At 37.4% G+C, this 143,680-nt stretch overlaps 10 protein-coding genes and 6 long non-coding RNA genes across 19 annotated transcripts; 11 read left to right on the top strand and 5 right to left on the bottom strand.

The window, feature by feature from the left end:
* Nucleotides 1–880: 880 nt before the first annotated feature.
* On the top strand, nt 881–1,756 carry LOC148690351 (uncharacterized). The gene is made up of 3 exons (XR_015956379.1): nt 881–1,258; nt 1,353–1,496; nt 1,597–1,756. It is a non-coding gene; the product is annotated as an uncharacterized LOC148690351 (long non-coding RNA).
* Nucleotides 1,757–11,117: 9,361 nt separating this feature from the next.
* Nucleotides 11,118–17,914, top strand: LOC137739336 (uncharacterized). The gene is made up of 10 exons (XM_068478896.2): nt 11,118–11,332; nt 11,420–11,527; nt 11,693–11,758; nt 12,048–12,209; nt 12,297–12,410; nt 14,679–14,750; nt 15,813–15,896; nt 16,016–16,116; nt 16,518–16,602; nt 17,293–17,914. Exons 1-10 carry the CDS (start codon nt 11,255–11,257, stop codon nt 17,677–17,679), a joined length of 1,257 nt encoding a protein of 418 aa, XP_068334997.2. The 5' UTR covers nt 11,118–11,254; the 3' UTR covers nt 17,680–17,914.
* Nucleotides 17,915–23,356: 5,442 nt separating this feature from the next.
* On the top strand, nt 23,357–27,087 carry LOC137713289 (uncharacterized). The gene is made up of 2 exons (XM_068452580.2): nt 23,357–24,248; nt 26,461–27,087. Exons 1-2 carry the CDS (start codon nt 23,535–23,537, stop codon nt 26,545–26,547), a joined length of 801 nt encoding a protein of 266 aa, XP_068308681.1. The 5' UTR covers nt 23,357–23,534; the 3' UTR covers nt 26,548–27,087.
* A 3,051-nt stretch (nt 27,088–30,138) lies between these two features.
* LOC137737015 (COP9 signalosome complex subunit 8) lies at nt 30,139–33,693 on the top strand. The gene is made up of 5 exons (XM_068476360.2): nt 30,139–30,312; nt 30,429–30,508; nt 30,816–30,997; nt 32,537–32,644; nt 33,311–33,693. Exons 1-5 carry the CDS (start codon nt 30,229–30,231, stop codon nt 33,448–33,450), a joined length of 594 nt encoding a protein of 197 aa, XP_068332461.1. The 5' UTR covers nt 30,139–30,228; the 3' UTR covers nt 33,451–33,693.
* A 994-nt stretch (nt 33,694–34,687) lies between these two features.
* On the bottom strand, nt 34,688–35,457 carry LOC148690350 (uncharacterized). Its single transcript, XM_088685523.1, has one exon. The coding sequence runs from the start codon at nt 35,349–35,351 to the stop codon at nt 34,848–34,850; it is 504 nt and encodes a 167-aa protein (XP_088541649.1). The 5' UTR covers nt 35,352–35,457; the 3' UTR covers nt 34,688–34,847.
* Nucleotides 35,458–37,136: 1,679 nt separating this feature from the next.
* On the bottom strand, nt 37,137–38,577 carry LOC137732851 (Fasciclin-like arabinogalactan family protein). Its single transcript, XM_068472114.2, has one exon. It carries the CDS (start codon nt 38,491–38,493, stop codon nt 37,426–37,428), a length of 1,068 nt encoding a protein of 355 aa, XP_068328215.2. The 5' UTR covers nt 38,494–38,577; the 3' UTR covers nt 37,137–37,425.
* A 1,168-nt stretch (nt 38,578–39,745) lies between these two features.
* On the top strand, nt 39,746–50,585 carry MAA3 (P-loop containing nucleoside triphosphate hydrolases superfamily protein). The gene is made up of 20 exons (XM_068480671.2): nt 39,746–40,051; nt 40,156–40,330; nt 40,462–40,604; nt 40,838–41,071; nt 41,455–41,646; nt 41,889–41,924; nt 42,152–42,237; nt 42,432–42,479; nt 43,356–43,467; nt 43,541–43,646; nt 44,736–44,833; nt 45,736–45,828; nt 45,905–45,997; nt 46,871–46,924; nt 47,059–47,117; nt 47,211–47,295; nt 48,058–48,429; nt 48,968–49,090; nt 49,183–49,272; nt 49,797–50,585. The coding sequence occupies exons 1-20, from the start codon at nt 39,950–39,952 to the stop codon at nt 50,004–50,006; spliced, it is 2,511 nt and encodes an 836-aa protein (XP_068336772.2). The 5' UTR covers nt 39,746–39,949; the 3' UTR covers nt 50,007–50,585.
* An 8,640-nt stretch (nt 50,586–59,225) lies between these two features.
* Nucleotides 59,226–62,449, top strand: LOC137718660 (uncharacterized). The gene is made up of 5 exons (XR_015956438.1): nt 59,226–59,703; nt 59,890–59,994; nt 60,164–60,246; nt 60,900–61,017; nt 61,953–62,449. It is a non-coding gene; the product is annotated as an uncharacterized LOC137718660 (long non-coding RNA).
* A 2,025-nt stretch (nt 62,450–64,474) lies between these two features.
* On the top strand, nt 64,475–78,648 carry LOC148690348 (uncharacterized). The gene is made up of 4 exons (XR_015956441.1): nt 64,475–64,502; nt 76,071–76,168; nt 78,293–78,385; nt 78,462–78,648. It is a non-coding gene; the product is annotated as an uncharacterized LOC148690348 (long non-coding RNA).
* Nucleotides 67,361–68,234, top strand: LOC148690349 (uncharacterized). The gene is made up of 3 exons (XR_015956383.1): nt 67,361–67,514; nt 67,606–67,695; nt 68,217–68,234. It is a non-coding gene; the product is annotated as an uncharacterized LOC148690349 (long non-coding RNA).
* A 769-nt stretch (nt 78,649–79,417) lies between the features above and the next one.
* LOC148690347 (uncharacterized) lies at nt 79,418–80,098 on the top strand. The gene has a single exon (XM_088686365.1). The coding sequence runs from the start codon at nt 79,418–79,420 to the stop codon at nt 80,096–80,098; it is 681 nt and encodes a 226-aa protein (XP_088542491.1).
* A 5,312-nt stretch (nt 80,099–85,410) lies between these two features.
* On the top strand, nt 85,411–87,137 carry LOC148690346 (uncharacterized). Its single transcript, XR_015956086.1, has 3 exons — nt 85,411–85,991; nt 86,517–86,639; nt 86,731–87,137. It is a non-coding gene; the product is annotated as an uncharacterized LOC148690346 (long non-coding RNA).
* A 14,404-nt stretch (nt 87,138–101,541) lies between these two features.
* LOC148690345 (uncharacterized) lies at nt 101,542–104,499 on the bottom strand. Of its 2 annotated transcripts, none has more exons than XM_088685410.1 (7): nt 104,277–104,499; nt 104,107–104,195; nt 103,179–103,867; nt 102,955–103,086; nt 102,718–102,813; nt 102,443–102,592; nt 101,542–102,328 (listed from the first exon to the last, which is right to left on the bottom strand). In XM_088685410.1, the coding sequence occupies exons 3-7, from the start codon at nt 103,857–103,859 to the stop codon at nt 101,690–101,692; spliced, it is 1,698 nt and encodes a 565-aa protein (XP_088541536.1). In that variant the 5' UTR covers nt 103,860–103,867; nt 104,107–104,195; nt 104,277–104,499; the 3' UTR covers nt 101,542–101,689. The 2 variants fall into 2 exon arrangements, with proteins under 2 accessions (XP_088541536.1, XP_088541537.1); XM_088685411.1 differs by having other exon boundaries at nt 103,179–103,338; nt 104,277–104,489.
* A 416-nt stretch (nt 104,500–104,915) lies between these two features.
* On the top strand, nt 104,916–108,188 carry LOC137728085 (putative helicase MAGATAMA 3). The gene is made up of 4 exons (XM_088686351.1): nt 104,916–105,269; nt 105,808–105,930; nt 106,022–106,111; nt 108,003–108,188. Exons 2-4 carry the CDS (start codon nt 105,892–105,894, stop codon nt 108,186–108,188), a joined length of 315 nt encoding a protein of 104 aa, XP_088542477.1. The 5' UTR covers nt 104,916–105,269; nt 105,808–105,891.
* A 16,141-nt stretch (nt 108,189–124,329) lies between these two features.
* Nucleotides 124,330–126,800, bottom strand: LOC137711660 (uncharacterized). Of its 3 annotated transcripts, XM_088685825.1 has the most exons (3): nt 126,497–126,800; nt 126,391–126,457; nt 124,330–126,270 (listed from the first exon to the last, which is right to left on the bottom strand). In XM_088685825.1, the coding sequence occupies exons 1-3, from the start codon at nt 126,798–126,800 to the stop codon at nt 124,614–124,616; spliced, it is 2,028 nt and encodes a 675-aa protein (XP_088541951.1). In that variant the 3' UTR covers nt 124,330–124,613. The 3 variants fall into 3 exon arrangements, with proteins under 3 accessions (XP_088541951.1, XP_088541950.1, XP_068307020.2); XM_088685824.1 differs by having other exon boundaries at nt 126,391–126,800; XM_068450919.2 differs by having other exon boundaries at nt 124,330–126,800.
* Nucleotides 126,801–131,813: 5,013 nt separating this feature from the next.
* LOC148690344 (uncharacterized) lies at nt 131,814–133,183 on the bottom strand. The gene is made up of 5 exons (XR_015956575.1): nt 132,989–133,183; nt 132,794–132,889; nt 132,539–132,623; nt 132,301–132,427; nt 131,814–132,117 (listed from the first exon to the last, which is right to left on the bottom strand). It is a non-coding gene; the product is annotated as an uncharacterized LOC148690344 (long non-coding RNA).
* Nucleotides 133,184–143,680: the final 10,497 nt, after the last annotated feature.

Below are 143,680 nucleotides of genomic sequence, written 5' to 3'. Positions count from 1 at the left end.
ATGTTTTATGGAGAAGAGATTTGGGTTACGGAACTGCTGAGTTTCTTAAGTATGTTAGTTGCGCAGTTTCCGATGTAACGCCATAAGGACCATGAAATGTGTCGATTTTTGGTTGATTTGTGGAAGAAATGCTTCTGGATAGAGAATATTCGATCACGAAAAGAGTTTTGGTAGGCCCTGAAACTATGGATAAGTCTTCTCAAAGTATTCAGGTGATTAAGTTTAACCTGAAAGTAGCCAGGAATGGCAAATGAGATTAATAGTTGAACATGTCACTAATCGAGTGTTTAACGTAGATGATCTTATAATTTTGAAGTTTTTACTTTAGAAAAGTATGATTCGGCTGGGGAAAGGAAAGCAAATTAAGTCCTAAGTACATCGGACTTTATGTGATCATCGAAGAGTAAGTGAAGTTGCTTGAATTACTTCCAGAGTTATTGTAAGAGCATGATGTGTTTCATGATTCAACATTTTTAGAAATTTCATCACGAAAAGAAATAGTGAGATTTGGAAAGGAGACAAAATAAGTCTTAAACACATCAGACCGTTTTTAACCACTGAAGGAATCGATGAAGTTGCATACAAGTAGTGATGTCTTCAGAATTGGCTAAGGTGCATAATGTATTATATTTCAATGCGTTGTCACTAGGTGGCAGATTCATCACATGGAGTTCCGGTGCAACTATTGAGAATTAATCCGGATTAGACTGGTTGAGGAACCGTTAACGATCTTAGATTGGAAAGAGAAGGTTCTGAGGAACAAGATGGTGAACTTAGTGAAAGTTTTGTGGAGGAATCATTCAGTCGAGGAAGTTACATGGGAGACAGAAGATCAGATGAGGAATTTGTATCCTAGATTGTTCTTTGACCACTAGGGGTCGTTGATTGGTTATTTTGAATTTCGGGACGAAATTCTATTAAGGTGGGTAGGTTGTGACATCTCGTCCCGAGATTATAAAAACGTATGTGTGAATTTACCTTTTTACCCCTAGTTCGTTACATTTACGTGTAGTGTTGTGTTGTGTGGTGTTGTAGGACCACACACACACTCACACACTCTCTTTCTCTCCCGTGATTCCCTCTCCCTCTGTCTCTTTTCTGTCTCTTCTCTCTCTCTCTCCCAAGCTCCGTTTTTCCTTCTTCTTTCTTCAAAAACGTACGGACAACACACAAATCACCCAAACCTTGATGGATCGAAGGAACCAAGGGCATTTTTGGACTCGTGAAGCTCGTACGAGTGCAACCATACCATTTTCAGGTGAGAAATCATTCGTTTTCATGTCGATTCGAGGTAATCCGATTTAGGTACTGTTCATGCAAATTTAAACTAGCGTGTTTTTAGACTTTTGAAGCTTGTAGATGTCTTAGTGAGGTCCCAAGGAGCTTCGGAGTACTTCGTTGGAGAAGTTTGGACGTCGGCAAAGCTTGGTTCAAAGTTGGCCGGAACTTTCGAGGGGTTTTCCGGCGAATCCACGGCGAGTTAGGGGTCAAGGCAGGTATGGATGTGTTCGTCTCGTCAATACCTTCATTTTGATATATAGTACGTCGAAAATGGTTAAGAAATGAAGAAGTTATGACACTTTGAAGTTTACCCAGAAATTCCGGCAAAACACCCACCGCCGGCGAAACCAGTCCGGCGACGCGAGGAAGAAGACGCGCGCGTGGGCAGCGCGTGAACAGGGCGCGTGGGGGCGCGTGAGAGCTCCAAATTGAGTTCTGAAAATTGTCACGCGTTCGTGACGTCGTGTAGATCACCGTGGTATATTCACACACCCAATTTGAGTAATGTATGAAAAAGTTATGGACGAATGTTTGTGTGTGCGTTTAATTGATGATTTTTATAATTATTCTTTTATAGGTGAAACTTGTACGGACGACGAATGTAACCAAACTAGGCATGAGGGTTACGAGCCGGCTACTTATCAGTGAGTGGGCAGTTATTTTTCAGTATATATATATATATATACGTATGTTTAACGTATTTCCCAGAAAACGTATTTTAAAAGAAATACGAATTAAATATCCTGTCATATATGCATCATATTTTAATATGTGCATTACCATAATTATGCATACTGTTGCATGGTGCTGAGGAGGCCCAGGTAAGCTACATTTGAAATACATTTGATATACGTATGAAATACGTTTGGAATACGATTGAAATACTATCATCACATGCATTAGTAGCGGCATACATTTATATATGTGTATTTGGTGCTGTGGACGCACAGGTAAGTGCCAAGTAAGTGGTATTCATGTTGTTATGCAGTAGTAGTTTGAGATGTTTAGAGAGCTCATAATCTGCACCCCCGGTGTTAGTGCTCCCGCCCGAGGCCAGGGCACAGCCTTCACGTGTATGTTCACCAGCACCGTATGCTCGCCTTGGATCCAAGTTAGGTGCAAGCCTGTCGTACAGACCACATTAGGTGGTTCCGACTTGTAGGTGACCCGCGATTTATCGCACAGCTTCACGTGATCGTAGCACTAGAGCATACATATATATATTACACCCAGCCTGTCGTACAGACCATGTTAGGTGGTTCCGACTCGTGTGCAGATTCAGTTATTGAGTTTGAGATTTGAGCTCTATATGCAGCCGTACAGGTCACGTTAGGTGACTCCCGGCTGCCAGATTATATGTTATTGATGTGAATTATGCTTGAGCACTTACATTCCATTATGAGTTTCCGACATGGCATATTCTTGAGCATGAATGATATACCCTTGAGCATGACTGGCATATCTATACATACGTATATATGTTTATTTTCTGAGAAAGTATACAAGTTTTACGGAGAGGGGTTACAAAGTTTTGAGAAGTGTTTGGAATTGGAAAAGAATTGTTTTACTGACCCACTCAATTTTGGTTTTACGCCCCTCCAGGTTCAAGAATTGCAAAGGTGTGGTGACTACGAGGAAATTCAACGGTGTTCTGACAGAATAGACCAAATAAGGACTCACCTTCGGGTGTTTCATTTTAGAAGTTGTATATTTTAAAGCTTCCGAATTGTGCAAATGGTTACGTCACTCTCACGTGACGGCCAGCATACCCTCCTTCGGGATGGGGTGTGTCATTTACTGTGTAATACTGCTATTTTTCTTCCTAAATCAGAGATAAAATTTCTTGTATAATTTAACAATCCTAAAAATTAGGGGTGGGTTCAAAAAACCGAAAACCGAAAAAAACCGAAAACCGAACCGGACCGAAAAAAACCGAACCGAAAAAAAACCGAACCGAAATTGTCAAACCGAACCGAACCGAATCTGACCGGTTCGGTTTCGGTTTTTGAGGCTCGGAAACCGAACCGAACCGAACCGAACCGATATATATATATATATATATAATTTTTTTGAATATTTATAAATAGTTTAGTCATACAATCATAACAAAACAGAACCTGTTGCCAAGTTGGTTTCAGTGAAACTTTACAAGCATGGAGGCATGGGTTCGAACCCTCATGCCTCCAGGATTTGTGAGATTTTTTTTAATTTTTTAATCTTTTTAACAAAACAACCCTAACCCTCCTCCTCCTTATTTTTCATTCCGCCTAGCCTATTAATATGAATGTGAACTTTTATATTTCCTTTTTTTTTTTTAATAATTTTGGAGGGAGAAAGAAAAAAAAAAAAAAAAAAAAAAAAAAAAAAAAAACCGAAAAAAACCGAAACCGAACCGAAAAAAAACCGAACCGAAAAAAACCGAAAAAAATTTGAACCGAACCGAACCGAACCGAAATTTCGGTTCGGTTTCGGTTTTGAGAAAAAACCGAACCGAAAAAAACCGAACCCAGCCCTACTAAAAATGATTGTAATTGTTTTTTGTCTTTTAACTTATTTAGAAATTCTAAGACCTTTTTGGCTATATGATCTTGTAATTGTATTGTACCTGACTTGATATACATTCCTAAAAATTATATATCTTACTTTTCTAATGGTATTTTATTTTTGCTAATTAAAATTCCATTTTCGATAAATTCTTGTAAAACTATCTCTAAGTGTTTCCTATGTTCATTTCTATTTTTACTATGTACTAAAATATCATCTACATAAACACTACAAAATTTATCATATTTCTTGAAAATTTGGTGCTTCTTTCTTTGAAAGATTGATGATGCATTTTTAAATCCAAATGGTCATAACAAGCCATTCAAAATGTCCTTCTGGACAAGTAAAAGTTGTCTTCTCAATTGATTCTCAATTGATTTTTTTGCTAATCTTATTTGCCAAAATCCTGATTTACAATCAAATTTGCTAAAATATTTACTCTCTTGAATTTTATTTATAAGCTCATCATTATTTGGTAACTTATAACTATCTTCATATGTATTATCATTTAATCTCTTATAATTATAAACTATTCTAGTCTTACCTCTCTTTAATTCTGAATGTTTTCTCACAATAAATGTTGTTGATCTATGTCTAGACATGGAAGGTCTAAGTACTTTTAAATTTAACAACTCTTTTATTTGCTGCTCAAACTCTTGTTTATCTAATAAACTACAAAGCATATCGGCTGTCTTAATGGTTAAATCTGGATTAATTATACCTAATTTTACTAATATTTTATTTTTATTCCAATGCAACTGAGGGTCTTCTCCTATGATTCTAGTTTATTCTGCTAATTGTAATAATTCTTCTAAACTCTTTAATTTATCTAACTGTAATATTTCTATACGGGTTTTTTTTTTCTTCTAAAATCGGATATTCTTGTTCATATATTTCTTCATCAAACTCTTCTATATTATTATGCTCATCATCTTCTTTTGAGTTTTCTAAATAATAACCATCTCGATTACTAGATTTTTCTATACTTATGCTTTTATATGCTTCTACAATATTACTTTGGTCAGTTATTGTAATACCTCTTTTGAAAAATGTTATGCTAGGATTCATAAATAAAAAATCTTGTAAACTTTTCAAAAAATTTAAACCTAAAATGAATGGGTATGATCTTAATGGTGAAACAAATGTTAATGTTAAATTAAATTGTTGTATTTCTACTTTAATAGACTCATTATTAATGCAATGTGTTAAGTAAACTGGTCTCTCATCAAATTGTGTTATTCTCACTGGTTTTGCTAATTTTTGTCTTTATTTTTCTGGTACTAATTCTTCTCTTATAACACTATTTGTACTACCTGTATCTATCGTAGTTGTTGTTTGTATTTTATGTTCTTTTACTAATTCTATTTCACAATTTATGGTAGTTAATGAACTATTTTTTGGCTTTTCTATACTATAAACAATATTACCTAATATTTCAGTATTTTCTTGTGATTCTGCTGAATTAACTTCTAATAATCTATTACTATAACACTTTTCACATAATATTGAATATGTATTATAATATTTCTTTGCAACAAATTTACTACGCTTATGACATTTTTCTGGTCAACCTAAATTAATGTATTTATATTCTTCTTCATGTTGTTCTTCTATGAATGCACACATATACTCTTCTAAATCGCTATTTGTGCTACTTGAATCTTCCGAGTCTGAATCTATCATATTTATACTTTTTATATTATAAATACTCTCATTATCACTCAAATCATCTAAATTATATATTGACTGTACGTCTTCATCTTCTTCTAACTTAAACAACTCCATTAAATATACTTTTTCTCTCGACTGTTTACCAAATTTTGAACATTTAGGTCTAATGTGTCCAGCTTCTCCACATGAATAACATTTACAGCTACTCTTATCCTTTGGTGTTTTATATTTTCTAATCCAAGGTCTACTACTTATTTTCCTAAATTGTTTTGGAATATATTTTCTCTTCCTATATGTTCTTGAAGGTCTTATGCTATTTGTATGATTTGTATGATTTATATTTCTTTTTGTATGTTTTCTTATGCTTATTCTTCTTATGACAACCATACTATTGTGATACATCTATATTTTTACAACTCATGTAAATTTTTTTCCTAATTTGTCTCTTAGCTTTTATTTGACTACACTCTTGTCTAAGTATATCATATACATGTTGAATTCTAGGTCCTATTGCAATATTATCTTTCTTTGGATGCTTTTGTCATTCATTCCAAATCTTTTCACCTATTAGTCCTTTTATTTTTGTCATATAAGTATCTAATAAATTAATATCGCTAATTCTATCTGTTCTTCCTAAATATTTAAAGAAATATGTGGTATATTCAGCTATATACTGTAAATCACAAATTTGTAATTGTTCTAAATTTCTAATTGCTCTTTTTTGTTCTTGTTTACTTCTGCCATCTAACTTATTATGATCTAAAAATTATTGTTTAATCAAAGTAAAAAAGCCATCAATATTAAAATGTGTTTTAGCTGCCTAATGCTGTTCTGGATTTTGGACTTTCCATGACTGGAAATAGTAAAAAACTAAACCATCTAAAGTATGCTCAAAATAATCTAACATATTTTGTGAATTACCAAAATCTAACATTAATGTTGCATGTACGCAACCTTTTCCTCATCTCTCAATCGTTCTTTCCCAATCTTGTGGATCTACACTATCTAAGTTTAATATATTACCTGCTATATTAATTTGTTCTGAACCTCTCAAATATGGAATCCTATTTTTTTTAGGTTTTATCATGCTTTCTTCTATGCGGTCTACTCGTGCTCCTTCATTATAGTATTCATTTGTTGGTCTCAAAAATTGTTGATCAGTTCTACTTGCGTGTCCTAGATTTGGATTTTCTACTCCTGATGTACTACTTTCTTCTACTGAATTACATTCTACTTTGCATTATGCTCTCAATTCTAATAAATTATTATATTCTTTTGATCCTAAAATATGTTCTATTCCTATTTCTAAAATTAAAATTTTCATCTCTTCATATGAAATTCTATGTAGTCCTAAATCATATGTATTATATTTTTCTAAGTATTGTTCTTCATCTAAATGATCAATATCTTCTATGAGCTTATCTACAATATGATCAAAAAAAATTTCAACTAAATTAATATTTAAATTATCAAAAGCCATATAAATACTCTCATTTTCGATCTTACTTTCATCATCTTCTATTTTTTCTAGTTGCTTGTAATTACTAAACCTAATTGTTGCTTGATCTGTACTAGTTTCATATATTTGTACTTTATCTGGTTGTCTATTTTTTGCTACTTGTAAATTAGGTAATGCTCACTGAGTTCCTTCTAAAAAGTTATTATCTATGAGTTTTGCTTCTATCATATTTACATGTTTACTACCAAATGTTTGAACTAAATTTTGAAATTCTAAATTAAACTTATGATTATATCTATCATACACTTTACCAATATACATTAAGATAATACACAAATTTTTAGTCTCCTTTCATATTATAATTTTTTGTTCTTATGCTTACTTTAACATATTTACTAAATTCATTAATTGTCATACCATAATTTGGAATACAACTTATGACTGCTAACTTTGAACTTAAGTCTACTTCAACTGTTACTATTGATGCTTGTTGGTGATTATCCCATCTATCATCATCTATGTATACTAAAGTTTTGTACCTACTTGTGCTCTAGTTAATCCTGATATTCCAATTAATATTGTTCCTATATGAATTTGACTAAATTGTGATTTTCTCAAATGAGTAACTGCTTCCTTACTAATTAAATTAAGTGTAACTTCTTTATCAATACAGCTAACTTCATGTTGACTGATGTTACTTACAATTGGTTTATTTCTGCTATTTGTTCTTCAACTTGATCTAATTTTTTAGCCAAACTTAAAACTAATTGAATAATTAAATTATTTTGCCTAATGAGAATATTACTACTGGCTACTTGTGTTGAAAAATCTGTTAAACCTACTGATTCTTTATCTAGCTTGCTAATTTCTTTCAAAGCTTGGATATATTTTCTGTTAGTTCTAGAATCAGTCATTAAACTAATAATCTATCTATTTTATTATGCAATTTATCTACTTGTTCACTCAACTCTTTTTGCACTAATTGAATTTTTTAAACTTCTAATTTCAACTGCTCAACTATTTCTAGTGATCTAAGATTTACTTGTTTAGGCTTACTATCTATGAGGCCAACAAGCTCTTTTATCTTTCTTTTGCTAGGAAACTTTTGAATATTATCTTCTAACTGAGATGTAATATAGTCTAAATTTTGTTTAATTGTTTTTATGGAATTTTTCTGAAAATACTCTAACAACTGATTTAATAAATGATTATGATTATGATTTTCTAATTTTATACTTTCTTCTTGACTAATAATAAGATCTACTATACTATTGGCTAGTGGATTTTCTTCACTATGCAAAATATGATTATTTTCGATGGAAAATAACAAACTAAACTATTTTGGTCTAAGGTTATTTTTCTGTTTTGAGATTCATTAATTTCTAAATTAAGGTAATCTATCATAAACTACAGTCTACCTTTCTCTAAGGTTACGGCTAACTGGTTTCTTAGAAACTTTCTTTCTTCTCTCAAGGTCTCTAAAACTTAATTTGTTGCTATTTTTGCTTCTAAAACTTTATGTTGCACTTCTGTGTTATTATATTTATGAATAAATGAAGGATGTTCAACATAACCAAGATAAAACTTTTGCTTCTTCGAAGTTCGGCTAATTCTTTTGGATATGGATGCTAATCTTCTCTTTATGTTAGTTATAGTTGGATGTCTGGGACAATAAATACCTGGTAGTTGTGGTTGACAAGGTCTACAAGGACAATAATATCTTTTGTTCATACAAAATAAACAAGTGTGATATCAATTGTATCAATGACTTTCGTCCTCAAGGTACTTTACTATTATTATTATACTATTAAAATGCTAAACTTGGCTCTTATCCCAGATTTCGACAATATGCCCGGTTAAATAGTCGGATGACCATTATAACAACTAAACATAAAACCTTGCACATGGAACTCGACATGTTTCAGCATGACGGCCACTCACAGTACAAGTATAAGGCCTTAACGGCTGAACTCAGAGGTACCCTGGTTAATGTTCAGTTATTTGTATGACAAGCATTCAACTATAACAGAGTGCTCGAACAAAGTATGATCGTCGGTTTAGCAGGTTAATAATATAACTACAATAGTGTTTCCCTGTTTTTGACTAGAAGTCTAATTAAACAAACACATTAAAGAAAAAAAAACTTATTTAAGGCTTGGAGATTGCTTGAATATGTACACTTGAACTTTTATTGATATATAGAATGTTTACAAAGAGAAATGTTTACAAAGAAATGTTTACAAGGGATGCTAGGAAGGTTTTTGGATGCTTGAGTGTATGAGGATTGAAGGATGTTGTGAGTATGGTGTGTCTCTGCTGTGTTGTTTCGTGTGTTCTACATGGGAGGAAAAACTCCCTTATATATAAAAGCTAGTTCCTAAACAACAAAATAATTTTTCAATATTTACAACTTTTTGGACAACACACTGTTTCTGAATGCTGACTGACTTGTCTTTGTTTTGATGAAGGTCACGTGAATCCATATTGTCTTGGCTACTGCAATGTTTTCCACCTTGATTTTAGCATTCCAATGTAATCTGAAAGTGTTAGTCTTCTTTTCTCTTCTTTTGGATGTATTCATGTGAACTTTGTTGTGAACATTACTGAATATTGAGCAATTTTGTGCACATGTGTGAAGGGTAGGATTGGCATTTTTGGAAATTTTTGTCCTGATGATTAAAAAGAAAGTTTTTTGGGGTTTTTCGTTAGTTTTCCATTTATTTAATTAATTATTTTAATATTTTAAGTTTGGACGAGAAATATTTTTTTTGAATTTTTAATTTTCACGTGAACCCCTTAATGACACATGACGCCCAATCATAGTCCACATGTGCGCTACGTCATCAGTTAAGGAGAGTCTTAACAGCTAGACTAACAAATGTATGAGATTGTCCCAAAATTAACATTTTAGGTATGACTCTGGGACAAAAAAAACTTTATGTACTAAATGTTGAAAACCACGAAACTTGAGGGTAGTAAATTGAGATTTACCCAAAAATAAAATTAAAACGAAAAGAGTAATAACTTGCCAAATGCTAATTACCAAAAGATAGGGGCAAAAAAATACAAATATAAAATTTAGAGGGTACAAATTGTAATTAACCCACAAATTTATAGTGGGTAGGTGCAAGACGAGAAATTTTATTTGGACCCATATAGCCTCTTTTTACACTCAACTTACTTTCTACACCCATATTACTTTTAACTAATATATCAATATCTCTTTAAACCTAAATTTACGACCTAAACGACCCTCATAAACTTAATTCCATATGTAAATTTATCTTTACGCCCATTTAAAAAATACAAATCCAAAGTCAAGAACTGTATAATACTTGAAATGAAGCATGTAGAACTGTACCAAAGCATGTTGCAAAGAAGGTCGATACCACAACATCAAGGTACAACAAAGAGGTGAACAATTGCAGGCCTTGATTGTTAAATCATGGACTGATGCCAAGGAAATTAAAATTTCATAGTATAGTCTCCATCTCGAAGGAAGACATGATACAGAAACAAGTGTAATGTCGTTCTATGATTCATATAGCCGATCTCACTTAATGGGAAAAAACTTTATTGTTGTTGTTGTAGTCTCCATCTCCATGTTCTTTATTTCTTCTTATGTTTTAAAATACAAAAAAAAAAAACTATTGTAAGTGTTGGTTGTCATGATCATATTATGAAGAGAAAAATGGAGTATTGACTTAAGAATTTAATTTAAGGGGTGTGCTATCCACACATTCTATTTTACTTCTCACACACCTTTTAATAATTTCTGTCCGTTGATCTTCTTTAATTCATTCGATCCGGACGTCGAAAATTAAAAATGTGTGTGAGAAATAAAATAGGGTGTGTGGATATCACACTCCTAATTTAATTGGAGTTTTGGTTTTTAATTTAAAAATTGGTGAGTCATAGTTCCGAACTTGTTACAATGTAGATCAATGATCTTTTTTAATAACTCGGTTAAAACTTTTCTGTCTTATTTTTTTCTTTTCTCTTATAACTCTTTATTTTAGCTAGAATAAACATAAGATAAACATTGCATGGTGATAGGATTTGATTATTAGATGTGGGTTTATTAATAAATTTTTCATTGTTAATTTCATTTTGTAATCGATGATAATTATGCAATACGGTAAAAGTGACTATTTACGGTTAAGTTGGATGTAAAGAGATGTTATATGGGTTGAAACAAATTTCTCAGGACATGTTCTCAGTAGAATGAGAAAGAATTTGGGGAAAGCAAAACAAGACTCGTGTCGAGGGCTTTGGTGAATTCTTCTTCTTCTTCGACTCATGGGAACCGCCACAGTTGAGAAAACTCAGGAGGAGCTCCGTAAGGAGATCGATGAACTCCAACGCCAACAGCGCGAGGTCTGCTTCTCTCTCTCTCTCTCTCTCTCTATATATATATATATATATAAATATATAATTACCGTGTGCTTGTTTCTTAATCTTCAGATTACAGAACGGCTTCGAGACCCTAGGGGACTCCGGAAGGGAGGCTTGGTCGCTGGTCCTCGCAATTTTGCCGGCAATGGTGCTCGTCCGCGGGGATTTACACGGCCGGTAATTTACGCACTTGCTTGTTTCAGTTTCATCTTTTGTTTCCAATAAACTAATTGCAATTTTGGGTATTTTTGCGTCTGTGCTAATAAAATTAGGTCTCTTTAAAGGTTACAATCATTATTTCAATTTTAATTTAGAGTTCTAATTGGGCATTGTAATTTTCAGGCAGATAGAGCTGATGCAGAGGATCAACGTCCAGCAAAACGCCGGCTTTCGTCAGCGGTTGTCAAGGTAAGTGCCCTTGCGTTTCGCATAAACTAACACTATTCTTTTTTAATCTTGTCTACTGGCTGTTGTGATTTATATTAACTTGCGCTAATTGTAATGGGTCTTAATCTTAACCTCTGTTTGAAGTCTGAGAAATTAGAGAGGAAGAGAAAGTAATGATTGTGTAAAAGCAGATAGAATTTCACCTCAGATAAGTAGGGGGGGCTTACGTTTTGGTAATATTGAAGACGGCCTTGTTTCCCTTGTCTTCTTAACATAATTCAAAAATCGTATTTCTTGATTTTGGAAAAAGGTGGAGGATGGAGAAATCACTGAAACTGCTGAAGAGGCCAAGGATGTGAAGACGAATGATTCAGCTGTGGAAGGTACGGATGATCAGAGTGATAGGAAGTTGGCGAATTCCCAACAAAGTGGCTGGTCAAGGAGGGAAGGAAATCATGGAGCAGCAAAGAAGGTAACTTTAAGTCTTTCTTGTCTTTCCGAGGAGTGTTGCTCTGAAACCATAAATCTTTATTGACTGTGATTGGTGTTTTGTGGTTAGGATTTTGAAATTCCAACAGCGGATCATGTTCCAAGAGTATTGCCAAAAGAACAAGACCCCAGATTGGTTAATAGGAACAAAAGAATGCTAGGGCAACTTTTGGGGACTCTAGAGGTATGTGCAGATTAGTTTATTGGTTGTCATCAGCAACCAGTAGTTGAACTGATTTATTTACTTACAACTACAACACAAATATTTAATATCGATTAATGATCAGAACATTTTCATTTAGTTATTTTCGTGTCTATGATGATCATCATTCTAACTCCATAGAACATTGGAAATGGAGTCAATATGATGGTTCAAGTAAAGATGGGGGAAACAGAAATGTGCGGAGGAGACTCCACCCCTTTCCAAAATTCCTAGCACCCATTGCATAATGACAAATAGAGGGGAACCCCAAGGGTTAGTGATTTGTCCAGTGATAGGATGAGCCGATATTAGCACCTCAAGAAGTGTAGGTCTCATGTTCAATTCCCCATGGATGCAATGATGTGTATGTGGGGATGTCTCCCATTTTTTTCCCGACTGTTAGAATTGGAGGGTACAACTGCCCTCGTGGATTTGTCAGCTATAAGACTTGGATACCAAAAGTTTTACACTTCTTTTAACTGTGTCCACTGCTCCACCCTTCCAAAATCTACCTTGCTTCTAAGAGTGACTCCCCATCTAATCAAATGCTCCTTTATCCTGTCTCACATTCCCACGAATAATCCCACACTATATTCTCCAGTCTATTTGCTTGGGATTCCAAAAAGTGAAAATAGTAGGCTGTAACAATGCCTAATACTGATTGAGTCAAATTGATGCCCCTCGTAGGTAAGAATGTTTTTCCAACTTTCCTCTCTTCTCCACTTTCTTCACTAACAGGTCCTTACAATCAACCACACATGGGAGTACCCCATAGATACCAAAATAATGCATAGGCTAGCTACCCAAACTGGACACAAGCTCCTCGAGTTTGCTTTCTAGTGAGTTGATTCCTGCCCTACGTGGCTATGCATCCTTTTCTCAATCCACTTAATGGCTTTATGATTCAACTACCAATGTGAATAAGAAAAGTGCAAGCGGATAACCTTGTAGAAATACCCTTGATGTGCCAAGCTTATAACATGGCTTCCATTTTATCATTGTAAAAAAAAAATATGCTTGTAAACATCAAGATTATCAGAAAAATTTTATTTTAACTTATTCACTTCTGAAATTAGGTTACAGTAACAGATAACCTTGCCAAATCTCATCTTTTGAGTGGCCACCATTTTTATGTTTGTTTCCAATTTCAGGTTAAGCTACTAGCAGCAGTACTTGTTAGTATTTATTCAACCCATACTCTGATATAGGAATACATAACTTGTGAACAAATTTTTAGGAGTGTAGACTTTTCCATGTCTCTGTAGTCTAGAGAATATTATTTTAAGCGCTGAAGGGTTATAAGGCTTCACAATATGCATAGGGATGTTTCTTAACACTTCACATGTACCAAATATTGAAGATGAAGTCTCTAGTTGGCCTTGTTAGGGCCTGCTTGCGATATGAGGAAAGCATATGGTGGAAAGGAGGGATGACGAAGGGTGATGGGAGAGTAGCGAAGAAATGAAGAAGAATGAATGAAAACAAAATCTTAAAAGTGAAAACAACTTTAAAAAGTGTTTGGTTTTTAGTTTTCATTTTGTGTGCCCCATGTATCACTAACACAAAAAGGGAAAACAAAATACGAGAAACGAAATGGGTATCAAAAGGGCCCTTAAGTTTCCATCTTTCCATGACCTGCCTATATATTATTAGTACTACAGGGGAAGCCACAGCTTGATCTTCTTAGGCATCCATTGGAATCATATGGACATCCAATGGAATAATGGACATCAATTTTGCATTTTAGACATTACTTTACACTTACAATATGAATTAAGCACCATATAGTGAACAGAGGGAGCCACCGTGTGGTCTGCTTGAGGTGTAAAACTATCATTTTTCATAGACTAATTTTTTTTTTCCTGTAACCTGTTTTCAAATGACAATTATATAATATATATATATATATATATATATGTGCATGCGTGTGTGTGTATTGTAATTCCATATGAAAGCTAAAGCTTTGTGGGGCAGTTGGCAGTTTTTTGGAACATTTGGTTGGAGCATTATAGAATTTTTTTTTTAGGATTAGAAGGGAGTGGGAGTAGATGAACCATGGGCATGAGTTTCGAATGAGTTCAGGGATAAAGTAGCCCTACTTGAGAGGTTTTAGCTAGGTTTTTTTAGATGGTGGACTTCTTATCCACTTGTTTCTAAATCTTTTTGCTGTTTTAATAAAAGCTCTATGGTTTCTTGTCAAAAAAAAAAAAAAATGCTTATTAATTCTCCCTGGTTGTCAAACTGTTGCAGAAATTCAGGAAAGAAGACATGCAACTTTCAGCGACAGAGGGATTCATGCGGAGATCAAATTCTTTACAGAGAGTGAGTATATGAATGATTTCTATGGTAATTAATCTATTTGAGTGTATACCATGATTTTATATGCTTCAAATTGAGTATATATCCATGATGCAAAATAATATTCTAGATGAATGTTGGCATGCTGGAAATTTTAGGATGACGATCTATTCATCCACCAGTACCTGGCACTCACTTAAACACTAACAAGCTAATCATCCTCCCTTTACACAAGGCCTTCCTCCTACTGGAGAGGAAGGTACTTAACTACGGCAATAGGAGCTAGGCAGGAAATATGAAAAAGAACTAAAGATGTGCATTTTTGTTCTTCTGCTCTGGGTTGCTCTTGTTTTGAAAAATATTGTGCTCTATGAAAGTTTAAATGTGTACAGTTGGAGCATCAATTTATGAAGACCATATGTAGCTTGATTCTTGTCTCCTGGATTTTTGGGTAGTTACCAAATAGATAAAATTGCATGCATATAGTTAATGAAAGGTACTAGTAAATTTGGGAAATTCTATATGAAACTGATATTGCGAAATACTGAAATTGTTTGTACTCTTGTGTCCATGGAATGGTTGTAGTCTTGTAGAGTTACCATATTTTCTTTTGTTTTGTACTTTTTCTTAGTACTACTTTGTTTCTATGATGTATAATGAATACAAATAAAATCAATGGTCACCATTGTGGTACTTAGGCATTTTTTACCTTGTTCTTTTGGATCTCACAGGGTAATTTCTTTTTTTCGTTATTGGAGTTTCGGGACTGTTATTAAATTGTACAGGGCACAATGATGTTCTGATATCTTTGGAACTTAACAAAAAAGTTTCTGTATGTCTTTTTTTTTTATCTCAATCTGTTGTAAATACAGGTGAATTTAAAGGAATGTTTGTACTTTCTATTGTTTGTATGGAGTTTAGCTGTTTAGGATAGATGTTGTCCATTTGCATATGTGCTTGCATACCTAGATGCTCGTTAATGCTCATTTCAAGCATTTTTTGCATGACTTTTTGTTCTTCTCTTTCATTTATAACGAATTTTGAGTTTAATGATGAAACTTGTAACACTTGTCGTATTATATATAGGCTGAGCAAAGAGCACGAGAAGAAAGTGAAAGACTTAGGCAACAAGAGCGTGAACAAATTGCGGAAAAGCGGAGGAGAGATCTGGTTCGTTGTTAAGTTCCTGATAAGAATACTTTGACCTCTATTAGTGTAGCCTGGAAATAACTTTTGTTTGAGGAACACAGTGATCCTTATTGGCTAATCCCTGCACTTATTTTTTGTAGACTCTTCGGGCACGTGTTAATGCCAAGACGGAAGAAAAGAAATTGGAACTTCTTTTTCTTCAGTGGAGTGAGCATAATAAAAGACTTGGGAATTTTATAAGGTATAAGGTTTCGAACTGTCAATTTACTTAAACGGTGTTATCCCTGATTTTCAAATTATTTTGCTTACCATCTTCTATACTTGAGAGCTCTCATGTTCTTGTCACACACAAAAAAAAAAAAAAAAAAAAAAAAAAAAAAAATGAAAATGGTTCTAAGAAGTGATTCTCTGGTGCTTTTTCTTTTGCAGGTTATTTTTAATTTTGGTCCAAAAAAAGTGTCCATATTCACCTTTTAATGGGGCAAAGATAAGTTTCTATTCATGCGAATAGTAGTGTTGAAGCAACCTGATGACTGGATGTTTCCTGCATTATTGTGGGGTTTTAGGTAGAATTAATTAGTGTTTTCTTCTATATTAATTTCTCACCCATGTTTGATTGGTTGGGAATTTGTTCTATTTCAGGACTAAAACAGAGCCTCCAATATATTATCTGCCCAAGAAACCATTAGAAGAGGATGCTGTGCTAGCTGAGCAGCAAAAAGAAAAGGTGAGTTCCTTGTGACTTGTCAGGTTCTTTCTGAATATTTGGAGAAACTGGTTTATGGTTTCAATCGAAGACAATTTTTTTTAACTTCTCACAAAAAATGAAGCTTTGTGAAGCTGCTAATTAAGTAAACCAGAAATTTGATTAGGCACTAAATTTAAATATCCGCATTTAAGTGTAAGAATTCAGCAGCAAGGATAACGAGATTACAGTTTTGGGGGTGGCCCTCTTGCGATACATCAGGACCAGTTATATATTACGTTTACACTTTAGAATCATCAGTGCTAAGCAAGTATCGGCCATTTGATTATCATCGTAATTGTGTCATTATTTATTGGGAAATTTGTGTTGGTCTATCTGTTTGAACCAGTCGAGGAATTCAATGAATTCTGATTTTGCTCATTCTCTGTATGAAATTTTTTGAACGTGGATATGAAAAATGAACTATTCAGATCATCAGACCACATTTCAGGGTCGGCCATCATGTATTCAGAATATGATTACCTTTAATGGAAGAGTAATTTTCTAGTGCCATGGAATTTGTGTAGCTATTTTGCCGGTTTATGAGTTAGGATCATTCATATTTGCCTGAAGGTCCAATGATATAACATTACAAATATTTGTCCTGAGAACATTACTTCGTATATTTATATATATAATTTGTTTGATTCTTCCCGTACAAAACTGTATCAGGAGTTTCTAGCGTGGAAAGCTGCACGAAGGGAAGAACTGACCGAATATCAGAAGCAAATTGGGGAGCAGTATATTGCCAATGTTGAAAAGGAGTTAGAGAGGTGGCAAAATGCAAGGACACCAAGGAAAGCGAACAATGATGTGATGAACTTACAGGAAACAATGGACAAAGAATTAGACACGCACAGGCTTGAGCATGGTCCCAAGAAAAGAAAGATCGCTGATGGAAGCAACAATGAAGATGAGGATGATGTGGAAGATATTAATGTAGCAGAGGACTACATGATTGATGATGTGCTCGACGTTGATGATAACAGTCGAAGGGGTGATGAAATAGCTAAACCGGACGCAGGTAATACTACTCCAAACGCAGATACAGTTGAGTAGTGGTGAGATTAAAGCCACCCGTCACACCTGTTCTTTAACCCGAGTCTCCTAGGAATACTTTGTTTCTACAGTTGATTTACTTGGCCTTCGGTCGGACAGTTTTCTAGGTGTCTATTTATGTTTTGTGTTTTTCGAGTGAACTTATTTTTCATCCTTTTCGCTTCGTATCTGTAGTTTATATATTGCTGTTTTTGCTACAATGACATTTACAATACGAGGTAACTGATTTGTGTAATTTACGCAAATGGTCTTGTTACAATAATGCGGTATCAATTCCATCGCATACTGTAGTCAAACTTGAGAAGTACTTACAAGCCAAGAGGTTTATTGCTAGACCGTAAACTGGTAACAGCTGTTGTTGCTAGCTTTTGTAGGCGATAACTTTGTTAAAATTCGGCTCATATAGACTATTGGATTTGGGTGTTTAATATTGCAACATTTTTTTCTTGCATTTTCTGTCTTTCACCTCTTTTTATAACATGAAAACAATTATCGATTAAAAAACAGTAGAGACTAAAACTAAAACCAAAGCTCAATTAATTCTTCACGTGTAAGATATTTTTACAACTCATAAGATAATCTACACTAATGTGTAATGATGTTAATGGAAGACACAGGCACAAAACCGAATACAGTGACGTTTTAGGATTCATACAAACGACCTTACTTAGTGGGATAAGACTTGGTTATTGTTGTCGTTGTTGTAATCTATTCTAAATTTATCTAAATTAGAGAAATGCAATTAAACACGAGATCTTGGATGCATGAGCGAATGCTCTTATCCAACTGAGCTACAAACTACTTACTCTTTCTCATATAGGATAAAGTTCACTACATTGCTACCAGACAAGTAATAACATAACCCCATAGCCCATAGCCAGGTCCTCATACTTGACCGTCTAGCCCGATTTGGATTTAACTGATTGAGCTACAAACTACTTACTCTTTATCATATAGGATAAAATTCACTACAATGCTACCATACAAATAAGAACATAACCCCATAGCCCATAGCTTGGTCCTCGTATTTGACCGTCTAGCCAGATTTGGATTTAACTGACTGAGCTACAAACTACTTACTCTTTATCATATAGGTTAAAGTTCACTACATTGCTACCATACAAATAAGAACATAAACCCATAGCCTGGTCCTCGTATTTGACCATCTAGCCAGATTTGGATTTAATCGATTGAGCTACAAACTACTTACTCTTTATCGTATAGGATAAAATTCACTACAATGCTACCATACAAATAAGAACATAAACCCATAGCCCATAGCCTAGTCCTCGTATTTGACCGTCTAGCCAGATTTGAATTCAACCGATTGAGCTACAAACTACTTATTCTTTATCATATAGGCTAAAGTTCACTACATTGCTACCATACAAATAAGAACATAACCCCATAGCATGGTCCTCGTATTTGACCATCTAGCCAGATTTGGATTTAACCGATTGAGTTACAAACTACTTACTCTTTATCATATAGGATAAAGTTCACTACATTGCTACCATACAAATAAACTCTTTATCATATAGGATAAAGTTCACTACATTGCTACCATACAAATAAGAGCATAACCCCATAGCCTGGTCCTCATATTTGACCGTTTATCCAGATTTGGTTTTAACCGACTGAGCTACAAACTACTTACTCTTTATCATATAGGATAAAGTTCACTACATGGCTACCATACAACTAAGAACATAACCCCATAGCCTGTTCCTCGTATTTGACCGTCTAGCCAGATTTAGATTTAACTGATTGAGCTACAAACTACTTACTCTTTATCATATAGGATAAAGTTCACCACATTGCTACCATACAAATAAGAACATAACCCCATAGCCCATAGCCTGGTTCTCATATTTGATCGTCTAGCCAGATTTGGATTGAGGTGGAGCTCCCTTAGCCTCATTGAGGTCCAAGAGCAATGCGAGAGCCGGTCTTACAGGATACAACTCATCGCAAATGCTCTGAGATTGGCTGGTTGTTACAGTCAAGCCCTAACAGATAACCTGCAAAATTGGACAAGAAATGAAACTAAGGAATAGTGATCGCGAATGTTAGTTATCAATATGAAAAGTTGGATATACGGAATGTTGTGAATATATTCCTCTGGTAAATCATCGATTCGATATTTTGTAACATGTTTAGCTTTACGAAAATATCATCCGCCTTGTCATCTTGGTCTTCAGATGTCCCGCAGATCTTCTCCATCATTTTCAAAAGCGAAAATTTGAATACCCAATGAGAATTAGAAAAGGATGTATGACTAGATTGCAATTGTGCGGAAACCAACTTTGTCTTGATTTAATTTAGGGATGTGTTATCCACACACCTTTTATTGATTTCTGTACTTGATTTTCTTCAATTCATTTGATCTGACAGCCGAAAATTAAAAGAATGTGAGAAATAAAAAAGAATGTGTGAATATCACACCTCTTAATTTATAGGTGAAGATGGCGGTTTTAATGACCACAGTTTTGAAAAACAATGTGTGTGGGGACAGGGTTATGTTTTGATAAATTGTATCTAGTTCGGATTTTTTTCTATATTCGTTTGATATGTGATTATCATCATCATTATTATTATCATTTTAATGTGAGAAGACACGTGGTTATTATAAGCTCGTTTGGATGTGCTTTTAAAATGATTGAAAGCGTTTTTGGTGAAAATGTTTTTGGAACCAATCCTTAGTAAAAATGTAAGTAAATCCTAGAAAAGCACTTAAAGTGCTTCCCAGAAGAAGCACATAACTGGTGTTTCTTGCAGAAAACACTTAAAGTGCTTTTGGAACCCAAAAACATTTTTTTTCTAAAAGCACTTTCAACCATTTTAAAAGCACATCCAAACAAGCCTTATTTCAATCGATGTAGATGCATGTTTTAGGTTTTGAGCTCCATTATTATTAGAGTAATGCAGGTAGCCCAATTTTTAAGGAGGTAGGATTTTCTCCCCTTCCTTTTTCTCTCACTTTCCTCTTTGTCTTTCACTCTCTATAAAGAAGTTAACACAAGATATGGTGTGGTTTAATCGTGATCGTTTAAATAGGAAGGGGACGAGAAGGGACGAGAATTTGGAGGGAGATAGTCTTACTACATTTTTAGATCACATTTGCAAAACATGCGATATATCACTAATAAAAAATAAACATGTTAATCAATATTTAATAATAATCTAATCATCAATAGCCACGTCATATAAACGAAACATGATTTAAATAAATAGTAATTTAGGATAAGCATACAAATTCATGTAACAATCCATCCCACTTCAATGTCTTGAACATTTCTGCATGAAAAGGAAAATTTTTAGATCTTTTTAGGTGCATCTGATGAGGAAGCTTATGGCTACCTTACAAAAGAATGGAAACCTCCTATCAAAAGCAGTAGCAGATCCAGAACTCTAACCATATAGAATTTCAGTGTAAAAGATTCACACGTGTGCAACGCTCAAATATTTGTTATCTTCGTAGTTCCATCAACAACTTACAAGACATGATGCCAAGCTTTATATCACTTAGTAAGAAACAACCCAAATCACTTAATAAAACACAATTCCATTAATATAAGCAATTTAAATCCTTGTTGCTAGGGACCCCTCATTTGAAAACTGGTGATGCTATTCACATACCTATTTTTACCTTTTACTAATATTAATTAGAATTAGATTCATTGAAATTGTGGATAGTACCACCCTTTGAAAATATTAATTAGATTTAGATTCATACTAATCTATCTTTTTCATCACGCTACTCACTAAACAAGGAACATAAACACTGAGTTGTATAATGCTATTGGCATCGAAAAATCTTTCATGGCAAGGTAATATGAACAACATGTATTTTTATACACAAACAAATACAAAATACAGGCTAATTTTATTTTTTGTAGTGGTGTATGTGGTGATAAGACATTTTTAATGTTTAACCCTTATGATGAAAAATTGTTAAATAAATTCCGTGACGAGTTCTATTACCAATTGAAGCTCAAATCCAACTTTTATTGATCTTCCGTTAAACAAACTCTCTTGATTATCACGTTAACATGTCAAATTCGTTATTTCAATTTAAATTACATCTTACGTTTGATTTGATCATGGACAACGTAGAAACTTAGTGGACTTCCCATTTCTTCTCCACCATTAGTTGGCGGTGGACCCCATGGCAATTGTATCTCCTTAATCCAAATGTAATTGAATTTTTTCCTTTTTTGATATCAAAGTAAATTTCCTTGCTGGAACAATTTTTTTATTTTTAAGAAACACACCTTCCTTTTACTAAAGTACAAAACGACACCTTCATTTCCTAATACAAACACGTTCACCATTTGAATATTCAATATTTCAAGAACAGAAGGAAGCAACCACCGGCAGGTGACGGAGGAGAAAAAAGAGGTCGTCCACTAAATTTTCACGGGATAAATCACCAAATCAAACATTAGATATACTCTGAATTGAAATGTCGAATTTAACCTTTTCACGTGATAGTCAGGTGAGTTTGTTTAACGGAAGACTAATAGGAGTTTTGATTTGAACTTCAATTGCTAATAGGACTCATACAAGGGTTTAATTAACTTGTAAGTAAAATATGTTAGATTCGATTATTAGCCTAATATATTAACTTTTTCACCACAAATATTACATTGAAAGTGTCGTGTTAGCAAGGAACTACAAAAAAAAAAATTTATTCTAAATTTTTATTTATAAAGTAAATGCTTTTATATGGACAATAAATAATCTTCAAGTGTACAACTTTCATTAAAAAGAAGCAAAGATTATCTATTGAGCGAAGAAATAAGCTTCTATTTTTTTTCAATTAAATGTGATTTTATGGAAATGAAATAAAGTAAAATAAAATAAAAACAATACTTGGCTATCTACGGGTGAATAAGAGTTCATACTCAAACATTTTGTGTTCGAGTCACATAATTTTATGCTTACAATCAGAACCGTTCATATTATGAATCACTTTGTAAAGATCATCTATGCAAAAATAAATTAAAAATAAAGTCATTGTATTATAGCTAATACATATACGGTTGATAACGTTAGCCCTATAAGGTTATACAATTAAAATACAAACGAATGAGTGACTGACCTGATTCCATCGGCACCCATGGAAGTCGAACACGAAAAGAAGCAGGGCACGGCAACACCAAGATCTTCTATAAACACCTAGTCGAATACAACTACTCTATGAGAAGTATTATGTTGTATGTTTTAGGGCTTATATGAACCGGTGTTTATATAAGCTAAAAGCTAGGGTTTCTATCCATAAAGGAAACATAAACTTACTTTCTTAGCCTCCAAGTCGAGTATCATAATCATATTTAATTGGGGATTTCATCAATTCTATTTCCAATATAAGACAACTTATATAGGATTGGTATCTTTAAGATATCAAATCTCAATCATCTGTTTATATACTATTTGATAACTAAACAATTTTAGTTTTAATTAATTTTTTTCTCTCAATATTTATGAAATAATTTATAATGTAATTTATTTTAAATATAAAACTCGAAGTTTTACAAATTATAAAAACAAAATTATATAAAGGCTAAGTATTTTTCATGAAATAGTACCCAAACAAAATACAAAAAAGCAGAGTACGTCCTGCAACAGTAATCCCCACCATCAAAGCAATTACGTGCCCCTTTGATTTCTCTCTCAAGCAAAGTCTCCAAAAGGGGCTCTCTCTCTCCTCCCTCCCTCCCTCTCTCTCTCTCTCTCTCTCCTCTCTCTTCAATATCAAGCAACAAACACTGTAGAAGAAAGAAGAAACAGAGGCCACACACACTCTCACAGAAGAGAGAGAGTTGAGAGAGTGTGAGTAAGCAGCCGGAAGAATGGCATCAAGAGCCAACCCAAACCCGAACCGCAACCCAATCCCAAACGGAAACGCAACCGCAAACGGCGACCACAGACCCGGTGCCCCACCGCCACGACAACCGCCGTCGCCCTCCTCCTCTTCAAACCCCCACAACAGAAGCAACCACCGCCACTACTACCCCACGACGTCGTCATCCTCCTCCTCTGCTTCCTTCAAGGGCTGCTGCTGCTGCCTCTTCTTACTCTTCTCCTTCCTAGCCCTCCTCGTCCTCGCCGTCGTCCTCGTCATCGTCCTCGCCCTCAAGCCGAAGAAGCCGCAGTTCGATCTCCAGCAAGTGGGCGTCCAGTACATGGGCATCAACTCACCCAATCCCACCGCAACCGCCGACCCCAACCAAAACCCTACCTCCGCCTCCCTCTCCCTCAACATTCGCATGCTCTTCTCCGCCGCTAACCCCAACAAGGTAGGGATCAAGTACGGCGAGTCCAGGTTCACTGTCATGTACCGCGGGATCCCATTGGGCAAGGCCTCCATCCCCGGCTTCTACCAGGACGCCCACACTGTCCGCCAAGTCGTCGCCACCATCGCCGTCGATCGGGTCAATTTGCTCCAAGCCGACGCCGCCGATTTAGTCCGAGACGCTTCACTCAACGACCGAGTCGAGCTCAGGGTCCTGGGTGACGTTGGCGCCAAGATCCGCGTCTTGAACTTCGATTCCCCAGGCGTTCAGGTCAGTAATTTCTCACTCAACTCGAAATTTTCTCGTTACCCGAATGCAATTTTGCTTCCTAGATTAAAACCCAGTTCCCAATCTTCCCTTAAATCTTGTTTGGCTACTAAGAAAATCACAAAACTCACAGAAAAACCCACTCTCTTTTGTCTGTCACACTCACTCTGCTTTTTCAATCCGGTCCTATTAAATTTTTATTTTACAAAGGCATCCAATTTTTTAATTTGTCACTGATAAATTGATGATATTATGATTGGCAGACCCAAATAGGTTTTTTTGTGTGTTGGGAAGCGGATATTCTTTTCGTTTTTTGCATTCATGCCCTTCCATTTCTCTGAATTTTAAACTTTCGCCTCTGATGTTCTTTGGTTGGGTCCAAAATTCCAAATCACATTTTACTTTGTTTGCAATTTTTTAAAGAAAGAGCTTGTTTTGGTAATTTGGTCGGATATGGATGTTTCCAGAATTCGTCTCCTCTTTGTTAGATTGGTAAATTGGTAAAGTAATTGTGTGGTCGGGATTTGTTAGAAAAAGCATATGTGAAAAGGTAAGTTTAGAGAGAAATGGCGATAAAGCTCGACTTTCTATATTGTAAGAAGGCTACATGCGAACAAGCCTTCCACTTTTGATTAACCGTAAATTGTGCGCATATCCGTCAGTTAGGTTAGTTGGTCATGTTAACGTCTTTGTTTTCCTGCACCTAGGATCGATTCTCTTCTATAACCATACGTTGTGCAAAAATGTAAGTTAAGGTCGTTGGCATGTCACGTGTTTGTTTTCTTGCACTCAAGTTTAATTTTTGTTTAGTCTTTTATATCAATCTCTAATTATCACATGCACTTTTGTGTTTCAATCTTTAATGTCATTGTCTATTAGTTAGTGTTAGTATCAATAAGTGAAAGTTGCCAATGTGTCCATGTGGTTGGAACTTAGAGTTAGGCGTGCCATTTGGTTTTTGGTTTGAGTGAGCATGTTCCTGGATATTTGGGTCGGTGTCCCATTTTATATTTGTGCCATTTGGTCATTGAGAAATGCTAAGTGGCATCTCTAAAGCGAGAGTTTTTATGAAATTATCTGTCGTCTCACAATTTAACGTTAATTTTTATGTAAAAAATATTTACAGAGAGTCTATGAAGAGTTTCATTTTAAGAGAGTCCATTTAGCATTTCTTTTGGGTAATTCAGTTACGTATACTATGAGTAAAAACGAGTGTACGAAAATCATTTTCGTAATGTTATGGTTGTTTATATGTGTGTGAGTGGATTATTGACTAGGACAAAACTAATTTGCCTTTTCCCGGGGGAGTAAAAACCAAAAAGCTATCGGGGCCCGCCATGTGAGAAGGGCTTTCTGTGGGCCATACGGGTGGGTCCAAATGTATGTGCTGCATTTGGACGACTAGGGGAGGTGATGTGGAATATAAAATCTAGAATTATCTGAATTAAAAAATGAAAAACTTTATGGAGGAATTTCGGTGGTTGGTTCGCTATTTTATTGCTTTTTAGTTTGATTTTTGTGGGTTTTAAATTAGATGCCAGGTTGGATACCTTCCTCATAGATTCTTCCCTTCTCTTTTGTTTTTTGGTCGTGGTCTTAGGTATACAAAGAGAGAATCAAATGCCTTTACATATCACTAGTACTACTTAGGCACGAAGAAATCTTAACTTAACGTGCCCTTATGCTCCGACCAACCCGGGAGTCCATACGACGTTTTTTTTTTTTTTTTATATTTAGTCTAAAGTCCTGTATCACATGATGTCGCAAAGTATCGTTGTTGTTTACTGATCACGGTGTTCGTATGGTGAATTTTTTAACGCATCTAAGTGTTGATTGAGTTGTTAACGTATGTGATCGAGCATCCATTGTCCGATGAACTCAATGCGATCTACAATATTGATTGCATTGAGGGACTTTGGACTTAGTCTAAAGTCCTATATCACATGATGTCGCAGAGTATCGTTGTTTACTGATTGCGGTATTCATATGGTGAAATTAACGCATCTAAGTGTTGATTGAGTTGTGAATGTAATGGGATCGAGCGTTCATGGTCCGATGAAATCAGTGCGATCTAATATATTGATTGCATCGAGGGACTTGGGACTTATTTGTTATGATTGTCTTTTTGAATTTGCTTTCTTGTCCTTTTTGTGTTTACTGTTATTTTGGTTGGAGCTAAAGGCTAAAAGTGTGAGGTGATGGTGGGGAAATGCAGGTGTCGGTGGACTGTGCGATTGTCATAAGTCCAAGGAAGCAATCTCTTTCATACAAGCAGTGTGGATTTGATGGATTGAGTGTGTGACACTCCCCTGCTGCACTTAACTACTTTCTAGTCGGTAACTTTCGAGTCGGTTATTTTTTGTTTCACTTGTAATTTTTCCTCTTCAAATTGGGAGAGAAATGAAGTTAAAAAAAAAAAAAAAAAAAAGGTAAAAAGTAAAAAGGAGGGGTGAAAAAAAAAAAAAAGAAAGAAAACCTCATCAACAACGAGAGATTTTTCAATGTATTGAGAACACGATTTGGTATATCTAATGTTGCAATACAATTGGTTGGGATTTTTTTTAAGCTTCCAATCAATTGTATTATGGCATTTGATATATCGGGTTATGCTTCCGGCACAATGAAAATTTCTCGTCCACAAGAGCCAAGTGAATGGAGAAGTAGTAAAGAGTTTAATAGCAAAAGAGGAAGGAAAAGGGTTCTCTAATCAAAGATTTTGGCCAATTTTTAGGCGTTGGGTTTTTCATGAGTTGGAGTTTTTGGAGGGTAATTAAAGCTGCTAACCGCTGTAGAGGTGCAAAAAGTAGCGCCTTTTGTAATGCAATTTACGTCCTGTTCCCTAGATTTCTCTCGCATTATATATATATATGATTTCTCTCGCATTATATATATATATATATATATATATATATATATATATAAATATAAAATACATATATCTACTTTGTGTTTTGAGTTTTTGGGTTCACACATTGTAGCCGTATTACACACGTCATCAAAATAACACACAAACATTTGAAAATGTTCACGCCTACTAAATTGAACTATAAGCTTAAATAAGGTTTTTTAGCCAAAATGATTGTTGTGATAACTCTCTATTTTGGTTTTTGAGATTTAAAATCGATAGAAGTGGTCTTTAAGATTGTCCATCGTCAAATTATTTTGCTTTTCCTATGAAATTTTTTTGTTAAATTGAAGAAACCACCAATGTAAGATGAGTTGATTGGACAAAAATACTTTCAATTTAACGGGGATTTCTACTAGAATTATCAAAATAATTGACGGTAAACAATCTCAAATATCATTTTGAATAAAAGGTTAATACTTTCAATTTAATGGAGTTTTCCTTTAATATTGTTTGCTGAAGGGCCTTTGATGCCCAAGTAAGATAGTGTTTGAGAGAAACTAGAGAGTTCTAAATTAAATTTATGATTACCAGTTTTCTCTGGACCTTGATTACCAGTTTTCTCTGGACCTTGATTATTTATAGGGAAAGGAGTCCATAAGTCTTTTGGAGGTCGTTGACCTAGTCCAGGGCTTAGGCATGCAAGAGCTAAACTTAATAAACATGGAGTCGGGCATACTTGACCTTATTTGAGACGGACAAGGATTGTCTGCTCTCCCACTTTTCGTGCCCTTTTGTTTATTTGGTCACGGTTAAGCCACGTCAACATTTTATATTACTATTCATTTTTGTCTTATTATCTCTATAAAAAAAACAATATAAAATGTTGACGTGACTTAACCATGACCACACAAAACAGGAGGGCACGGGAAGTGGGAGGGCAGACAATCCTTGTCCATTTGAGACTCAATAGAGCCTCTGCTTTTGGAGGTTGTTTGCTCTCTGGGAAGAGTTGTGAAGAGTTTTTGCCATTCTTCAACAGGTTGGTCTGCTTAACTTTAGAATGGAGATTATGATCGGCTCACGCTGTCAAGGGTAATTTCGTTTGAGCTCATAATTACGTGGCACTCTCAGATTAGATGTGATTAATCTATTTTTCAACAAAGGTGTAACGACCCAAAATTTTCTTTTGGAAGCCAAACACAAAGGTAGGTCAAAATAAATATAATGGTTAATTACAATTCTAATTAACCAAACTAAAAATTATTTGGTTTAATCTGTGGCTACATCTAACGTCCTTATTAGACTGCCTACGTACTCTCGAACGGGATCAAGCTATTCGTAGTTCACCATCCATTTTTAATCCATTTTCTAAATCATTCATGTGACTAACATTCACAAAATAGGTTCTAACAATTGAACCATACCAAATGCATATAAAAAATGGATTCAAAATATCTAAATTAGCTTTAAAATATAGTATCGACCTTCTAGCCACGTGCCACAGCATGTGGCAGTTTCCGGCGAACGGAAACCCCATTTTCCGACCAACTCTAAAAATTACAAATTTTATAGACAAGTAGGTATCAATGAGAGAAACAACTTGGGCCGAAGTCCAATTCAGCCGGGAAGACGTCTGAAATCACCTCGATCCGCTAGAAATTTAATTTCTAACTCTAAAAATTACCAAATTTTACAGACAAATAGAGCTCAATAAGAGGAACAACTTTCATACCTGGGCTGAAGTCCAATTTGGGCGGGAAATACCTGAAAACTACCTCGATCCATTGGAAACCCTAGAAATAGGTGCTCTTGATTCAACGCCAAAACGAACGCCGACGCCTCAACCAATGCTTAGGCCTTACTCATGGGGTTGAGGGGAGTCTATTGGTGGTGCTGATTGACAGTAATCATTGTTTGAATCACCAGCAAAGGGGGAAACTCACCGGATAAACTGGAACTTTGTGGCTTCGAATTGTAAAATTGGGTTAGAAATTTAGAAATCTAACACCACAGGAATGTTGGGCTCGCCGAGAGCTTTCCATAGGCACCGAAACCACCTCGAACGGACATAAGATAAAGGAGATAGAATCGGATCAAGGAACCAGGTCGAGTGGAGAAACCGGGTTGGCCAGTTATCCCTTCTCCCCTCCTTCCTTTCCCCTACTTTTCTTTTCCCTCCCTTGGCCAGACTTTCTCTCCACTGCCACACACGTGGCTTCTCTTCACTAAATCTCAGCAAATCTAAAGCGTTCCGGATTTATGGTCAAATGACCATTTTGCCCTTGATTTCGTTCATTTAATCTCTTTCGTTATAACTCCATTTCACAGATGGTTGTCTCCTATGTGCTCGTAGGATTGAGCTCTATCCAAATACGTCAAGAATTACAACGAAGCATATAAGGATAAAATACATCTTCGCATAATTTCGTTTAACTAACTAGGGGCATTTTCATAATTTTCCACTTAACGAAAAATTATACGACATAAATAATAATAAAATCCGGAAGCGGGATTTCACATTTCCCCCATTCGAATTTCATAACCATAAATCGATTTATTTTCGATTTTCCTCCACATAAACAATAAAATGAATATCCATATTAGTTTTCTAAATATATTCAGGGTATTACAAAAGGCCACCGCATCTACTTGTGTTTGAGTGAAAAATAAAAGGCGTAGATTCTTTCTTCTCCAAATTGGGATATCATCCAAAGTCTTGTTGAAAAAAAATAATTTCATCCAATGTCATACATGCATTCATTGTCTGATACGGTCCAAATTGGCATTTGGGATACCATTACAGCACACAAGATCAAAAAAGTAGAAAGTGAATGCCAGTCTCCCTCCTCTCTTCTAACATGCATTCATTATTTGATACAATTACGAAAATAAGTAGTGTGATACATTCCTCCATTCCACTTTGGCCTCTAACAAAGGTTTTCGCTCTCACTTTTGCCTACTCATAACACTATCCCTGGTTTTTCTCTTATTTCCGCTTTATTCTCCATGTCATTTTCCCAAAAACTTGTATTGGGTTATAGCCCGGCCCAACCTGGCCCTCTGGGTTTAATATTGATACATACAGATACAGTGACGAAAAATACAGAGAGGTCCTTCTTCCGAGTACAGGCAACCATGGATTTCTCTCCCCTTTCAGACGCCTTAGCCTCCAAATCGTATGGAAAGATCGCCGATATCTGCGACCAACTAATGCTTCAGGTTCGATTTGGCTTCCGAACCATCCAAATTTTTATATTCCGCAATATTTTTGGTTTGTATTCTCACTCGTAGTGCGCTCTCTCTCTCTCTCTCTCTCTCTCTCTCTGATTGCACAGGTCGCAGCGGAGGGCGTTGCTTTTCAGGACGAATGGCCCTACGCCATTCATCTTCTCGGTCTCATATACGCGGGCGATATGTATGTTTTTTTTTTTTTTTTTTTTTTAAATTTGTTTTTTTTATATTTTATTCTGCCTTTTAAATATGTTTATAAGTTATAACTCTATGAATTTAGGTAGAACAAAAACGATAATTCGTGGAAGCTATTAAATTGTTTTTGAAGATTTTTAATTTTTTTGTAATTTGTTGTATTTGAGTTCAATCTACCACATATTTTTGCTGATGATGGTTTCAAGAGTAACAGTGCTGGGTTTTCTGAGCTTGTTGTTCTACAATGCTGGGTTTTCTGTTATTTAGAATTTAATCTGTGGGGTGGTGATGTGCAGTAATGGTGCGCGGTTTCTTTGGAAATCAATGCCTGTTGCAGTCAAAGAGAGCAACCCGGAAGTTATCGCTGCTTGGAAAATTGGTCAAAAGTTGTGGGTGAGGGATTACGGGGGTGTGTATGAAGCAATTCGGGGATATGACTGGAGTCAGGAAGCTCAAGGTCTTGTTGCAGCCTTTTCAGGCAAGTTTTATTGGATCGCAAAACAGTATTTTATATGTTTTGTGTGTGTGTGATAATATAATGTTTAGAATTTAAAATACATATGCGTTCAAAAGAGGAGTGATATTGTTCAATAGTCAAAGAATGCTGAAGAATTGGTTGTTGTAGATAGTGTCTCATTGATGATTGGTAAACCACGCTTAACCTTGCGCATTATCGTTGATGATTGATTACTAAATAAGCTCGGGCATAGCTGCTAAAGTGGGTTTAAGAGGCCTGGGTGATGCATGGCTAGCATCTTATTGCAAATACAGATCATTAGTTTTGATTGGATGGCCATTAAGCCCTAATGATTTATTCCCAAGCGCCCATTCAAGATTGGATGGATCTCATTCAATAGCAAGCCCTATTTGTGTCCAAACGGAAATGGGGAGGACAAGAGGGTGATAACTTATTCCCCTTTCTAAGGTGGTAACTTAGCAAATTGAGATCTATGGACTTTACACAAGTGATCAGCAATTGCAGTTTAACTTTATATACAAGTTAATTAAATTACAGATTTCTAATTTACGAGGCTAAATTTTGTATAATGAGCATAAATAGGACAATAGTCAGTGTTTGATTGTGCAACTTAACAAGAGATAGAAAGGTCTACTGAATTTCTGCCAGTTTTGTGAAGTCTTTTGCTGCTTCAATCTTAATTTTTGGTATCCTGTATTCCTGTCTTGCTTTGCTTTGCTCATAATCTGACTTCAAGTATCATTGGTTGTCTTACTTTTAACGTTTATGCATATTGATGCCGTTGTAATCAAGATTCTTTTGTGGTAACCTTGCGCTAGTAGGAGGATGTCCTCTTCATTGCATTAGTGATTGTCTTCTAAAAGTGGGAATTTACAAACTTCTCTCTACATTTTCAAAGCACTAACATTATTTAACACCTGTTACCCAATATTTCATGTCAAAGTCTTTCATGCCATTTGTATAACTGGAATTATAAATTGATGTTGTTGCTGCCTATTCTATTTCCTTGTGTAGGGTTCTCTCTAAAATGCAACATTTTTAATGCATAAAGTGCTGTCTTCGAAGAATAAAACCTTCCTTCTGTCCTTAGTGTGTTTGATTATGTCTTTTGGATGATGCTTTAGCTAAGCTAGCCATCTGACAATCAGAATGAAGTTTTTTGTGTCTTCATAGAGTTCCTGTAATGATCTAGGAATTGGAAGTGAAAAATGTACTCTCTTCGGTGGAGAAATGTCTATAAATACTTTTGCAATCTGAACACTATTTCCCAGTTCAATATATCATGTCATGTCCAGTTCAATCCATAGGAAAAATGTCTATGCCGATGACTTGCATAACTAAATACGTAGTCGGTTTCTTTGTGGTTACTAAACAGGCTCTAACTTCTATGGTTTTCTGATAATTGCTGATGGATGGGATCAACACTCAAATGACCATTTCATTAATTATTTTCTGGTGTTTGAGGGAGCTTATAGAGTACTAATTGTTACGTTTTATGCACTTAAGGTCATCATTAATTGTCATCTGACCTTCCTGCAGATCTTTACACAAAGAAAATGTTTCAGCTTCTGCAGTCTGCTTATTCTACAATAAGCATCCAAGACACAGCTGTCTTCTTGGGGATGAGCAAGGATGATGCCACAACTTGTAAGCTTCTGTTGTCACAAACTTATCTGTTACCAAATTGTCGGGGTTAAGTTTCCTTTTCGAAGAAATGAAAATAAAATCTTAATGCTTGCCTATCAGAAAAGGTAGTAGATTTATCTCTGCTCTTCAATGATCTCTGGGAAAGTAACCGTTTAACAGTTTTGGAGGTATGAGCCTTTTCGAAGTCTATCAATCCTGAATAAGTAGGGTCTCTGTAAAAAAAGGTTCCGCTGCTTTAAAGCAAGTGGGAGCGTTAATTGTTGAGATTTATAAATATAAAAAGGATATCAAGAATCAAAAACCCAGTTGAGAGTCGCTGAACAAAAGGTGTGTACAAATGGCAAATTAAAATAGAAAAGAAAAGGTGTCCTGCTTATGTATTTGAGAATTTTGATGTAAAAGTCTTGTAGAAGAAACTTAGGAACCTTTATTAACTACATTTTTCCGTTCATTTACTTATTTTTGCTTCGAAAACAGTTGTTTTGCTTGAAAGAGTTGCCAAGTCTTCGAGGACTGGACTTGATGACAACTCGTTGTATTGTAAATAACAACTTAAAAGTTTAAAAATAAGTGCTATGACTTGGTTCTTTAATTGCGTACTTATACTTTAGGCCCGTCCATCATCATTTATGTTACAAACTCCTGAGATATGGTTGTCGTATGCAGATGTACTACAGCAAGGTTGGGTCGTCGACCCTGCTTCACGAATGCTTACCGTGAAGAAGCAGCCTATTGTTACAGAGCAGAAACTGGATGCGAGTAAATTGCAGAACTTGACAGAATATGTATTCCATCTCGAGCATTGAAGGAGTTTACTAAGTTTCCGAAGCTGTGAACTGTCTTCTCGGTCAGCTGTCAACTTAGATCATGACTTAGTGAGTAAATAATTTCAGGATTTCAGGTTTTATATATGTGCAAGCCACTTTTTCGCACGTCTTCTCCGTCGGTATATTTTTTGCTAAGGCTACAAGTCATGTGGAGTTGGTTCCCAAGGTTATGCACAAACAAGTTCGTACCATCATACTAAGTTATTTTTCGTCGGCCCCCAATTTTACTGTGTTTTATTCTCGTCGTTATATTTGTTCAGTGCAATCGAGAGTGAGTTCATCAGTTAGCCGGGTATCCGGCGACTGTTATGGCCAGCTCGCGTAATGTCCTACCGTAAATGGACTCGGAACTCTTTGAAGAAGACTTTGTCAAGTAGTGAGCGTTACCATTGTCAAGTATGTCGAGGTTCAGTAGGACTAGACATAGATTTGACCTAGCTTGGTAGTTACAAGGTTGAACCCTGGACTAGCAGGCCGCTTTGCAGCTTATCCATGAACCCTAGTTTTTGTCAAATTATCAGAGACAGGCTAAAGGTTTACTTCCAACAACATTGATATTGTCTCCAAGTTGGTAATTACCACTGCACAATCTGTCAGGTGCGGGGTTTTATCACAAAAGGTCTCGATATTAATTGAAGTGGGATTAGGATATTTAAACTCTTCTTTTCTTAGAGATGCTGTCGCTGTGGGATAACTCAACAGTTTCTAACCGGGAGAACCCTCGCCGAAGTTTTTCTGTTTCTTTTTGTGGCAAAACCCCAAGTTTCTGTGTTTAATTCTGGCTTGGAGCAACTCAAATATCACCACTGCGGTTGTTGTTGCTTACACAGCCGTATAGCAACCTTTTGGGTTTATCTTTTAGTACAGTCCAGCTGGATTTACGAACTGCTTGCTATATGACACGCTCCAACCCGGATATCCAGATAGAACCGTAGATTAGGTCATGTTGGCCGACACCTATAACTTCAAGGTAGGCCTACCAAAAGTTTTGGCATAATTAGCCTTAAAAAGTGATTAAAACCAACCCGCATAAAGAGTAATTCGCAATTGTTTAACAAGAGAACATCCCCAAAGCCCCGCAACCTTAAAAAGTGAGTCTCAGACCCTCCGCTACAAACATGTTCATAATTCACTGATCTCGGTCGGGTGCAAAGATAAATGTTACTAATCAACTTGTTATATAACATAATTTACCGATATAGAGTACACAGATGAATATTCTTAATCAACTTTTTATATAACATAATTTACGAACTTAATCAACTGAGTTACAAGCCCCCGTACTATAAAACCACCACAAGAACCACCACCACCATTCCCACCTCAAAGTTGCAAGCAAGCTCCAAATTAAATTAGACATAAATTAATAATGTTGTTCAACTTGAACGTGACGATGCATGTCCGCTCATCCTCATCCTCTTCCTCTTCCTGTTAAGATTATTAAGAGGCTCCGTCAGCTCGTACAGCTCCGAAATGGATCCAAATCTTTTCTTCCTGACCTGCCCCAACCCCAAACTTACTCCATCTTCAGTCAATAAAATTTTCTGGGATTTGGACGACGAAGACGACGACAACGACACCTGATCGCGATGACCATCACGAACAGCAGCTGCTTTGCTTTTAGCATCAGTACTAGTGATTTCTTCGTTGCCGGTATGGTGGTAATTAGACATCACGGATGCTGCTGATCCTCCGCCGCTGATGGTGGTGGTGCTGAGCTGTACGAGAAGCTCAATCGCCTTCATTTCCAACTCGGAGAAACCATCCGGAAGCATCAGATCCATCATCGTCGTCCCAATTGGACTACTCTTTCTGCTCTTGGAGCTGCTTCTTCCTGCTCCTGCTGCTGCCGCTTCCGGTGTTGTTTTTGATTTCGCCATTTCTTTCGAGTGCTGCCAATAACTCTAACGAAAATTTGAATTGAACAAAACCAAGCTGCCGTTTCCTTTATTTATATACGCAAAGAAAGTCGGTCTTTTTATTTTAATATTATTTCGATTTTTTTTATTTTTTATTTGTTTTGTTTTCTTACCTGGATTAGGATTTAGGAGGGGACAAATCAATGTCTTGTTCATTACTTCTTCTACTTCCACAAGGAGTTGTGAAATTACCATTTTAACCCTGGGCCATTTCTTTCGGCCTATATGCTCTCCTCCTCCTCCACCTCCTCCTCCTCCTTGCTTGGGCCTATGTTTGCATGTATGTAGTGTATTGTTTGGGTTAATTTGATCTTTCCTCATCTCACTCTTAACTAGTTAATTAATTTTTCCTTAAAAAAGAACCAGCTTGTGACTTTGTTACAACAGTCCACCATTCTGAGAGTTGAGAAAACTCATAGAGGTATTTCAACATCTCCCGACCACCATCATGCGATTCACCAGCGCCAGGAATCGAACCCAGGACGTGTCATATGAAATACGGGCCTGAAATTCATCAACAGTCATTGGATCACCTTGTGGTGGTTAATTAATTAGGAACTTTAACGAAAATCTCCCGGTACCGTTCATTTTAACGAAAAACCACATTTTAACACTAAAAAGTCAATCCTGGTACTGTTCACTTTATCCTTTATTTTGTCTTTATCATTAAAACTCAAAGTTTTCAAGTACCTTTCATTAGTTTTCCTTAATTAATTCCCCTCTCTATTTCTTTGTCATTTGTTCACTACTTGGTTAAATAAAGGCTAATTTAATTTACAATGCCTGAAAGTTCCTTAATTGTTTCAGGTAATAGGTTAACATCTCATATCATTGTCATATTACGAGGATTTGATAACCAACTTTTTTGTTAGTTTTTTGAAAACTAAAAACTGAAATATTATTTGATAACTATATTCAGTTTTCAAAAAAATAAAAAATGAAGACTATTTTCTTTAGTTTTTAAATTTTGGCCTTGAATTTGTACTTTTTAGTTTTCATTTAAAACTTCAGCTTTCGGAAATGGGTTTCAAGACTTAGGGTAAAATTCAGTAGCCAACATTGGTCACCAGATTATCGTACTCCATTTTCTTGTGTCGTTTATCCATTTTCTTGTGATTGAGGAAGGCTGCATAAGGGTTTATAAGAGGGTATTTTTAGTCTTTTCACACTCTAAAAATTTACATGCTAGCAAAGCCATTCAAGTCTTTCTATTTCCGCAAAGCCTATTCAAAATCCTTCTATATTGGACAAGCACATTTTAGCAAGTTAGCAACAATTCTAACACCATTTACTTAAGCCTCGGTTGGAAGTGCTTTTACAATGATTGAAAACGCTTTTGAAACCAATCATTAGTAAAAATGCAATTGAATTCTGGAAAAGTATTTGAAGTGTTTTTAGACTCTAAAACTTTCACAAAAAACGCCTTCAGTAATTTTAAAAGTATTTTCAAATGAGCTCTTATTCCTAACAAATAATGACAATTGACTTGACCGTAATTTCAAATATGTGTTGATTTAAAACACCTCCAACCCCAAAAGAAAAAGAAAGCAGCTACTACATAAATCACATTTACTATGCTCCTCCGGTATTACGCCAACATATTGTTAGATTTTCAATCAAAGACCAATTATTAGAATCTAATGACTAAATATATCGATATACGTACACTAAAGCATAGTAAAACTTAAGCACAAATATATACGAGACTAATTTCATGACTAGTTATAAGCTGAAAAACAAAATGAATACCCAAATTACGAATCAAACATATCCAATACTTTCTTTGTTTTTTTGCACAATATTCGAAAATCTCAATGTATCAATTGATCCACTTTCTGAAAATCGCCGCAACAAAACATAAAATTCGACAGAAATATTAGAATTCCGTACATGCGTAACGTCTGTCTGACATGTGAATTTTATTCAGAAATCATCACAGCTGTACGTCAAGTAAACTTTGTACAAGATCATCAGAGACCGTCGAGATTTTACCACGTGTCGATCGGATGTGGTGGGCCCGAGCGAGGAGCCTCCGTCAGGTCAGAACACGAACGACGCGGTGAACGCTGCTGTGATCGAACCCCGTCGCGCCGTCTGGCACGAAGCAGTCGATGGCCATCTCATCCAACGCTCCGCATTTCTCCAGCTTATTGATAACCTCCGGTTGCTCTTTCATCATCGACGGTTGAGACTCGCCGCCCATGATCTGGTCGGCGTCGGAGATCGCTTTCGATTTCTCCCGATCTGGAATTGCATTGATCTCCATCAACAAAACCCTAGCCCTCTCCGCCACGGAATCGGCCTTTAAAGGCGATTGTGCCGGTGCCGTCGCAGCCGCCGGAGAAATTTCGTCCTCTGGTACGGAAGCCGGCGAGATCTCGTGCCCTACATTGGGAGACGAAGACGGAGATCCAGTAGTCACCGGAGACGGTGCGATTTCCGGAGAGAAATTGAAATCCGTACGGTTTGAATCATCAGTAGTGGGCATGGGCTCGACCTTGGGAACCGGAGAGAGATTGAGATCCGTACGGTTGGAATCATCAGTAGTGGCCATGGGCTTGACCTTGGGAACCGGAGAGGGGGAACTGTAGGGAACGAGAGAGGCGAGGCTGACGATGCCTCCAAGGCCGTGAACCGCAACGTGGCGGGAGTAGAAGAGGCCGGGCAAAACAACATCGACTCCGCCGACTGAGAGAGGGCGGGTGGAGACGAGGCGGAGAGCGCTGGAGGGGAGGAGAGTGGGGAGGACCGAGCCGGCAGCGAGGGAGCGGAGGTTGAAGAGGGAGAGGCGGAGAGGGACGACGTGGAAGCGGAGGGTGTCGGTGTATGAGGAAGCGGGGAGCGTCATGTCGAGGGCGAAGAGGGAGGCGTCGGTGGGGGCGAAGATGGTGAAGGAGGCGTTGGCGGGGAGGGTGAGGAGGAGCCACTGGAGGTCGGAGGTGGCCATTGCGTTGCAGACGAGGTTGTAGCCGTGGCCGCTGAGCACTCGCTGCATCGACTCGTACTCACGGGTAGTGAGTGAAACGACGCCGCTCGGGGAGGCGACGAGAGCAAGAAGGAGGAGGACGGCGGTGAGGGAGATTGCACGGACGCTGGAAGCCATTGATTGGTAGTGGTGAGTCTAGCGAGCAAGAATCAAGCAATCAGGAAACGAAGGAATCGGTTTGGGGAGGACGAAATGGTTTTGGCGGGCTTTTTATTCTTGTTGTAACAACTTTTTCGTGCCTGCTGGTTGGTGGTTTTATTACGGATTTGCCATATGTCTCGATGACGATAATAGCCCTCCATCGTTACCCTGTTCAGCTTTTACTTAAAGAGTAGTTATGTCATTACACTTTCCTAATTAAACTGACACTCACACAGTCCCACTACCGGAAGAACGACGCCGTTGGGTCCGTTACAGTTTTCCATATTATTACGAAATTGCCACGCTGAACTCTCAGCAACGATTTCATCTTTGTTACACACAAAGGCTTGAAAACCGATAATTAATCATGCCACGCTAGACTATCAAACCCTTTTTTTACATCGACTAATGAAGTGTAAATCGAATCAAACGTGATTAGTTTGTTTTTAATTTTAATCATATGAAAACTCTTGTATTAATTTATTGTTTTTGTGTAATACTTGACATATTTTTATAATTAACGACGAGTGTTTTTGGTCCTTATGATGAATGAGAGATGATCGGTGGCAATGAGAAGTCTGATTCACCCAGTGTTCGGTCGTAAATAGTTCGTGAGACTGGCATACCAAAACTTTAAAGTGCTTAATAAGGGAAAAAACATAAATCGTGACTCTCCTGTCGATAAATAAGGACAGGCGATTAAAAATTTATACATAATTTTATTTTTGTACTGAAAGCTACTGCAACAATGTCTATTCATGTCATGTAAGTGTTTTTTGTTAACAGGTTGAGAAGGGTAGTGTGATCTACAAATATATTTTTACTTCTCACACACTTTTTCGATTTTCCATCATTAAATCGAATGAATTGAAGAAGATCAAAGATAAAAAATTAATAAGAGTGTACGAGAGGTAAAAATAGGAATGTGAATAACACTATTCATCAAGAAAAAACAAAATTTTTATGAAGTTGAAGTCTTTTCCCTCATAGTCACAAGACTGCTTTTTTGATTACCACTCTCGAATGGTGGAAATATTCAACATGCTATTTATCACTTTTGTATGAATTTAAATTTCAAAATTTATATCTATCCACTACACACTGTGTTAAAATTTAAATTTAACAATGATAAGTAAGATGTTAATATCGCCATCACGGTGAGCAAAAATATTCCAAGTGACGATACAGAATACATACTACTTGCCGTTTTTGACCCCATAATTCGGTTAATTAAATCGGACACAGAAAAGCATTATAAAAGTTAAAAACCCTCGTAGGAGTGGCAGACACAGAAAAACCCATCAGAATCTCCCTCCCTCCATTTTCTCTCCGACTCTTCTGTCTGCTCTCCGTCACTCTCAGCAATCAGCAGCCGTCTCTCCGCCGCCTCCACTCACTCTACCACTCTCTGTCTCTCTCTCCCTCCTTCTCTATGGCGGTGGACAAGGACAAGCTTCAGGAAGACGGTGCTATTGCCCGCTTCTACAGGATTATTCTCAGTTGGGACTATTTCCGTCTCAGAAAAGAGGCAAACGTAACTCTCTCTCTCTCTCTCTCTCTCTCTATATCTATACAAATGTATAAATATATGTGTTTGTTGTGTATTAAATTGATGAATTTGCATTGTTTGGGAAGCAGAAGCTGAAGGACAAGCAGCAGAAGAGTAAGGGGGAAGAAATAGTTTATGAGGGTTTAGGAATTGCAAAAGTGAAAGGCACCTACAAAGATGTGGATGACTATATCTCTACATATGAACCGCTTCTTTTCGAAGAAGTCAAAGCTCAGATTCTTCAGGAAAAAGACTTGGATGAATGTATTGCATTCACTTTCCTTTACCCTTTTCTGTTTGGTTTCCGAGAAAATTTGTTTACTACTCAATTTCATGTTGGTTTTGTGAATTAAGTCTCGCTCTTTTAATTTATTTGTATGTATGGAACAATGCAGTGGAAGACCCCAGGGAAAACTTGGTTGTCGAGTACACTGACGTGGACGGGTTTCACTTAGCAACCCTTACCCGCGACCAGGGTGACTTGGAAGAGAGCGGATCAATAACGCAGAATGATCTTTTGCTTCTTTCCGGACAAAAGGTAATTAGTTCAAGTTCAAATCTTGCTTGTCTCTGTTGCATTTATCCTATAGCTAAGCATTAGTGTTACATTTTCGGTAGTTCATTCTCCAACTTTTGAGAAATACCCGTGAAAAATAAAAATTTTGCCTTTAGCACGCCGCTACACTGACAGGACTTTAATCTTACCTTTTTGATTGTATGAGTTTATATAATGTAGGTTTCTTAATCTTTTGATGGGGTTTGTTATTGCAGCTTCAATGGGTAACGGATGGTAAAGAGAAGTATATCCAACCTCCATCTACCAAACATCCACGGGACTATGCTTTTGCATTGGTGGAAAGCCGCCAGGCAAGTTCTTTTAGGATTAGAATGTATTTGGGTGGAGAAGTCACTAATTTGGAGACAGATGCAGTTGAATGTCCTAGGCTGTTAAATGTGAAGTCTTTGGTGACTTCTACAGAACGACGGTTCTTTTACACTCTAAAGGTAAAGCGTTTCTTAAGAACTTACATATATTTTGCTGCATCATGATTTTTTTTCTTCGGGAGGAGATATTTTTTCTGTTGGGTATACTGATTGGAAAATATTGGAATTAACCTCTAGTATTGTGATAACATGGTTTTTAATTGATGTATATAGGTAATTTTATGTCTGAATGTTCAGTTAGAAAATCCTTGATCATTTTAAGTGGTTAAGCTATTCTTTTATATAAATAGCTTACAAGTGTAGAAAATTAATGCTTTTTAGTTTCTTCATGATAGGGAGTTTTTGGCTCAGTTGCCAACATGACCAGTTATTATAAATACCAGACCATAGTTGTTCAATATAAAGACAAAAATTCTTTTTCACTTATTCAATATATGTTTCAGATTTGCAGTTTATCAACTATTGCTCGTGAATATGTAGCTCTACGGTCAATTGGTTCTCTCCCTTTTAAGGATATAATTCTTGGAGCTGCTGAAAAAAATATCAATTCGGAAGGCCAGGCCTGGAAAATTTCTGGACCTCTGCAGGAATATATAAAAGAAAATCTTAATGAATCTCAACAAAACGCCATACAGGTAAGTTAATACTAAAAGTGTACATTTATGTATTAACTTCTTATGTATGATGCTCGCATGTTTGGGAGTTGTATATGCAATTTGGTTCTTTTGACGTTTTATAGACGTTGCTCATGCATTGTGGTCTTGTAGAAGTCCGTCGTCGGAGGTCCAAGTGTCCATATTTGTGCTTGGAGCTTTTTATCTGTTATTATTTGAATTTCGTATGAGGATTAGTGAAAGAAAATTATTATTTGCTGCAGGCCGGTCTATCGCGTAAACCATTTATCCTGATACAGGTATTCTTTTTAATCTTACTTCTAATTTCTTTTTTTGCCTTTTGTCAAATTATTATGGATGCATATAGAAGCTCGCTACTTCTTTTCATCTCATTGTGGTCTTATAAATGCATAAACAAGCTTGCTACTTCTTTTCATCTCATTATCTAGGTCATCTTTCTTAATAATTGTAAAAATGCATCTTAATGGATATATTTGGTGGATATTGATTTCAAGCTTCCATTTAGGGTCCTCCAGGAACAGGAAAGACACAAACTATCCTTGGGCTTCTTAGTGCCATTTTGCATGCTACTCCAGCAAGAATGAACTCCAGGTTAAAATATCAATCTGTCCAATTCTTGTAATGATTTTGTCAACTACATAAGAAAATCCAAGAAACTTGGAAAAAAAAATTGCCCTAGAAATTTAGACTCGTTTGTGATTGTAAGAAGTAAGAATTGAATATAACACATCTGCATTTTTCATATCAATTTTCTTTTGCTCATATGCAGCTTCCTTCTCTTGCAGGGGTGAGTCAACCATAAAGCGCCGGCCAAAGTTATCTAGAGAGGAGAAGTATGTGGTTACTTGCTCGGTTCTTTTTGTCTGGCTTATATACGGAATGTAGATATTGTCTCGAATGTCAATGTTTCTTTATGTGTTGCTTCTTTTCTTAGTTTATTAAGATTTTAAAGATGCCCAATGATGTAGTTCAGCAAGGGAAGGATTAAGTGGGATCATTCTCGTTGGAACTAGGAATAGCTCTGGTTGAAAAAACATAGGGCCTCAAACCTTAGAATTGTGAACCCCTCACAAGAAATAGGTAATCTTGAAATACTGTTCATTGCCTAGTTATGACCAACTTGCATGCTTCATACAGAGGCGCTACCGTGATATTTACCCTTCCACACGTTAGTACCCCATTGACTTTTTCCAAGGACGACCCTTTGACCGTTAGTTAATTTTTCCTAGGTACATTAAAGCTCTAGAACCTCTGAATCCAGTGAGACCTTGATATTTTCCAGATGTATTAATTCGCTTATTTGGCCTGCTATTATACTAAATCTCTGCTTGGGCTTGCTGAGCTTTTGGCCTACAAGATTAAAGTATTCACCAATTTAGTCTTTTCAATTCCTATCCCTCTGCCATGCGTAGGAAGACAAACAGTACCTCATTTAACCAAATGTGCTTAAATTTGCCAGCTATGAGCTACCCCACGCCAAACAAATTTCCTCTGAATCTCCTGGACACTACGCATTTAATTATTCATCACTGTTTAAAGTGGAATAATTGTGTACAATAATAATTTATCCAAATCAATGGTTTTAGCTATCTTGTAAATAGAGATTTTGAGTTTAACTCCAACATCACAACAGGTAGACAGTTCTTTTATGCTTATGTTATGTTCCATCCTGGTATTCAATGTCTAGTAATCTTTTGTACATTAATCAGATTCAAACATTGGATAAAAGCGTCTCCATGGCTTAGTGGTAGAAATCCTAGGGAGCAAATAATGCCTGTGGATGGTGATGATGGTGTTTTTCCGACCACTGGAAATGAGTTGGTAAGAGTAAATCTTTGCATTTGATTACTGTGATTTGAGATATTCCTGTTTTCTAAAACTATGCAATTTGCAGAAACCGGAAGTGGTCAATTCGAGTCGTAAATATCGTGTACGTGTCCTTGTGTGTGCTCCTTCAAACTCTGCACTCGATGAGATTGTTTTGCGTGTTCTAAACAATGGTACAATTTTTTTTTTCCCAGCATCCACATAATCTAGCATGATCCTTATCTTTGGCAACCGGAGTACATGTACACTACATTTGCATTTCTTTCCAGAACGTTTATATGTTTTTAAAAAAATTCTCTTGTTAGCTTGATTATTGAGTAGGAAACACATACATGTATAGAAATTATCCTGAGGTTAATAATAAGTAAACACTATGAATATTGCTTGCTGTGTAAATTTGATTCATGTTCCGATAGTATAATGCAGTAGTAGTAAATCATTGACTGTTTCTTATAAAAATTGTAAGTTGCGGGGGTGTTAGTGGAAACCCAGTCAAAACCGGTAGAAGAGCGAAAGGGAGCATTGGTTTGACAATAATGCCGCTTGAAAAGAGTACATGCTATGCACACAATGAACTTTTACAGCAATAATAACAGATTGGACAAGAAGGACCACATTGATGTGTGGAGGACCAACACGATGACTCTTAAAATGTCAGAGACTATTTGTAATAAAAACCAAAAATTAAATAGTTCATTTTAAGACATTGTACTTCTGCATGCTTATAATTACGAAATTTAAATGTTATTTTTTTAAGAAACACCGTCTATGGAAGTAATAAAGAAAAAGGTCGATAGCCTTTTAAAAAAATCCAATACTTCCGTTATCATCAAGAAAATAAACTTGAAGCATGACTTTGATTTATTATTCTAAGAAAAGAGTTTATGATGCTGATCGCACACCAACAAAATGCGTTAAGAACCTTAAGATAGCAGGTCATCAACACGTTAACCCATTTGTATGACCAAATGAATGAAACTCGAGGACATGTCATGTAGAGTTTTTTAGGTCCAATAAAATTATAAAAACACAACACTAAGGGCATAGTGGATAGATCATATAAGGGCATAGTCCACATATATATGGGTTAGGATCAGGGGACACCCAGCATGGCCTCAATATTGAGAAGTTGAATTTCTGATTATTGGTACTTGGTGTTTGGTTCCTCCTGCATTTGTTATGGTCTTTTCACATGAACATAGTTCTATTGATTTTCCATCCAGATGCAATAGTTCGTTCAAATGTATTCTGGTTTATTTCAGGAGTGCGTGATGAAAGTGACCATTCGTATAGCCCCAAAATTGTGCGGATTGGTCTTAAGGAACATCATTCTGTCCGTGCAGTCTCCATGAATGAACTGGTGTGTATTTGGCGGTAAATGAGGCAACATTGAGTTTCACTCTATAATTATTATCATCCTTGAACTAAGAGTACATGTAAATATTACTCATAATGTGTACAAGGTAAACCAAACCAAAAGGTGATTAATTTTAGTATACATCATTAACAGGCCTTTTAAAGGTTTATTTACTAAAATGGTTAAAATCGAAGGGTAATTAAATCGCAGATACTAGGGGCAGTTCCCCAGTTTTCTAGAAGAACCTAAGATTATGGTGAATAGTCTGTTAAGGAACACTGGGCTTTATGAGTCCCAAAACTTGCCCGATTGTGAAGCTCATTCAAAAAAATAACAGACGGAGCCTTAAGTAGAGGCTTTATCAATCCCAAAACCTGCCCAGTGGATGATTATTTGTCAAAGCACGGAGTTACACACTCCAAGCTCTTTTATAGTACGTAGAGTTAGTTTTTTCCTTACTCTTAACAGATTAACAAGTAAACTACCTTCCCATCAAATTTATTCTGGAAACCACCCCTTGCTTATCCTTGAAAGCCTAAGCCCTCTCTGTGCACTATACGGGAAGTCAGCATTTGTCCTGCTATTTAGATCCTTGATTCCAGACGATACCGCTTTCCATCCACTAGATGGGTTCCCCTGATGGTCTTTTCAATTACTCTGGAAAGAAGTTTACTCAAAGCCCATAGGCCAATTGATAAAAAGATATATAATACACACACACACACACATACATATATATATATATATATTTGTATATTTGTCAATTTACTTACGACTTCTGATAACAAAACATAGTAGAAGCTTCCCTACATTATAGTTGGTTGTGTTGTGTTGCTTGAACTTGATAAGAAAAGGTCTAAGGTAATATGTGTTTCTTGAAGTTGACCGAAAGATTCTTGTTGCAGGTAGAACGGAAGAAAGGAAGTATAGGAGGTGGTAAAGGCAGAGATGGAGGTGCTGAAAGGTTTCGAGCAGAAATTTTGGAGGAGTCTGTAATTGTATGCTACTTTGCATTTTGTTATAACTCAAGATTTAGACGTTTAGTTTCGCTTGTAATGTATGTATACATGGCAGGTGTTTTCTACCCTTAGCTTTAGTGGTTCAAGTCTTTTCAGCAAATGGAATCGAGATTTTGATGTTGTTATAATAGATGAAGCTGCACAAGCTGTAAGTTCATGTAATCCGTTATTTTATCTTTTTATAGTTCCTAGTTTGTACCTTTACTCCTTTCCCTCTTTCCTTTCTTGAAGACATTCTAAATGCGGAAGTGTAACTGTATATATTAATTAATGAATTCATCATCCATTAGGATTATTAATTTCATAAATCTTATTTGTTTTTCATTACTTATGTTTAGGCAGTCTATGTCCATGACCAATCTAGAGTATATAAATTGAGGGGCTCGCCCCTTGAGTAGTGCCCTTATGGGCAGGCTGCTCCATGGTGGACATGACTGCAGCCTCCACTCTTTATTTCTGAAAGTCTTTGTTTTTTAGTTGATTTGAAGTTTGAGTTTTCAACTCTTAAAACTTGGAGACGCCATGTTTTCAAAGTGTTGGCCATTGAGCACTGTTTATATGGTGTATATTTATTTTTGGGATGAATGAGGTTCTTTTTCTGTAATTGAAAAACTGTGATGGCTGTGCTTGATGGCATTATCTGTAAGGAGGAGATAAACAAATGTTTCGACAATCGAGACTATAATCAGAAGTGTTCAAGAGTAAACCGTTAGTATGGCTCATGAAAGCTTTATGTGTAACCTTTTTGTATGTCTTTCAAATTTATTGTCTTACGCAACTGTTCTGGTATCGTAGCAAAAGAAAAAAAAAATTAACTACCCTGATTGAATGGCTGGTCAAATAAGGTTACCACTACTTGTCTTATTTATTTGTTTTCAGCTGAAGACAATGCAATACTAAATATAAACTAGGAATTTATGGCTCTTGATAATTCTTGGGAGTGTTTATTCTTGTGTATGATTCTGTAAAGTTTCATCAACTGGAATAAAGTCTAATCGACTTCATGTTATGTATGATATAGGTGGAACCAGCGACTCTTGTTCCATTGACAAATGGATGCAAACAAGTATTTCTGGTAAATTATAATGCTATTACAGGGCTTTCTCATAATTTACCTTGTGTTATCAATTTACTTTATACTGTGCACCAATACTTGTGCTTAATATTTAGGCTTCAAGCCATTCTTAATTCTGAATTTTTAACGTTTAGATCGGTGACCCGGTTCAACTGCCAGCTACTGTAATTTCAACCGTTGCTAATAAACTCGGGTAAACTACGATATTGTGATGTATTTTCTCTGTCATTTTATTGAGTTATTGGTTAAATATCTGATTCTCTCACACTTGTTTTCCTGATTGAAGGTATGGAACGAGTTTGTTTGAGAGATTTCAGAGAGCTGGCTATCCAGTGACCATGCTGAAGATGCAGTATCGAATGCATCCAGAGGTTAGATCAGAAACATCCAACAAAGTTTATTGAAAAATATTTTATGTTGATGACCCATATTCTAATAACTTAGCTTCTGATAAACGTGGTGCACTCTTTCCTTCTATCTCGATGTTGCATTAGCTCAATGTCGCCTTTGATCTCTCCTCTGCAATATACTCCACGTCTCTTCTCTTCATGAGTGATTCTCATCGTTGAGATCTGTAACTTTTCTCGGGGGACAAATCTCCCATCACTTCTGCCGGGCAACCCTCTATTCCATCTAGCAGTATTTTCTTGTTGTAGATACCAATTGAACTTCGGTGACAACTTCCCATGGTCGGTGCCCGGGATTATGCTTGCCGAGGTTGTTGGTGCGGTTGTCAGTTCTGGCAACAAACCAGGCAGAACCGTGCCTGACAACCGGCAGCATAATGGGCTGGAACCGTGCCCAGCTCTAAGTTAGAGTACATGGTCCATTAAAAATGAATGTGAAAGTAATAACTATTATTGAATGAATAAGACATAACAATGTGAACTTCGTCTGGGCCTCAAATAAGAAGCATAGTAAATAATTTTATATCTATGATCCTGTATTCAGTTTTATTTGATATTAGACTCTCTGTGTGTCTCTCTCCCTATTTCATATTTCATAATTGGTAGGTTTACATTTCTATGTCTTTTATTTAGGTACTTGATTTTTGTCCATTTTTAAAATTGGAATTATGGCTCTTCTGTGGATATTTCAAAACCTTATATATTAAATAAAAAATTCCTGTGCAGATTAGGAGCTTTCCTTCTGCAGAGTTTTACTCGGAGTCATTGGAGGATGGTCCTAATATTATAGAGCAGACACAACGTTCTTGGCATGATTATCGATGCTTTGGACCCTTCTGCTTTTTTGACATGCATCAAGGGAAGGAATCCAAGCCCGAAGGAAGTGGTAGATCTGTTGTGAATGTTGCTGAGGTTGATTTTATCATGCTCTTGTATCATAATTTAGTGGATAAATATCCAGAGCTTAAATCAAGTCAGCGGTTCACGATTATATCCCCGTATCGTGGACAAGTAACTCTCTTGAAAGAACGTTTCAGAAGTACTTTCGGAGTGGAGTCTGACACATTCGTGGATATTACTACTATTGATGGTTGCCAGGTATCGTGACTCATTCTTTTATGGATTCCTTTGGAATTCTTCTCATTGCTAATAGACTTTGTTTTCTATTCAAAAGGTGATCAGACGTTTTTATTTTTAATACTTTGGAAGTTTTCAAGATCAGTTTTTTTGGTTGATGTAATACCGTGTTATGTAGAGCTGTCTAGATGTCAGAGTATCTAATTTTATGTTGCATAGATTTGTCAAGGTGCACGATATCTCATAATTTTCATCGAATTATACCACAAAATATGATATAAACGATGACGAGGAGGAAAAAGGGGTGGGAGGAGCTAATGTGACTGTTGGGGTATTTGTTAAACAGAAACATCAAATATTTTAACATTGGGGGTTATTACTGACACTGCACTCCTCAAGGTGCAATTTCTCTCTTATGGTTTAATAAGATACGGGTGCACAATGACCTTTTTGAAGTGCGAATAACTTCTCCCTGAACTTTTAGAGACAATTTTTTCCTATTATTCAACTTGCGAAAATTGAAATGTTTGAATAAATGATCTTTTAATGTTTTTCTCAGGGACGTGAAAAGGATGTTGCAATATTTTCATGTGTCAGGACAAACGAACATGGAAAAATTGGGTTTCTGTCTGATTTTCGGCGAATGAATGTTGCGATCACTAGAGCAAAATCTTCTGTCTTGGTCTGTTATCGTTCGAAGTTAAGAATGAAGTGTCAAGTACTGTCTTACTTCATGTAATATGCATTTACATATTGACCTCTTCTGTTAATCAGGTAGTGGGATCTGCATCAACATTAAGGAAGCGCGATGAGCATTGGAATAACCTTATCGAAAGCGCTGAAAAGAGGGATCGTTTGCTTAAGGTGAATATTCTTCCTGAGAACATGAAATCACACATTATTCATCACACCTCGTGCTCAATTTGGCCACACATCTGCTGTGATTGATTCATGTGTTTGGTTTTGTCCAACTGCATATGACGGTTCATGTTGCTAATATAGAATCGTAGGTTGAGCATCACACCAAGTTCTTAAATTTCTAGGTCCCACAACTTTTATGTTTTAGGCCGATTTTCCGTAACTTGTGGTGAGTAAGCTAGAGGAATAAATTGGTCCATGCATCATTTAGTATCAACTGCAACAAGCGCTACGTCAAGAACTTTACCACATCTCTCTTCATTTTATTGTTCTTTTGTTTCTCTCAGACATTGAATTTACTACATCTCTCTCCATTTTATTGTTCTTTTGTTTCTCTCAGACATCAAATCTGTCATCTCGTTCCAGCCCAATGATCTCTTTCCAGCCCAATACTGATCATTTATATGTATTCACAAACTTCTGATTCAATCGTATGACGTGTTCTGGCCATTTCTGTATTTGTAATGCAGGTCTCACAGCCATACGCTTCATTTTTCAGTGATGAGAATCTGGAAACCATGGCTATCAAGAAAGAATTCTCATTGGAGGAGGTTGAGAATGATGAGGTGGATAACTATGCAGGTTCATACAATTTTGGGGGTGCCGACCCGGCGGAGGGAGAGAACGATGATGGAGACGGGGGTATGGACATGGATGATGGAGGCAACGGCGATGACTGAGTATCGATATCACAATGTTGCTTAGGTCATATGGACCTGTGCGAGATGAAAGTCTCATGCACCGTTTTGAATGAGAAAGAAGTGAGGAATTCTCTTTTCGACTCTGACCCCCACTCCGGTTGTTTTTCTTTCTATTACTTCAAAAGGAGCTGCTTCAGCTTCAGCCACCCTAATTCTTTATATTCGTTTGGGAGGGAGACTTCTTGTGTAAGTTAAACTACCGTCAGCTATTTAGATGCGTCAAGCCCCCCCCTACATATACCGATTACTATTACAATGGAAAACATAGTTTTGTCTTAACTTCTATGCCGGTTATACCGACTACTATTACTGTCTCGTCTTCACTTGTAAGTGATACGTATCAAGTTTGACTTCTATGGATGTGTGGCCGCTCAAGCCTTCATTCCTTTAGATATAAAATAAATAGTATCAAAAAAATTTGTACTGGTTTTCACTAACATTGCTATTTAGGAGTTGTATTTTGTCTTATACGTAGAATTAACGTTTCTGATCAGAAACGTTAAGTTTTCTACTAAAGTTTAAGTGACAACCGTTACTGTTTCTTATAAGAACAGAAAATTAAGGGTGTGTTTGTTTGCCTTCACTAATTCTTCTTGGACTGGACTGGACTAGATATTAGTCTAATACCGTATTTGTTACACGTAGGAATAGATTTAATGAGATTAGAGCCAACTCGTCCCAACTAAGTCCTTCGTTAGAAAGTCTTAGTGAGACCCCCCAATAAGCACGGGATTGCTAAAACCGTTCGCGTCCTCGTCCAGTTGTTCTCCTACATCACTGAAAACGAGATGTATTCGTTTTCGGCTTTGCACTTCTTCAACTTCATAAAGGACGAGAGCGAACCCGAGTCTATCGTAGAAAGCTCTTCACTGCTGGCAGCATGGCCATTCACGTCGATTGGAGGAGAGGATGAGGGTGGGTCATCGGAGAAGAGAGGTTGGATGAAGAGACGATGGTGGGCTTGCGATTGGAGGTTTGATTCGGAGATGGAGGATTGCAATTACGCAGAGGTCTCATAGATTGATTCACTTCTTTGCAAGTGGTAAAAATCCTACCACTCTCAACATCAGCATGTTTGAATCTAAATTAGTTTGCCAGCTAGAATCAATTGGCCAACTAGTCAAATCCAGTTCGCTGGTCTAGTCTAATCCATTCCTGTCTAGTCTAGTCTAGTTCGCTATAATTGCTATTTTGCTTGAAAGCTCGCTTGAATTGTCTTGCCTTATCGGCCTAATAGAGCTTGCATTCGCATCTACTTGTTGGCAACTCATGTCGTGTACCGCCATGAATTTGACATATGGTGTTGGAATATTAGTTATTATTTGATTGTCTAGGTTTGGGTCACACCTATCTGATTAGGATTCTTTAGATTCTGCATTCTATAAACATAGCTTGTAGTTTAGTATGAGAATTAAGTCAGTTAAGATGTAGGCCTTAGTTTGTAGCCGTCTCTGCATTCTTATTGTTTTCCTGTTAATAATATTCATAATTTATAAATTGTTTGTTCTTACGTTAGATGCTCTGATTTTTAACTGCATGCACATTCTCTAACTACATGCACATAAGGCCCTTTATGGCCTAAAGCAGGCCTCTCGTGCCTAGTTTCAGAGGTTTAGTTCTTTTATTATCAATTTTGGTTTCCTTCAAAGCCCGGCTGATAATTCTGTGTTCGTTGTTATGGGTAGTGATCCCTCTGCTTTTCTTTCCAATTAAAAAAAAATTAGGTGTTGAATTTGATTTAAAAGACTTGGGCAAGCTGCTATTTTCTTCGGATATTCATCTCACCCAGACAAGAAGGGAGACATGCTTGATTGTTTTGACACGTACATGTGGTACTGAGTTGGCTGGTCCATGTTTCTATCGCTATTGTGGTGGAGGTCTTCAATATCTCACCATGACATGCCCCGACGTCTCCTTTGCCGTTCATAACGTTGCTCAAATCATGGGTCGTCCTACTTCTTTGCATTTGGAGGCAGTTAAACATATTTTGTGTTACTTAAAACGTACTTATGGTCATGGTTTGCCAACATGATGTTGTGATGCTTCTTCTTCTCTTTCAGTTTACTCTAACGCAGATTGGGCAGCTTGTTCGGACACCCGTCATTTTGTCACAGGTTTTGGTATCGTCCTGGGTTCTAACTTGATCACATGGTGTTATAAGAAACAACGAACAGCCTCTTGGTTAAGTACTGAAGCAAAGTATCGTGCCCTTGTTTATGGATGTGCAGATTCGATTTGGATATTTGGTCTTTTAAGTGAGCTGTGGGTTCCTATTCCTCGTCCAATTTTTTTCTAATGTGATAACTGGCAGCGATATATATAGTTGTTTGAATTGTACTCCATTCATGATTTGAATTGTACTAGCGTGATATGTTCTTGTTGATGTTGGACTATCAGAAACTTCACATGATGCACTTTTTTGGAAGAGATTTTGTAACAACAATTGTGGTAGTTTTCACGTATTCTTCATCTTTTAATTATAAGGAATGTATGTCATCTATTCTCATGACAAAGTGGGCAAATTATATAACTAAAGGTTGCAAGAGGAAACCAAATTTCATTAAAGTTGGTAATTATAACAACAATTGTGTTACTTCATTATAGTTGGTAATTTATATTGCATAATAAAGGTTGCAAGAGGAAACCATATTTCATTAAAGCAGTTACAAGAGCAGTAACATATTACTATATTTATATAATATATAGTATTATATAGGTAATCGATCATATTAGAAGTTGTTGCCAACTAAGTTTCGACAACTCTTATTTCAAGGAATTATCTAGCTCATATTGACTCAATTTTGACGGATAATTGGTGCGGGTGGTCGCAAATTGTTCAAACTTGGTGGTGGTGGTGGAGGAGGATTGTTTCGACTTGGGGATGGTGGTGGGGGAGGATTGTTTCGACTTACTAAAGGTGGTGGTGGTGGAGGAGGATTGTTTCGACTTGGGGATGGTGGTGGGGGAGGATTGTTTCGACTTGGGGATGGTGGTGGGGGAGGATTGTTTCGACTTACTAAGGGTGGTGGTGGTGGAGGAGGATTGTTTCGACTTGGGGATGGTGGTGGGGGAGGATTGTTTCGACTTGGGGATGGTGGTGGGGGAGGATTGTTTCGACTTACTAAGGGTGGTGGTGGTGGGGGAGGATTGTTTCGACTTACTAAGGGTGGTGGTGGTGGAGGAGGATTGTTTCGACTTGGGGATGGTGGTGGGGGAGGATTGTTTCGACTTGGGGATGGTGGTGGGGGAGGATTGTTTCGACTTACTAAGGGTGGTGGTGGTGGAGGAGGATTGTTTCGACTTGGGGATGGTGGTGGGGGAGGATTGTTTCGACTTACTAAAGGTGGTGGTGGTGGAGGAGGATTGTTTCGACTTGGGGATGGTGGTGGGGGAGGATTGTTTCGACTTACTAAAGGTGGTGGTGGAGGATTATTCAGATTTGGTGGAGGTGGTGGTGGAGGACTATTTTGACTAGGTAAAGGCGGTGGTGGTGGATTGTTCCGACTTGGTGATGGTGGTGGCGGTGGATTATTCTGAGGTGGTGGTGCTCGTTGAGGATTGTTTCGACCTGGTGAAGGTGCTGGAGCAGGGTTGCTTTGACTTGCTGATGGTGATGGTGGTAGATTGTTCAAAGGTGGTGGTGCTCGTGAAAGACTATTTCGTCCTGGTGATGGGACTAATGATGGGGTTGGTGTTTGTGTTTGTGTTGGTGTTGGTGTTGGTGTTGGCGTTGAAATTGGTGTTAGAGTTGGTGTTGGCATTGGCATTGGTGTTGGTGTTGGCGTTGGCGTTGGTGTTGGCGTTGACGTTGACGTTGGCGTTGGCGCTCGTGTTAGCGTTGGCGCTCGTGTTGGCGTTGGCGCTCGTGTTGGTGTTGGTGTTGGCGTTAGGGTTGACGTTGGCGTTGGCGCTCGTGTTGGCGTTGGTGTTAGTGTTGATGTTGGTGTTGGTGTTCGCATTGATGTTGGTGTTGGCGTTGGCGTTGGTATTGGCGTTGGTGTTGGCGCTAGCACTGGTGTTTGAGTTGGTGTTAATGCTGGTGTTGGTGTAGGTGTTGGTGTTGGCGTTGATGTTGGCGTTGGCGTTGACGTTGGTGTTGATGTTGGCGTTGGCATTGGCGTTGGCGTTTGTGTTTGTGTTGGTGTTGGCGTTGGTGTTGGTGTTGGCGTTTGTGTTTGTGTTTGTGTTGGTGTTGGTGTTGGCATTGACATTGGTGTTGGAGTTGGTGTTGGTGTTGGCGCTGGTGTTGGCGTTGGCGTTGGCGCTAGCATTGGTGTTTTAGTTGGTGTTGATGTTGGAGTTAGCGTTGGCGTTGGTGTTGGTGTTGGTGTTAGCGTTGGTGTTGGCATTGACGTTGGAGTTAGCGTTGGCGTTGGTGTTGGTGCTAGTGTTGGCGCTAGCACTGGTGTTCCAGTTGGTGTTGGTGTTGGTGTTAGCGTTGGTGTTGGTGTTGGTATTAGCGTTGGTGTTGGCGTTGGTGTTGGTGCTAGTATTAGCGTTGGGGATGGCGTTGGCGTTGGTGTTGGTGTTGGTGTTGGTGCTGGTGTTGGTGTTGGTGCTAGTGTTGGTGTTGGTGTTGGTGCTGGTGTTGGTGTTGATGTTGGTATTGGCATTGGCACTGGCGTTCGAGTTGGTGTTAATGTTGGTGTTGGTGTTGGTGTTGGTGTTGGTGTTGGTGGTGGTGTTGATGTTGGCGTTGATGTTGGTGTTGGCATTGGCGTTGGCGTTGGTGTTGGTGCTGGCACTGGCGTTGATGTTGGCGTTGGTGTTGATGTTGGCGTTGGCGTTGGTGTTGGCGCTGGCACTGGTGTTCGAGTTGGTGTTAATGTTGGTGTTGGGGTTGGTGTTGGTGTTGGTGTTGGTTTTGGTGTTGGTGTTGGTGGTGGTGTTGATGTTGGCGTTGATGTTGGTGTTGGCGTTGGTGTTGGCACTAGCACTGGAGTTGATGTTGGTGTTGGTGTTGGTGCTGGTGTTGGTGTTAGTGTTGGCGCTAGCACTGGTGTTCCAGTTGGTGTTGGTGTTGGTGTTAGTGTTGGTGTTGGTGTTGGTGTTAGCGTTGGTGTTGGCGTTGACGCTTGAGTTGGCGTTGGCATTGGCGTTGGTGTTGGTGCTAGTATTGGCGTTGGGGATGGCGTTGGCGTTGGTGCTGGTGCTGGTGTTGGTGTTGGCGTTGATGTTGGCGTGAGAGTTGGTGCTGGTGTTGGCGTTGATGTTGGTGTTGGCGTTGGTGTTGGCGCTGACACTGGTGTTCGAGTTGGTGTTAATGTTGGTGTTGGGGTTGGTGTTGGTGTTGGTATTGGTGTTGGTGTTGGTGTTGGTGGTGGTGTTGATGTTGGCGTTGATGTTGGTGTTGGCATTGGCGTTGGCGTTGGTGTTGGCGCTGGCACTGGTGTTGGTGATGGTGTTGGTGTTGGTGCTGGTGTTGGTGTTGATGTTGGTGTGGGAGTTGGCGTTGGTGTTGGTGCTGGCACTGGTGTTGGTGTTGGTGTTAGGGTTGGTGTTGGTGTTGGTGTTGGCGTTGGAGTTGGAGTTGGTGTTGGCGGTTGATTTTTTGGAGTTGGAGCTGGTGTTGGTGGTTGATTTTTTTGAGGTGGTGGTGGCGGCGGTGGATTCTTTTGAGGTGGTGATGGTGGCGGATTCTTTTGAGGTGGGGGTGGTGGCGGTGGATTTTTTTGAGGTGGGGGTGGTGGCGGTGGATTTTTTTGAGGTGGCGGTGGTGGAGGATTTTTTTGAGGTGGTGGTGGTGGCGGATTCTTTTGAGGTGGGGGTGGTGGCGGTGGATTTTTTTGAGGTGGCGGTGGTGGAGGATTTTTCTGAGGTGGCGGTGGTGGCGGATTCTTTTGAGGTAGGGGTGGTGGTGGAGAATTTTTCTGAGGTGGTGGTGGTGGCGGATTCTTGTGAGGTGGGGGTGGTGGTGGATTCTTCGGAGGTGGAGGTGGTGGTCCTCTCACTACAATAGGAGGAAGAAATGGTGGCTTGTAAAATGGTGGGGGTGGTGGCGGATTCTTCGGAGGTGGAGGTGGTGGTCCTCTCACTACAATAGGAGGAAGAAATGGTGGCTTGTAAAATGGTGTGGGTGGTGGCAGATTCTTCGGAGGTGAAGGTGGTGGTCCTCTTAGTACAATAGGAGGAAGAAATGGTGGCTTGTAAAATGGTGGGGGTGGTGGCGGATTCTTCGGAGGTGGAGGTGGTGGTCCTCTCACTACAATAGGAGGAAGAAATGGCGGCTTGTAAAATGGTGGTATAAACGTTGATGGCTTGTAAATTTCGTGTCTTATGGGAGTGACTTGTAGCTTGTCATCCTCATGGTATTGGGCATTGGATGAAGTTGTGATAAGAATAACCACTACAAGAAATAGCACAAACAACTTTAAGTAAGTCATCTATGCTCTTCTTGTGTTACAAAATGGGAAGAGGCATCATTTTATAGGGGAAGGAATGATGGGTTTTGTGTTAATAATTTTGGTCAATAGGCAATTGGTAATTCATAGGCTCCAATTGGGGTAGTATCTGCCCAACTGGTCTAATAACATTGCTTTTATGGTAGGGGAGGCTCAAAATTTTTGGCATGCTTTATAAATCGTATTCCTTATTCCTAAATTGTTCAAAATATATATATATATATATATATATATATATATATATATATATGTTTAAAAATTTAGTTAAAAATGGGTGAGTCTAGCAATCTTGCATTCATTTTAGTGGTAGCCTCAGGAATTTTATTCCAGGAATTTTTTATCCATTACCAGTTACCATTTCGAGTTTCAAATCCCCAAACTAAAACGGTATAATCCAGCAATCATGTTCAAGTGTTTGGAAAAACCCTAGAAAAGATAGAAAAATGAACGAGTTTTTAATTGTCTTTATTATTTAGGGAGATGATATACCCACCCATCAACATTATTTCTCCACTCCCTTTTTAATGATACTTTTAATGACAACTCTAACCTTTTCCAAAATGACTTATAAGGCCATCTTTAACTATTTTATTCTTTTGTTTTTGTATTAAATTATGAAAATAGAAGGAACGAAAACATGAGCCTAGTAAGTTGAAACCACCGCACACAACACCAAGCAAGTTGAATCCCCCATTTTCCTCATCTATTATGTCAATTCCTTCCCATCCATTTGAAATCTTCATCAAACACCATAGACCCATTACAATTACCTTAAAAAATCTTGATAATTGGATTCTCTCATACCCATTTGACGTGGTTTTGATACCCCTCTTCTATGATTAGTCCTCTACTTGAGTTGTAATTGCAGAGAGCAACTACGAGGTCGACCGAGGATGTTGCTCATCTTCATAGTCTCGATTCAATTAGAGACAGAGTTGGATGACGGTGAGAAGGGGGTTGCTTGCCGTCGAGTGGGTGGATATGTGGCGGTGACTAATTTTCTTTGTAAGGGATAGTTTAGTAATATCAGTGGGTAGGAAAAAAGTGTTTTTCATTTTTACCTTTTGAGTGGGGTGGGAAAATAAGGTAGGGTGGAGAAATAGGATTGTGGGGTGGGTCTACTAGCTCTCATTATTTAATACCAAGGTTATCTAACTTATATTGACATTCGATACTCCATCATTCCATCCTTAGGCGGATCCGACTTACAAAAACGGCATTCCATCATGATCCATACCGCGTGTGAGTGAAAGCACATAAGCTCTGTTTGTTTGGAAAGTCTATGAATGTTAATTTAAAAAAAAAAAAAAAAGAACTTCTGTTATAATTCGAGCAGCATTTTGTTTGAATCGGATTTCCAACATTTGCCTTTTGTATTTAAATCCAATCAATTTTCTTTTCTTGTTAAATGTTAAATGTTTGGCCTTAAACTGTCATTAAATGGCAAGAGTTTGGCCAGTGGGTAATTGGGGTATAGCCATTGACGCTTGGACATTTAAACTCTGAGCTTAGCATATATGGATGGGGTTAAGCATCCTATTCTCCATCCCCTTGCTAAATATGTAGGCAGGATATGTAAAGACTAAGAAGCGTTTGGTGCTAAGGAATGGATCGAGATGCATAAAACATTTCAAGGTATGTTGAAAGAAAAATTGAAAATATTGTGGCCAACTTGGAAGTAGGAATCAATAAGAAAACTTAAGGCTAGTTTGGGATTGTGGTGCTTTTAAAAAAAAAAAAAAATCAACATGTTAAAAAATTTGGAACATTAAATGTGTTTGGTAAAACAAAAAATAAAATAAAATAAAAATAAAAAACTGATGTCAATAATAGTAGAAAAGCAGAAGTAGAGCCTACCATGCTTATAAATTTTTTATTTTTTTTATTTTAACATAGTGATCAGTGCCAATTTAATGAAATTTTCAAATGACAAATACCCCCCAAATTTTACAAAATTACAATCTTTACCTTTATATTATTCTCTTTGGTAATTATTATATCACATTAAATGCCATATCTTTTTTTATTCATTTAGCATATTCACAATAATTTTATATAAAAGTTTATCAAACACTGAAGATATTTTTTTAAATTTTATTTTTTTATAAGCAATTTTACAAAAAAAATAAAAAAATTTACCAAACACTCAACAATTTTACTTTACAGCTGTTTACTCTCACATCACAGTAGAAGTAGTTTTTTTTTTTTTTTTTTTTTTTTTTAAAGCACAACAATACCAAACTAGCCATTATTCATTACAATCATTCCTAAAATGGTAGGATGAAAGGAGAAATTTCATCAATGTTTAGTCCCCTTTAATCCAATCCTCTATATGAAACGAGACCTAAATTCAAGAATGTCATAAATAAAATAGGTTCCGAAAAACTATACAAATATAATCACTCGGATATATATATATATATATGTATATAAAGTGAGCACCCTAATATATATATATCCGTGGAGCACTTCAATTCAAATATTTCCAAGGATGATATTTCCATGCTAGGGCTCTAGGATCGTCAACCCATGGATGATATTTCGCTCAAACTCGCAGATCCATGTTCGATCCTCCAGTTTCAGAGAAAAACATTGATCTAGTTCCCAGATACACGAGAAGCAAAGGTAAAGACTCGGTTTGTGCCTCAAAAAATATACTCTCTTCTCTGTTGTGTGCTTGAATGCCTCGGATCTGTGACCCTGGATTGCTGAAAATTAATTTCTTTGCACCCCAACTATGAATTTTAGCATTTTTTTTTCCGGATTAATGCAATCACTATTATTTTATTGATTATTTACCATTTGTTGTTGAATTTATTTCTGTAGGAAAGGTACTAATTACCGAAGTGTAAAGGATAAGATTTTATTGTACTACCTGCGCTCAGCAGCTCAGTCTTTCCCCTCCTACTCCAGTTATCTTACGTTTTCTGTTATGCATTTCACATTTCTTGGAATGGATAATAGATAACTACATATTCGAAGTTGGGGATGATTAGGTTTTTATTTATTTGCTTTTTGTCATGGTTACTCATAATTTTGCTTTAGTTTGGTTTTTGATTGGATAATATTTTGATTTGCTTTAAGAGTTCTGATCTTCCACTATAATTGTAATTTGACATTGCTACTATTTTTAATATAGATTTATGAACTGATATTCACACATTTGAAACTGATGTGCAGACCATCATGAGGATCACCACACCCATGATCATGTTCATGATCCTGGTGTTTCTTCTGTCAGCATAGTTTGTGAAGGGAACTTAGAACTTGATAAAGTAGGATCTCTGTTTTGTCTTATTTTGCAATATATTTGATAATTTCTTCTGTGTCTTCCATGTGCACCTGTTGCCTTTGAATGAGACAAGTACACATTTGAGGGCCAGTTGCATCCAGAGTCTTTGTCCAGGCATGTATGAAAGAAAACTTGACAAAGACTACTGATTTCGTTTTTAATTTTTCAGGCTAACATATGGCTTGGTACACTGTTGTTGAAACGAAGTGAGGACATATATCGTATGAAAGGTCTTCTATCAGTTCAAGGAATGAAAAAGAGATTTGTCTTCCAGGTGAGAAACTTGCTGCTAATGGACATTGACATCTTTTTTATGTTAATGGATTTTTGGATCGTGTCTTTACTTTCTGATAGAGAAGTTCGATTTTAGCTTATTTGTTTCTACGGATTAATGCAATCAAAATATTATTTTGTTGATTTTTTACATATGTTTGTGGATGAAGGGTTTAGGTGCTCTGAAAATGCCCACCCTTATTTTTTTTTACACCAAGTATATATGGCAACCCTGGCATTCCAACTTGCTCAGGTACTTCAATCTTTTCAGTTTTTGGTAATTTTTGCCCCTGTTTGGTTGCTGGGAAGGAGAGGGAAAATAAGGGAAATCATCAAAGTTAATACATATCATTTGTTTTTAGTCACATTGATTTTTATTGTGAGAAATTATGTGATTATTTTTTTATAATTACCTGTGGAATTGAATAGTATTAGCTAAAGCTCTGTCACTGCTTAGTTGTATGTATATTAAGAAATTGCTGAGTAGATGGACTACAAAACTCAAATTCCCTCCGTCTGTATATTTGCAGTTGCTTTTCCGTATAAATCTTCTCTTGCAAAGAAATTCAAAGGCCTCTAATTGTATTCATGGACTATAACTGTAATTATACAATGTACATTATTATTTAAATATAAAAAGGTATAATTTATATATAGTCAATTTAAACTCATTAAAATATACAATCTTTAAATACAAAAGTAAATTTAAAAGAAGTTGAAGTAATATATGAATGCTGTATGTTTTATTATGTTCAAAATTGAAATTGGAATCATGCTGTTCTCCTTCAAAAAGTTGAAATTAGGTCTCTCCATCCCCTTAATTTCATTTTCTATTAGCAAAGAACTGGGATACCAATGTACTTATGTGTATTGTTTCAATTTCTATGTTTGCTAATCTTTTCCCAGGGAAATACTTCATTTAAGGAAAAGCCTGAAATAATGTTGTCAAGTGCTATACTGAAGCTATCAGATTGAACATGATGTGTGCAACTTAGATTGCAACCATGCAATTGCTTACTTGGAAGTAATAGTCATTCTATTGCATGCATATCTTTGGAATCTTGCATATCTTTAGAATCTTTGTTTTTTATAACTATTGGTGAAAGCACTGCAGACCAAATCATGTTATATATGCTTATTGTAAACAGTTATGTTTGTAAATTTGAAACCCAAATTAACATAATTTTCTCCCCTGTTTGACCACGCATTTATGAATGTTGGATTAAAATGTGTTTATTTTTGGGAAGAAATGAGACGGTTGGTTTGAGTTTTAGAAGCCTTTGTTTTTCTGCCTTTTATGGCAATGAAAAAAAGGGGGGAAAACATTGGTCTTAATTGTAATTTCCAATTCTTTACGCTGTTAGTAGTTAAAATTAGGGGAATGGCTATTAATATAATATTTGGTGTATTTCAAGCTTCTAATTCACAAACTGAGTGAAGGTCATAGTAAGTATTAGTTACTACGAGAGTGTTGGACTATCCTCATTCTGGAACCAGGTTTAAGAGGCCTCTGACAATGACATTGAAACGGGTATATAACCCTCTTCTTTTCGTCTTTTAGTCTTTCGCTTACTCGAGCATATGCTGTCATTTAAAATTAGTGGTCTGGTTAATGTACCTGCAGTATCAGTAGTTCCTCTCTTTTTAATGGAGTGATTCCCTTTCTTGGGCATGTAAAATCTTGGTGTTTGTAAATGCACACATCACATGACTTTTAACACAAGTCTTGCTTCTATCATTTGATGTTGCAGTGGGTAAGCTCTGAATTTAATGAATTGTGCAACTTTGAATTTAATGAATTGTGGTGTTTTATCTTCTGAATTTCTAACCTATTAATACTGGAAGACCTAAAAGATTATTCCAATGTATTGTTTCTGGATTTATTCAAATTAGTAGTGAAATGATGGTATTTATAAATTTTAATTTTTTTCTTCTTCTATGATTTACATGTTGATGCAGATTTATTCTCTACGATTCTCTGGTTAGGGTAAGCATTTTGGTGAGCTTTGATTTTGTGAGGGTAAGCTCTTAATCTTTCCTCTATCGTTTTGTAGTTCATCCTATTGTTTTAATTTAGAGCTATTTTAATGCTTTTATGTTTGTCGTTCCGTGCTGGGAAATTGGAAAGCTCTGGAAACAGTATAGTTCTTGAGCTAATGTGAAGATTTTGGGTTGAACATTGTGCTGTGAAGATTTTGGGTTTAATATTTGATTCTGTTTTTCTTTTTGCACTTACAAAAACAAAGGATTGTGGTTAATTATTGTGCTGTGAAGCTTCTATTTGATGTCGACTTAATAGAGTAGCAATGTAAATTAAACTATGTATTTTATGGATCAATTCACATATCTCTTGCTTTTTCTTTCATTTGGAGATAATTGTGTAAATGTGTGGTTTTGTGAGCGTTACTCATGTAAAACATGCGTTCTCTAAATTGTTACATTTAAGAATGCGATTATATCGTTGTAGCATTTTCAGTTAATTTTTCTATGAATATTATTCATGGTTTGTGGTGTCAGTTAGTATTACGATTTAGAGGTATTTTTCTTCACTTGCAAGTGAGATATTCTTTTTCCTTTTTTTTTTTTTTTTTTTTTTTTTTGAACAAACGATATTATCTACACTAAGGAGGTGGGGGAGTGTGCTAAGCCTCACTATAGGCTAGCAATAATGTAGTTTGAATTCGCCTTTGGCGAGAGTCGCATGCATATCTAGAGAAGACCTATTTGACCTTCAATGCCACTAATATTGTCCTACAACAACAATATAGGGCACCAAATTTTCAAATTTGATCTCTGTTTTACTTCTCGCTGAAAAGCAAAATCAACTTTTGATGAAAAATCATCAAGCTCAACCCATTGGCTCGAATGCTACGCTTGAAGCGCATGCGACTAATTCTAGCAACCACAAACAACAGAAGAACCATCGTAGCCGTGGAAATGGGCGGCAACTCCAGCCATAGGCCCAAGGTCAACAAAGCAAAGGCCTTGCCAAGGGAGGCCCCTAGCTTCAAGAACAAGAGAAAAGCTACAATTCAATCGAATTCCATTACATTGGACATGTGGTACTGTTGTGGATCAATGGACCATTGGTCACGCATATATCGAGCTACCCCTGAGGCTATTGCCAAGTATCATTCCTGTCATGAGTCTAACCTTGCACATGTGGAACATCCCGACGAAACTACCACAACTATAGAGGTTTCAAATTTTCAGGTGGCATCCACTCCTATGGAAGAATGAAGTTTATTTTTCTAGACATGTTCGGGTGGTTTTTACCCCAAATTGTTGAACCCAATATGGAATAACTTGTTTGGTTTGGTTTATTTTGAATTATGGATAATTATGTCATGGATACTATTTCTCAATTGATTAATTGAATGAATAAAATTATATATATGCATGTGATCGATTCAATTAATTTATTTCTAGGTTTGACTAGTGGGGAAGTTAGTTGTCTGGCTGATAGTGCTACCACACACACCATCTTGCGTGAGCAACACTATCTTACTAACTTCGTACCTAAAAATGCACTTTTGACAACCCTTTCAAGTTCATCTAACTTGATGGAACAATATAGAAAGGCCTGTATAATGTTGTCTAATGGTATTAAATTAACCATTAAAAAGACCCTCTATTTTCCTCGTTCCGGAAGAACATTGCTGAGTTTTAGAGATATCCGAGATAATAAATATCATATTGAAATCACTGAAGAAAATGATTCTGATCATTTCTTACGAATATGGCCAGAAGTGAATTCACAAGAAGTTGGAATGTCTCTCGAGTGGGTTGTACATCACAACCATTCGAGCCATAGAGACCTATCACGTGGACGACCTTGAGCCCGGGTTCCAAACCACTTTCCTGTCTTGGCATGATCGGATGAGACATCCTAAACGGGATATGATGCGCCATATAACCTCTTATACCGGATACTCGACTTGCAAAGCATGCGACTTGGGGAAGTTGAACACTCAACCTTTATCTACAAAGATTAATCAGAATCCTCCAAAGTTTCTTTAGAGGATTCAAGGGGATATTTCTGGACCTATCCAACCAACATGTGGACCATTTAGATACTTCATGGTGTTGGTTGATGCATCGACACGTAGGTCATATGTTCGCTTAATGTCCACATGCAACACTGTTTTTGCGAAACTCTTAGCTCAAATCATTAAGTTTAGGGCTCACAACCCTGTAAATTTGACTAGATTATGCTAGAAAGTTTACGTCACAGTCCTCTGATGATGATTACATGTCAATTGGGATTGAAGTTGAGCATCTTGTACCCCATGTTCATACTGAAAACGGTCTAGTAGAAGTTTTCATAAAGCACGTTCAATCGATAACTCAGACTTTGGTTATGCGAACCAAATTGCCCATATTTGCCTAGGGCTATGCAATTCTGCATGCATCTATGTTGGTTTGCTTGAAACCCACCACTACCCAATCTCTTTCACCGTTATGGTTGGTCACTAACGAAAGAGATTGTTTTGCGTGTTCTAAACAACGGTACAATTTTTTTTTCCCAGCATCGACACACTTTAATATGATCCTTATCTTTGGCAACTGGAGTACATGTACAGTACATTTGCATTTCTTTCCAGAACGTTTATATGTTTTAAAAAAAATTCTCTTGTTAGCTTGATTATTGAGTAGGAAACACATACATGTATAGAAATTATCCTGAGGTTAATAATAAGTAAACACTATGAATATTGCTTGCTGTGTAAATTTGATTCATGTTCCGATAGTATAATGCAGTAGTAGTAAATCATTGACTGTTTCTTATAAAAAATGTAAGTTGCGGGGGTGTTAGTGGAAACCCAGTCAAAACCAGTAGAAGAGCCAAAGGGAGCATTGGTTTGACAATAATGCTGCTTGAAAAGAGTCACATGTTATGCACACGATGAACTTTAACAGCAATCATAACAGATTGGACAACAAGGATCACATTGATGTGTGGAGGACCAACACGATGACTCTTAAAATGTCAGAGACTATTTGTAATAAAAACCAAAAATTAAATAGTTCATTTTAAGACATTGTACTTCTGCATGCTTATAATTACGAAATTTAAATGTTATTTTTTTAAGAAACACCGTCTATGGAAGTAATAAAGAAAAAGGTCGATAGCCTTTTAAAAAAATCCGATACTTCCGTTATCAACAAGAAAATAAATTTGAAGCATGACTTTAATTTATTATTCTAAGAAAATAGCTTATGATGCTGATTGCACACCAACACAATTCGTTAAGAACCTTAAGATAGCAGGTCATCAACACGTTAACCCATTTGTATGACCAAATGAATGAAACTCGAGGACATGTCATGTAGATTTTTTTAGGTCCAATAAAATTATAAAAACACAACACTAAGGGCATAGTGAATAGATCATATAAGGGCATAGCCCACATATATATGGGTTAGGATCGGGGAACACCCAGCATGGCCTCAATATTGAGAAGTTGAATTTCTGATTATTGGTACTTGGTGTTTGGTTCCTCCTGCATTTGATATGGTCTTTTCACACGAACATAGTTCTATTGATTTTCCATCCAGATGTAATAGTTCGTTCAAATGTATTCTGGTTTATTTCAGGAGTGCGTGATGAAGGTGACCATTCGTATAGCCCCAAAGTTGTGCGGATTGGTCTTAAGGAACATCATTCTGTCCGTGCAGTGTCCAAGAATGAACTGGCGTGTATTTGGCGGTAAATGAGGCAACATTGAGTCTCACTTTATAATTATTATCATCCTTGAACTAAGAGTACATGTAAAAATTGCTCATAATGTGTACAAGGTAAACCAAACTATTGGAAGAAGCGGTTAAGGTAAGGTATGGAAGTCCAAATGGAGCAAATCAATCAAGTCCTACCTTCCTTTGAATGATAGCACACACTTCCATGAAAGATGGTAGTTCGGCATTCATTAGTACATGGCTTCTAAGATCTTCGAACCCTGGTCCTAAGCTTGCCAAGAGTTGAAAGATCTTATCCTCCTCAGCTCTCTTAATGAGGACAGTAGCATCAGTGGTATGAGGTCGATAAATATCGAGTTCATTCCACATACTCGTCAAACTGCCGAGATGCTGAACAAAAGACTTGCCTTCTTGTTGCAGGTTTGCAATGTCTTTCTTAAGTTGAAAAACACGAGCAACGTTGTTTTGATTCCCATGCATTTCTTTGACTTGATTCCATAAATGCATGGATGACTTTGAATAACTGAAGATTTCAGCAATCTTACGCTCCATAGAATTAAGCAACCAGGACATAACCAGTTGATCTTTGCATTGCCATGCCTCAAATGTAGTAGCCGTGGCAGTCGGTGCCCGTATAGCACTGTTGACATATCCGAGCTTAGATTCCTCCCAGTGCAAGAGATATGGCTCTAGACCATGGAAGATAGTTGAATTCATTCAACAAGATAGAACTGAGACGTTGGTTTGCATTAACCTCAAGGTCAGAACCTGTTGCATTAGCCAAAGAACTTTTAGCTTCAGAAGAACTGTCTTCCGCCATCTTAGCATGAAGAAAAAAAAATTGCAACGGAAAAAATTCAGAGTCAGGATTTTAGAATTCCTGCTCTGATACCATGTTGAATTTTGGATGTATATTTCTTGTATGTATCATTTACAAGGAAGAAGCATATATAAGAGAAGATGACAGAAGGAGAGTTCACAAGTAACCTCCAACCAATCTCCTTAAATCACTCCTATAAGGGCTACCAACTAATTATAAAAAACAAGGGAACACAACTCCTTAATTCTAGACTAAGACAAGCTAGAAACAATGTCATAAGACCCATGCCCTAGCCAGGAGTAAGGTACCCATGCCTTAGCCGAAAGGAAGGTAGGACTTGATTATTTGCTCCATTTGGACTTCTATACCTTACCTTAACCGCTTAAGAAAGTGATGAACTTGGAGACCAAGTCAAATATACTTGAAACTAGGGCTTATATCTCCAACTATAGTCGCAGTGAAGGAAGGCCTTACAAAGGTAAAAGGCCTGACCTGAAATACCATGTTATGTAGAGCTGTCTAGATGTCGGTGTATCTCATTTTATGTTGCATAGATTTGTCAAGTTGCACGATATCTCATAATTTTCATCGAATTATACCACAAAATATGATATAAACGATGACGAGGAGGAAAAAGGGATGGGAGGAGCTGATGTGACTGTTGGGGTATTTGTTAAACAGAAACATCAAATATTTTAACATTGGGGGTTATTACTGACACTGCACTCCTCAAGGTGCAATTTCTATAAGATACGGGTGCACAATGACCTTTTTGAAGTGCGAATAACTTCTCCCTGAACTTTTAGAGACAATTTTTTCCTATTATTCAACTTGCGAAAATTGAAATGTTTGAATAAATGATCTTTTAATGTTTTTCTCAGGGACGTGAAAAGGATGTTGCAATATTTTCATGTGTCAGGACAAACGAACATGGAAAAATTGGGTTTCTGTCTGATTTTCGGCGAATGAATGTTGCGATCACTAGAGCAAAATCTTCTGTCTTGGTCTGTTATCGTTCGAAGTTAAGAATGAAGTTTCAAGTACTGTCTTACTTCATGTAATATGCATTTACATATTGGCCTCTTTTTTAATCAGGTAGTGGGATCTGCATCAACATTAAGGAAGCGCGATGAGCATTGGAATAACCTTATCGAAAGCGCTGAAAAGAGGGATCGTTTGCTTAAGGTGAATATTCTTCCTGAGAATATGAATTCACACACTATTCATCACACCTCGTGCTCAATTTGGCCACACATCTGCTGTGATTGATTCATTTGTTTGGTTTTGTCCAACCGCATATGACGGTTCATGTTGCTAATATAGAATCGTAGGTTGAGCATTTGAAACTTCACACCAGGTTCTTAAATTTCTAGGTGCCACAACTTTTATGTTTTAGGACGATTTTCCGTAACTTGTGGTCCTTTGAGTAAGCAAGAGGAATAAATTGGTCCATGCATCATTTAGTATCAACTGCAACGAGCGCTACGTCAAAAGAACTTAACTACAACTCTCTTCATTTTATTGTTCTTTTGTTTCTCTCAAACATCGAATTTACTACATCTCTCTCCATTTTATTGTTCTTTTGTTTCTCTCAGACATCAAATCTGTCATCTCTTTCCATCCCAATACTTATCATTTATATGTATTCACAAACTTCTGATTCAATCGTATGACGTGTTCTGGCGATTTCTGTATCTGTAATGCAGGTCTCACAGCCATACGCTATTTATATGCGTCAAGCGCGCCCGCCACCACAAACACACCACCCTCCCACCCACCCCCCCCCCCCCCCCCCCCCCCCCCCCCGGGGGGCGTTAAACGGGCTATTTATATGCGTCAAGCGCGTCCCCCCGTTACCATTGCTGTTTAGCAGTAATTATTTTATCACTTACAAGCTGAAAGCCTTGAGAGGACTCTTAAACACTTGGTGCTGTTTGGTAGAAAACTTTTGTAGGAGTTGTATTTTGTCTTATACGTAGAAGTAACGTTTCTGATCAGAAACGTTAAGTTACCAAAGTTTAGCGACAACCGTTACTGTTTCTTATAAGAATAGAAAATTAAGGATGTGTTTGTTTGCCTTCACTAAATCTCCTTGGACTAGATTGGACAAGCTATTAGTCCAATATCGTGTTTGTTACACGTAGGAATAGATTTAATGAGATTAGAGCCGACTCGTCCCGACTAAGCCCTTCGTTAGAAGGTCTTAGCGAGACCCCCCAATAAGCACAGGATTGCTAGGACCACGTCAGCATTTAACTGAAAAGTAAACGGGCAAGTAACGGAAGGTATAACATTGGACCAAATTCTAAAGATGAGGTATGGCATTGTCAATTTTAAAAGATGAGGTATGAAAGTGTTGTGACACCAATAATTGAGGTAGTTTTTTGTATTTTACCCAAAGTCTTTTTTTATGTGTCCGGATATTCATCTCACCCAGACAAGGTACACATTGAACATTCTCAAGAAGGGAGACATGCTTGATTGTTTTGACACGTACATGTGGTACCGAGTTGGCTGGTCCATGTTTCTATCGCTATTGTGGTGGAGGTCTTCAATATCTCACCATGACATGCCCCGACGTCTCCTTTGCCGTTCATAACGTTGCTCAAATCATGGGTCGTCCTACTTCTTTGCCAACATGATGTTGTGATGCTTCTTCTTCTCTTTCAGTTTACTCTAACGCAGATTGGGCAGCTTGTTCGGACACCCGTCATTTTGTCACAGGTTTTTGTATCTTCCTGGGTTCTAACTTCATCACATGGTGTTATAAGAAACAACGAACAGCCTCTTGGTTAAGTAATGAAGCAAAGTATCGTGCCCTTGTTTATGGATGTGCAGATTCGATTTGGATATTTGGTCTTTTAAGTGAGCTGTGGGTTCCTATTCCTCGTCCAATTTTTTTCTAATGTGATAACTGGCAGCGATATATATAGTTGTTTGAATTGTACTCCATTCATGATTTGAGTTGTACTAGCGTGATATATTCTTGTTGGTGTTGGACTATCAGAAACTTCACATGATGCACTTTTTTGGAAGAGATTTTGTAACAACAATTGTGGTAGTTTTCACGTATTCTTCATCTTTTAATTATAAGGAATGTATGTCATCTATTCTCATGACAAAGTGGGCAAATTATATAACTAAAGGTTGCAAGAGAAAACCAAATTTCATTAAAGTTGGTAATTATAACAACAATTGTGTTACTTCATTATAGTAGGTAATTTATATTGCATAATAAAGGTTGCAAGAGGAAACCAAATTTCATTAAAGCAGTTACAAGAGCAGTAATATATTACTATATTTATATAATATATAGTATTATATAGGTAATGATCATATTAGAAGTTGTTGACAACTAAATTTCGACAACTCTTATTTCAAGGAATTATCTAGCTCACATTGACTCAATTTTGACGGATAATTGGTGCTGGTGTTGGTGTTGGTGTTGGTGTTGGTGTTAGTATTGGCGTTGATGTTGGTGTTGGCATTGGCATTGGCATTGGTGTTGACGCTGGCGCTGGTGTTGGTGTTGGTGTTGGTGTTGGTGTTGGTGTTGGTGCTGGTGTTGGCGTGGGAGTTGGTGTTGGTATTGGTGTTGGCGCTGGCACTGGTGTTGGTGGTGGTGTTGGTGTTGGTGTTGGTATTGGTGTTGGAGTTGGTGTTGGTGGTTGAATTTTTGGAGTTGGAGCTGGTGTTGGTGTTAGTGGTTGATTTTTTTGAGGTGGTGGTGGTGGCAGATTCTGAGGTGGGGGTGGTGGTAGTGGATTTTTTTGAGGTGGTGGTGGTGGAGGATTTTTCTGAGGTGGTGGTGGTGGTGGATTCTTTTGAGGTGGGGGTGGTGGATTTTTTTGAGGTGGCGGTGGTGGAGGATTTTTCTGAGGTGGCGGTGGTGGCGGATTCTTTTGAGGTGGGGGTGGTGGTCCTCTCACTACAATAGGAGGAAGAAATGGTGGCTTGTAAAATGGTGGGGGTGGTGGCGGATTCTTCGGAGGTGGAGGTGGTGGTCCTCTCAGTACAATAGGAGGAAGAAGTGGCGGCTTGTAAAATGGTGGTATAAATGTTGATGGCTTGTAAATTTCGTGTCTCATGGGAGTGACTTGTAGCTTGTCATCCTCATGGTATTGGGCATTGGATGAAGTTGTGATAAGAATAACCACTACAAGAAATAGCACAAACAACTTTAAGTAAGTCATCTCTGCTCTTCTTGTGTTACAAAATGGGAAGGGGCATCATTTTATAGGGGAACGAATGATGGGTTTTGTGTTAATAATTTTGGTCAATAGGCAATTGGTAATTCATAGGCTCCAATTGGGGGTAGTATCTGCCCAACTGGTCTAATAACATAGCTTTTATGGTAGGGGAGGCTCAAAATTTTTGGCATGCTTTATAAATCGTATTCCTTATTCCTAAATTGTTCAACAAAAAAAAAAATATATATATACATATATATATATATATATATATATATATATATATATATATGTTTAAAAATTTTGTTAAAAACGGGTGAGTCTGGCAATCTTGCATTCGTTTTAGTGGTAGCCTCAGGAATTTTATTCCAGTAATTTTTTATCCATTACCAGTTACCATTTCGAGTTTCAAATCCCCAAACTGAAGCGGTATAATCTAGCAATCTTGTTCAAGTGTTTGGAAAAACACTAGAAAAGATAGAAAAATGAACGAGTTTTTAATTGTCTTTATTATTTAGGGAGATGATATACCCACCCATCAACATTATTTCTCCACTCCCTTTTTAATGATACTTTTAATGACAACTCTAACCTTTTGCAAAATGACTTATAAGGCCATCTTTAACTATTTTATTCTTCTGTTTTTGTATTAAATTCTGAAAATAGAAGGACAAGAACATGAGCCTAGCAAGTTGAAACCACCGCACACAACACCAACCAAGTTGAATCCACCGTTTTCCTCATCTCTTATGTCAATTCCTTCCCATCCATTTGAAATCTTCATCAAACACCATAGACCCATTACAATCACCTTAAGAAATCTTGATAATTGGATTCTCTCATAACCATTTGACGTGGTTTTGATACCCCTCTTCTACGATTAGTCATCTACTTGAGTTGTAATTGCAGAGAGCGACTACGTGGTCGACCGAGGATGTTGCTCATCCTCATAGTCTTGATTAAATTAGAGACAGAGTTGGCTAACGGTGAGAAGGGGGTTGCTTGCCATCGAGTGGGTGGATATGCGGCGGTGACTAATTTTCTTTGTAAGGGATAGTTTAGGGATATCAGTGGGTGGGAAAAGAGTGTTTTTCATTTTTACCTTTAGAGTGGGGTGGGAAAATAAGATGGGGTGGGTCTAGTAGCTCTCATTATTTGATACCAAGGTTATCTAACTTATATTGACATTCGATACCCCATCATTCCATGCTTAGGCGGATCCGACGTACAAAAACGGCATTCCATCATGATCCATACCGCATGTGGTGAAGCATAAGCTCTGTTTGTTTGGAAAGTCTATGAATGTTAATTTAAAAAAATAAAATAAAATAAAAAAACTTCTGTTATAATTCGAGCAGCATTTTGTTTGAATCGGATTTCCAACGTTTGCCTTTTGTATTTAAATCCAATCAATTTTCTTTTCTTCTTAAATGTTTGGCCTTAAATTGTCATTAAATGGGCAAGAGTTTCGCCACTGGGTAATTGGGGTATAGCCATTGACATTTAAACTCTAAGCTTAGCATGTATGGATGGGGTTAACCGTCCTATTCTCCATCCCCTTGCTAAATATGTAGGCAGGATATGTAAAGACTAAGAAGCGTTTGGTGTTGTGGATTGGATTGAAATGCATAAAACATTTCAAGGTATGTTGAAAGAAAAATTGAAAACATTGTGGCCAGCTTGGAAGTAGGAATCAATAAGAAAACTTAAGGCTAGTTTGGGATTGTTGTGCTTTAAAAAAAAAAAAAAAAAAAAAAAGAACGTGTTAAAAAATCTGGAACATCAAATGTGTTTGGTAAAACAAAAAATAAAATAAAATAAAAATAAAAAAATTGATGTCAATAATAGTAGAAAAGCGAAAGTAGAGCCTACCATGCTTATAAAAAAACTTTTTTTTTTTTAACATAGTGATCAGTGCCAATTTAATGAAATTTTCAAATGGAAAATACCCCCCAAATTTTACAAAATTATAATCTTTACCCTTTCATTATTCTCTTTGGCAATTATTATATCACATTAAATACCATATCTTTTTTTAATCATTTAGCATATTCACAACAATTTTATATAAAAGTTTACCAAACACTGAAGATTTTTTTTTAAATTTTATTTTTTTTATAACCAATTTTACAAAAAAAAAAAAAAAAAAAAAAATTACCAAACACTCAACAAATTTATTTTACAGCTGTTTATTCTCACATTCCAGTAGAAGTAGGTTTTTTTTTTTTTTTTTTTTTTTTTTTTTAAAGCAAAGCAATACCAAACTAGCAATTATTCACTACAATGATTCCTAAAATGGTAGGATGAAAGGAGAAATTTCATTCATGTTTAGTTCCCTTTAATCCAATCCTCTTACGATTTAGAGGTATTTTTCTTCACTTGTAAGTGAGATATCCTTTTTTTTTTGAACAAACAATATTTTCTACATTAAGGAGGTGGGGGAGTGTGCTAAGCCTCACAATAGGCTAGCAATAATGTAGTTCAAATTCGTCTTTGGTGAGAATCGCATGCATATCTAAAGAAGACCTATTCGACCTTCAATGCCACTAATATTGTCCTACAACGATAATATAGGGCACCAAAATTTCAAATTTGATCTCTGTTTTACTTCTCGATGAAAAGCAAAATCAACTTTTGATGAAAAATCATCAAGCTCAACCCATTGGCTCGAATGTTACGCTTGAAGCGCATGCGACAAATTCTAGCAACCACAAACGACAGAAGAACCATCGTAGCCGTGGAAATGGGCGGCAACTCCAGCCATGAGCCCAAGGTCAACAAAGGAAAGGCCTTACCAAAGGAGGCCCCTAACTTCAAGAACAAGGGAAAAGCTACCATTTAATCGAATTCCATTACATTGGACATGTGGTACCGTTGTGGATCAATGGACCATTGGTCACGCATATCGACGATACTACCACAACTATAGAGGTTTCAAATTTTCAGGTGACATCCACTCCTATGGAAGAATGAAGTTTATTTTTCTAGACATGTTCGGGTGGTTTTTACCCCTCGTTGTTGAACCCAATATGGAATAACTTGTTTGGTTTGGTTTGTTTTGAATTATGGATAATTATGTCATGGATATTATTTCTCAATTGATTAATTGAATGAATAAAATTATATATATGCATGTGATCGATTCAATTAATTTATTTCTAGGTCTGACTAGTGGGGAAGTTAGTTGTCTGGCTGATAGTGCTACCACACACACCATCTTGCGTGAGCAACACTATCTTACTAACTTTGTACCTAAAAATGCACTTTTGACAACCCTTTCAAGTTCATCTAACTTGATGGAACAATATAGAAAGGCCCGTATAATGTTGTCTAATGGTATCGAATTAACCATTAAAAAGACCCTCTATTTTCCTCGTTTCGAAAGAACATTGCTGAATTTTAGAGATATCTGAGATAATAAATATCATATTGAAACCACTGAAGAAAATGATTCTGATCATTTCTTATGAATATGGCCAGAAGTGTATTCACAAGAAGTTGGAATGTCTCTCGAGTGGGTTGTACATCACAACCATTCGAGCCATAGAGACCTATCACGTGGACGACCCTGAGCCCGGGTTCCAACCTACTTTCTGCCTTGGCATGACCGGATGAGACATCCTAAACGGGATATGATGCGCCATATCCTCAAATCTTCACATGGGCATCATGTAACCTCTTATACCGGATACTAGACTTGCAAAGCATGCTACTTGGGGAAGTTGAACACTCAACCTTTATCTACAAAGATTAATCAGAATCCTCCAAAGTTTCTTTAGAGGATTCAAGGGGATATTTCTGGACCTATCCAACCAACATGTGGACCATTTAGATACTTCATGGTGTTGGTTGATGCATCGACACGTAGGTCATATGTTCACTTAATGTCCACATACAGCGCTGTTTTTGCAAAACTCTTAGCTCAAATCATTAAGCTTAGGGCTCACAACCCTGATTATCCGATTTAGTAAATTTGACTAGATTATGCTAGAAATTTTACGTCACAGTCCTCTGATGATGATTACATGTCAATTGGGATTGAAGTTGAGCATCTTGTACCCCATGTTCATACCAAAAACGGTCTAGTAGATGTTTTCATAAAGCACGTTCAATCGATAACTCAGACTTTGGTTATGCGAACCAAATTGCCCATATTTGCCTAGGGCTATGCAATTCTGCATGCATCTATGTTGGTTTGCTTGAAGCCCACCACTACCCAATCTCTTTCACCATTATGGTTGGTCACTAACGAAAGAGATTGTTTTGCGTGTTCTAATCAACGGTACAATTTTTTTTTTCCCAGCATCCACATACTTTAGCATGATCCTTATCTTTGGCAACTGGAGTACATGTACAGTACATTTGCATTTCTTTCCAGAACGTTTATATGTTTTTAAAAAAATTCTCTTGTTAGCTTGATTATTGAGTAGGAAACACATACATGTACAGAAATTATCCGGAGGTTAATAATAAGTAAACACTATGAATATTGCTTGCTGTGTAAATTTGATTCATGTTCCGATAGCATAATGCAGTGGTAGTAAATCATTTACTGTTTCTTGTAAAAAATGTAAGTTGCGGGGGTGTTTGTGGAAACCCAGTCAAAACCAGTAGAAGAGCCAAAGGGAGCATTGGTTTTACAATAATGCCGCTTGAAAAGAGTACATGCTATGCACACGATGAACTTTTACAGCAATAATAACAGATTGGACAACAGGACCACATTGATGTGTGGAGGACCAACACGATGACTCTTAAAATGTCAGAGACTATTTGTAATAAAAATAAAAAATTAAATAGTTCATTTTAAGACATTGTACTTCTGCATGCTTATAATTACGAAATTTAAATGTTATTTTTTTAAGAAACACCGTCTATGGAAGTAATAAAGAAAAAGGTCGATAGCCTTTTAAAAAAATCCGATACTTCCGTTATCAACAAGAAAATAAATTTGAAGCATGACTTTAATTTATTATTCTAAGAAAATAGCTTATGATGCTGATTGCACACCAACACAATTCGTTAAGAACCTTAAGATAGCAGGTCATCAACACGTTAACCCATTTGTATGACCAAATGAATGAAACTCGAGGACATGTCATGTGGATTTTTTTAGGTCCAATAAAATTATAAAAACACAACACTAAGGGCATAGTGAATAGATCATATAAGGGCATAGCCCACATATATATGGGTTAGGATCGGGGGACGCCCAGCATGGCCTCAATATTGAGAAGTTGAATTTCTGATTATTGGTACTTGGTGTTGGGTTCCTCCTGCATTTGATATGGTCTTTTCACATGAACATAGTTCTATTGATTTTCCATCCAGATGTAATAGTTCGTTCAAATGCATTCTGGTTTATTTCAGGAGTGCGTGATGAAAGTGACCATTCGTATAGCCCCAAAATTGTGCGGATTGGTCTTAAGGAACATCATTCTGTCCGTGCAGTCTCCATGAATGAACTGGTGTGTATTTGGCGGTAAATGAGGCAACATTGAGTTTCACTTTATAATTATTGTCATCCTTGAACTAAGAGTACATGTAAATATTGGTCATAATGTGTACAAGGTAAACCAAACTATTGGAAGAAGCAGTTAAGGTAAGGTATGGAAGTCCAAATGGAGCAAATCAATCAAGTCCTACCTTCCTTTGAATGATAGCACACACTCCCATGAAAGATGGTAGTTAGGCATTCATTAGTACATGGCTTCTAAGATCTTCGAACCCTGGTCCCAAGCTTGCCAAGAGTTGAAAGATCTTATCCTCCTCAGCTCTCTTAATGAGGACAGTAGCATCAGTGGTATGAGGTCGATAAATCTCGAGTTCATTCCACATACTCGTCAAATTGCCGACATGCTGAACAAAAGACTTGCCTTCTTGTTGCAGGTTTGCAATGTCTTTCTTAAGCTGAAAAACACGAGCATCGTTGTTTTGATTCCCATACATTTCTTTGACTTGATTCCATAAATGAATGGATGACTCTAAATAACTGAAGATTTCAGCAATCTTACGCTCCATAGAATTAAGCAACCAGGACATAACTAGTTGATATTTGCATTGCCATGCCTCAAATGTAGTAGTCGTGGCAGTCGGTGCCCGTATAGCACCATTGACATATCCGAGCTTAGATCTTCGTCCCAGTGCAAGAGATATGGCTCTAGACCATGGAAGATAGTTGAATTCATTCAACAAGACAGAACTGAGACATTGGTGTGGATTAACCTCAATGTCAGAACTTGCTGCATTAGCCAAAGAACTTTTAGCTTCAGAAGAACTGTCTTCCGCCATCTTAGCGTGAAGAAAAAAAAATTGCAACGAAAAAAATTCAGAATCAGGATTTTAGAATTCCTACTCTAATACCATGTTGAATTTTGGATGTATATTTCTTGTTTGTATCATTTACAAGGAAGAAGCATATATAAGAGAAGATGATAGAAGGAGAGTTTACAAGTAACCTCCAACCAATCTCCTTAAATCACTCCTATAAGGGCTACCAACTAATTATAAAAAACAAGGGAACACAATTCCTTAATTCTAGACTAAGACAAGCTAGAAACAATGTCATAAGACCCATGCCACAATGTCATAAGACCCATGCCCTAGCCGAGAGTAAGGTACCCATGCTTTAGCCGAAAGGAAGGTAGGACTTGATTGATTTGCTCCATTTGGACTTTTATACCCTACCTTAACCGCTTAAGAAAGTGATGAACTTGGAGACCAAGTCAAATATACCTAAAACTAGGGCTTATATCTCTAACCATAATCGCAGTGAAGGAAGGCCTTACAAAAGTAAAAGGCCTGACCTGAAATGCAACTATTGTGATTCTGTTGGTCACATTATAGACAGATGTTGGATTCTTCATCCAGAAAACTGGGGACGGTGCTCGCCAGAAAAGTGGGGATGGGTACCTTACTCTCGGCTAGGGCATGGGTCTTATGACATGGTTTCTAGCTTGTCTTAGTCTATAATTAAGGAATTGTGTTCCCTTGTTTTTTATAATTAGTTGGTAGCCCTTATAGGAGTGATTTAAGGAGATTGGTTGGAGGTTACTTGTAAACTCTCCTTCTGTCAAATTTATTCTGGAAACCACCCCCTGCTCATCCTTGAAAGCCTAAGCCCTCTCTGTGCCTTATACGGGAAGTCAGCATTTGTCCTGCTATTTAGATCCTTGATTCCATCATCCAGGTCTCTGGAGGAGACGATACCGCTTTCCATCCACTAGATGGGTTCCCCTGATGAAGGTCTTTTCAATTACTCTGGAAAGAAGTTTACTCAAAGCCCATAGGCCAATTGATAAAAAGATATATAATACACACACACACACACACACACACACACACACACACACACACACACACACACATACACACACACACACACACACACACACACACACATATATATATATATATATATATATTTGTCAATTTACTTACGACTTCTGATAACAAAACATAGTAGAAGTTGATGTCGAATTTTTGTTAATTCCCTACATTATAGTTGGTTGTGTCGTGTTGCTTGAACTTGATAAGAAAAGGTCTAACGTAATATGTGTTTCTTGAAGTTGACCGAAAGATTCATGTTGCAGGTAGAACGGAAGAAAGGAAGTATATGAGGTGGTAAAGGCAGAGATGGAGGTGCTGAAAGGTTTCGAGCAGAAATTTTGGAGGAGTCTGTAATTGTATGCTACTTTGCATTTTGTTATAACTCAAGATTTAGACGTTTAGTTTCGCTTGTAATGTATGTATACATGGCAGGTGTTTTCTACCCTTAGCTTTAGTGGTTCAAGTCTTTTCAGCAAATGGAATCGAGATTTTGATGTTGTTATAATAGATGAAGCTGCACAAGCTGTAAGTTCATGTAATCCGTTATTTTATCTTTTTATAGTTCCTAGTTTGTACCTTTACTCCTTTCATCATCCATTAGGATTACTAATTTCATAAATCTTATTTGTTTTTCATTACTTATGTTTAGGCAGTCTATGTCCATGACCAATCTAGAGTATATAAATTGAGGGGCTCGCCCCTTGAGTAGTGCCCTTATGGGCAGCTGCTCCATGGTGGACACGACTGCAGCCTCCACTCTTTATTTCTGAAAGTCTTTGTTTTTTAGTTGATTTGAAGTTTGAGTTTTCAACTCTTAAAACTTGGAGACGCCATGTTTTCAAAGTGTTGGCCATTGAGCACTGTTTATATGGTGTATATTTATTTTTGGGATGAATGAGGTTCTCTTTTCTGTAATTGAAAAACTGTGATGGCTGTGCTTGATGGCATTATCTGCAAGGAGGAGATAAACAAATGTTCCGACAATCTAGAGTATAATCAGAAGTGTTCAAGAGTAAACCGTAGTATGGCTAATGAAAGATTTATGTGTAAGCAACTGTTCTAGTATCGTAGCAAAAGAAAAAAAAACTAACTACCCTGATTGAATGGCTGGTCAAATAAGGTTATTGTTAAGGAAAGTAAAATCGGTTGATTCTCTATTATGGTGATTTCCTTGTATCATGGAAAGTCAACTAATATTGATTCACCTTCCATTCTGTACAAATGCATAAACTAGGAAACAATTTGTATAGGCTTTAATTTAAAACTCCTCTGTAACTATTCAACGTATATTCATTTTTTCAGCTAGTATCAAAATTTACATGGCATCAGAGCCTAAGCGCTCCTGATACCCAAAACCCTAAACACCATCCTTTGCATCGCCAAAAACCATGGCACCCACTGAAACCCCAGCCAAGTCTGCAGTTAACAAATATGAAGATCCCAACGATCCTCTCTATCTCCATCACTCCGATCAACCTGGAGCAATACTTGTTACTCACCAATTGGATGAAGAAAATAATAGCACTTGGAGTCGTGCCATGACCATGGCTCTCAACGCCAAAAATAAGGAAGGTTTCATCAACGGCACTATTCGGAAGCCGTCGGCAACATCCACCACAGAACTCCAACAATGGACCCCCTGCAACAACCTTGTAAAATCATGGCTTCTCAATTCGATTCCAAAAGACATTGGTGCAAGTGTGATTTATAATGAGGGTGCCTATGAAATTTGGACAGAATTGAAGGAGTGGTTTTCACAAGGGAATAGCGTTCATCTCTTCCAAATTGAACAAGAAATCCATGCTTGTACGCAGAGTAGCATGACCATTGGTGCTTACTATACGAAGTTGAAAGGTCTTTGGGATGAGCGAGATATAATATGCTCCATCGCCACTTGTACTTGTGGTACAGTGAAAGAGGTGCTACAATTCCACCAAAACCAAAAGACCATGAAATTTCTCATAGGACTTAATAAGGTCTACGCTGCAGTTCGAGGGCAAATCTTGCTCATGGACCCTCTTCCCGTCGTCAACAAAGCCTATCCGCTCATTCTTCAAGATGAAAAATAGCGAGCCATCTCAACCATTAAGACACCAATTACTGATGCTACAGCCTTTGCTGTTCAAGACGACTCGCGTAATTCTGGGAGAAGTTTTGCACCAAAGAACTCTCACTTGAAGTGCGAGTGTTGCGACAAAATTAGGCACACTTCAGACACATGCCGAGCACATCTCCAATGTGATTATTGCGGCTGGAAAGGCCACACCATAGATATGTGTCGAAAGTTAAAGAAAGCAAACTCCACCGGTGCCAGTGGGAAGGCCAATCACTAGGACTGCAAAAACCATGCTTCCAGGGCCAATCACGTTGAAGTCAATTCAACAGCAGCACACCCTCATTCCTACAGTCTTACGGCGGCACAATACCAAAATCTCATGACTCTACTTGAGAATAATAAACTCAGCTCCATGGCCAATCATGTTGGTACTACCTCTGCTATGAGCAACCTCTCAGGTAAATCCTTTTGTGCATCTGCTTTCAATAAAGGCAGGAGCTGGATATTTGATACTGGAGCCACATATCACATGGTTTGCTCACCAAGCTTGCTAACAACGAGTACTCCAGTTGTCAACCGACAAGTGCATCTTCCCAACAATGCACTTGCTGCTGTCACAGATATTGGCAGCATTCGTTTTTCAGAGGATCTTGTGTTACATGATGTGCTTTGTGTTCCATCTTTGAGATTGAATCTCATATATGTTAGTCAGCTTGCAAAAAGATCTCATTATTTTCCTACATTCACTGATAAGTTTTGTATGCTTCAGGACCAACTATCGGGGAAGATGATTGGGATGGGAACTGAATGAGACGGACTATACTACGTTGATACTACGAGGAAAATCGAGTGCAACTCTGTTACAGCGTCTATCACCACTTTACCTCACCTTTGGCATCAACGTCTTGGTCACATTTCTAATAAAAGTTTTCGTGCTATATCTCATTTTGTTAAAGATTTGAACTTTTGTGATATCAATGATTGTTCAATTTGCCCATTAGCTAAACAGACTCGTACTCAATTTCCTGTAAGTGTTATTAAAACTCACACACCTTTTGAATTAATTCATGTTGATATTTGGGGAAGCTACCATGTCTCTACTATCAACGGGGCACGTTACTTCCTTACGATTATCGATGATTATACCCGTTGTACATGGGTTTATTTATTGTATCATAAATCTAACACACAACAATATCTCACCATGTTCATTAATCTCGTCAAAGCAGAATTCTCTTCCAGGGTTAAAACAATCCGTAGTAATAATGGTCCTGAATTCACAATGGCAAAATATTATTTTGACAAAGGGATCATTATCAAACCACTTGTGTCTCCACTCCACAACAAAATGGAGTAGCAGAGAGGAAGCATCGACATCTCCTCAATGTTGCACGAGCCTTACTCTTTCAAGCCAACCTTTCAAAGAAATTTTGGGGGGATGCCATCTTAACTGCCACCTACCTCATCAATCGAACTCCTACGCCTCGACTTAATGGTAAAACACCATATGAATTACTTTTTCACAAACGGCCCACTTATAATCATTTGCGAGTTTTTGGGTGCCTATGTTATGCCTCCACACATCATCATTGCCCTACAAATTCGACGCTCGAGCCACACGTTGCCTCTTCCTTGGGTATCCTTATGGTAAAAAGGGTTATCGGGTTTATGATCTCTCAACAGGTAAAATATTTGTCTCTTGTGATGTACTATTTCATGAAAATAGTTTTCCTTTTCCATCTTCTGCTGCTGATTCCTCCCTCGTGCTTCCTCACACTCAAGCATCATTTTTTGACGATACCCTTCTTCCATCTTCTCCGATTGATTCCCCATCGTTCGGGACTCATGACACTTCTGAGGCACCTCCATCTCCACCTTCTTGTATTACCTCTTCTTCTCCCACGTCTTCTTCTTTGCCACCAACAACACCATCTTCACCTAATGCACCAAATCCTTGCTCCCGCCCAACACGTGGTACACAGGTACCTGGTTATCTTCATGAGTATCATGTTTGTATATCTCTCCCTTCACGGACTCCTCCCTCATCTAACTTGGCGTTGGCTGGAACTACAGGTATTACTTATCCATTATCTAATGTGCTTTCATATGATCAGTTATCACCCAAGCATCATGTTTTCACTACTGCCATTTCAGTTGAAAATGAGCCTTATTCGTACTCACAAACAACATGTGATCCTAAATGGCGTGCTGTCATGCAACAAGAGTTGGTTGCCCTTGCAGCAAATGGAACATGGTCTCTTCAAACGTTACCCCCAGGAAAGAAACCAGTTGGATGCAAATGGGTGTACAAGATCAAATTCAATCCTAACGGGACCATTGAATGTTATAAAGCCCCCTTGGTTGCCAAGGGTTATAGCCAAATTGAAGGCTTGGATTATCGTGAAACTTTTGCCCCAGTTGCAAAACATGTTACTATTCGTCTTCTTCTGGCCATCGCCTCTACTCAACATTGGCATCTTCATCAACTTGATGTAAACAATGTCTTCTTGCATGGTGACCTTGAAGAAGATGTGTACATGTCTCTTCCCCTGGATTCGGATGAAAGGGGGAGACAAGAGTGTGTAAACTTCACAAATCATTGTACGGACTCAAGCAAACTTCTCGTCAATGGTTCATTAAGCTTTCTCAGTCCCTTAAACAAGCTGGCTATCAACAATCCAAAGTGGATTATTCATTGTTCGTCCGATCCAAAGGTGGTAGATGAACTGCACTTCTTGTTTATGTAGATGATGTTATTTTGGTAGGTAATAATCTACAAGATATTGAAGACACTAAGTTGTTTCTAAAGAAACAATTTAAGTTGAAGGATCGTGGCCAACTAAAGTACTTCCTCGGCATAGAGGTGGCTCGATCTAAGAAGGGCATTGCACTCTCTCAACGGAAATATGCTCTTGAAATCCTTGAGGATGCTGGATATTTGGGTGCAAAGCCAGCTCACTTCCCTATGGAACAAAATTTGTCTCTTAGTAAAACTGATGGTGATTATATTAGTGATCCTTCTTTATATCGAAGGCTCGTTGGGCGACTCATTTACTTGACCATCACACGTCATGATCTGGTATATGCAGTCCATATCCTAAGCCAATTCATGGACAAGCCACGAGTTCCACACATGGAAGCAGTTTATCATGTCCTGCGCTATATTAAACATGCGCCAGGCCAAGGAATTTTTCTTTTTGCTGCTAGTCCAATCCAACTAAATGCCTTTTGTGACGCGGATGGGGCTCGATGTCGTGACACTCAAAGATCTATTACTGGATATTGTATCTTCCTTGGCCAATCATTAGTTTCATGGAAAATTAAGAAGCAAACCACAGTAGCACGATCAAGTGCGGAAGCCGAATATTGATCCATGGCTGCTAGTTGTTGTGAAATTACTTGGTTGAAATATATTTTGCGGGACTTGGGCATCAAACATCCTCAACCTGTCAAGTTATATTGTGATAATCAAGCGGCTCTGCACATTGCTTCAAACCCAGTCTTTCACTAGCGAACAAAGCATATAGAGATTGATTGTCATCTTGTGTGAGAAAAGATTCAAAACGGAATGATCAAGACAGCTCACATATCTACATCACAACAGCCAGCCGACATCTTCACAAAGTCATTAAGCTCTGGGCAATTCACAACTTTACTTGGCAAGTTGGGAATCATTGACATACATTCCAAATTGAGGGGGAGTGTTAAGGAAAGTAAAATCAGTTGATTCTCTATTATGGTGATTTCCTTGTATCATGGAAAGTCAACTAATATTGATTCACCTTCCATTCTGTACAAATGCGTAAACTAGGAAACAATTTGTACAGGCTTTAATTTAGGATCATGCTTAGTCTTTGTATTGTATAAAACTCCTCTGTAACTATTCAATGTATATTCATTTTTTCAGCTAATATCAAAATTTACAGTTACCACTACTTGTCTTATTTATTTGTTTTCAGCTGAAGACAATGCAATACTAAATATAAACTAGGAATTTATGGCTCTTGATAATTCTTGGGAGTGTTTATTCTTGTGTATGATTCTGTAAAGTTTCATCAACTGGAATAAAGTCTAACCGACTTCATGTTCTGTATGATATAGATGGAACCAGCGACTCTTGTTCCATTGACAAATGGATGCAAACAAGTATTTCTGGTAAATTATAATGCTATTACAGGGCTTTCTCATAATTTACTTTGTGTTATCAATTTACTTTATACTGTGCGCCAATACTCGTGCTTAATATTTAGGCTTCAAGCCACTCTTAATTCTGAAATTTTTACCGTTTAGATCGGTGACCCGGTTCAACTGCCAGCTACTGTAATTTCAACCGTTGCTAATAAACTCGGGTAAACTACGATATTGGTATGTATTTTCTCTGTCATTTTATTGATTTATAGGTTAAATATCTGATTCTCTCACACTTGTTTTCCTGATTGAAGGTATGGAACGAGTTTGTTTGAGAGATTTCAGAGAGCTGGCTATCCAGTGACCATGCTGAAGATGCAGTATCGAATGCATCCAGAGGTTAGATCAAAAACATCCAACAAAGTTTATTGAAAAATATTTTATGTTGATGACCCATATTCTAATAACTTAGCTTCTGATAAACGTGGTGCACTCTTTCCTTCTATCTCGATGTTGCATTAGCTCAATGTCGCCTTCGATCTCTCCTCTGCAATATACTCTACGTCTCTTCTCTTCATGAGTTATTCTCACCGTTGAGATCTGTAACTTTTCTCGGGGGACAAATCTCCCATCACTTCTGCCGGGCAACCCTCTATTCCATCTGGCAGTATTTTCATATTCCCATGGTCGGTGCCAACTTCCCATGGTCGGTGCCCCATTGAAAATGAATGTGAAAGTAATAACTATTATTGAATGAATATGATATAACAATGTGAGCTTCGTCTGGGCCTCAAATAAGAAGCATAGTAATTAATTTTATATCTGTGATCCTGTATTCAGTTTTATTTGATATTAGACTCTGTGTGTGTGTCTCTCTCTCTGTTTCATATTTCATAATTGGTAGGTTTAAATTTCTGTCTTTTATTTAGATACGTGATTTTTGTCCATTTTTAAAAGTTGAATTATGGCTCTTCTGTGGATATTTCAAAACCTTATATATGAAACAAAAAATTCCTGTGCAGATTAGGAGCTTTCCTTCTGCAGAGTTTTTCTCGGAGTCATTGGAGGATGGTCCTAATGTTGAGAATCAATGTCAGCCCAAAACCATAAGTAATCCACAACCCAATCTAAAGTACAAGTCCATATCTAGTTTGATGATGTAATTGCTTACGATTGCAAAGTTAGGCAATGTTAGGTATGGTTGAGTGGAAAAAATTAGGTGCAATTAATGGGTTTTGTGGGGTAGTAAATAATCTTAGTTTAATTAAGTGTGTGGTGTAGCTTTCATTTGGTTTGCTATAAATACCCAAGTCCCCAAGCATTGTATATCATCCAAGGAAAAACAAAGCCTAGAGCTAAATAAGAAAAGCTTTGCTAATTAGTTTGTTTTGTGAGCTTTCTTTAAGAGTGTGCTCTATTTTCTTCTTCTTGGGATCATTAGAGTTATCTTGGATACTCTTCTTATTCAACACCTAATATTATAGAGCAGACACAACGTTCTTGGCATGATTATCGGTGCTTTGGACCCTTCTGCGTTTTTGACATGCATCAAGGGAAGGAATCCAAGCCCGAAGGAAGTGGTAGATTTGTTGTGAATGTTGCTGAGGTTGATTTTATCATGCTCTTGTATCATAATTTAGTGGATAAATATCCAGAGCTTAAATCAAGTCATCGGTTCGTATCGTGGACAAGTAACTCTCTTGAAAGAACGTTTCAGAAGTACTTTCGGAGTGGAGTCTGACACATTCGTGGATATTACTACCATTGATGGTTGCCAGGTATCGTGACTCATTCTTTTATGGATTCCTTTGGAATTCTTCTCATTGCTAATAGACTTTGTTTTCTATTCAAAAGGTGATCAGACGTTTTTATTTTTAATACTTTGGAAGTTTTCAAGATCAGTTTTTTTGGTTGATGTAATACCATGTTATGTAGAGCTGTCTAGATGTCGGTGTATCTCATTTTATGTTGCATAGATTTGTCAAGTTGCACGATATATCATAATTTTCATCGAATTATACCACAAAATATGATATAAACGATGACGAGGAGGAAAAAGGGGTGGGAGGAGCTGATGTGACTGTTGGGGTATTTGTTAAACAGAAACATCAAATATTTTAACATTGGGGGTTATTACTGACACTGCACTCCTCAAGGTGCAATTTCTATAAGATACGGGTGCACAATGACCTTTTTGAAGTGCGACTAACTTCTCCCTGAACTTTTAGAGACAATTTTTTCCTATTATTCAATTTGTGAAAATTGAAATGTTTGAATAAATGATCTTTTAATGTTTTTCTCAGGGACGTGAAAAGGATGTTGCAATATTTTCATGTGTCAGGACAAACGAACATGGAAAAATTGGGTTTCTGTCGGATTTTCGGCGAATGAATGTTGCGATCACTAGAGCAAAATCTTCTGTCTTGGTCTGTTATCGTTCGAAGTTAAGAATGAAGTTTCAAGTACTGTCTTACTTCATGTAATATGCATTTACATATTGACCTCTTTTTTAATTAGGTAGTGGGATCTGCATCAACATTAAGGAAGCGCGATGAGCATTGGAATAACCTTATCGAAAGCGCTGAAAAGAGGGATCGTTTGCTTAAGGTGAATATTCTTCCAGAAAATATGAATTCACACACTATTCATCACAACTCGTGCTCAATTTGGCCACACATCTTCTGTGATTGATTCATGTGTTTGGTTTTGTCCAACCGCATATGACGGTTCATGTTGCTAATATAGAATCGTAGGTTGAGCATTTGAAACTTCACACCAGGTTCTTAAATTTCTAGGTCCCACAACTTTTATGTTTTAGGACGATTTTCCGTAACTTGTGGTCCTTTGAGTAAGCAAGAGGAATAAATTGGTCCATGCATCATTTAGTATCAACTGCAACGAGCGCTACGTCAAAAGAACTTAACTACAACTCTCTTCATTTTATTGTTCTTTTGTTTCTCTCAGACATCGAATTTACTACATCTCTCTCCATTTTATTGTTCTTTTGTTTCTCTCAGACATCAAATCTGTCATCTCTTTCCAGCCCAATACTTATCATTTATATGTATTCACAAACTTCTGATTCAATCTATTGATTTTTCTGATTTGAATTGTAATGTATTTCATATCATAGAAAGCCTTATGGAAGGCATACTTATACACAATACAAAGAAAGCTGAAAGCTTTACACCCTACACACTTGTAATCTGACAGCACACATGCACTTGCACGTTCCTTGCTGTGCTGTCTGTGCACGTTCCTTACTGAGCTTGCTGTGCTGTTCTTGCTGTGCTGTCTGTGCACGTTCCTTGCTGTGCTTTATGTGCACGTTCCTTGCCGTTTTTTTCCAATACTCCCCCTCAAGCTGGATCCAGTAGGTTGATGGATCCAAGCTTGGAGAGGAGTCTTTAAAACTGATGAGAAGCCAGAGGTTTGGTGAATATATCAGCCAGCTGATCGAGGCTTTTTACATAATGTGTCTGAATCACCTGCGACTGTACTTGTTCACGGACACAATGACAGTTGACTTCAATATGCTTCGTCCTCTCGTGAAAGACGGGGTTTGATGCTATGTGCATGGTAGCCTGGTTGTCACAGAATAAGGTCATTGGTTGAGCTGTGAACACACCTAAGTCACATAAAAGTCCTTTTAGCCATATCAGCTCACACGCGGTTGAGGCCATTGCACGATATTTAGCTTCGGCACTTGATCTTGCGATGACAGTTTGTTTCTTGCTCTTCCACGTGACCAGGTTTCCACCAACAAAGGTACAATAACCAGTGGTGGACTTGCGATCGATTGCATTTCCTGCCCAATCAGCATCACAGTACCCCATGATTTGAGTGTTGTCATTCTTTGCCATGAGGATGCCACGACCAACAGACCCTTTTAAGTAACGTAAGATTCTTTTGACAAGGTTCAGATGCTCGATGGTGGGAGAGTGCATGAACTGACTGGCAATACTTACTGAATGTGAGATGTCTGGTCTGGTGATCGTTAGGTAGATCAGCTTGCCGACAAGCCTCTGATATAAGCTGATATCCGAGAGTGGCGTGCCTCCCAAGTCAAGCTTGAGCTTGCTATCAAGAGGGGTAAGTGCAGGCTTGGCATCACTCATATTTGCATCTTTAAGTAGGTCCATGACGTACTTTCGTTGATTAAGAAATAGTCCCTTGTAAGAAGATGCCATTTCGATTCCAAGAAAATACTTCAACACCCCAAGATCTTTAACCGCAAATTGTTGTTGAAGTGACTGTTTGAGTGTGGTGATTTCAGCAACATTATCACCTGTAATTATTAAGTCATCCACATATATCAACACAATTAATTTGCTTGCAGCTCTTGTGCGAACAAATAATGATGAATCTGCATTACTCCTTTTGAAACCAATGCTATGAAGAACGGTACTTAGTTTTGCATACCAAGCACGTGGTGATTGCTTCAGTCCATAAATTGACTTATGTAACTTACACACCAAATTAGGCTCTTGGCTTTGAGGGTGTCCTGGTGGCAATCTCATATAGACTTCTTCTTCAAGATCACCATGTAGAAAGGCGTTCTTCACGTCCATTTGATACATAGACCAACCTTTATTGACGGCAACAGACAATAGAACCCTTACTGAGTTCATTTTTGCGACAGGAGCAAATGTTTCCTTGTAATCCACCTCAAATGTTTGAGTGAATCCTCGAGCCACTAGCCTGGCTTTATGCCTCTCAATCGAACCATCAGAATTAAACTTGATCTTATAGATCCACTTACAGCCTACTGCCTTTTTTCCTTGTGGAAGTTTGGTGATGCTCCAGGTTTTGTGTTGGTCTAGTGCTTTGAGTTCTTCTCTCATTGCTTCTTTCCACACAACTTGATTATTAGCCTCATAAAAGTTTTGAGGCTCACCGTGACTTGAAATGTTGTTAAGAAAGGCAGCATGAGATGGAGTTACCTTTTGATACGACACGCAATTTGAAATTGGATGCCTCGGTTTATATGTGACAAAATTTTGAAACCTTGTGGGAGGTTGTCTATCACGCCGAGGATTGCGTCGAGGTACTAGGAGGTTTGTCTCATCCTCATTCAAATTGTCATCCACTCCTTGAGGATTTTCTATGTTGCCGTTGTCATCATCATGCACCGAGTCATCATCATGCACAGAATTATCAGGATGAGTACCTTCATTATTGACTTCAATGGGAGGTGTAGAAGTACAGATTCTTGGTAGAGGAATTAGGTCTAAGATGCACTCCCCCTGACTTGTGGCTTCATGTGATTTGCTGAAAAAAGGGTTAGCTTCATGGAATCGTACATCTTTAGATACAATTATTTTTCTTAGTTGAGGATCATAGCACTTATATCCTTTTTGTGTTGATGAATAACCAAGAAAAATACATTTGAGAGCTCTAGGGTCCAACTTATCTCGATGGTGTGACTGTATATGAACAAAACAGACACAGCCAAAGACTCCAAGATGTGAAAGGTCGATTTTTCTTCCTTTCATGACTTCAAGTGGAGATTTAAAACCCAAGACTCGGCTAGGAAGTCTATTGATGATGTACACAGCCGCCATGACTCCTTGTGACCAAAATCTCTTTGGTACGTTCATTTGTAACATTAATGCTCTCGTTTTTTCCAGAATGTCACGATTTTTCCTTTCAGCTACACCATTTTGTTGAGGTGTGCCGACACAACTTGTTTGATGCATGATACCATGCTTGCTCAAATATAATGACATGATATGGGACATATATTCGGTGCCATTGTCAGATCTTAAGGTTTGAATTTGAGAGGAAAAATGGTTCTTAACAAGATTGTGAAAATCCTTAAAAACTTCAATCACTTCACTCTTAGACTTTAAAAGGTACAACCATGTGGCTCTAGAGAAATCATCAACAAAAGTTACATAATACTTATAACCATCAAAAGATTCAAACGTTGGTCCCCATACATCTGAGTGAACTAGTTCGAAAACTTTACTAGTCCTAGATAAGGATGAGGTAAAAGACAATCTGGTGGCTTTAGACAAATGACATGTTTCACACGAAATTAAATCATTACCTAAGTTTGGAATCAAGGAAGACAAAACAGGTTGGGAAGGATGAGCTAAACGTTGATGCCATAATTGACTATCTTGGGATGGACTGGACTTGGCTTGAAATCCTCTGGGACTGTTTTTTGATATGTAATAGAGGCCATCAAGGTAAAACCCTTCACCAATCGTCTTCTTGGTGAGGCAATCCTGAAAAATGACATTGTGAGGAGAGAAAATGGCCAAACAATTTAAGGTATTGGTGATTTTTCCCACAGATAGAAGTTGAAATGGAAAAGAAGGAACAAATAAGGCTACTGACTCAATTTTGTCCGATATTAAGTTGATATTTCCCTTCCCTAAAACCTTAGAACTCTCACCATTGGCAGTTGAGACTTGAGACGGTTTTGAAAATTTTTCAAACTTGTGAAACTTAGAAACATGGTTGGTCATATGATCTGTGGCACCCGAATCAACAATCCACAAATCATGCATCATATTTACATTAAGAGCAGTTTTAAAAGCAGTCATGATACCTTGCATGTCATCTTGGGCCATGTGTTGTGTTTCTGTCAGAAATCCAGCAAACTTGCCTAGCAAAGCTATTGAACTTCCATCTTCAAAGCCAACCGTTTGGTCACTCTTAATCCTTTCTTTCTTGCTTTGAAGATACACTGCAAACTCATTTATGAGTGCAGCTGGATTTGCAGTGAAGCTCTTGAGTGCATCAGACCTATGAGAGGTTGAGGTAGTTGCATTGTTGGCTCTATGTGGTGCACGGTTCAGTCTTTGTGAGCCCTTGTTATCCTTCATGAACTCTGGCTTTAATTCTGGATGTAAAATCCAGCATGTCTCCTTAACGTGACCAGTATAGTTGCAGTGTTGGCACTTTAAGTGTGGATTCTTCACTTTGTATTTTCTTTCGTTGGCTAGATAAGCCCTTGCTTCAGTTACACTGGTTTTTGTGCCAGTGTTCATGACTTTCCTTCGTACTTCTTCACGTTGGATTGTTGCACATACGCTGGTGAAGGAAGGTAGTTCGGGGTTCATGAGTATGTGGCTTCGTAGGTCTTCGTATCCTGGATCGAGACTTGACAAGAGTTGGAATATCTTGTCTTTTTCTGCCCTTTTCAGTAGTAAAGACGCCTCAGTTATGTGAGGCCGATACATTTCCAGCTCATTCCACATGCTCTTCAGGCTGCCTAGAAGTTGAACAAAGGGCTTTCCTTCTTGTTGTATGTTGGACATGTTCTTCTTCAATTGAAACACACGTGCAGCATTGTTCTGGCTGCCATACATTTCCTTAACTGTCTGCCATAGTTTGAATGATGATTCAGAATAACTGAATATTTCAGCTAGTTTACGTTCCATGGAATTTAGGAGCCATGACATAACTAGCTGATCCTTGCAAAGCCAGATTTCATAAGTTGGTGAAGAAACATCAGGAACTTCGATGCTTCCATTTATGAACCCTAGCTTGGACCTTCCACCTAGGGCAAGACTCACTGCTCTTGACCAAGGTAAGTAATTAAACTCATTTAACAAGACCGAGCTTAATCTTTGATTTGGATTGACATCCACCTCAGACACGGTTAAGGAGGAAGGTATCTGGGAATCTCCAAACGAATAAGAATTCTCTTCCGCCATATAAAGACCTATAAGAATCAAGAAAGAATTTTTCTTCCTTTTTTTTTTTTTTTTTTTTTCTTTTTCTTTTTTTTTTTTCTTTTTTTTTTTTAGTGAAAGCTAATATAAAATTAAATTAAAAAGCTAAGGGAACAGAAAATATATTTATATCAGCTTAATTCCCACGCGTGCTCGATGAACTGCCCGGATCAAATCTTCTCGAGCTTCTCGGCTATGACCAAAAGGTTACTCCTGGCGATCTCCTCCCTCCCGCGGGTCTTGAAATCGAACGAGCAAGCGTGCTTCTCGGGGTACCTGTGAACCCCGCAGAACATGGTCGCGCACCTGCACTTGAACCCGGTCAACCCGACCTGTTTCCTGCAAACGGTGCACCGGTTCGGCTGCGACACCACCACGGAGTTAGTTTGGATCTGGCAGTTGCAGAATGCCCATGTACGCCGAGGCTTTGAGCAGCATCTCGAGTTCTAGCTCCTTTGCGCTGTCGACGGTCACCAAGGTCCCGCCTTTGCTCTGTTCCTGCTCTTGCTGCCGTTTGCTTTCGTTACCCTTTTGCGGATCTGCTCTGTCTGATGTTCTTCGGAATCGGAGGCTGTCGTGTCGGAGCTGTCTTCGTCTTCGCCTCTCTTTCTCAGTCACGACCATCTGGTGAACCCTTTCGATTCCGACGAGGAAGACGACCAGTCGTTGACTACCGGCGTTGAATTTGTATTAGCTTCTTTCTTGAGCTTTGCTGTGATTCACTGATGGGTTGGATTACGTTCTGATGGCAATTTGGTCAGTCGGAGCTGTCGTGCATGGCAGCTCTCTCCCCATTTTTCTCTGGTTCATCGCCGATCTTGTTAATTTTTTTTTCGGCGCGAATGCGAACGACATGGATAAGATGATGCAGAAGCAGGTTATTTTTCCTGCTCTGATACCATATTGATTTTTCTGATTTGAATTGTAATGTATTTCATATCATAGAAAGCCTTATGGAAGGCATACTTATACACAATACAAGGAAAGCTGAAAGCTTTACACCCTACACACTTGTAATCTGACAGCACACATGCACTTGCACGTTCCTTGCTGTGCTGTCTGTGCACGTTCTTTACTGAGCTTGCTGTGCTGTTCTTGCTGTGCTGTCTGTGCACGTTCCTTGCTGTGCTGTATGTGCACGTTCCTTGCCGTTTTCTTCCAATACAATCGTATGACGTTTTCTGGCGATTTCTGTATCTGTAATGCAGGTCTCACAGCCATACGCTACTTATATGCGTCAAGTGCGTCCCCCCGTTACCATTGCTGTTTAGCAGTAATTATTTTATCACTTACAAGCTGAAAGCCTTGAGAGGACTCTTAAACACTTGTTGCTGTTTGGTAGAAAACTTTTGTAGGAGTTGTATTTTGTCTTATACGTAGAAGTAACGTTTCTGATTAGAAACGTTAAGTTACCAAAGTTTAGCGACAACCGTTACTGTTTCTTATAAGAATAGAAAATTAAGGATGTGTTTGTTTGCCTTCACTAAATCTCCTTGGACTGGATTGGACAAGCTATTAGTCCAATACCGTGTTTGTTACACGTAGGAATAGATTTAATGAGATTAGAGCCGACTCGTCCCGACTAAGCCCTTCGTTAGAAGGTCTTAGCGAGACCCCCCAATAAGCACAGGATTGCTAGGACCACGTCAGCATTTAACTGAAAAGTAAACGGGCAAGTAACGGAAGGTATAACATTGGACCAAATTCTAAAGATGAGGTATGATATTGTCAATTTTAAAAGATGAGGTATGAAAGTGTTGTGACACCAATAATTGAGGTAGTTTTTTGTATTTTACCCAAAGTCTTTTTTTATGTGTCCGGATATTCATCTCACCCAGACAAGGTACACATTGAACATTCTCAAGAAGGGAGACATGCTTGATTGTTTTGACACGTACATGTGGTACTGAGTTGGCTGGTCCATGTTTCTATCGCTATTGTGGTGGAGGTCTTCAATATCTCACCATGACATGCCCCGACGTCTCCTTTGCCGTTCATAACGTTGCTCAAATCATGGGTCGTCCTACTTCTTTGCCAACATGATGTTGTGATGCTTCTTCTTCTCTTTCAGTTTACTCTAACGCAGATTGGGCAGCTTGTTCGGACACCAGTCATTTTGTCACAGGTTTTTGTATCTTCCTGGGTTCTAACTTGATCACATGGTGTTATAAGAAACAACGAACAGCCTCTTGGTTAAGTAATGAAGCAAAGTATCGTGCCCTTGTTTATGGATGTGCAGATTCGATTTGGATATTTGGTCTTTTAAGTGAGCTGTGGGTTCCTATTCCTCGTCCAATTTTTTTCTAATGTGATCACTGGCAGCGATATATATAGTTGTTTGAATTGTACTCCATTCATGATTTGAATTGTACTAGCGTGATATATTCTTGTTGATGTTGGACTATCAGAAACTTCACATGATGCACTTTTTTGGAAGAGATTTTGTAACAACAATTGTGGTAGTTTTCACGTATTCTTCATTTTTTAATTATAAGGAATGTATGTCATCTATTCTCATGACAAAGTGGGCAAATTATATAACTAAAGGTTGCAAGAGGAAACCAAATTCATTAAAGTTGGTAATTATAACAACAATTGTGTTACTTCATTATAGTAGGTAATTTATATTGCATAATAAAGCTTGCAAGAGGAAACCAAATTTCATTAAACCAGTTACAAGAGCAGTAATATATTACTATATTTATATAATATATAGTATTATATAGGTAATGATCATATTAGAAGTTGTTGACAACTAAATTTCGACAACTCTTATTTCAAGGAATTATCTAGCTCATATTGACTCAATTTTGACGGATAATTGGTGCTGGTGTTGGTGTTGGTGTTGGCGTTGATGTTGGTGTTGGCGTTGGCGTTGGCGTTGGTGTTGGCACTGGCACTGGTGTTCGAGTTGGTGTTGGTGTTGGTGTTGGTGTTGGTGTTGGTGTTGGTGTTGGTGCTGGTGTTAGTATTGGCGTTGATGTTGGTGTTGGCGTTGATGTTGGTGTTGGCGTTGATGTTGGTGTTGGCATTGGCATTGGCATTGGTGTTGGCGCTGGCGCTGGTGTTGGTGTTGGTGTTGGTGCTGGTGTTGGTGTTGGTGTTGGTGCTGGTGTTGGCGTGGGAGTTGGCGTTGGTATTGGTGTTGGCGCTGGCACTAGTGTTGGTGGTGGTGTTGGTGTTGGTATTGGTGTTGGAGTTGGTGTTGGTGGTTGAATTTTTGGAGTTGGAGCTGGTGTTGGTGTTGGTGGTTGATTTTTTTGAGGTGGTGGTGGTGGCAGATTCTGAGGTGGGGGTGGTGGCAGTGGATTTTTTTGAGGTGGTGGTGGTGGAGGATTTTTCTGAGGTGGTGGTGGTGGTGGATTCTTTTGAGGTGGGGGTGGTGGCGGTGGATTTTTTTGAGGTGGCGGTGGTGGAGGATTTTTCTGAGGTGGCGGTGGTGGCGGATTCTTTTGAGGTGGGGGTGGTGGTCCTCTCACTACAATAGGAGGAAGAAATGGTGGCTTGTAAAATGGTGGGGGTGGTGGCGGATTCTTCGGAGGTGGAGGTGGTGGTCCTCTCAGTACAATAGGAGGAAGAAATGGCGGCTTGTAAAATGGTGGTATAAATGTTGATGGCTTGTAAATTTCGTGTCTCATGGGAGTGACTTGTAGCTTGTCATCCTCATGGTATTGGGCATTGGATGAAGTTGTGATAAGAATAACCACTACAAGAAATAGCACAAACAACTTTAAGTAAGTCATCTCTGCTCTTCTTGTGTTACAAAATGGGAAGGGGCATCATTTTATAGGGGAAGGAATGATGGATTTTGTGTTAATAATTTGGTCAATAGGCAATTGGTAATTCATAGGCTCCAATTGGGGTAGTATCTGCCCAACTGGTCTAATAACATTGCTTTTATGGTAGGGGAGGCTCAAAATTTTTGGCATGCTTTATAAATCGTATTCCTTATTCCTAAATTGTTCAACAAAATATATATATATATATATATATATATATATTTGTTTAAAAATTTTGTTAAAAATGGGTGAGTCTGGCAATCTTGCATTCGTTTTAGTGGTAGCCTCAGGAATTTTATTCCAGGAATTTTTTATCCATTACCAGTTACCATTTCGAGTTTCAAATCCCCAAGCTGAAGCGGTATAATCTAGCAATCTTATTCAAGTGTTTGGAAAAACACTAGAAAAGATAGAAAAATGAACGAGTTTTTAATTGTCTTTATTATTTAGGGAGATGATATACCCACCCATCAACATTATTTCTCCACTCCCTTTTTAATGATACTTTTAATGACAACTCTAACCTTTTGCAAAATGACTTATAAGGCCATCTTTAACTATTTTATTCTTTTGTTTTTGTATTAAATTATGAAAATAGAAGGACAAGAACATGAGCCTAGCAAGTTGAAACCACCACACACAACACCAACCAAGTTGAATCCACCGTTTTCCTCATCTCTTATGTCAATTCCTTCCCATCCATTTGAAATCTTCATCAAACACCATAGACCCATTACAATCACCTTAAGAAATCTTGATAATTGGATTCTCTCATAACCATTTGACGTGGTTTTGATACCCCTCTTCTACGATTAGTCATCTACTTGAGTTGTAATTGCAGAGAGCGACTACGTGGTCGACCGAGGATGTTGCTCATCCTCATAGTCTTGATTAAATTAGAGACAGAGTTGGCTAACGGTGAGAAGGGGGTTGCTTGCCATCGAGTGGGTGGATATGCGGCGGCGACTAATTTTCTTTGTAAGGGATAGTTTAGGAATATCAGTGGGTGGGAAAAGAGTGTTTTTCATTTTTACCTTTAGAGTGGGGTGGGAAAATAAGATGGGGTGGGTCTAGTAGCTCTCATTATTTGATACCAAGGTTATCTAACTTATATTGACATTCGATACCCAATCATTCCATGCTTAGGCGGATCCGACGTACAAAAATGGCATTCCATCATGATCCATACCGCATGTGAGTGAAGCATAAGCTCTGTTTGTTTGGAAAGTCTATGAATGTTAATTTAAAAAAATAAAATAAAATAAAAAAACTTCTGTTATAATTCGAGCAGCATTTTGTTTGAATCGGATTTCCAACGTTTGCCTTTTGTATTTAAATCCAATCAATTTTCTTTTCTTCTTAAATGTTTGGCCTTAAATTGTCATTAAATGGGCAAGAGTTTGGCCACTGGGTAATTGGGGTATAGCCATTGACATTTAAACTCTAAGCTTAGCATGTATGGATGGGGTTAACCGTCCTATTCTCCATCCCCTTGCTAAATATGTAGGCAGGATATGTAAAGACTAAGAAGCGTTTGGTGTTGTGGATTGGATTGAAATGCATAAAACATTTCAAGGTATGTTGAAAGAAAAATTGAAAACATTGTGGCCAGCTTGGAAGTAGGAATCAATAAGAAAACTTAAGGCTAATTTGGGATTGTGGTGCTTTTAAAAAAAAAAAGAAAAAAAAAAGCAACGTGTTAAAAAATCTGGAACATCAAATGTGTTTGGTAAAACAAAAAATAAAATAAAATTAAAAAAAAAAAATTGATGTCAATAATAGTAGAAAAGCAAAAGTAGAGCCTACCATGCTTATAAAAAAACTTTTTTTTTTTTTAACATAGTGATCAGTGCCAATTTAATGAAATTTTCAAATGGAAAATACCCCCCAAATTTTACAAAATTACAATCTTTACCCTTTCATTATTCTCTTTGGCAATTATTATATCACATTAAATACCATATCTTTTTATAGTCATTTAGCATATTCACAACAATTTTATATAAAAGTTTACCAAACGCTGAAGATTTTTTTTAAAATTTTATTTTTTTTATAACCAATTTTACAAAAAAAAAAAAAAAAAAAAAAAATTTACCAAACACTCAACAATTTTATTTTACAGCTGTTTATTCTCACATCCCAGTAGAAGTAGGTTTTTTTTTTTTTTTTTTTTTTTTTCAAGCACAGCAATACCAAACTAGCAATTATTCACTACAATGATTCCTAAAATGGTAGGATGAAAGGAGAAATTTCATTCATGTTTAGTTCCCTTTAATCCAATCCTCTATATGAAACGAGACCTAAATTCAAGAATGTCATAAATAAAATAGGTTTCGAAAAACTATACAAGTATAACCACTCGGATATATATATATCTGTGGTGCACTTCAATTCAAATATTTTAAACTAAATTTGTGGTGTCAGTTAATCTTACGATTTAGAGGTATTTTTCTTCACTTGTAAGTGAGAGATCCTTTTTTTTTCTTTTTTTTTTTTTTTGAACAAACAATATTTTCTACATTAAGGAGGTGGGGGAGTGTGCTAAGCCTCACAATAGGCTAGCAATAATGTAGTTCAAATTCGTCTTTGGTGAGAATCGCATGCATATCTAAAGAAGACCTATTCAACCTTCAATGCCACTAATATTGTCCTACAACAATAATATAGGGCACCAAAATTTCAAATTTGATCTCTGTTTTACTTCTCGATGAAAAGCAAAATCAACTTTTGATGAAAAATCATCAAGCTCAACCCATTGGCTCGAATGTTACACTTGAAGCGCATGTGACAAATTCTAGCAACCACAAACGACAGAAGAACCATCGTAGCCGTGGAAATGGGCGGCAACTCCAGCCATGAGCCCAAGGTCAACAAAGGAAAGGCCTTACCAAAGGAGGCCCCTAACTTCAAGAACAAGGGAAAAGCTACCATTTAATCGAATTCCATTACATTGGACATGTGGTACCGTTATGGATCAATGGACCATTGGTCACGCATATATCGAGCTACCCCTGAGGCTATTGCAAGTATCATTCCTGTCATGAGTCTAACCTTGCACATGTGGAACATCCCGACGATACTACCACAACTATAGAGGTTTCAAATTTTCAGGTGACATCCACTCCTATGGAAGAATGAAGTTTATTTTTCTAGACATGTTCGGGTGGTTTTTACCCCTCGTTGTTGAACCCAATATGGAATAACTTGTTTGGTTTGGTTTGTTTTGAATTATGGATAATTATGTCATGGATATTATTTCTCAATTGATTAATTGAATGAATAAAATTATATATATGCATGTGATCGATTCAATTAATTTATTTCTAGGTCTGACTAGTGGGGAAGTTAGTTGTCTGGCTGATAGTGCTACCACACACACCATCTTGCGTGAGCAACACTATCTTACTAACTTTGTACCTAAAAATGCACTTTTGACAACCCTTTCAAGTTCATCTAACTTGATGGAACAATATAGAAAGATCTGTATAATGTTGTCTAATGGTATTGAATTAACCATTAAAAAGACCCTCTATTTTCCTCGTTCCGAAAGAACATTGCTGAATTTTAGAGATATCTGAGATAATAAATATCATATTGAAACCACTGAAGAAAATGATTCTGATCATTTCTTATGAATATGGCCAGAAGTGTATTCACAAGAAGTTGGAATGTCTCTCGAGTGGGTTGTACATCACAACCATTCGAGCCATAAAGACCTATCACGTGGACGACCCTGAGCCCGGGTTCCAACCCATTTTCCTGCCTTGGCATGACCGGATGAGACATCCTAAACGGGATATGATGCGCCATATCCTCAAATCTTCACATGGGCATCATGTAACCTCTTATACCAGATACTAGACTTGCAAAGCATGCTACTTGGGGAAGTTGAACACTCAACCTTTATCTACAAAGATTAATCAGAATCCTCCAAAGTTTCTTTAGAGGATTCAAGGGGATATTTCTGGACCTATCCAACCAACATGTGGACCATTTAGATACTTCATGGTGTTGGTTGATGCATCGACACGTAGGTCATATGTTCACTTAATGTCCACATACAGCGCTGTTTTTGCAAAACTCTTAGCTCAAATCATTAAGCTTAGGGCTCACAACCCTGATTATCCGATTTAGTAAATTTGACTAGATTACGCTAGAAATTTTACGTCATGGTCCTTTGATGATGATTACATGTCAATTGGGATTGAAGTTGAGCATCTTGTACCCTATGTTCATACCGAAAACGGTCTAGTAGAAGCTTTCATAAAGCACATTCAATCGATAACTCAGATTTTGGTTATGCAAACCAAATTGCCGGTATTTGCTTAGGGCTATGCAATTTTGCATGCATCTATGTTGGTTTGCTTGAAGCCCACCACTACCCAATCTCTTTCACCGTTATGGTTGGTCACTAACGAAAGAGATTGTTTTGCGTGTTCTAAATGACGGTACAATTTTTTTTTCCCAGCATCGACATACTTTAGCATGATCCTTATCTTTGGCAACTGGAGTACATGTACAGTACATTTGCATTTCTTTCCAGAACGGTTATATGTTTTTAAAAAAATTCTCTTGTTAGCTTGATTATTGAGTAGGAAACACATACATGTATAGAAATTATCCTGAGGTTAATAATAAGTAAACACTACGAATATTGCTTGCTGTGTAAATTTGATTCATGTTCGGATAGTATAATGCAGTAGTAGTAAATCATTGACTGTTTCTTATAAAAAATGTAAGTTGCGGGGGTGTTAGTGGAAACCCAGTCAAAACCAGTAGAAGAGCCAAAGGGAGCATTGGTTTGACAATAATGCTGCTTGAAAAGAGTCACATATTATGCACACGATGAACTTTTACAGCAATCATAACAGATTGGACAACAAGGATCACATTGATGTGTGGAGGACCAACACGATGACTCTTAAAATGTCAGAGACTATTTGTAATAAAAATAAAAAATTAAATAGTTCATTTTAAGACATTCTACTTCTGCATGCTTATAATTACGAAATTTAAATGTTATTTTTTTAAGAAACACCGTCTATGGAAGTAATAAAGAAAAAGGTCGATAGCCTTTTAAAAAAATCCGATACTTCCGTTATCATCAAGAAAATAAACTTGAAGCATGACTTTAATTTATTATTCTAAGAAAAGAGTTTATGATGCTGATTGCATACCAACACAATTCGTTAAGAACCTTAAGATAGCAGGTCATCAACACGTTAACCCATTTGTATGACCAAATGAATGAAACTCGAGGACATGTCATGTAGATTTTTTTAGGTCCAATAAAATTATAAAAACACAACACTAAGGGCATAGTGAATAGATCATATAAGGGCATAGTCCACATATATATGGGATAGGATCGGGGGACACCCAGCATGGCCTCAATATTGAGAAGTTGAATTTCTGATTATTGGTACTTGGTGTTTGGTTCCTCCTGCATTTGATATGGTCTTTTCACATGAACATAGTTCTATTGATTTTCCATCCAGATGTAATAGTTCGTTCAAATGTATTCTGGTTTATTTCAGGAGTGCGTGATGAAAGTGACCATTCGTATAGCCCCAAAATTGTGCGGATTGGTCTTAAGGAACATCATTCTGTCCGTGCAGTCTCCATGAATGAACTGGTGTGTATTTGGCGGTAAATGAGGCAACAATGAGTTTCACTTTATAATTATTACTGAAAATATGACTTTAGTCCCTAGAATTTAATTTTACACATAAAAAACCCAACGTGACTTTTTTACTCTAGAAAAACCCAGTGACTAGGATCCACATAAGCGATTTCATTAATTACATTCAACTTGACACATTTTACATATTTTGGATGCCGAATCAGCGCAAAGAAAATATTGATGCATCCTATCTTGTTCTTCATTTGACAAGTACATCCACACTGACATGCATGAAGGGTCGAGTGTTACACCAATTCTTTGTTTCCCTTTGACTGTGTGACGACCAATAGCTTCTGATCCTATCTGAGCCTTCCCTTTAGTAGTGTCTACAATCTAATCTTATCATTTTCGGCGGGATTCACAACACTAGGTACTATCTCATTAAGCTTCACCTTTTTGGGTTCTCTCCAAGATTTCATCTCATCATAAACAAACCCAGTCAAGCGTATCGGTTTCCTTTGTTTCCTTTTCAACCTTACAATCCATGTAGCGATCACAGGGGATGAGGCATGTTTGTTTTCACCCATTTCCTTTTCTATGCATTCTAATAGTTGCGTAAGGTCCGACGACAGATCATCATACTGATTGTATGCATCTGCAACAAGAGCTTCAGTATCGCAGCACATTTCATGGTACACAACAGAATGCACTTGTGCTACCTCAACTTCAATTTTCAACTTTTTAATCTCTTCCTTCAATAACTTATTCTCTGAACGTTCCTTTTCCAGTCGTTGTTCCACACTAAGTTCAGAATTTTTTGGTACATTATGTGCCTCAACGAGTTTGCACTCGCTAAGACCTTTGTGGAAAAGATTGTCTTGTGAACTGATGAGTTGAAACATTTTGGACGGATTAAACTCTTTTTTGGAAGTAGTACTCACCACCTCTTTCGTTCGAATCTCATCAAAATTAGAACCACCACTCACACCGGTTGTCAAACGATGATTCGCAACACCCAAATTTTTCTGGTGTTCCAAAATGTAAGAGTGTAAACAAGTTACTACACATATTACACCATACAACTATTCTATATATAACGAATTTCAAACAACATACCACCACAAAATTAGTAATTTTACCTTTTCAGATGTAACCCTAGCAACTGTAACTGACGAGGTCATGTTTTTCGCTAAAGACTTATGGGCCGCAATTGGTTGTTGAGATTCATAGCTACGAAACTTGCTCTTCAAAATTCCAATGGCAGGGGTCTTATGCACATCATTTACATCCTGTATATATATATATATATACACACACACACACATATATACATTGTGATATACAGTAAACAATAAATTACAATACGCATTCATTAAAAACATGAGACAAAAGGTTAAAACCAAAACCGACATACCTGAAAGTCTTGATCACTGTCTCTGTGTGGGGACACCATAACGTGAGGTTCACACATCAAACTTCTATTCATGTGCGACTCTGATGCATCGCTAATCTAAAATAGGCAAAATGATAACCATCGCCAAAACATTTATATCAAAATCACCAAACATGCATTAAAAATATAAAAAAAAAAATTTAATTAAAAAAAAAAAAAAAAAAAAAAAAAAAGAAGTTAAGTTCAATTTTAACGTACCTGTAGCCTATCAATTTCAATAGCTGACATGGCCTCATGCAGTACCTGCAGATCCCACTTCACAAATTTGGGTGCCAAATCCATTCTTCCTTTTACAGGTTCAACCAATGAACTTATCTCACAAAACCAAAACTATTGACACACAAACATAAACTGGTCATCGAATTACAAAGCATAAAGAATGAATTATAAATTAACACACCCGATTAGGGTACAATACATACCGGCAACAGCACAACACATCCAGATACATGTGATGGTTTCCCGCAATTCTTGACCAGTTGTTTTTGCAAACAATCCGATGTTGCTTTTGCCCAATTGTAGCCCGCCATTGTTCGAACATCTTGACAACGGGAAGTTATGTTCCAAGAGATGGTACTACCACTATTACAAAATAATAATGTTATACAAAGATGCAAACACATTAGGCATACAAAATCCTCACGATTCTGTTGTGTTTTCCCTGTTACTATTGTAATCATAGCAGATTCAATATTTTGCCTTGTAACTCTGTCAACTGTCTTAAAATTTCTTTTAATGAAACCTTCCTCGGACTTTGAACAACGTTCATTAAGATTTATATCCCGACCAAAGTTAGGTAATCCAAGCAACTCCTCAACTTCAAACCCTGTTAACTTTTCACACCTATCACCAAATTTGAATTCAGATGTCCCGGCATTGAAACAATTAATTATTCTAATTATATCTACATAAGTCTTCCTACACATATCATCGCTAACCAACCCTCCATCATAAGCTTTGAAAAGACCCCAAAATGGTGTTCCTTTTATAATGTCTCGATGTTCGTCCTGAATTTTCAATTTCAAAACATTAAAAACATTCAAAAATGGACCAAAAGCAGCTCGGTATTGCATTTTTCCAAACTGTTTCCTGTTGATTTCCATTCCCAAATCTACAATGAAAAAGACAAAACAAAGCCAAAACAGGTTAGACAATGAATGTACCTACAAGATATATTCCATGTTACAATCAAAAGACTAGTTAAATTGAATGAGACTATGCCAATTTACCAACATGGCATATAAAATTCATTCAGGACTTTCCTCAAACACATTATGAGCGCACAATATAGAATTACACCGAAGTGTAAACAACACAATCGAGTCATACCAAAAAATATAGTATACTTACAAGTGAAATTCTGGTCGAATATGAACGAACGATTTGGAATAGATTACTTCCTCCAAATTTTTATCATTATCCAACGGTATATAATGTACCTACGAAACAAGCGAAATTAAATACTATGAAATCCATACAGATTTTCATAAAATAAATAGGTAAAAACGTATCATAATCACCTGTTTAAATGCACAGAGTATGATCGGATTCATTGAAGACCCACTACGCACCATGTTGTTTGAAAGTATCTCCATTTAAGTTGAATGGTGCGATTCAAATCTCAAAAACGGTTCGATTTTCTGATTGTCAATCTCTCCCCATAAACGTGGTAATTATTGAAATCAATGATGTTGTTATGGATGGTTTTCTGCAAAACGACTGGATTTGAAACGGTCATGGGATGATATTCTGAAACGCCTGGGGTTGTATTCTGAAACGCATGCTGAGGATGAGTGGCATAGGTGTAATACTATTGTATTACTAGGTCAATTGTTTTTCAATTGAGCTACACATTTTAAATTTGGGTTTATATTAGATGTTTATAGATACAAGGGTTTTAGTCTTAGGATTGTGAATTGCAAGGGGTAAAATCTAATGGACCCTTAATTTTATATCTGTGATCCTGTATTCAGTTTTATTTGATATTAGACTCTCTGTGTCTCTCTCTCTCTATTTCATATTTCATAATTGGTAGGTTTAAATTTCTATGTCTTTTATTTAGATACTTGATTTTTGTCCATTTTTAAAAGTGGAATTATGGCTCTTCTGTGGATATTTCAAAACCTTATATATGAAATAAAAAATTCCTGTGCAGATTAGGAGCTTTCCTTCTGCAGAGTTTTACTCGGAGTCATTGGAGGATGGTCCTAATATTATAGAGCAGACACAACGTCCTTGGCATGATTATCGATGCTTTGGACCCTTCTGCTTTTTTGACATGCATCAAGGGAAGGAATCCAAGCCCGAAGGAAGTGGTAGATCTGTTGTGAATGTTGCTGAGGTTGATTTTATCATGCTCTTGTATCATAATTTAGTGGATAAATATCCAGAGCTTAAATCAAGTCAGCGGTTCGTATCGTGGACAAGTAACTCTCTTGAAAGAACGTTTCAGAAGTACTTTCGGAGTGGAGTCTGACACATTCGTGGATATTACTACCATTGATGGTTGCCAGGTATCGTGACTCATTCTTTTATGGATTCCTTTGGAATTCTTCTCATTGCTAATAGACTTTGTTTTCTATTCAAAAGGTGATCAGTCGTTTTTATTTTTAATACTTTGGAAGTTTTCAAGATCAGTTTTTTTGGTTGATGTAATACCGTGTTATGTAGAGCTGTCTAGATGTCGGTGTATCTCATTTTATGTTGCATAGATTTGTCAAGTTGCACGATATCTCATAATTTTCATCGAATTATACCACAAAATATGATACAAACGATGACGAGGAGGAAAAAGGGGTGGGAGGAGCTGATGTGACTGTTGGGGTATTTGTTAAACAGAAACATCAAATATTTTAACATTGGGGGTTATTACTGACACTGCACTCCTCAAGGTGCAATTTCTCTCTTATGGTTTAATAAGATACGGGTGCACAATGACCTTTTTGAAGTGCGAATAACTTCTCCCTGAACTTTTAGAGACAATTTTTTCCTATTATTCAACTTGCGAAAATTGAAATGTTTGAATAAATGATCTTTTAATGTTTTTCTCAGGGACGTGAAAAGGATGTTGCAATATTTTCATGTGTCAGGACAAACGAACATGGAAAAATTGGGTTTCTGTCTGATTTTTGGCGAATGAATGTTGCGATCACTAGAGCAAAATCTTCTGTCTTGGTCTGTTATCGTTTGAAGTTAAGAATGAAGTTTCAAGTACTGTCTTACTTCATGTAATATGCATTTACATATTGACCTCTTTTTTAATCAGGTAGTGGGATCTGCATCAACATTAAGGAAGCGCGATGAGCATTGGAATAACCTTATCGAAAGCGCTGAAAAGAGGGATCGTTTGCTTAAGGTGAATATTCTTCCTGAGAATATGAATTCACACACTATTCATCACACCTCGTGCTCAATTTGGCCACACACCTGCTGTGATTGATTCATTTGTTTGGTCTTGTCCAACCGCATATGACGGTTCATGTTGCTAATATAGAATCGTAGGTTGAGCATTTGAAACTTCACACCAGGTTCTTAAATTTCTAGGTCCCACAACTTTTATGTTTTAGGACGATTTTCCGTAACTTGTGGTCCTTTGTGTAAGCAAGAGGAATAAATTGGTCCACGCATCATTTAGTATCAACTGCAACGAGCGCTACGTCAAAAGAACTTAACTACAACTCTCTTCATTTTATTGTTCTTTTGTTTCTCTCTGACATCGAATTTACTACATCTCTCTCCATTTTATTGTTCTTTTGTTTCTCTCAGACATCAAATCTGTCATCTCTTTCCATCCCAATACTTATCATTTATATGTATGTGAACACGAAAAATTCCTGACGACGAGGAACAAGAATACGTGGCACAAAATAATATTTTTGTGTTTAATGATTTTGGGGTTACGATCTCTCAAATTTGGTCCTCTGATTCGATTTCCGTAAGATGTAGATTTGTTGATCCAAGGGCCGTCGAGGCTTGATCTTGGATGAACAGTTGTAAGTTTCTTCAAGGGCCTTCGTGGCTTTGATCTTGAAGGTTGATGGAAGTTTCTTCAAGGGCCTTCAGGGCTTGATCTTGAATGTTGATGGATGAGCGGATCTTCAAGGGCTTTTGGGCTTGATCTTGAAGAATGGGTGTATGGATTTCTTCAAGGGCTTTTGGGCTTGATCTTGAAGGTTGATGGATGAGCAGATCTTCAAGGGCTTTTGGGCTTAGTCTTGAAGAACGATTGGATGTGTGGATTTGTTGAGGTTGTTGATCCAAAGGGCCGTTGGGGCTTGATCTTAGGATGAACGGTTGGAAGTTTCTTCAAGGGCCTTCGGGGCTTTGATCTTGAAGGTTGATGGAAGTTTCTTCAAGGGCCTTAGGGGCTTTGATCTTGAAGGTTGATGGAAGTTTCTTCAAGGGCCGTTGGGCTTGATCTTGAAGGTTGATGGAAGTTTCTTCAAGGGCCTTCGGGGCTTGATCTTGAAGTTTGATGGATGAGCGGATCTTCAAGGGCTTTTAGGCTTGATCTTGAAGAACGGTGATGAACGGATCTTCAAGGGCTTTTGGGCTTGATCTTGAAGAACGGTTGGTTTTCTTCAAGAGCCGTCGGGGCTTGATCTTGAATGAACAGTTGGTTTTCTTCAAGGGCTTTTGGGCTTGATCTTGAAGAATAGATATGTGGATTTGTTTGTTGATCCAAGGGCCGTCGGGGCTTGATCTTGAGTTGGTGGGAGTTCTTCAAGGGCCGTTGGGGCTTGATCTTGAAGGAGGATTTGACGAAGAACGAAGAGTGCTTTCTTGATCCTTCGGAATTCTTGGGAATTTGGATGCTTGAGAGCTTTGGAGTTTCAAAGCTTCAAGGATTTGGGGAATTCTCTTCCAATTTGGGAGTAGAGAAATGTATTTGTGAATTGGTGTCTTATTCCTCTTGATGGAGAAGCCTATTTATAGGCTTTGAGAGTGAATCACCACCATTCATTTTTTTGGTGAAGTGAGTGTAGGTTGTAGGTGAAGTGAATGGAGGTTGTAGGTGAAGTGGGTGGAGGTTGGAGGTTGTAGGTGAAGTGGGTAAAGGTTGTAGGTGAAGTGGGTGGAGGTTGTAGGTGAAGTGAATGGATGTTGTAGGTGAAGTAAATAAATGTTGTAATTTTAATACATTGGTTAACATTTATTTTACTGAAATTTCGATGTCTACAATGTATTCACAAACTTCTGATTCAATCGTATGACGTGTTCTGGCGATTTCTGTATCTGTAATGCAGGTCTCACAGCCATACGCTTCATTTTTCAGTGATGAGAATCTGGAAACCACGGCTATCAAGAAAGAATTCTCATTGGAGGAGGTTGAGAATGATGAGGTGGATAACTATGCAGGTTCATACAATTTTGGGGGTGCCGACCCGGCGGAGGGAGAGGAGAACGATTATGGAGACGGGGGAACCGTGTGAGATGAAAGTCTCATGCACCCTTTTGAATGATAAAGTAGTGAGGAATCCTCTTTTCGACTCTGACCCCGACTCCAGTTGTTGCTTTTCTTTCTATTACTTCAAAAGTAGCTGCTTCAGCTTCAACCATTCGAATTTTTTATATTTGTTTAGGTGGGAAAATTTTTTATGTTCGTTTGGGTGGGAGACTTGTGTAAGTTAAACGGGCTATTTATATGCGTCAAGCGCGCCCCCCACGTTATCATTGCTGTTTAGCAGTAATTATTTTATCACTTACAAGCTGAAAGCCTTGAGAGGACTCTTAAACACTTGTTGCTGTTTAGTAGAAGACTTTTGTAGGAGTTGTATTTTGTCTTATACGTAGAAGTAACGTTTCTGATCAGAAACGTTAAGTTACCAAAGTTTAGCGACAACCGTTACTGTTTCTTATAAGAATAGAAAATTAAGGATGTGCTTGTTTGCCTTCACTAAATCTCCTTGGACTGGATTGGACTAGCTATTGGTCCAATACCGTGTTTGTTACACGTAGGAATAGATTTAATGAGATTAGAGCCGACTCGTCCCGACTAAGTCCTTCGTTAGAAGGTCTTAAAGAGACCCCCCAATAAGCACAGGATTGCTAGGACCATTCGCGTCCTCGTCCAATTGTTCTCCTTGCTTCTTTGTTCTGGTCTAGTTAACCGACCTCGCCAAACCACCCCACCGACAGTGATGGCGACGATCGTCGACGAGATGTACTTGTTTTTGGCTCCGCATTTCTTCGACTTCATAAAGGACGAGAGCGAAGCCGAGTCTACCATAGAAAGCTCTTCACTGTCGGCGGCATGGCCATTCACGTCGATTGGAGGAGGGGATGAGGGTGGGTCATCGGAGAAGAGAGGTTGGATGAGGAGACGATGGTGGGCTTGCGGCTGGAGGTTTGATTCGGAGATGGAGGATCTCAATTACGCAGAGGTCTGATAGACTAATTCGCTTCTTTCTAGTTTTTCTCCCAATTTTTAATCTTTTCCCCATTTTTTAGTTTTTATTTTTTTTTTATCTTTTTGATTTAGGGGAAATTTATTGACAGTGTGGATTTATTGTTTGGTTTGATTTGAATTGGGCAAGCAAATCTTTGGTTTTGTTTTTATATAGAAAACGAACTTTTGGAGTGGATTATGAGTTAATTTGCAATTTCTCCTCTTGCGTATTTTATAATTTAGGATTTGATTGTAGGTTAATTAGAATATGATGTTGTTGTATGAAATTTTGTTGTTATGATTGTATACGGTCCATTTTTCATTGTTTTCGTTATCCCATTTCTTAGTCCGACACATCACCAAACGCTTCACTAAGTTTGTTCAACTTAGTCTATTCTAAGTCAGTGCAGCTTAGTCCCAAAAATTAATCCAGTCCGAGATAATCCAGTACAACAAATGCACCCTAAGTGTGACGCATCGTGCTATAATGAATAGGGAAATCGAATGACTATTTTGCCTTGTTATTAAGGCTTTGGAGGCAATCTCCTTGGTTGATGTTAGAAGGCGCTTTATCGAGGCATTAGCTCTGCAGTTTGGAAGACCAGTGGAAGCTGATTCGGTAGGCATCCTAGGGATGTAATGCTCTCTGCAAAGTTCTTGAAACGTTAAGACTAATTGTTCATATCTAATTCATAAAGCTTATTAAGTCTCACATGTTTATGTTTAATTTAAACATCATTGACGGATTACATGTTAGGTGTACGTAATTACTTGAACATTACGAGTAGAATATGCATGAAAAAAACTTAATCTTTAAAGTTGTATGTTTTAACTCATAAGTAATTTGTAGAACTACATAGGATTGTTAATGGTGACGGCTAAACCCTAATCCTTTTCACATTTGATTTCTCTCCAAAACTTTTTTTTATTTTCTCTCTCATTGCCGATTTTCGTTAGTCAAATTTAATTATTTTATTTTCTGTTCTTTTACTTTAATTCACAATTTCAAATCTTTTCCAAAACTTATGTTATATACTTGACTAAGAATTGATTTCAAATACAAATTATTCATATTGATCGGATAGAGAACAATCTTACTTGAGCTGTTTATACTATAATAACCTTATTCTTTTGTAAGTATTCTTATGTGTTTTAATTCCTATTTTTGCAAGTGTAAAAATCCTACCACTCTCAACATCAGCATGTTTGAATCTGAATTAGTTTGTCAACCATAATCAGTTGGCCAGCCAGTTCGATCTAGTTCGCTAGTCTAGTCTAATCCATTCCTATCCAGTCTAGTCTAGTTCGCTATAATTGCTCTTTTTCTTGAAAGCTCGCTTGAATTGTCTTGCCTTATCAGCCTCATAGAGCTTGCATCCGCATCTACTTGTTGGCAACTCATGTCGTGTATCGCCATGAATTTGACACGGGGTGTTGGAATATTAGTTATTATTTGATTGTCTAGGTTTGGGTCACACCTATCTGATTAGGATTCTTTAGATTCTGCATTCTATAAATATAGCTTGTAGTTTAGTATGAGAATTAAGTCAGTCAAGATGTAGGCCTTAGTTTGTAGCCGTCTCTGCATTCTTATTATTGTTTTCCTGTTAATAATATTCATAATTTATAAATTGTTTGTTCTTACGTTAGATGCTCTGATTTTTAACTGCACGCACATTCTCTAACTGCACGCACATAAGGCCTTTTATGGCCTAAGGCAGGCCTCTCGTGCCTAGTTTCAGAGGTTTAGTTCTTTTATTATCAATTTTGGTTTCCTTCAAAGCCGGGCTGATAATTCTGTGTTCGTTGTTATGGGTAGTGATCCCTCTGCTTTTCTTTCTAATTAAAAAAAAATAATTAGTTGTTGAACTTGATTTTAAAGACTTGGGCAAGCTGCTAATTTCTTCGGATAAATGTCTTTGGGTAAAGTACAAAAAACTACCTCAACTATTAGTGTCACGACACTTTCATACCTTATCTTTTAAAATTGACAATATCATACCTCATCTTTAAAATTTGGTACAATGTTATACATTTCGTTACTTGGCCGTTTACTTTTCAGTTAAATGCTGATGTGGCTTGATTCAGGACCCACTTTCTATTAAAAATATCAATAAAACTAAAAAAAAATTATTTAATATTTTTAAATATTAAAATAATAACAAAAAGTTTAAAAAAAAACCCTCATTTCGTCCCTCCCCTTCCGCTCCCCCCTCCTCTCTCTTCTCCCCATCTTCATCTTCTTCCCCCACCTGCAAACCAAAAAAAAAAAAAAAAATCCAATTTGTCTTCCTCCACACCCACAATCAGTTTCCCCCCTCCTCACCCCCTCTTCTCCCTCCTGCAACCTAGAAAAATAAAATAAAATAAATAAAAAAAACCCAAGTCCCGTTGGAGGGAAGATGGGTGCACAGAGAAGGTGGAGGATAGATGAGAGTGGTGAATTTGGGGTTTGATGGGTTTTCAAAAAAACAAAAAATTTCTTTTTTTCTTCCTCCTCCTTTTTTTCCTCTTATTCTTCTTCTTCCTCCTTCTCATTCTCCTTCTTCTTCTTCCGTAGGGGGTGTTGATGGGTTTTCCAATTTATTTTTTTTTTTTTTTTTTACTTTTTATTATTATTTTAATATTTAAAAAATATTATTTTTATTATTAGTTTTTAATAATATTTTAATGATTTTTTAATAGAAAGTGAGTTCCGAATCAAGCCACGTCAGCATTTAACTGAAAAGTAAACGGTCAAGTAACGGAAGTTATAACATTGCACCAAATTCTAAAGATGAAGTATGACATTGTCAATTTTAAAAGATGAGGTATGAAAGTGTTGTGACACTAATAATTGAGGTAATTTTTTGTACTTTACCCAAAGTCTTTTTTATGTGGCCGGATATTCATCTCACCCAGACAAGGTACACATTGAACATTCTCAAGAAGGGAGACATGCTTGATTGTTTTGACACGTACATGTGGTACTGAGTTGGCTGGTCCATGTTTCTATCGCTATTGTGGTGGAGGTCTTCAATATCTCACCATGACATGCCCCGACGTCTCCTTTGCCGTTCATAACGTTGCTCAAATCATGGGTCGTCCTACTTCTTTGCATTTGGAGGCAGTTAAACATATTTTGTGTTACTTAAAACGTACATATGGTCATGGTTTGCCAACATGATGTTGTGATGCTTCTTCTTCTCTTTCAGTTTACTCTAACGCAGATTGGGCAGCTTGTTCGGACACCCGTCATTTTGTCACAGGATTTTGTATCGTCCTGGGTTCTAACTTGATCACATGGTGTTATAAGAAACAACGAACAGCCTCTTGGTTAAGTACTGAAGCAAAGTATCGTGCCCTTGTTTATGGATGTGCAGATTCGATTTGGATATTTGGTCTTTTAAGTGAGCTGTGGGTTCCTATTCCTCGTCCAATTTTTTTCTAATGTGATAACTGGCAGCGATATATATAGTTGTTTGAATTGTACTCCATTCATGATTTGAATTGCACTAGCGTGATATATTCTTGTTGATGTTGGACAGAAACTTCACATCATGCACTTTTTTGGAAGAGACTTTGTAACGACAATTGTGGTGGTTTTCACGTATTGTTCATCTTTTAATTATAAGGAATGTATGTCATCTATTCTCATGACAAAGTGGGCAAATTATATAACTAAAGGTTGCAAGAGGAAACCAAATTTCATTAAAGTTGGTAATTATAACAACAATTGTGTTACTTCATTATAGTTGGTAATTTATATTGCATAATAAAGGTTGCAAGAGGAAACCAAATTTCATTAAAGCAGTTTCAAGACAGTAATATATTACTATATTTATATAATATATAGTATTATATAGGTAATCGATCATATTATAAGTTGTTGACAACTAAGTTTCGAGAACTCTTATTTCAAGGAATTATCTAGCTCATATTGGCATTGGCGTTGGCGTTGGCGTTGGCGTTGGCGTTGGCGTTGGTGTTGGTGTTGGTGTTGGTGTTGGTGTCGGTGTTGGTGTTGGTGCTGGTGCTGGTGTTGGTGTGGGAGTTGGCGTTGGTGTTGGAGTTGGCGCTGGATTCTTTTGAGGTGGCTGTGGTGGAGGATTTTTCTGTGGTGGAGGATTTTTCTGAGGTGGCGGTGGTGGCGGATTCTTTTTAGGTGGGGGTGGTGGTCCTCTCACTACAATAGGAGGAAGAAATGGTGGCTTGTAAAATGGTGGGGGTGGTGGCGGATTCTTCGGAGGTGGAGGTGGTGGTCCTCTCAGTACAATAGGAGGAAGAAATGGCGGCTTGTAAAATGGTGGTATAAACGTTGATGGCTTGTAAATTTCGTGTCTTATGGGAGTGACTTGTAGCTTGTCATCCTCATGGTATTGGGCATTGGATGAAGTTGTGATAAGAATAACCACTACAAGAAATAGCACAAACAACTTTAAGTAAGTCATCTCTGCTCTTCTTGTGTTACAAAATGGGAAGGGGCATCATTTTATAGGGGAAGGAATGATGGGTTTTGTGTTAATAATTTTGGTCAATAGGCAATTGGTAATTCATAGGCTCCAATGGGGTAGTATCTGCCCAACTGGTCTAATAACATTGCTTTTATGGTAGGGGAGGCTCAAAATTTTTGGCATGCTTTATAAATCGTATTCCTTATTCCTAAATTGTTCAACAAAAAATATATATATATATATATATATTTGTTTAAAAATTTAGTTAAAAATGGGGTGAGTTTGGCAATCTTGCATTCGTTTTAGTGGTAGCCTCAGGAATTTTATTCCAGGAATTTTTTATCCGTTACCAGTTACCATTTCAAGTTTCAAATCCCCAAATTGAAGTGGTATAATCTAGCAATCTTGTTCAAGTGTTTGGAAAAACACTAGAAAGGATAGAAAAATGAACGAGTTTTTAATTGTCTTTATTATTTAGGGAGATGATATACCCACCCATTAACAGTATTTCTTCACTCCCTTTTTAATGATACTTTTAATGACAACTCTAACCTTTTGCAAAATGACTTATAAGGTCATCTTTAACTATTTTATTCTTTTGTTTTTGTATTAAATTCTGAAAATAGAAGGAACGAAAACATGAGCCTAGCAAGTTGGAACCACCGCACACAACACCAACCAAGTTGAATCCACCGTTTTCCTCATCTCTTATGTCAATTCCTTCCCATCCATTTGAAATCTTCATCAAACACCATAGACCCATTACAATTACCTTAAGAAATCTTGATAATTGGATTCTCTCATACCCATTTGACGTGGTTTTGATACCCCTCTTCTACGATTAGTCATCTACTTGAGTTGTAATTGCAGAGAGTGACTATGAGGTCGATCGAGGATGTTGCTCATCCTCATAGTCTTGATTAAATTAGAGACAGAGTTGGCTAACGGTGAGAAGGGGGTTGCTTGCCGTCGAGTGGGTGGATATGCGGCAGTGACTAATTTTCTTTGTAGGGATAGTTTAGGAATATCAGTGGGTGGGAAAAGAGTGTTTTTCATTTTTACCTTTAGAGTGGGGTGGGAAAATAAGGTGGGGTGGGTCTAGTAGCTCTCATTATTTAATACCAAGGTTATCTAACTTATATTAACATTCGATACCCCATCATTCCATGCTTAGGCGGATCCGACGTACAAAAACGGCATTCCATCATGATCCATACCGCATGCGAGTAAAGCATAAGCTCTGTTTGTTTGGAAAGTCTATGAATGTTAATTTAAAAAAATAAAATAAAATATAAAAAAACTTCTGTTATAATTCGAGCAGCATTTTGTTTGAATCGGATTTCCAACATTTGCCTTTTGTATTTAAATCCAATCAATTTTCTTTTCTTCTTAAATGTTTGGCCTTAAATTGTCATTAAATGGGCAAGAGTTTGGCCACTGGGTAATTGGGGTATAGTCATTGACATTTAAACTCTAAGCTTAGCATATATGGATGGGGTTAAGCATCCTATTCTCCATCCCCTTGCTAAATATGTAGGCAGGATATGTAAAGACTAAGAAGCGTTTGGTGTTGAGGATTGGATTGAAATGCATAAAACATTTCAAGGTATGTTGAAAGAAAAATTGAAAACATTGTGGCCAACTTGGAAGTAGGAATCAATAAGAAAACTTAAGGCTAGTTTGGGATTGTGATGCTTTTGAAAAGAAAAAAAAGCAACATGTTAAAAAATCTGGAACATCAAATATGTTTGGTTAAACAAAAAATAAAATAAAAATAAAAAACCGATGTCAATAATAGTAGAAAAGCAGAAGTAGAGCTTACCATGCTTATAAAAAAAACTTTTTTTTTTTAACATAGTGATCAATGCCAATTTAATGAAATTTTCAAATGGCAAGTATACCCCCCAAATTTTACAAAATTACAATCTTTACCCTTACATTATTCTCTTTGGCAATTATTATATCACATTAAATATCATATTTTTTTTTTAGTCATTTAGCATATTCACAACAATTTTATATAAAAATTTACCAAACACTTAGACTTTTTGTTTTATTTTTTTTATTTTTTTTATAAGCAATTTTACAAAAAAAAAAAAAAATTTACCAAACACTCTAATTTTATTTTACAACTGTTTATTCTTACATCATAGTGGAAGTAGTTTTTTTTTTTTTTTTTTTTTTTTTTTTAACATAGCAATACCAAACTAGCCATTATTCACTACAATTATTCCTAAAATGGTAGGATGAAGGAGAAATTTCATTCATGTTTAGTCCCCTTTAATCCGATCCTCTATATAAAACGAGACCTAAAGTCAAGAATGTCATAAATAAAATAGGTTCCGAAAAACTATACAAATATAACCACTTGGATATATATATATATATATATATATATATATATATATATTTGTGGAGCACTTCAATTCAAATATTTTAAACTAAATTTGTGGTGTCAGTTAGTATTACGATTTAGAAGTATTTTTCTTCACTTGTAAGTGAGAGATCCCTTTTTTTTTTTTCTTTTTTTTTTTTGAACAAACGATATTATCTACACTAAGGAGGTGGGGGAATGTGCTAAGCCTCACAATAGGCTAGCAATAATGTAGTTCAAATTCGCCTTTGGTGAGAGTTGCATGCATATCTAGAGAAGACCTATTCGACCTTCAATGCCACTAATATTGTCCTACAACAACAATATAGGGCACCAAATTTTCAAATTTGATCTCTGTTTTACTTCTCGCTGAAAAGCAAAATCAACTTTTGATGAAAAATCATCAAGTTCAACCCATTGGCTCGAATGCTACGCTTGAAGCGCATGCAACTAATTCTAGCAGCCACAAACGACAGAAGAACCATCATAGCCGTGGAAATGGGCGGCAACTCTAGCCACGGGCCCAAGGTCAACAAAGCAAAGGCCTTGCCAAGGGAGGCCCCTAGCTTTAAGAACAAGGGAAAAGCTACCATTTAATTGAATTCCATTACATTGTACATGTGATACCGTTGTGGATCAATGGACCATTGGTGTGACAGCCTGTCCCGGACTTTTCGTACCGTAGGGGTGAAATGACGGTTTTGCTCCTAATGGATAATTGTTGTTTGTGTGGCTGTTTTGGGTTCTTGGTTGGTTGCATCCCAGCCACACATTCATCATCATCCTCATCCCATTCTCCTGTTGACCCTATCTATCCTGAGACCCCCTCTCTCTCTCCCATTCCTATCTTCTTGTACGGACAACACCATAACCCTTGGAAACTTCACGGATCATGGAAACAAATTACACAGTTGTGCTCGTGAGGTCCTTAGAAGTTCAACCAAACCCATTTCAGGTAAGGATACCTTCGTTTTCACGTCGAACTCGAGATCCCCGATTTTGGTCATTGTTCATGCACACGTTAATTCTTGTGTTTTTGGGAATTTCAAGCTTGTAGGAAGCTTGGTGAGGTTCTTAGGAGGTTCGGGGTGGTTTGTTTGAAGGTTTTGGACGTTGGGATCGTGAGTTGCAGGTTTGGCCGGAGTTGGTGGTGTTTTCCCAGCGAGTTTTTGTGGGTTTTAGTGCTTGAAAGTGGTATGGATTTGTTCTGCTTGTTGTAAGCTTCATTTTGGTACCAATTTTGTGAAATTTGGTTGAAAAACGAGTGAGATATCAAGTTTAGAAAATTTCCCGGTTTTCCGGTGCCGACAATGGCGCCGGAGTTTGGCCGGAGAAGATGACAGAATATTCCGCCAGTTTGGACGGAATATTCCTAACGGTGTTAATGGAATCAGTTAGATTTAACGGAATATTCCTGATGGCGTTAACTGACGCCGTCAGTGTGCCAGGCACGTGCCTGCACGTGGGCGGCGCGTACGGCGTCGAAAAATTATTTTTAAAATATGGGGATGTTCATGAGGTTGAGTAGATCACGTTGGTGTATTCATACACCCCATTTGAGCATTGTATGAGAAGTTATTTCGTAATGTTGGTTATGTGCTTTAAAATTTACGTTTTTATAGTTGTTTCGCATATAGGTGAGACCTATCCCGAGGACGAGCGCGATCACTCGAGGCAAGGGGGTTACGACCCTTCTACATACCAGTGAGTGGGCTTTTGGTTTTCCGTATATACCTATATACTTATGTTTTTCCCAGAAAGTGAAATGGAACGTTTATACGTTTATATGTCATGCAATATGTTTGCCGTTTAATTATGCATTATTAGTTGTATATATATATATATATATATATATATATATATGTTTGGTGATGCGGACGCATAGGTAAGTGCCAAGTAAGTTATGGTTTATGTTTATGTTTAGTAGTGATTTGAGATGCATAGAGAGCTCATAACCTGCACCCCCGGTGTTAGTGTTCCCGCCCAGTGTTGGGCACAGTCCTTCACGTGATGTTCACCTCCCGCACCACACGCTCATCTTGGATCCAAGTTAGGTGCACAGTCCTGTCATATAGACCACTTTAAGTGGTTCCGACTCGTAGGTAACCCGCAATTATTCACCCAGTCTTCACGTGATCGTAGCACTTGAGCGTACTTATTATACACCCAGTCCCGTACATACCACTTTAGGTGGTTCCGACTTGTGTGCAGGTATAGTTAGTGAGTTGGAGATTTGAGCTCTAAATTCAGCCGTACAGGTCACGTTAGGTGACTCCGGCTGACAGATTACATGGCATTGTTTGGCATTACCTGAGTACTTGCATTTTATTTCGAGGCATTTGGCATGGCATATTTCTGAGCATGGTTATTATATATATGTATATTCTATTTTTCTGGGAGGAATACAGGTTTTACGGCGATGGGTTAGAACTTTGTTTATGAAATGATTTTTGAAAAGCTTTGTTTTTGCCCACTCACGCTTTCTGTTTTGCGCCCCTCCAGGTTCTAGTTTGGCTAGCGCTTTTGGTGGCTTCCCAGAGGATTTTCCCGGCTTATCTGACAGATTATCACCAGTGTAGGACCACCTTTGGGTGTGTTTATTTAGTGTTGTTTCTCACACTTACGCTTGCACATGTATGTTATTTACTTTGTGTATAGCTAGGTTTGTTTTTATTCGTACTTTTATTATTATTTCTTAGCTTCCGCACTGTGCACATGGTTACGTCACTTCCACATGATGGCCAGCATGCCCTGATCTCGGTCGGGGTGTGTCAATTGGTCACACATATATCGAGCTACCCCTGAGGCTATTGCCAAGTATCATTCCTGTCATGAGTCTAACCTTGCACATGTGGAACATCCCGACGATACTACCACAACTATAGAGATTTCAAATTTTCAGGTGGCATCCACTCCTATGGAAGAATGAAGTTTATTTTTCTAGAGATGTTCGGGTGGTTTTTACCCCTAGTTGTTGAACCCAATATGGAATAACTTGTTTGGTTTGGTTTGTTTTGAATTATGGATAATTATGTCATGGATATTATTTCTAAATTGATTAATTGAATGAATAAAATTATATATATATATATATATATATGCATGTGATCGATTCAATTAATTTATTTCTAGGTATGACTAGTGGGGAAGTTAGTTGTTTGGTTGATAGTGCTACCACACACACCATCATGCGTGAGCAACACTATCTTACTAACATCATACCTAAAAATGCACTTTTGACAACCCTTTCAAGTTCATCTAACTTGATGGAACAATACAGAAAGGCTCGTATAATGTTGTCTAATGGTATTGAATTAACCATTAAAAAGGCCCTCTATTTTCCTCGTTCCGAAAGAACATTGCTGAGTTTTAGAGATATTCGAGATAACAAATATCATATTGAAACCACTGAAGAAAATGATTATGATCATTTCTTACGAATAAGGCCAGAAGTGTATTCACAAGAAGTTGGAATGTCTCTTGAGTGGGTTGTACATCACAACTATTTGAGTTATAGAGACCTATCACATGGACGACCCTGAGCCTGGGTTCCAAACCACTTTCCTGTCTTGGCATGACCGGATGAGACATCCTAAACGGGATATGATGCGCCATATCCTTAAATCTTCATATGGGCATCATATAACCTCTTATACCGGATACTCGACTTGCAAAGCATGCTACTTGGGCTAGTTGAACACTCAACCTTTATCTACAAAGATTAATCAGAATCCTCCAAAGTTTCTTTAGAGGATTCAAGGGGATATTTCTGGACCTATCCAACCAACATGTGGACCATTTAGATACTTCATGGTGTTGGTTGATGCATCGACACGTAGGTCATATGTCCGCTTAATGTCCACATACAACGCTGCTTTTGCGAAACTCTTAGCTCAAATCATTAAACTTAGGGCTCCACCCTGATTATCCGATTTAGTAAATTTGACTAGATTATGCTAGAAAGTTTACGTCACAGTCCTCTGATGATGATTGCATGTCAATTGGGATTGAAGTTGAGCATCTTGTACCCCATGTTCATACTGAAAACGGTCTAGTAAAAAGCTTTCATAAAGCACATTCAATCGATAACTTAGACTTTGGTTATGTGAACCAAATTGCCGGTATTTTCCTAGGGCTATGCTATTCTGCATGCAGTTATGTTGGTTTGCTTGAAGCCCACCAATACCCAATCTCTTTCACCGTTATAGTTGATCATTGGATACAAGTCTGATGTCTTGCATTTAAGTGTGTTTGGGTGCGCAGTCAATATGTCAATAACGACGCCACTACATACCAAAATAGGTCCTTAGAAAAGAATGTGAATTTATGTCGGTTATGATTTGCCATCAATTATTCGCAATTTAAAGCCCTTGACATGAGATCTCTTTACCGCATGTTTTGCAAATTCACTTTGATGAGACAATCTTGCCATCGTTAGGAGGAGATAAGAATGTTAACGTTTCTATAGAACGTCACAAATTGTCGTGGTATGCTCCCACTATGTCTCATTTAGATCCCCACACTGCCCAGTCTAAAACTGGAGTACGTCGTATTCTAGGTCTTTAAAGAATTGCTCAAAGCATGTCGAATGCTTTTACTGATCTAAATAAGGTGACGAAATCATAAATACCAATTACAAACGCACCTACAAGGATCGATGTACTTTAGGTAACATCGCCTCAGAAGAATGAGTCGTCGCCGAATGAAGGTCAGCCGCACCTCCCACGCAGGCTAGTACATTGTCAACTAGCCAATCATCTACTCCTACCCTGAAGCATGACATACCTCATAGTTCAAAGGATTTACAACCACGGAAGAGGAAAACGGCACAAACTAGTGATTATAGTATGAATTCAACCATCGCTTACTCATATGTTCCAACATATGAGGTTATTCTAGATTACGGTGATGTCTTAGATAAGACAAATCGGCCTCCCAAGAATCATGAGATTCGGTCCATTACGCAGTATTGGATAAGATTTGAAATCAGAATAAGATGATTGTCGACGATGCCTTTGCATACACAGTAACTATTGACTTCATGCTTATTTTGGTTCAGTTTCAGAAATAGTGTGAGTTATTTTAGTTCAGTTTCAGAAATAGTGTGAGTTATTTTTTTGTAGTTCCATAGATAGTATGAGTTATTTTGGTTTAGTTTCAAAAATAGTGTGAGTTATTTTGTTCAGTTTCAAAAATAGTGTGAGTTATTTTGCTATAGTGTCACATCCCAGCCTGGGCCCCTACCACATCTTGGGCTCAACTCCACCGTAGTATGATATTGTCCGCTTTGGGCCCCGACCACACCTCACGGTTTCGTTTCTGGGAACTCATACGAGAATTTCCTAGTGGGTCACCCATCCTGGGATTGCTTTCGCGTGAACTTGCTTAACTTCGGAGTTCCTACGGAACCTAAAGCCAATGAGCTCCCAAAAGGCCTCGTGCTAGGTAGAGATGGGAATATACATATAAGGCTTACAGGATCCACTCCCTTGGGCGACGTGGGATGTAACAATCCACCCCCCTTAGGGGCCCGACATCTTCGTCGACACACTTCCGGCTAGGGATTGGCTCTGATACCAAATTGTCACATCCCGAGCTTGACTCCATCGTAGCACGATATTGTCCACTTTGGGCCCTGACCACGCCTTCACAGTTTTGTTTCTGGGAACTCACACGAGAACTTTCTAGTGGGTCACCCATCCTGGAATTGCTCTCCGCGCGAACTCACTTAACTTCAGAGTTCTTACGGAACCCGAAGCCAGTGAGCTCCCAAAAGGCCTCGTGCTAGGTGGAGATGTGAATATTCATATAAGGCTTACAGGATTCACTCCCCTGGATGATGTGGCATGTAACATATAGTTTCAGAAATAGTGTTGGTTATAGGGCAGTACCCAAATTGAACAAAAATATATCCATTTACATATTAATTCTCCCAAGAGTAGTTGTATTAAAGGTATGTTTAGAAGTGACACCGGATTTCCAAAACCACTTGTGGCATAAGTATTCGCCTCTCTTGTGTTTTCCTAGAAATTCACTTCCAAAACATTTAAATCGTGAATTAGTGTTACAAATTTAGGGGTTAGACGAATATGCATATAGAGGAAAATGTTGGTGGAGGTTTGGGAATTATACGAAGGAATGGAATTGGTCATCAATAAAAAGTAAATAAAAATCTCTAATTAAATAGAAAAAACAAATAATCTCCATTGGAGCTCTGGATTGACCATGACTTCTGTCCCACTTCCTTATCCCATTAATCCCTCCATATTTATAGAGCCAAACTGCATTCCATGGAGTTGAAATTCAAGGTTTTCGTGATTTTTCTGCTGTTGTTTGCTTTTATTTTTTATTTTTTAAAATTCTTTTTCTGAATACTTTTGGGCCAAGCAACAATGCTCCCAATAGCAAACCCTGATCTTAATATCCCACTCAATTCGAACAGCAAGACACCAAAGATTGGAAGATTGAATTGAAGTCAGTGGACCCAAGCTTTTCGTCGGTTGAGATTTTGGGCCAGAGCGGGTCTGAGGAAGCAGTGAGGGCGATACCCGAATGTTCGTCGACAAGGCAACAATCTCTCCTCTCCTCTCCTCTCCTCTCCTCTTCTTCTTCGCGAGAAGATTGTCATTTTCATGTCATGAAGAAATGGGGGAGACACATATGGGGGTGACAGAGAATAGCAAAGAGATGAAGATAGATGTTAAACGGACAAAAAATTGGTGTCAGGGCAAAATAAAAAATTCATTGTTTTCCCTCTTTTAATTGAACTGGCTTAGTATTGGACTTTGTCCTAACCATTAAATAATGTTATTATATAGTTATTTTTTTTTTTTTGTTAACATTCAAAGTTTTCAAACTATTTTCATTAGTTTTCTTTTTTAAAATTTGTTTTTCTTTTAATTATAAATTTGCTTATTGACATGATTTTCATACACCATTACATTCAGAGGGCCTATTTATAATTTTTGGATAGGGCCACTAAATTCAGGAGGGCCTAATTATAGATTTGCTTATTGACATGATATAGAGACGGCACTAATCGTCGGCATCCGCCTCTCTTTATTTACCATATCAGTTTGGTAGCTTTGATGTGTGCTTAACTGATCGTGGACAAATTTTCCATGGGATCATGGGACAATGACTTGCAATCTAACTTCGTACTTTTCTCTTTCTTCTTACCTTCTGAATATTGACATAGATCAAAATTTTCGCACTTATTTTATGTGTGACTTTTTTGTAGTTTCTATTCTGGATTGGTATGTATTAAGTTTATGAGAACAAATTTAAGGCGGATTATGTTTACTAACACGTGTCAATACGATAGAGGCCACATAGATGTCACACGCAAAATGAGTACAGAAGATTTGAACTCATATTGATATACATGTTAATTTGCCTTTTGGGGTTTCAAAAAGAGCAACTCAACCAAAAAACATACCTAATTTGTATGATTTTTGCAGATACCACTTTAACGTAGTGGTGGAAAGCAACCATGCTAATGCCATGTGCGGATTTGATCCACATCAATTATCCTCCCCTCTAACAACTTACTATTTAACCCACTAACGCTATTGCTTACTTAAAAAAAAATTAATTATTTTATTTTATTCCCACATTTACTAGCACCAAGTATCAATCTACAGTAGAATAATTGTTCGAGCTTTGGCCAAGACAAGGTTGTTATTTGGCAATATCGTCAAGTTATTATCATTTAAACATAAAAATTAGAAATAAAAACAAAAATAAAAAGCAATAGTTTATTATTCTTTATTGGTGTTACTATTGAGAATGAATCTCACACGTGAAAATTGATAGACATTGCATGTACTTATAAGTAATTAGGCAACTCCTCATATTGCCAATTAGTTTTTTGATGGAACCTCAATTTTGTTCATGGTATCAGAACAAGATTGTCCCACGTGTGAAGCCCAACAGCTACATGCTCCCCATATTAAGCGATTGGTGTTGTCCACGTGTTAGACTTAAAAATTAACCACACGTGAAGAGGCGTGTTGAGAGTGAATCTCACATCAAAAAGAAGAGGAACCTTGCATGTACTTATAAGTAATTGGGTTACTTCCCACATTGCCAATTGGTTTTATGGTTAAACCTCAAAGTTCTTTTTTTTTTTTTTTTTTTTTTTTTTTGATACACACACACACATACATATATATTTATTAAGGAGAGCTTGAGAGTTTGAAACTACTACAATAATTTACAAAAAATTAAGTTTTGAACCCAAAACCTATATGTAAAAACCCAACACTCTATTAGCTAAAATATTTAACACATGCAAAATTTTATTTTTCACTGATAGTCCATCACAGAAGGCCAAATTTCTGAACAATTTTAATTAGCTACACCGAATGAGAATGAAATAAAACGAAAAGAGTGCATAGTTCATATATAAATATTTATAATCAGATCACAGATGACACTGGATGCTATACATGAGAAGAGCGTACAACTCTATATCTCTGAACTAATCCTCAATTGCTAGCTAGCCGAGCGCTAAATACCACGATGGTACCAAGTAGTACAAATAGTGGCATGCATGCAACTACGTTCGTACGTAATAGTTGTAATAGATGATCACTCTTATTCTACATAATAATATATGGAACCGAGCTAGCAAGCTAGTCATCCATGCATGCATGCATCATCAGTTGGGAAATGGAGGCTTGTGTGGTGGTTTTTGAGGTGGCTTGACAGGGCGAGTTGGGGGCTTCTTCCCAGTACCAGTTGGGGGTTTTAGTTTCCGAGGTGGCTTGTGATCTGAGTCTCTTCCCTCCTCCACCACATTCTCTTCAAGATGACGATCATGATGAGGTGGCTCATCTCCCTTACCCTTCGGTGGCTTATCTCCCTTACCCTTTGGAGGCTGCTCAACTGGCTTTGGTTTTGGGTCGTGTTCAGGGAATGGCTTGTGATCTCCGTCGTCATTATGTTCAAGTGGGGTTGGTGGCTTGCCTATTGGAGGTGGCTTTGGCTTCTTTTCCTTAGGAGGCAATTTCCCATCCAATGACTCTGCCTCTAATAAACGACGTCCGGTGTTTGGTTCATTGTGAGGTGGCTTGTGCTCCGGTGGTGGCTTCTTTCCCTTAGGAGGTGGTGGCTTCTTTCCCTTAGGAGGCAATTTCTCATCCAATGACTCTGCCTCTAATAAACGACGTCCATTGTTTTGTTCATTGTGAGGCGGCTTGTGCTCCGGTGGTGGCTTCTTTCCCTTAGGAGGCAATTTCCCATCCAATGACTCTGCCTCTAATAAACGACGTCCGTTGTTTTGTTCATTGTGAGGCGGCTTGTGCTCCGGTGGTGGCTTCTTTCCCTTAGGAGGTGGTGGCTTCTTTCCCTTAGGAGGCAATTTCCCATCCAATGACTCTGCCTCTAATAAACGACGTCCGGTGTTTTGTTCATTGTGAGGCGGCTTGTGCTCTGGTGGTGGCTTCTTTCCCTTAGGAGGCAATTTCCCATCCAATGACTCTGCCTCTAATAAACGACGTCCGTTGTTTTGTTCATTGTGAGGCGGCTTGTGCTCCGGTGGTGGCTTCTTTCCCTTAGGAGGTGGTGGCTTCTTTCCCTTAGGAGGCAATTTCTCATCCAATGACTCTGCCTCTAACTTAGGAGGCAATTTCTCATCCAATGACTCTGCCTCTAATAAACGACGTCCGTTGTTTTGTTCATTTTGAGGCGGCTTGTGCTCCGGTGGTGGCTTCTTTCCCTTAGGAGGTGGTGGCTTCTTTCCCTTAGGAGGCAATTTCTCATCCAATGACTCTGCCTCTAATAAACGACGCCCGTTGTTTTGTTCATTGTGAGGCGGCTTGTGCTCCGGTGGTGGCTTCTTTCCCTTAGGAGGTGGTGGCTTCTTTCCCTTAGGAGGCAATTTCTCATCCAATGACTCTGCCTCTAATAAACGACGTCCGTTGTTTTGTTCATTGTGAGGTGGCTTGTGCTCCGGTGGTGGCTTCTTTCCCTTAGGAGGCAATTTCCCATCCAATGACTCTGCCTCTAATAAACGACGTCCATTGTTTTGTTCATTGTGAGGCGGCTTGTGCTCCGGTGGTGGCTTCTTTCCCTTAGGAGGTGGTGGCTTCTTTCCCTTAGGAGGCAATTTCTCATCCAATGACTCTGCCTCTAATAAACGACGTCCGTTGTTTTGTTCATTGTGAGGCGGCTTGTGCTCCGGTGGTGGCTTCTTTCCCTTAGGAGGCAATTTCCCATCCAATGACTCTGCCTCTAATAAACGACGTCCGGTGTTTTGTTCATTGTGAGGCGGCTTGTGCTCCGGTGGTGGCTTCTTACCCTTGGGAGGTTCATCATGACCTGGGCTTCCCTTGTTCTTCGGTGGTGGCTTTTCTCCTTTTTGGGATTCCTGATCACCTGGGTGTCCTGGTTTGTGCTCGGGCGGTGGCTTCTCTCCTTTCTTCGGTGGTTCATCACCTGGTTGTCCTGGTTTGTGCTCTGGTGGTGGCTTCACAAACTCTGGATCCTCAGTGTGCTCTTGGGGTGGCTTTTGTCCCTTTGGAGGCTGATTGTGCTCTTGAGGTGGCTTTTGTCCCTCGGGAATTTTGCCTTCCACCTCTAGCAAGTGGTGTTCATTGTGTGGTGGCTTGTGCTTGGGTGGAGGCTTCTCTCCTTTGCCCTTGAGGGGCTCGTTATGTTGGGTTGGGGGCTTCTTCTCTGGGAATGGGAAAGGCTCTTCCTTGTTAAGTGGGGTTGGAGTCTTGTGATTTGGTGGGTTGTGGGAAGGAGGAGGCTTGGGAATTGGGGGTTTCAGGGCAAGAGAAGGAGTTGAAGTGGTGAAAACCACCACTCCGACAAGAAAAACTAGCAAGTAATTGGGAGACATCTTTAGACTCTTATGTTCTGGGATGGTTCGAAACTAGTAGAAGTGAGTGGCTTTTTATAGTGATGGGGCAACACTGAGGTCATGACACATGTCACCATGCACTTGGATTTTTTTACTGAAATGTGTGGACTCGTTGAATTTTGTATGGTTTGGTTTCTGTTATCTTTGTACAATTTTTATATGAGGAGGGGTCCATTTAGGGTCCTATTTGAGTTGAAATGTTTGACAACTTTTACGTTCATGCCACGCAGGGGACCTGTAGGAAAGCTAAGTTACACGATTGAGTGTTCACAACTCACATGCAATCAGTGACCTGGTACTCCAGCATCACTGATCGATATTATATTAGAAGATAATGTTTTAACTTTAGAAAGGACAAGACAAATAGAAAATATAGCGAGTTGCTTTTGCACGGTGTCTTTTAAACAAGTTGGAGAAAACAATGGTACTTTCTTTTCGAAATCAGTTCGACCTAAATGGCCTTCTATATTCGTCCATATAGCCGACTATATATGCACAAATAATTTTCAAGTTTTCTCTTCCATAAACTAGAAATATTGACTCAAATATTTTACGTTAATGCTATAAAAATATTGAGCTAATGATTTAGTAAAACAAACAATCCGTTGTAAAGTTATTCACGCACAAATTATATATTAGTCCATCGAATTGCAGTATATATCTCGAATATAAAAGAGATTCACTTCAGCAAATTTAGAGACTTATACCATGTTAACAGACTGTAGCGTAGACCAAATTGTTGTAAGAAATGAAACTCACTCGTGCATCAAATAAATATGGTACACAAGACATTACTCTTTCTTTTTGTTCTGTTCCAACGATATATATTATTTTACTTAATCTAAATGACAGAGGGGTGAACTCGGGTGTGAAACACAAAACATATTCTTCCTTTTTCACGTTGAAGCTCAAGTGATCGGATGATAATTAGTGCCGCCTTCAATGGTTTAAAGATATGGTTTATCAAGTTGTGACAAGATTGCGTGTGGCTTTAGGTTCTTTTTCACGCAGTGATTCACGATGCTGTCTTATTATATGCTATCCAATAACATTCAGCGGCTCCCATAATCACTTTAAGGAAATAAATTATGGAAACTGTATTCACTTTTGGAAAAAGCTAGCATGATGAAATTAATAGGATAAAATCATCGGTCCACAGATTTTGCTTGTTTCTACGGAGATCTTGTGTATCCGGTGGAATGATGGACGATATTTTACCGACGGTATATTTTATTTGTTTTAAGCTTTTTTGTCAATTACTACTAATCCCTATATCAGCGAGCCCGCAATGGTCTTTCTCCTTTTTCCACTTAGGATGACGACCTGTATTTAAAGTTGATATAAACGACACTAAATCGCAAGCTGTTTTAGTACATAGTTTATGTGGCTAGATAGCAGCTAGCTAGTTAAGCAGAGGCTGGCATGATTCACGTAAACAACATTAAGCAATTCCAAGGACCGATGTTATAAGAGTTGAGTGTATCTGTGGTACGTAACTTAAGTGTTTTACAAGTTTTGTCAAGAGCATTGAAATCTTTTCTTTTCTGTTATGTGTGAATGACTGAAGAGAGAAACTCTTAGTACCCATTTGAATGGAGGAATTTCAAATCTATGGATTTTTTGATAAAATTAAAAGATTAAATTGGTTGTTTCAACTATTATAGTCATTATATGCGACTATTTGAACAAGTGAAGGAAGAAAGCAAGTGAGTTTCAAATAATTCCTTGCACATTCAAAGGTGGAGCCATGAAGAGACCAGAATGGTCCCGGGCCCATCCAGACATTCTTTTTTTCACGCAAAAAAGTTTAGTATTTATAATCCAAGGTTTTTCATAGGCTTAGGGCCCCAATCCAACGTTTTTACTTTAATTTCTTTAATTGGATTTGATTTGAGATTGGTGGCTCCTATAGAGTTTGGGCAATTCGTTGCTTGTACTTTGAGAAGGCCTGGGTTTTAGGATCAGTGGAGGGAGAGAGAGACAGAAAGTCAGAGAGACTTGAGGTTTAGATTTAATGAAGTGGATGATGAGGACGACACCATACCAGACCTAAACGACATTGGTAGGTTATTCACCACACAATATAGTAATTTATGGAAGATCAGGAAAGTGTTTTAGATTGAGACATTTGGATCCCTTCTAGGCTAAAATTCTGACTCCACCACTCTGCATATTATTATTTCAAATTCATTTAAACGTACTACTTTGTGTGTAGTTGTAATCTTATTTGTCAATTCCAAATTACGTTTCTCTTTAACTTTCCATTCAAAGAAAGAGCATTTGGATACTTCTCTTCCATTCTTAAAAGGTTTCCACAACTCGAAGCCTCTGGGCCAGTCAAAAAATGCAGAGAAGTTAAAAGTCAAAAGGTATATATAGCTTCCGTTATATAGATGCAACGTGGACGAAATTTCCTTTTGTTTGTTTTCGGGTGTGTGTGTGTGTGTGTGTGTGTGTGTGTGTGTGTGTGTGTGTTGTCGGTGTAGTGACATTGTGTGAAAGCATGAAAGCAGTTGTAGAGTCATGTGGCTGCTTTTGCTACAGGATCTGAAAAAAATTCTCAGAGTCACCTCGGCATGTAAGGTTACCAATTTATTTATGTTAAATTTCAAGTAGACGGGTTATGGGCCGACTTCAACAACATCGATATTGTTCCCATTTGACCACATGCTCAATCCGTCAGGTATGAGGCTTTAATACAAAAGGTTTCGGTATTAGTTAGAGTGGGGTAATTCTATATAAATTACTTGTTCTCAAGCTCTGTGACCGATGTGGGACAGAGAAATTCCAACAATTTATGCTATAACATTTATGTACTTATTCAAAATCATATTCTCTAGGTCCCTAATATTCATCAATTATGTTATTCATATAGATGGTTTAGTAGCACATTGGGATAGTGTCACACTAGGGTTTAGTAGCACAATGTTATTCACGTAGACGGTTTAGTAGCACGATGGGATAGTGTCACACCACAAAGTTCATGATGAAGAGAGTTTTTATTTGACCTCGTTTCACCTGGAGGTCACAAATCAACTAATTAAGTTGTTAATGGATACTTATTAAAATTCATTTAGTTTAATTTCACCTTACATTATCGTCACAACTATCAATCTCACCTTTATATTATAGTGATATCAAATTAAACAGGTCTTAATGGGTACTTGTTAACAATTTAATGAATTGATTAGCAGCCTCTAACATCACAAGTAGCTAGAGTTACCATTACTTACAACTGTAACACATACATACTTAATTTAGTATATTAATCTTAAGTTCCAAATTAATCATTTATCATGTTATTTATACAGCCTACAAAATTACATGAATTAGTAACGTAGTCACAGTACAAAGTTTCTGAAGATTCTCTTCGGCAATTTTGTACCATACCTTTCAACTTGTGGGACATCCTGTTGACTCTTTGTACTACCCTAGTAATTGAGACGAAGTAGGCCAGACTACTATGCATTTCACAATATAAAGCAGAACATAGTATCAAGGCAATGCATGTGGACACAATTAAGTATTCCGTTATATTTTGCAGGCGGTTTTTTACCGGTCCTCGCATATATGTTCACAAGCAGTACATAAAGTCGACATTATGATGAGAACCCTGGTTGATCTCGGGGGCTCTGCCGACATGTGCTTCACAGCTTAGGGTATTGACAAAGATAAATTATATATAGTAGTTTTTCTTTATTTTTATACAAGCAGTAGTGTGGTGAAATTGAACTCAACACATTCAATGCATATGAAATATTTTTAACCAATTGAGCTATGAATTTTTTACAGTATTATTATTATTATATATTGTCAAAATTTTAGAAAGGCGAGCTTAATGGTTCAACACCAATATTGTTCCCAAATTAACCATTTGCAGCTTAAGAGGTGTAAGATTTTTTCCTTAAGACATCGGCATATTTAGAATAAAACTATTGTATATAATTTGTAATATTTTGTCAAATCTCCAATGTGGGATTTCCGCGCTACCTCACGTGGAACCATATCTCCAATCGGCCACACGTGAAGAGAACTTCAACATTGGGAATGGAAAGACAAGCACGTGAATGTTGAATATAAGTCCCACAGGAGAATTAACAATATATAAGTATATGAGTTCACTCCTAAAAATAGAGACGTCTTTGTGATAAAACTCAGCAGCCAGTAATAGGTGATTAAGTTAGGATAATATTGGTGTGGTTAAGAGTGGGCCAGTGATTATCTCCTTGATGATCAGACATGGTACTAAAGCAGGTTTGATTATCAGTCCATATGGGTTCATGCTTGAGTGATTGTGATTAATGTAACACCCTGCTTCCACACTTAGGGCTGGTTTGGTATTGCTGTGCTTTGAAAAAAAGCTGCTTCTGCTGTGCTGTGAGAAAAAGCGGCTGTGAAAAAAAGTAGCAGAGTGTTTGGTAAACTTTTTTGTGAAAGTGCTTTTGGAAAAAAAAAGCAGTATGATAGTGTTTGGTAAACTTTTATGTAAAACAGCTGTGACTGTGTAAAATGACCAAAAAGGGTATAATACTAGATGTGCCATTAATTTAATTTTCTTAACCAATAAAGGTGAATTACTAAATATACTTTATTTGTAAAACAAACATATTTATAAACTTTATCTTAAATATTAATTAGTATGACAAACTACTTCAATTGAAATATTTTAGACTGAATAGTTAGAATTCATTAGTGCAATATTGTTAATGTACTTAATTGGACATGAAGACATAGAACCATGCTCTGTAATTTGCTAATTGTATTTGTATGTATCCCTAAATGTAAATATATAAATCAAAATTGGAACCGTTATGATTCTCGACTTCTCTGCGATTTACTAAAACATGGGTATTAAAACGATTCCAATACTTAAATTTTTGTGTGTTTAGTAATACAAACGAAGTTTAAAACGGGCTAAAAATCAAGAATCATATCAACTAACGGGGCTAGTTGAGAACTTCAACACGAACCAATCAACGAGTGTGACTAATATTTGCATGAAATGCACCATAAATTTATCACCATCAGTCGTTACAAAGCACATAAATGACGTGCAATCGACCCTAGCCTATGGAGCTTTTTGAAACTTACTGCAAATTGAGTACAAGTTGCAACAAATTTAACTTAAATCCGATGTTTATATGCTTACAATCGAAGCATTCGTTGTGTCAGGATTACCGTAGTACTCAAGCTCGACGAAAGTACCTCCTCCTTCTCCCTTGGCAAGTCTTCCCGGATTGACACAAATGCATTTAACCTGATCTTTCTCTTCACCTCTTTCGCCTAGGTTCAGTACCTATACTCAAAAAAGTAAAATCCCCGTTAGCTTCTGTAGGTAAACATTTCAACATCTTGGTTACATATCTCTCGGTCGCAAAATTTAAAACCCAATCTCTATCGGCGCGAGGTGAGGTGCACCTTTCTGTACGATTTATTGGAATTGCTTTGACATTGAAATTGGAATTGCTTTGACATTTACCTTCACAAAATACTTCATGTCAGAGGGTAAGATGAGAATATCTGGGATCAATGAGATGTTTAGAGCTTCGAGAGCAAGCGAAAAATCCAATGGAGTGTCTTCTGCTGGTGGATACAGAGGATAAAAGCTGTCCCAAAAAAATTGCAAAATAAGTTTAGAATATCAGATAGTAGAGCCCCTCAAACCATATAGATCTACTACCATCATGCGCTAGAACTTCTAAGAGATTAGGACTTGCCTGCGTTGGCTAATTATATGGTTTGCAAGTCTACTCATGCGGTCACTGGTTTGAGAACATCCAGAGAGCAGCAACCTATCTTGACCTGAAACCAGAATGTGGATGAAAACTTTATCCATATCATATCATACTTTGGCTTATCAATGCAACTAAAGCAGGGATCGAAAGATTTGTAACGCCGATAGATAATATAAAATGGTCATGGATAGAGAGAGTTCTTCAACACAACTATTACACAACGCTTGGAGAACATACCTTTCTAAGAATCTCAGTTTGGAATATTTCATCAAAGCTCCTGTCGACTGTTCCTTTCTTAATTTCTGGATGTTCAGAATCAATAAATGGTCCTAGCTGAGGAAAAAAAAAAAATCAGTTCGTAAACAACATGAATGGTTCAAGTAGTATAATCTTGTTTAAGAAAAATCCAATTCAAGAAAAGTTGGTACTCACCAATATAAGCAACTGAGGCAGCTTTTTGCTTGCATATGCTAGAAGCTCTTTCAGAGGCTCAAACAATAAGTTGTCTGTTGTGGTAAAAGGACCTGATGCGATGATCTGTTTAAATACAGAAATTATAGGCTACCAAACACTGATAAACAAACTTGCACAAAATTACTTCGTAGCAAGCTCTTCAGTGGATAACGCATTACTATCACCACACCCGCAGAGTGACTAGCCAGAAATCCTATCTAACAGGTGACCTTAGTGCTTTGACGGAATTATTTTACCATGAGGTCAATACATATTTGTACATCTCAGTAACAAAGCTATCTCAAATTTCTATCTTAATTTCATTCTTTAGCTCATTGATCACAAATACAGCGACTTAACAAATCCAAATTCTTTCAAACTTTCATCTTTTCTTTCATCACTCTAATGCACATCACAGCAACTATCCTTTTGCATTTAAAACCTTGAAAACCGAAATACCCAGCATTCTAAATCACCAAATTTCACTAAAAATTGAAACAATATCCTAAAAGAAATTGAATCCAGACATCACCAACCCATAAAAGTAAGAGATTTTCAATAATCAACAGAGTCAACAACAAAAGAAACATTAAATTAACAAATAAATGAATAATTAATCAGTTATGTAAGAAATCGGAAGTGTAAAACACACCTTGAGGGGTGGGTGGGGGGAGATCGAGATGGGGCATTGAGATTGAAGGCTGTAACGGAAGAAATCGGACTCGTGAGGGCAGAGAGCAGAAGAAGAAATTAATCGAAACGAAGCTGCCAAGGCAGCGATATACAACAATATTACAGATTTATCCATAGACGGTGAACAACGATAACTAGTCGAATCGACGAATGGGAGGAGAAGAAGAAGGAAGAGGAGAACAGGGAAACGAAGAGGAGAACACAGGCGAGAAAAGGGCAAAATCGAAAAAATGGAAAAACCAAAATAAGGGTATGAAATTTTACGAGAAACAAAATCTGGGATAAGAAGAATTGCAACGCAGCAAAAGAAAATAGCAGCCAAACCCTAACCTAAAAATTTAATTAATTAATTATAGCAAAAATTGAAAGCAAGTCGAGTAGTTGGTGCCTGGAAGGCGACGGCGGTGTGGCGTTGAGAGTGACGGAGAGAAACGAAAAGGAGGAGGAGGAAGAGGTGCAGCGGCGGGAGGGAAGAGGGGTGTAGAGTGCAGCGGCGGGAGTTTTTTGCAACAGAGAAGGAGAGAGTGCAGAGTGTAGGATCGGGAGAAGGAGAAAGGAGAAAGGAGGGGGCAGTTTTGGTAAATTGAAAAAATTCATTAATGGGGTACTGTAGCTCCGCGTTTTGGAAAAATAAGCGGCTTCTGAAAGCTGCAAAATGCAGCTTCCACTTTTTGGCTTTTTTTCATGTGAAACTTTGAAATAAAGCTGTTTTGGGATGTTTACCAAACACCAAAATCCTTATCAGCTTTTTTTCATGGCAGCTTTTTAAAAAAGCACCTCAACCCCAAACTGGGGCTTAATCTCGGAAGTGGGATCAGCTACACTTGTGGCCCACTATGTTTTGGTCACATGGGAGGGCACGTGTTAAATATAAGTCCCAAATCAGGAGATTGAGAAAATAAGGTACAATATATGAATTCACTCTTAAAAACACCGTGGTCTTTTGTGATAAACCCAATACTTAGTAATAGGTGATTAAGATGAGACAAAATTGGTGTGGTTATGGGTGGTCTATGGCCTGTTTCTCTAATTATTTGACAGTGAATATTACGCACTCGAAACAAACCAATAATGGGATCCAAAAAAAAATACAAACCCAATATTTGGGCCTAGAAAAATAGCTCTGATATCATATTAAAGTTTCAGAGAGATGAGTAGAGTGACCCTACAGCAATAATGACTCTAACTTAACCACATGTAGTCCAATAGATGTGAGATCTTATTCTAAAAGACTTTAATGTAAAATGAAACCATTTGTATATAAATCATAATATGTTTTGTCTATTCCAATCACAACCATTACCTCATTTGGCAGCTCAGACAGTACTGACTATTTCTGTTGGATAGGATAAATAGTCACCGGATAGTACTGACTAAATTAGTCAAGCATTTGGTGCAGTATTGGACTAATGACCGTATTATTTATACTGTGTTTGGTACTGAACCGGATAAGAAAAGGGAAGGAAAAAAAATTTTGACAAATCTTTCTTTGTTTGTTGAACTTTTCTCATATTTATACCTATTCAAAACCACACAAATTTTCAAATAACAAAGAAAAGTAGTAAATTCCATACATCAAATTCAAAATATTTTCCAATAACATAAAAGAAGGTTCACAAAACACAACTACAGTTGTTACGTTATATACATTAATCCAACCATATATCCAAGTTCACAAAATATACAAATGCAAGTTGGTTTCAGTAACAAACAGATTGTCCAGATAGCCAAAATATATGTATGTTGCTGCTTTGCTTTCAGTAAGAAGCAATTTGTCCAAGTAGCCAAAATACATACATGCTGCAACTTTTAACAAAAAATATGCATGCTCCTTTTAACAAAATATGTTGTTGTTGTTTTCCAAGTACCCAAAACATATATCACCTGCATGTATGAATAGATATCTAAGGACCATGTGCAGGTATCCATATTTCACCCATTATATGACTCACAAAAGCTCATGTTTCAATAATGATACTGTATGGAGGAACATGACCACAACAACATATAGAAACATGAGGACCCGGTTTTTCTATGTGTACCATCCACAAATTTGCTACATCTGTATTTCCTAATTGATAAAGCAAAGGGTTAAAATTTCAGTTTTTTTCTTTTCTGTTCAATTGATGAAAAGGGGCCAATTTTTGGCTAAAAATCTGAGCTGCAAACAGTTGAAATCATCGAAAAAACCCCGCTAATTATCTGCAATTAGAATTACCATCTACAATTCTAAGAGAATTTTATATATGGGATCCAAATTTAATAAAAAGACAAGGGATTTGTTCAAGGAAAAGGAGCAAATACCAGCACTGCATGAGGTAGGGGGTCCTTCTGCAAATCCTTGAGCTGCTTCAAGATGCGTTTAGATGCCATGACAACACCTACAAACACACACAACCTGCAAATCCTTGAGCTCCTTCAAGAATAAGAATAGAACGAGACAGAATCCTACTCTAACTTTTTGTTATGCAAATTTATTTGATGCCCAATCTCACCGTTATATTTTAGTGATATCAAATTAAACAGAGTACTCGTTAACAATCTAATGGATTGATTAGCAGCTCTAACTTCACCAAGTAGCTAGAGTTGCCATTAGTTACAACTATGACACATACATACTTATTTCTTATATTAATCTTAAGTTTCAAATTAATCATTTATCGTGTTATGTATACAGCCTACAAAATTACATGAATTAGTAACATAGTCACAGTACAAAGTTTCTGAAGATTCTCTTCGGCAATTTTGTACCTCAGCCTTTCAACTTGTGGGACATCCTGTTGACTCTTTGTATAACTATCCTAGTAAGTGGAAGTAAGATTATCTCTCCTCTTTTTTTCCCTCCTCTTCCTCTCCTTTCTATTTAAACGGTCACGGTTAAATCACGTCAACATCTTATATTAATTTTTTAGAGAAAGAGAAAGATAAAATTTAAGAATGTGAAAAGAAGGGATAAAAGAGGATGAAAAAAGAAGGGGAGAGAATCTTAGTCTTAATCAGTGAGACCAAGTAAGCCAGATTTTTATGCATTTCACAACGTAAAGCATAACATAGTATCAAGGCATGCATGTGGACACAATTAAGTATTCCGTTATATTTTTCAGGTGGTTTTGTACTGGTCCTCGCATACATGTTCACAAGCAGTATATAAAATCGACATTATGATGAGATCCCTGGTTGATCTCTGCGGCTTTGCCGACATGTTCTCCACAGCTTAGGGTATTGACAACGATAAAATATAGTTGTTTTTCTTTATTTTTATACAAGCACTAGTGTGGTGAAATTGAACTCAACACATCCAATGCATATGAAATATTTTTAACTAATTGAGCTACGAATTTCTTACAGTATTATTATTATATATTGTCAAAATTTTAGAAAGGCAAGCTTAATGGGTCAACATCAATATTGTTCCCAAGTTAACCATTTGTAGCTTAATAGGTGTAAGAGTTTTTTCCTTAAGACCTCGGAGTATTTAGGATAAAACTATTGCATATAATTTGTAATATTTTGTCAAATCTCCAATGTGGGATTTCCGCGCTACCTCACGTGGAACCATATCTCTAGTCGGCCACATGTGAAGAGAAACATTGGGAATGGAAAGACAAGCACATGAATGTTGAATATAAGTCCCACATCAGAGAATTAACAATATATAAGTATATGAGTTCACTCCTAAAAATAGAGACGTCTTTGTGATAAAACTCAGCAGCCAGTAATAGGTGATTAAGTTAGGATAATATTGGTGTGGTTAGAAGTGGGCCAGTGACTGGTCTCCTTGATGATCAAACATGGTACCAAAGCAGGTTTGATTATGAGTCATGTGGGTGCCATGCTTGAGTTATTGTGATTAATGTAACACCATGCTTCCACACTTAATCTCGGATGTGGGATCGGCTACACTTGTGGCCCACTATGTTTGGGTCACATGGAAGGTGGCGTGTTGAATATAAGTCTCAAATTGGAAGATTAAGAAAATAAGGTATAATAAGTGTATGAATTCACTCTTAAAAACACCACAAACTTTTGTGATAAACCCAATACTTAGGGGTGGCCTATGGCCCGTTTCTCTAATCATTTGATATTGAATATTACGCACTCGAAACAAACCAATAATAGGATCCAAAAAAAGTACAAACCCAATATTTGGGCCTAGAAAAATAGCTCTGCAAGATATCATATTAAAGTTTCAAAGAGATGAGTTGAACGACCATATTGACTCCAACTTAACCACATGGAGTCCAATAGATGTGAGATCTTATCCTAAAAGACTTTAATGTAAAATGAAACTATTTGTATATAAATCATAATATATTTTGTCAAACCTCCAATGTGTGATTTCCAACATATAGTCCGTCTATTATACATCAAAGATTTCCACCATGTAACTAAGAAGAAATATAATGCATCAGCTATTAGACGTACCACAAGTTAATACCATAATATACTAAAAAATTTAAGTACATATGTTAGAAAGTTAATGGATTCATTTAGGACAATATTATATAATTGATATTGTATTTCTAGATGGTAGGATTTTCTTATTGTACGAGAAATACTCATGTATATATTTTCATCGTATCAATGAGAATTATTCATTCAAGCTTAAATAAATTTTCTATATGTTATACAGAGCAAGTTGCGAAATTCCAAGTTTATCTTCTTTTTTTCCTTTTTGTCGTGTTCCTTTAACATGGGACCAAAGATGCAGATTTGAAATTGTAGCTATGGGTGTCTATTCCGATCACAGCCATGATCTCGTTTGGCAATTCGGACCGTATTGACTATTTTTGTCGAATAAGATAAATAGCCATTGGATAGTACTGACTAAATTAGTCAGGCGTTTGGTGCAATATCGGACTAATGACCGTATTATTTATACTGTGTTTGGTACTGAACCGAGTAAGAAAATGGAAGAAGAAAACAAATTGACAAATCTTTGTTTGTTTGTTGAACTTTTCTCATATTTATACTTATTCAAAACCACACAAATCTTCAAATAACAAAGAAAAGTAGTAAATTCCATACATCAAATTCAAAATATTTTCCAATAACATAAAAGAAGGTTAACAAAACACAACTACAGTTGTTACGTTATATAGATTAATCCAACCACATATCAAAGTTCACAAAATATACAAATGCAGGTTGGTTTCAGTAAGAAACAGATTGTCCAGATAGCCAAAATATATGCATGTTGCTGCTTTGCTTTCAGTAAAAAGCAATTTGTCCTAGTAGCCAAAATATATACATGCTGCAACTTTTAACAAAAATATCCATGCTGCTTTTAACAAAATATATTGTTGTTGTTTTCCAAGTACCAAAACATATATCACCTGCATGTATGAATAGATAACTAAAGACCATGTGCAGGTATCCATATTTCACCCATTATATGACTCACAAAAGCTCATGTTTCAATAATGATACTGTATGGAGGAACATGACCACAACAACATATAGAAACATGAGGACCCGGTTTTTCTATGTGTACCATCCACAAATTTGCTACATCTGTATTTCCTAATTGATAAAGCAAGGGGTTAAAATTTCAGTTTTTTTCTTTTCTGTTCAATTGATGAAAAGGGGCCAATTTTTGGCTTAAAATCTGAGCTGCAAACGGTTGAAATCATCGGAAAAAAAACCCCGCTAATTAGCTGCAATTAGAACTACCATCTACAATTCTAAGAGAATTTTATATATGGGATCCAAATTTAATAAAAAGACAAGGGATTTGTTCAAGGAAAAGGAGCAAATACCAGCACTGCATGAGGTAGAGGGTCCTTCTGCAAATCCTTGAGCTCCTTCAAGATGCGTTTAGATGCCATGACAACACCTACAAACACACACATAGAACGAGACAGAATCCTACTCTAACTTTTTATTAAACAGGGTACTCGTTAACAATCGAACCATTATATTTTAGCGATCTCAAATTAAACAGGGTACTCGTTAACAATTCAATGGATTGATTAGCAACCTCTAACTTCACCAAGTAGCTAGAGTTACCATTACTTACAACTATAACACATACATACTTATTTATTATATCAATCTTAAGTTTCAAATTAATCATTTATCAATTTATTTATACAACCTACAAAATTACATGAATTAGTAACATAGTCACAGTACAAAGTTTCTGAAGATTCTCTTCGGCAATTTTGTACCTCAGCCTTTCAACTTGTGGGACATCCTGTTGACTCTTTGTATAACTATCCTAATCAGTGGGAGTAGGATTTTCTCCCCTTTTTTTTTCTTCTTCCCTTTCCTCCTCTTCTATTTGAATGGTCACGGTTAAACCATATCAACATCTTATATTAATTTCTTATAAAAATAAAAAATTTAAAAAAAAGGCAAAATTTGAGAATGTGAAAAAAGATGATGAAAAATGATAAAAAGAAGAGAGAAGAGAATCCTAATCAGTGAGACCAAGTAAGCTTCACAACATAAAGCATAACACAGTATCAAGGCATGCCTGTGGACACAATTAAGTATTCCGTTAATTTTGTAGGTGGTTTTGTACTGGTCCTCGCATATATGTTCACAAGCAGTATATAAAGTTGACATTATAATGAGATCCCTGGTTGATCTCTGCGGCTCTGCCGACATGTTCTTCACAGCTTAGGGTATTGATAAAGATAAAATATAGTTGTTTTTCTTTATTTTTATACAAGCACTAGTGTGGTGAAATTGAACTCAATCAATGCATATGAAATATTTTTAGCCAATTGAGTTACAAATTTCTTACAGTATTATTATTATATATTGTCAAAATTTTAGAAAGGTGAGCTTAATGATTTAACACCAATATTGTTTCCAAGTTAACCATTTGTAATCTAAGAGGTGTAAGATTTTTTCCTTAAGACCTCGGCGTATTTAGGATAAAACTATTGCATATAATTTGTAATATTTTGTCAAATCTCCAATGTGGGATTTCCGCGCTACCTCACGTGGAACCATATCTCCAGCCGGCCACACGTGAAGAGAACTTCAACATTGGGAATGGAAAGACAAGCACGTGAATGTTGAATATAAGTCCCACATCAGAGAATAAACAATATATAAGTATATGAGTTCACTCCAAAAAATAGAGACGTCTTTGTGATAAAACTCAACAGCCAGTAATAGGTGATTAAGTTAGGATAATATTGGTGTGGTTAGGAGTGGGCCAGTGACTGGTCTCCTTGATGATCAGACATGGTACCAAAGCAGGTTCGATTATGAGTCATGTGGGTGTCATGCTTGAGTTATTGTGATTAATGTAATACCATGCTTCCACACTTAATCTCAGATGTGGGATCGGCTACACTTGTGGCCCACTATGTTTTGGTCACATGGAAGGTGGCGTGTTGAATATAAGTCCCAGATCATAAGATTAAGAAAATAAGGTATTATAAGTGTATGAATTCACTCTTAAAAACACCGCAGCCTTTTTTTATAAACCCAATACTTAGGATTGACCTGTGGCCCGTTTCTCTAATTATTTGAAAATGAAAATTAGGCACTCGAAACAAACCAATAATGGGATCCAAAAAAAGTACAAACCCAATATTTGGGCCTAGAAAAATAGCTCTGATATCATATTAAAGTTTCAGAGAGATGAGTAGAATAACCCTACTGCAATATTGACTCTAACATAACCACATGTGGTCCAATGGATGTGAGATCTTATCCTAAAAGACTTTAATGTAAAATGAAACTATTTGTATATAAATCATAATATGTTTTGTCAAACCTCTTTCCAACATATAGTCCGACTATTACACATCAAAGATTTTCACCATGTAACTAAGAAGAAAAATAATGCATCAGCTATTAATTGGAAGACGTACCACAAGCTAATACCATAATATACTAAAAAAATTTAAGTACATATGTTAGAAAGTTAGTGGATTCATTTAGGACAATATTATATAATTGATATTGTATTTCTAGATGGTAGGATTTTCTTATTGTATAAGAAATACTGATGTATATATTTTCGTCGTATCAATGAGAATTATTCATTCAAGCTTAAATAAATTTTCTATATGTTATACAGAGCAGGTTGCGAAATTCCAAGTTCATCTTTTTTTTTTCTTTTTTGTTGTGTTCCTTTAACATGGGACCAAAGATGCAGATTTCAAATTGCAGCTATGACTGTCTATTCCGATCACAGCCACGACCTTGTTTGGCAGATCGAACTGTACTGATTATTTCTGTCGAATAGGATAAATAGCCACCGGATAGTACTGACTAAATTAGTCGGATGTTTGGTACAGTATCGGACTAATGACCATATTATTTATATTGTGTTTAGTACTAAACCGAGTAAGAAAATGGAAGAAAAAAAAAATTGACAAATCTTTGTTTGGTTGTTGAACTTTTCTCATATTTATACCTATTCAAAACCACACAAATTTTCAAATAACAAAGAAAAGTAGTAAATTTCATACATCAAATTCAAAATATTTTCCGATAACATAAAAGAAGGTTCGCAAAACACAACTACAGTCATTACGTTATATAGATTAATCCAACGACATATCCAAGTTCACAAAATATTCAAATGCAAGTTGGTTTTAGTAAGAAACAGATTGTCCAAATAGTCAAAATATATGCATGATGCTGCTTTGCTTTCAGTAAGAAGCAATTTGTCCAAGTAGCCAAAATACATACATGCTGCAACTTTTAACGAAAGATATGCATGCTGCTTTTAACAAAATATGTTGTTGTTTTCCAAGTACCCAAAACATATATCACCAGCAAATCCTTCTGAGCAAATACCAGCACTGCATGAGGAAGGGGGTCCTTCTGCAAATCCTTGAGCTCCTTCAAGATGCGTTTAGATGCCATGACAACACCTACAAACACACACACAACCTGCAAATCCTTGAGCTCCTTCAAGAATAAGAATAGAACGAGAGAGAATCTTACTCTAACTTTTTGTTATGCAAATTTATCTGATTCCCAATCAAAAAATTCCGTTCATGTTTTTTATGAAATCCGGCCCTTCATCTTCTGCACCGCGAGCACATGCCACTTCAGCCAGATCATTTACTAAGGATTGCCACCGATAGAGGTGGAGGGATGAAGGGACCAGCATTGGTCCAGGCTTGTCCTCATTTTTATTCAAGAAAAAAGTAGACTAGTGCTATTAGAGCAACTCCAGCCTAAATTTTTGGACTGGTCCAAAGCCCAAACAATCTTTTTTTCCTTGCAAACTACCAATCACATGGCTCAACAAACGACGACAACAAAACATTATCACATTAAGTATGGCTGACTATACGATGAGCCTTATCTCAAATACCCTAATACAAAATCAAATCTCAAAAGTTCTTCCTAAATAAACAAATAAATTCCAACATATTCGTCATCCCTTGATTCTTCTCTGGTTTTCACGTCGGTGGATTTTTATTTCATTTCTACTCCATAGCATCAATAGAAGCAGAAATTCTGCTACCTCCCCTACTGCCTTTTTCTCCTTTGCCTCCATAGCAGGAGGAGCAACTTCTTCGTCACGACCTGCAATCCGGTTCACTGTATCAGACCCCTCGGTGCCTTCAAATTTAGTCGCCATCGTATTTGGTTGATCGGGTTCAACGTCACTTAAGAGAGAGAGAGAGAAGGATTGAGGAATTCGTGAGTGTTATTTTTCATTGCTCGTGTCTTTATTTATAGAGACAGAAACTTGTTCTTCAAGTAATATAAGTTCCCGAGGAAACGTCTCTTTTATCTCATCAGATTTACACAACACTGCTAATGAAATTAGGGCAAGACAAGGAAAACCTACGCCAAATTAAATCCAAGGCAATCAAATCCTTAACTAAATCAAATATCTAATAATACTTTTCTTTATATTTTTCATTACCACCAGCACAACTGATATTATCCGAATTTAACGACCTATTACTAGGTTTTATTTTTATCACAACTAGGTCTTGGTGATATTAACACGTAAGGACCGATGTGGGATCCTATTCTCAAACAAAT

Source organism: Pyrus communis, chromosome 15 (genome assembly GCF_041283825.1).
Source record: "Pyrus communis isolate YQ-2024b chromosome 15, ASM4128382v1, whole genome shotgun sequence".
In the NCBI taxonomy this organism is placed as follows: Eukaryota; Viridiplantae; Streptophyta; class Magnoliopsida; order Rosales; family Rosaceae; genus Pyrus; species Pyrus communis.
Note: the sequence above shows the minus strand (reverse complement) of the source record. Positions and strands in the feature narration are given on the sequence as shown.

Coding starts and splice junctions, on each gene's coding strand:
- LOC137728085 (XM_088686351.1), top strand. CDS start 105,892: ATGAATGTTGCGATCACTAGAGCAAAATCTTCTGTCTTG. Junction 105,931..106,021: donor GAGCAAAATCTTCTGTCTTG/GTCTGTTATCGT, acceptor TTTTTTAATCAG/GTAGTGGGATCTGCATCAAC. Junction 106,112..108,002: donor AGAGGGATCGTTTGCTTAAG/GTGAATATTCTT, acceptor TCTGTAATGCAG/GTCTCACAGCCATACGCTTC.
- LOC137739336 (XM_068478896.2), top strand. CDS start 11,255: ATGGGAACCGCCACAGTTGAGAAAACTCAGGAGGAGCTCCGTAAGGAG. Junction 11,333..11,419: donor TCCAACGCCAACAGCGCGAG/GTCTGCTTCTCT, acceptor CTTAATCTTCAG/ATTACAGAACGGCTTCGAGA. Junction 12,210..12,296: donor ATCATGGAGCAGCAAAGAAG/GTAACTTTAAGT, acceptor TTTTGTGGTTAG/GATTTTGAAATTCCAACAGC.
- LOC148690350 (XM_088685523.1), bottom strand. CDS start 35,351: ATGGCGAAATCAAAAACAACACCGGAAGCGGCAGCAGCAGGAGCAGGA.
- LOC137713289 (XM_068452580.2), top strand. CDS start 23,535: ATGGCATCAAGAGCCAACCCAAACCCGAACCGCAACCCAATCCCAAAC. Junction 24,249..26,460: donor TCGATTCCCCAGGCGTTCAG/GTCAGTAATTTC, acceptor GGGGAAATGCAG/GTGTCGGTGGACTGTGCGAT.
- LOC137737015 (XM_068476360.2), top strand. CDS start 30,229: ATGGATTTCTCTCCCCTTTCAGACGCCTTAGCCTCCAAATCGTATGGA. Junction 30,509..30,815: donor CTCATATACGCGGGCGATAT/GTATGTTTTTTT, acceptor GGTGATGTGCAG/TAATGGTGCGCGGTTTCTTT. Junction 32,645..33,310: donor CAAGGATGATGCCACAACTT/GTAAGCTTCTGT, acceptor TGTCGTATGCAG/ATGTACTACAGCAAGGTTGG.
- LOC137732851 (XM_068472114.2), bottom strand. CDS start 38,493: ATGGCTTCCAGCGTCCGTGCAATCTCCCTCACCGCCGTCCTCCTCCTT.
- LOC148690345 (XM_088685410.1), bottom strand. CDS start 103,859: ATGGAAATCAACAGGAAACAGTTTGGAAAAATGCAATACCGAGCTGCT. Junction 102,814..102,954: donor TTGAAATTGATAGGCTACAG/GTACGTTAAAAT, acceptor TGCCTATTTTAG/ATTAGCGATGCATCAGAGTC. Junction 102,593..102,717: donor ACAGTGATCAAGACTTTCAG/GTATGTCGGTTT, acceptor ATATATATACAG/GATGTAAATGATGTGCATAA.
- MAA3 (XM_068480671.2), top strand. CDS start 39,950: ATGGCGGTGGACAAGGACAAGCTTCAGGAAGACGGTGCTATTGCCCGC. Junction 40,605..40,837: donor TGCTTCTTTCCGGACAAAAG/GTAATTAGTTCA, acceptor TTGTTATTGCAG/CTTCAATGGGTAACGGATGG. Junction 45,998..46,870: donor TAGATGAAGCTGCACAAGCT/GTAAGTTCATGT, acceptor TGTATGATATAG/GTGGAACCAGCGACTCTTGT.
- LOC148690347 (XM_088686365.1), top strand. CDS start 79,418: ATGGCACCCACTGAAACCCCAGCCAAGTCTGCAGTTAACAAATATGAA.
- LOC137711660 (XM_068450919.2), bottom strand. CDS start 126,800: ATGTCTCCCAATTACTTGCTAGTTTTTCTTGTCGGAGTGGTGGTTTTC.